This window comes from Prunus avium, chromosome 7 (assembly GCF_965620075.1).
Source record: "Prunus avium chromosome 7, drPruAviu1.hap1.1, whole genome shotgun sequence".
Taxonomy (NCBI): Eukaryota; Viridiplantae; Streptophyta; class Magnoliopsida; order Rosales; family Rosaceae; genus Prunus; species Prunus avium.
Genome location: NC_142290.1, coordinates 26,047,750 through 26,187,412, shown reverse-complemented (window position 1 = coordinate 26,187,412; position 139,663 = coordinate 26,047,750). Strand labels below are relative to the sequence as shown.

The window sequence follows — 139,663 nt, the reverse complement described above, 5'->3', positions numbered from 1 at the left end:
CATATTTTAAAATGTGTGCGCCCACTGGAATTTTCTTTTAAAATCCAAGTTTTGTTGTCTCATTTAGGGACTTGATGAGAAAACTAGGCCAATAACATTTGTCTTTTCAGGTCGCTAGGTCAACATCAATAATATACCAATAATGTATCAAGTACTGTAGATTGATTTCATTGAATCAAATAACCCTTGAAAATCATAACCGAAGAAATTTTTCGAACATATAAAGTTTCCGATACAGTTACTCGGTACCAGAGCTGGACAAGTAATTTTATTAGAAGTGGGAAGTTGGAAGAACAAGTTCACAAAGGCTTAGCTATTTGAATTGCAAAGAAAGCAAGCTTCCAAATGTCACTAATATTTTGTATAAACAGTTAGTGTCAAGAAGAATCTTGGTCACTTTTACCAAAGCATACATGTCAGTTAAGAAATGGCTTGGAAGCCAAAAACACCATCTGCTTTTGAACGTTCGAAGGCGTGGTTTCAGGTCCGCGCGGAGCTCACAATTCACATGCTTGTGCAGTGCACGGATGAGATGGTTCCATCAGATCAGATACTAGCCGCATTGGCAGCTGCACATTTCAGTATTTTTTATTTGGTATCATTTTCATTGGTGAAATTGCCATATGATCACTATTTATTTATTTAGCTGAAGGTTCCCTTCTGATTATGACCTCATTGACTATATATACGACTCTTGTCGTCATATGCATGTGGTCGATGGTTGCAGGAGATTGAGTAAGATACCCTTTTTGTTCTCTTTTCTTTTGATAAGAGAAAAAAAAATGAAATGGGGTAAGAAGCCATTGAAATGGATAGCCACTAGCTTAGCAGCTTATTAGGGATTGCCACACTGCAACCTCAGTGACACGTTCATACTTCACAACCTTACTAATTTGTATAGATGATAGTTGTATTTGGGATTGTAAAATTTGATTTTTTGGGACTTTTTGTATTGGAAATGGTCTTAGTTTCACATTTACCTTTTGAATATATCTTATTTTATATATATTTTTACATCATAAGTATCAATTGGGAGTGTAGATTTGTGTAATTTAGACTCTCGGTTTTTGCAATAATGATTAATTGTCCAATATAATAATGTTTAGTTTGCACCCGCACAAATCTTTTCTCGAATTTATAGAGTGAACGCTATTGACCACTTATACTCTGATTTAGACTTTGAGCTATTTTATATATATGTGAATATAGAAGACATGACACTGAATTCGAAGATGAAACAAGAAGTTGGGATCCAACAACTGCGCGCTTATGTCTGATGACAGGTAAGCCGAGAGAGAAATTATATAAAGACAGACGGCAGGCAGGTAAGATGGGAACTGAGGCTCTTGACCCAGTCCAGTCTTGGTCTATATTTCAGTACACATAAATTCAACAAAATCATCGCCAAAAATCACCAAATGATGAGCTTTTAAAATAAAAAAAACACAAACCGTACCGCCATGGACAAAAGCCTGTACAAGTTATAAACCAGAACCACAAGAAAAGTTTTGGTCTGTTGGGGACAAAACAAAATCAGATGCCTAGAAAAAGGACAGTTAATTATTTTTTTTTAAGATAAGTGGGTAACTAGATCAAGTTTATATTTGGGTTTTGCTAGGCCTTTGACAAAAAAGTGCCACCTAATTTCATTTTTTCCCGAGATCTAGGCCAAGCTGTCCCCAAAGTTTAAACAGGATAAGGATACCATGAAGAAAAAAACACTTGGGACTTGGAAGTATGTGAAAATAGCTTTGCAATTCTGCAGAGACTTTTTCACATAAAAATCTACTAATTAGATATTGTTGCCTTTAGAATTGGTTAATCTTTACTTAACTACTTTAGCTTAGCTAGACAAATAAAAGCTTATAATATTGATTCATTATTTGTTTGTGAGAATTACCAGATGGGATGCCCCCTGACTGGTAAGTAGATCATGCAATTTGTGTAAAAACAGAACACAAACACACATATGTGTTGTACCAGTTTAATTTAAAGAGATTCACAAAAATAAAGACTTTAAAAGCGCAATTCTGTAAATGAGAGTCAGATCAGTTGACAAAGGCAGTATGTCCGCTCCTTTTTCTTGTAAATTAGAGTAATTTATATATATATAATAAAAACACAATTCTAAGAGTTTAACCTTGCAAAATTATGTAGCAATTAATTAACAACCACCATTCTCCTTCCCAAAAAAGAAAAAAAAAAAACCACCATTCATCACCATTCCAAGATAAGAATTGCACAAACGCCCACAACCCATCATGTACAATTCTCCAATTCAACCCCACCATTTGGAAAAGGCATAAGCTAATCAAGGAACTAAATTTGAAAAGGAAAAAAGAAGAAGAAGAAAAGAAAAAAACTCAATCCAGCCCAATCACTACACTTTCCTCACTCCAAAGATGTTACATAGAAGAATGAGAAAGGTAAAAAGAACTTCCCACACAGCTAATAAACTATCTCACATGCTTCTGGCAACCATTTCTTGGAATCTTCTGTAAGATTCCTGCTTCTCCAATATGAACTTCTCATGGCTTTGAGCAATGAACAAATCTGCTAGCTTATCAATCTCATTCACATCTATCTCATCAGCCACAGAATTATTCTTACCATGGAGCTTCTTCTCCTCAAGCCATTGGAGGTACCCAGAGAGCTGTGACTCAGGCCCATGATTTTCCTCACATTGCTGAGCATCAGTGGAAATCACTGAATTCCATGTTGAATCGTAGTACAAATGGGTGCTTGCTGTTAATCCTTCGTAGACACGTGCCGGCACAGGCAACACGTGCGCGGAAGAGCACCAATTGTAGTGCAGTCGAAATGATCCAAAGAAGATCTTCTTGGTCTTGTTCTTGATCTTGTTTTTTTTAGTAGGGTAGATAAGTTGCATGGGTTGGCTCTTTCTGAGAATCTGGATAAAAATGGATGCTGCTTTGGATTTGGCCTTGTTGAGGTACCGAATTGCGCGGCACACATGCGAGAAAATGATGTTGTGGATTAGGGTTTTGATCTTCATGATGGAGCTTAAGGTAGGAGATGAAGAAGAAGAAGAAGAAGAGGAGGGTGGTGGTAAGGTGGAGAAAACTTGAAGCGTTGGTTGGAGGGATTTCACTCCCATTTTGGTATGTGCAAAAAATGTGTGCCTAAGTGGGTCATTGGCTGAAAGGGATTTATAAAGGATTTAGTTCACCAATTTACCCCTTGACTTGTAGGTTATTTAAAGGTGTGCCATGCAACTTTGTGACCTAGGAGAGATATGGCCTCTCACCCTTTATGGATTTGCAATTTGATAAGACTTTGGAATTTGAAAGCTGTCAAAGGTTCCAAACTTCCATGCTCTAGTCGCGGTTAGATTGTTTGAACGGGTGGCAGCCATGTAATTTTGTGGTGCATCGGGGTCTCTTTGTGGGAAAGGCCAGGACAGGTAAAGTGAGGGAGTGGTGACGTTTATTGCTGGCGCCAGGATCCCAAGGAGAGGGGATTTTTAAATTCAGTAAGCAGCTCGAGAACGGCTATTGAGGCTTAAGCTTCGCCGAAATTACAAGCTCAAGAATTATTTTATGAGATTTGGCACTTGGCAGTACTGTAATTTCCGGCCTATATATAAACTGCAATCAGTGAGTGATTCAATATAATACATTCTTGGTGGTTAATTAGAGAGTGTTAAACTTAGTATTTAGTAGACCCGTAGCAGTATAATTTTCACAATAACATAATGAATGTTCAATTATCGTAAGTTATGTATTTTGATATATAATATTAGGTTTAAGAGAGATTATGATCGTTTATGAGTCACAATGAACTTGTAACTCAAGTCATTAAGAGTATTTATCCCTCCATCCGAGGCCCTAGGTTCCTCTCCCCTAATATCAACTGGATAAAAGAAAAAGATAGTTTATGAGTAGGTAGGGTAGATGTAGTTGTTTCTCTTTCTTAGGATTTTGTATGCGAAGACTATAGTGCATTTGGACATTAACTTATTGTGCACAATATATGTATAAGAGAAAATAGACCCCAATTTCCTCCTATAGCCCTAATTCTTTAGTTACTGGCTAATCATAATAATAAAAAATGAAACTACTGCTCTTTATTTGACTAATAGAATTCCACGTATCATGTGAACTACGTAGAATCTTATTTAAATACATATATTCTCACTCAGAATGATTACTGATTACATTCACACAAAAATTAAGATTTATGTGAAAATTTACTTATACAAATAAGTCTTACCTTTGTAACTTATGGGCGATGTGATTACTAAATACAATGCATGTAACATAGTTTCCACTCGGAATCCTAAATATTTTGTCTAAATTTTCAGCAAAATCAATAGGCAAAAATATTTGAAAAGGAAAGGGAAAGCAGCAAAGTTGTCATAATTTCTTCTATATTTTGATTTCTTCTTTGGGTTTTGGTAGTATGAATGATTGTACAGCACAGCATCTAGAATCTTCCATGGCATGATGTGTCATAATACATCATTGAACTCTGCCTCCTTCCCAAGTCACACGAAATTTAAAACCAATCTTAATGTGGCGTTTGTTGTAGGCTTTAGAAAGAAGCATTGACCAACTGCAGAGAAGGGAAAATCGAAGTGATTACTAGGATGGTGCTTATCTAAATTCAACTTGATCCTTCCACTTTTTTTTTTTTTTTTTGAGAAAAAGGAAACAATCAAAATAATAATAAAGGATTTCTTGTGGGATTTGGATGCTTGTAAAAAAACATTGACTATGTGAGTAAGATACAAAAAAGATGATGCATGGCAAGAAAAACTTCGAACATATTCAATTGATGAAGAGCCTTGAGCTTGATATTTTTCATCTTTGTGCAGATCAGATTTAAATTAGTTCCTGATAGCTTGGTCAACCAATGAGAATTGCTATCTTAATGCTGCTCAATTTCCAGTAACTTGCACAGAATGATACATCTTTAGTCACTTGCACTTCTTAAATGGGGATTAAAAGTGACATTTGACTTGCTTTGTTGGTGCTGGAAAAGACAAATTTCTACAGTTTCTTTGAAAGTGCTGGGTATTGACCAATTAAATTTTGGAAAGAAATAGTTTATTTATTTATTTATTTCATGCTACTGCAATCCTATGGTGTGCAGTCCATCATGCTTGTGATGGTCACATATGGGTGATTAATTTTTTTCTTTTTTATACAAGGGATATTGAGAATGAGAGAATCGAACTTAGGACTTTTGGATGTAGAGATAAACGATTTTAACCACTTGAGTTATAAGTCACTTGTTACGAGTGATTTTGTATACTGTGGAACCTAATTAACTTTGGTATTTAACAATGTTTTCCAAATTACAATCAATCTTTGAGTTGGATAAGTTAATGTTAGGTCTGTTATCCTCTTGTGGCTGATTGATCCCTATAATGTCTGTATCCTATAATTTTATGGGCAGGTAAAAAGTGCATGCCAAACATTATCATGTAACACAATAGCAACTTTTAGATATTTTCTCTTCCTCATTTTTAGTGTGGGATGTAATATTTTAATAATTCTGGGTTTGCATCAGAAGTTACACTTTGGACTTATGAAGCAAATGACATTACCACTCTCATTTTCTTTAATTTCTTAATGCAGAAAACACTCTTGGATTAGAACTATCCAATACAGTAGCAGATTCTTTGATTTAATAATTTCTATACACTTCCCAAAGCATACAAACTTGTCTCAAATACTGATTACTATATAGCAAGTAAAAAAATAAAATAAATGTACAGAGACATTTCTACATACATATACAGCACATGCATAAAAGAAGAAAAAAACACAAATTCAAGGAACAAAGTATCAAACTTTTTTTTTTTCCCATTTCTTTTTATCATCTGATATGATATTTGAAAATGGGATTTGGACTTTAAACCTTTTCTTTAGATGAAAGGCATATGATTATCCAATAGTGAAATGGCAGGAATTGAGATTATGGGAATACTATGTTCTAAAAGCCAGGGTTATCTGAGTTAAACATTCCTCTATCATTTCATGATTAGAAAAACAGATTTTGTCAAGGAATCAAAGAGAAGTGCAGGGTAAGATTGTTGTGTGTCTGGCCTGACAATAGCAGGTGCATTGAGAATCTGAAGAACACATCAACAAAAGAGAAGGAAAAAGAAAAGCAGAAGAAGAAGTAGTTACAGTGTGGAGAAATTTTAGGCCCCCAACCAACTTTAGTGTGTATCAAAAGATACATTCAATCACAGAAGATTGGTAAACATCCACCTTTCCCTTCCTTTAATTAATATATTCCCTCAGAATCACTTGTCACCTCAAGGAAAGTCCTATGCAATTCAACATTTCAACTTTCTATGTTCTTAGCAATTCCTCCTGAGTTTCTCTTTCATTTGTTTTTTCTTATCTGTTTTCAGTACAGAAGACTCTTCTGGACTCTACTTCACTTGGTACAAATTGTCCAGAGTCAATCTGCAACTAGGCAGCTTTAGGTCAAGAAATTAAACTTGATAAAGGAAAAACATGTCTCGTTTTCTCACTGCTAGTCTATTGCTCCAGAATTCAACTTTCTGATGAGATGCATGAAAGTCCAAACAAAGAAGAAGAAAAAAAATTAGTCACTTGTGTTTTAATAACAGAACTTATTAGCCCCTTTCATCTTCAGCCAATACAATCTAAGTCTTCTGAAAATTTGGCTATCTCCTTTTTTTTTTTTTTCTGCAGCAGGTGGCCCAGTGAACATGGTAGCAACTACAACTTTTGAACCTTTTGATATTCCTACTTCCTTTTTCTCAGAGTTACCTTCTCATTCAAAATCATACAGTAAACACTTGTAACCACATATTTATTTAACTCAGAAAAAAGGTTATTCCTTAATCCTTACATTTCTTTTGGTTTATTGGGTTATTCTTGCTTTTTCATTCTGGTTAATACATGACTTCCATTTCTTCAAAGGAAAAATATGATCAACCATCCTTCAAACCCAGTTCCCAAAAAAGCAAATTCAAAAGAATGCACCAGATCAAAACTGTAAATTAGAAATCTTTTCCTATTTTGACTTTCAGACAGAAATCACAACAGTAAAAGCACAATAAGAACAAAAATCAACCAGCTTGTTCTGAGGTCACTCACAGCAAGTACTTGCTTACCAAACAAAGATTTGGGCTAAAGAGGCTGGATCCTTGAAAAACTTTTCTTCTGCAATATGCAAAAACTGGTACCAACACGTAATTAGCTGTATGATGATCAAAAGGCTCATAGATAGTCTCCAATTCAATGGATTTCGAAATGCAACCGCAGACGGTAAGTATTCGTGTTCATTGTGCCAATGACTTCACCTCCAACAATCATTTGCACATGGGAAAGGCTAAAGAAAAAGCTTGCATGATATAATCAAAATCCCACATCATTTTCAGACATGGATTTGATTGTTTCATGCACATGAGTGTGTTATTAGTGTGTTCAGTTTGCATCAGCAAGTGACCACATTATTTTAGCTAAAACTGTTTCGAATTTCAAGCAATAATTGATCAATCGTCACTGAGCTAGCGACTTTATCAACTGGTCATTGCTGAAGCTTGAAGGAATGTAATTCAAAGCAAAAGATGATGAAAAAAAAGTTTCTACTTTGCATCTCAACCATCCCCTCACCAGTTCGAATTGGTGATACACTCAACACCCACTATTGGAGTTTGTTCAATCAAATCCAGCTGTGACTCTTACAACAAAGCAGATGTTTCCATGCTTGGCATGCTTAGAAAGGAGCCACGAATTAGCCAAACTTAAAATTTCCCCTCAACGCCCACTTGATAATAATTTCATTTTTTAATCTTTAATTTTTCAAATAAAAAAACTGAAAAAAGGAAAACTTGTTTGGTAACTCAATCTAAAAAGAAAAGATGCAATCCCCCAACAATTATTTGTGTAATCTATATATTTTTGTTTGTTTTATAGAGAAAGGTGACATCTAGCACCATAAGCCGTTGATCAGAAGAACCAATACAATTACAAATAATAACATATGGTTAATACAAATATGGAAGTACAGTAACAAGGGATTACTCCAAATACGAAAGAGTCCACCGTTAACGGCAAGCCCACAAAATGTATCTAAGAACCCAAAAAAAGACATGAAACCTTTTCCTTACTCTCTACACTTAAGGCATTTTAATCAAGACATTAATTTATGTGTGAGTTCAGATCTATCTACTAGTAACCTACAAGGCTACAACAGTTCAACTTCATTTCATAACGTGAGAACTGAGTGATTCATATGTTTCATTCAATTAATTACTTCTGTGAAAAGCGATTCTTCAATCTCGGTTCTATATAAGTTAACTTCAAATGTCCAACAACTCCCACAACCAAGCAACAATGTGGAAGTTGTTGACAATTTTGGTTGTGCTTGCTTTAGCTCTTGTAGCTCCTTCCGAGGAGGCTCGCTATGGGCCTTGTGTCATCGGCGCAAACTCTTCATGCAACAAAAGGCAATGGCGCGACCAAGATTCCTCTACCTTGAACAATCCTCCGGCAGCCAGCCCTAATCGGCGAATTCATATTGTTGATTATACAGATAAATATAATTTTGATATTCCAGAGCTAGAACCACCGTTCTATTTTTGATTCACAACTTCCAAACTAATGTACCCAATTTAAAAATAAAATAAAATTTCATTTTCTTTCTTTTTTCTCTGGTAAAGTTCTTGAATAAGTTTAGTTTATTGTTCATTGTGAGTGTACAAAACTGGTAAAAGAATAAAGAACAAGATGAATTTGTGGAATAGAAGTTCATGGTGGTCGCGTGTGTGTGAGAAATCTCCATCCCTGTAGTTTAGACTATCGCTTGTACTCAAAAAATAAATAATAATAAACAATGTTAGATGAGCTTGGGCCAAGAATTGTTCACTTGGTTGAGATTTTTCAAACCTTAAGCAGGCTTCAACTGTAGTTCTGTTTCTGGTCCAGGCCCCCAGATTGAAGAACTTGTCTCAAAATTGTTTTCCTTGTCGTATGAAATGGAGTGATTTGGGCCATCCTAATCGACAACTGTAGCTAAGAAGTTTGAATGGACTTGGGCTTCGCCAATTTTATTCTTTTTATTTTCAACGGAATATTGGCAAAACATGTTTTAGACGGGTCTGATTAGACTGAGGATTGGGTGCCAAAATATTGGATGGCGGTATTTTTTTTAACGGCATTTCCATGCTTCATGGAAGAACAATTCCTTGAAAAGAAAGGTAGATAATCACCCTTCTAGGTTTTTTATTTTATTTTTATTTTTTTAATAGTTATAAATGTGAACCAAATACAACATTTTAAAGAATTCCGAACATGTACTATCTATCCGTGTAAGAAAAGAATAATGGAATAGAAGTAGCATATTTATGATGAGAATGTTTGGTTACCAATTTGCCAATTTGCATCCATTGTACCAAACATGTACCTTTCAAGAGAAAATTCAACACACATATATACAAATACATACATAGAGCACAAAGACTGTCATAATATGCGACTTCCATAACATAAAGTCTATGCAGTCACTCTCTTCTCAATGTTATCAATGCTCATCCTTCCCACTTGAGCTTAAAGCTATGATAATAGTTGTTAAGAAATCGGACCTCTGATCTCGTTTAAAGAACATGTGCGAAACAATATATGTGCAGTCGGCAAAAGTAAACCAATCACACAAAACAATAATTTTGTTAATTAGGTTCAAATTGCTATGAGAATCTCATTAGGGAAGAAGAAGGTGAAACAATTATAAGCACTCCAATGCTCTTCCTCACATTCACTTTTAATTGGCATTTTCAAAATTACAAATTATAGTTCCCTAAAAGTTCAATTTATAATACATATGACCTAGGGTTTAGTGGGTGACTGACCGCTCTATCGCATCTTGAAGAAATAAAGCTCTCAAAGTAATTCGACCGGTCGTACACAAGTGGCCACCGGTCGCTCAAGCATGACTTCAAAACCATTACTCTTTGGTGTCTGAATTATTGCTCGAGCATGACTTCAAAACCATCACTTTTTGTGCGTTTCAAGTTCCAACTAGTCGGACACCACTTTGGTGACCGGTGTTTTAGCACAGTACACACCAATTGTTGAATCATTCTCCACAACTCAAAAAAGAAGAGAAAAAGAGAAGAAGAGAGAAGATGATTAGCTTATTTTTAAAAGGGCTTTCATTGGTCTTCATGAAGAACGGATGCTGCTTACCCATATCAGAATTACGAATATTCCATCGCATACTTTTTTTGTTCAATCAAAGTAAGTTTATGAAGAAAATGCTTGCTCTAGTAGGCAAAATTTGATGTCCTTGTTCGATTGACCATAAATATTAATGTGTTATCCAGTCATGACTCATGACACGATATAACTTGTGCGCATGGTAGGTAGAAAGTAATTAATTTAGCAAAGTTGGATCCACGACAGGCTCAGTAGTTTCTTTTGGGAGACTCTTGTTTTTTTACCATTTGAAGTACGGACAATTGTCGAAAACAAAGCTATAGGAAGAGTTGTTTTTATTGATGTTGATGTTACATCTTTTTACAGTTAGCTAGCTAGCTAGGTACTCTTTTGCCGACAATTGACCTTTAATTAGGTCAAGTGCCCTTTTCTGTGGCCTAATCCCATATGGTTAAATTCCTCCACAATAGTCTCCAAGCTGTTAAAAATCCAAATCTTTCGACTTCATCGAGGTGACCCTCAATGTCACCAACTTGAGCTCAGGCCTTTAGAGGGTTAGATGCTTTATGTAATGGATGTAGAGACAACATTGTCCTGTCACGAGATATTTTATTTTGCGTTGTCATTGTACTGTTGTGTGATAAGAAAGATAGATCCATATTTATTATAAAATCATCTAGGCGCATGTTACTGTAACTCATGATAGTTAGTCAGGCCATGGAAATGTGTCCCTTCAAGTTTTCAAGAGACACACTTTGTCCAATGCATATCCAACTAAGATGTAGCAACATTTACAAGGAATTGCATTTTCATTATTTATTCATAAAACACTGCGCATCTGTGTCCTCTTAAAGCAAACTACGTATTATCTTCTTGGTGTACTTATTTTTATAGTTATTCTCTTTATTATAGTTTAATGGCAATCTAGTTGTAATTGCATATTAATTAATCAAGATGATTCTTAATCGCTTTCTTTGTTTTTGGGGCCTAATGGGACGCCAGGAATTGTAAGCCAGCTGCTGCTGCAATAAGAAACTATTCTTGCTTGCTCAATCGCCTGCACACACACACACACACACAGATTGTCAAGAAATTTATCTTACCTAATAAGGACTGAGCCAAGAATGCAAACCAAGCATTGGGGAATCAGACGCGTGTATTTTTGCACATTTGGATGCATGCATATATATATATATATATATATATGCAGCATTTAGAAAAAGATTTGAGCCAGTTGTGGTCGTGGATGGAAATATTATAGTATATACATCGTCAAATCATTTTTAAACCACCTCACATCTAAAAAATAATAATTCCCAACAAACAAGTTTTTATTTATTTATAAATATGGATTGAAACTCGTACATTTCCTTATATTATAAGTATATTATTAATTATATAGACTAGTCTCACAATTTTCTGTCATAAGCAAACATGAACTTTGCTCATGGTATTTATTGCTTTTCTTCTTTCACTAAAAATTGCATGAGTAAATTTCAATATGCTCTTCGAGTATAATATGCTTTTCTTTCTTTAATGATTTTTTTTATTTATAAAATGTCATATTAGAATGAGTTTATTTATGAAAATCTTTTATACGGGTGATCTTTAAAAAGGGTTTAATTTTTCATGTGGGCGCAAAAGAGTAATCTTTTTCCATGTTAATGACATGTTTACTTACTTATAATGAATATTGGAATTATTCCTATTTATGTCTTTCCTAATACATGAGTATTGTAATTATTATAATTACTGACATCTCATACGATTATTAACACATAAGCAATAATAAAGGAAAAAAAACATGTAAGTTCCACGTTAAAATCCGTTATCCAATACTTGAATGAATTAGATTGATTAGGTGGGGAATAATTAATTCCATCTCATTCCTTCTATCCCCTATTCATGATTTCTTCTGGTTCACGACTTCCCTATTCATTCTGGATCCAAGCGACTTCCCCCCTATACATGATTTAACTCCTGAATCCAATTCAACTGACAAAGTACTGTGCATGCATCTCGCGTGTCAGTGCCTAACCTAGAAATAAAATTTAACATTTTCTCATAAGTTTATTGTTAATCACGACATTGTCACACTTAGTCATCTAACCTATAAAATACTTCCATGGCATGCAACGCTATGCGACGACCACCCCTAAACATTTCTCTCTTTCTCTCTGAAAAAAAACAAAGTTGGTATAGACTTTAGGAGATAGCTGTCGTTGCTCCTCTACAGCTAGCCTTGACTTGACCCATCCCATAACAACAAGACGTCATAAAGGAAGCAGTGCAGGATTTTGTCTCACGTCTCGAATGTTATTCAAGTTCAACTATTCCCTTGAACTAAGATCCAAACCGTTTCTTTACCAAAAAAAAAAAGATCCAAACCGTTTATTTTCAGATTCTTTTTCAAAGATCATTCTTACAAAATTCATCAAAATTGAAAATCGATAAACTATTTAATGACCATGAAAACTGTCTTAGTATTTTAGATATTCACCATGTGATCTTCTATCTATTCGATTGCAATTAGATGACTACTTTTGAATTTTTATAGATAATTTGATGAGATTTCCTAAAAATTAAACGGTTGGGATTATATAATTATATCGTAGATTGAGACTAAAATGATGATTTGTGCCCTATTACATATGATGTGGATATTAAAAAACTCTGCAGTAATTAATAGCATTATGTACATGTACATTCGCCATATATATACAAGAAGAAAGGGAGAGAAAATTGGATGGAAGGGAACAATTATACCAACATTTGATTCCTATATTGAGAGATATAGATCCTGCACCTTCAGAAAGTGCTTCTGCTTTCTGTAACTTTGAATTCTCTTCTGATTAAGACATGGAACAAGGTTCTAGGTTCTCAACTCTCAAGTGGGTTTGGTCTATTTCTTGCTAGTTTACCAAACAAAGTGGAGTCTGGCAGGTCCTCTAAGTTGAGTGCTATATATCTCTGTAAGCGAAGAATTGAATGTGCAAAAGTGTTTTTTTATAAAAAATTTATTTCAATATAAACGATATTAGGGGAAGGGGGAATCGAATCTAAAACATCATGTGTATGAGTAAAAATGCTCTTAACCACTTGAACTACAAATCTTGTTTTTTGCAAATTCTTCAATTCAATCCTTCTTCCATCACCTCTTTTTTGCCTCTTTAAACTCGTTGATTGTTGATGTTTTGGGTGTCTTTTATGCGTCTTAGTTGTAATGTTAGAATTTACCTATTGAAATTTTCTATTTGAGAAAATAAAAAAGAGCAATACAAAATTTAAACACTTTTGACTGACGGAGTGCCAGATTAATGTACGCCTCAGACTCAGAGTCATGTGTCATCATCAAGAGGCTGAAATATTCAGCCAGGAATCTGGCTTTCCGACTTGTAATAATATCAGTACAATCAACACTAAGACGCATTTGATTCTCTATAGTATGTGTTTGTTCTTGATAATGACTTTACCATTTTTTATTAACAATATTATGTGTAATTAATCACAGCTGGTTTTAATTACTAATATTTGTAACCATTAACTGCTAGTGAGAACTTCTTTGTATAGGTTAGGTCTACCAGTATTGATTGACTAAACACTCGATGGTATATGTCTCTCACGTCATCTTTTATCTAGATAGTTTTACCACTCAATCCTGTTATGTGACAGAAATGACCCATATATATATATATAACTTTTTTGCTCCCTACACTCGAATGTTAGATTCTCATTCTTCCAAGACATTGGCATCCTTGTTTTAAAAAATAGGGTTAATTGTCCTTGAATTTAGACCTGATTTGCATTTGAGTCCCTCAATTTCCAAAATCGTTCCCGTGGTCCTTCAACTTCAGTTTCGTTAGGACAAATGGTCCTACCGTCAATTTTATTAACTTTTCTGTTAAATGTAGGAGTAAAATGATATTTTTGTATTAAATTGATTAAAATATGAATAAAAAATTTAAAAACTAAAAAATTAAACTCTCTCTCTCTCTCCCTCTATTCCGATTTCTACTCCCCCAAAACTTGATTTTTTTTTTTGGGGTTGGTTTTTTATTTGATTTTCTTTTATTGTTATTTTAAAGATATGATTTTTTATTCATTTTTTTGGTTTTAGTATAAAAATACGATTTTGTCCCTGCATTTAACAGAAAAAGTTAACAAAATTGACTGCCGGACCATTTGTCCTAACAAAAGTGAAGTTAAAGGACCACATGAACGATTTTGGAAATTGAGGGACTCAAATGCAAATCAGGTCTAAGTTAAGAGACTAATAAAACAATTAACCCTAATATATATATATATATATATATATATATATATATATATATATATATATATATATTTGACTACTATAAGAATAACTTTATGGTATCACTATTTTGTAATGAAGTGTCAAATATTAGTTGGTAAAATAAAGAGCCCTTAAAATTAGGCACCTACTTGTAATTTATGCTTAGAATAGATTTAAGCGCTACAAAGTGATTTATATATTCTAATGAGTACTATGATAAATAGAGTGACAATGTCTAATAAGACTTTTCATGAGAAATTTTAAGGCGTGAACGACACACTTTCACAAAATGTTATCAATTTAGGTGTTATAATATTGGTGAACAATATGGTTCATATATTATGAATTTATAGTATAATATTAATTTAATATTAATTTATAATTACTCATGTTATAATATAAATGAATTAATAACACCACACGACGGTATGACTCACGCACTAAAGAGTGCTCCCATTTTAGATTGAGAATATTTAGGTCTAGCAGGAGGGGAAAAGAATTTGAAGTGGGTTAGTGGCCATGCAACAATATCTGGATAAGAGATTACAAAAGTAATTTTGCACAAAGAATAGTCGGTGGACATCATTTGGCTTCTTTTTCGTGTTTTTTTTTTTTTTGATTGGTGAGCATTAAATTGGCATCATAGTCCAAGCATGGTTTCTTACGATTAAGGTTGAGTTAGCAAATTTGGATTATGAGATGACATTTGAAGGATTACGAGTCTCATGAAGATGGAGATTGTTGGAGAAAGTTAACCACTAATATTTGATATTCTCATCATAAAAATTCTAATATATAACGAAAGAAATATATAAATTAATGAATTATATAAACAAAAATATTATCCACATCAAGGGGTTTGTTATATTAGAATGGATCAAACCCTTAAAAATAGTCAGAATTTATCCATTTCTAATTCTAATTTTATTATTCGATATTTTCTAATCCAATTCACACCTCTAGGCACCGAAAAAGACTGGTGACTGACATTGACTTTTCTTGTAGCTGTTTTGGCTATAATTTGTTCCTTCTATTCTACTTTTTTTTCTTTTTCTGAGTCTATAATTGGCTCCTTTATTCATGCACGATGTTGTGAACACGTTTGGGAATCTTTATTTTTGCAAAATTCCAATGTGCTTCTAGTTTTAGGCTAATCTTGCCCGTACATGAACTTTTCTAGTAATTTCAGACACCAACTTTACATGACGCAATTAATTGGGATCTTTTCATTTTCTTGGTCAGAGGAACATAGGATTATTTACATTTCTTTTGAGATAAAATATGGACTCATTTGGTCAACGGGGTCTTGTCTAGTGGAAAAATGCCTTAACTTGTAAATTAGTGGTTTAATATTCGAATTATCATGACACTTTAGTAGTGTGTGTGTGATAAAAAGCTTATCTTCATCATAAATGACCTGACTCAATAGGGAAATCTCAATTCTCCCCTTATAATTTAGACTATCGCTTGTATTTAAAGAAAAATATAGACTCATTTTATTTATTTCCTCTTTTTTCTGGGGTGGCTAAAAAAGTGACTTTCATTTCATCCGTATCCATAAGAAGGAATAACCATAGATCTGTTACTGTTATGTGAATTTATGCCAGTATCTCTCAAATATAATTATGTAGACAGAGATGCCGCCTTAATATTATTCTCCAATTTCAAATTTTAACGATAAAATAGTAACATATTGGGAATCATTAGCTTTGTCTTCTGTAACTCGCTATCCAATTGGATTTTGTGGTTTTTTATATTCTTTTGGTGATTGAGACACAGTAGCATGTTGATTCTAAGCTCTCCCTATTGGGACAGGGTTTACGCACATAATTTTTTTTATTTATAATGTGGGCAGTTGTTTTTTTCTCAATGTTTTTGTGCTTAGTTATTATCAATAAGCATTGTTCATGCCTATCCTCTTTAGAATAGTTAAAAGGACTACAAAGTATTTCTGAATTCTGTATATATTTATATTCAAAGCTTGCCAATGAAGTCTTGTGGAATAAATGAGGGTATTTGTTTTCCATAAATCTGCATTCAACATTGCTGTTTCTTTGTCTGAAAGAATGAAATTTGATAGGGTTTCAGATGTTGGGCAAGAACATTGAGCACAACTTGTTCTACTATTTCTACTTGCTCTTCTTGTTGAGGTGTTGTGAATCTTGTGGTTCTCAGTTTCTTTCTTTTGTAAATGAACGAGCAGAAGATTGATTGCCAAGAAAGAATTATTCAACAGAGCCATGGACTAATCAGTGATTTCAATTTTGAACTTGGTAGCCAGTCTTCTCAAATTTTTGATCTACAACAACAGGCTTGGAACATGGGAGTTTGTGTTCAGCAGCCAACCGAGGATCAGCCAAATATGTCACAGCTTCAAAATCATGGGCTTCCTAGGTCACCCTCCAGCATTATGAGCCGCTTCGAATCGCCGGCTTCTGCTTTTTATGCCACCGAGCGCTGTATGGGGTTTTCACAGTATCACTCTCAGGTTGGTAATTCACAGTTCCCTTCAGGCCAAACTTACAATGAAAGCTACAGCTCCATGGATTCATCAGAGCAAGCTGATCCAAATTTAGACATCAGAAACACCCTGCAGTCAGTTGTGAAATCTCAACCCAGCAGCTATCATCAATACCAGAAATCCTCAGAGAAGCCTAATCAAATCCCTTTGCCAAGCAATAACCTCTTTGAACATCAACAAAATAAGTTGCATGGAGAGAGTACTGCCTCAGTTAGGAGACCCTCCTTGTCACTTCCTCCTAAAGAAAATCAGGATCAAGCAGTATGTATATTCTATTCTATAATTCATCTTTTATTGCTGTTTTTATGCATTGATTTTTCAATGCCCCACCACTCCATCAAGATATGCATATGGGCTAGTTTCTTGTGCACAGGGTTGTTGTAATTCATTCAGCACTTCTCCGGTTACACAGCTGAGCTTCTTTTCTCAGCAAGGAAAGCAATCTCCAAGAATTTCCTCTGGAAATGTTTCCACTACCTATGGTGAATCTCCTTCAACTAGCCCCGTGCTCTCGAGTAAAACACGAATTCGATGGAATCAAGATCTTCACGAGAAGTTCGTTGAATGTGTAAATCGCCTTGGGGGCGCTGACAGTAAATAACTCAACATGAGCTTTTTAAAATTACTATACAAATAAGAATTTATGTATGTTGATTTATCTGTTGATTCATATTGTAGAAGCAACACCTAAGGCAATACTGAAGATGATGTGCTTGGATGGATTAACCATCTTTCATGTTAAAAGTCATCTGCAGGTATTCACTACTAAATGCAATTTCTTCAACTTTTTCATTCTTGTTCTTGTTTCTTCCTAGTCTGATTCATTTTTTCCCCTTTCCGTTTTATTCTTCTTGTAGAAATATCGAATCGCAAAATATCTGCCAGACACTGCTGAAGGTAAATCCTGGCTATTGTTCAATTATGTTTAACAATTCTGCCCTTAGCAGCTAGAACTTTTTAGGGTCTCATTACTTTGTTTACAAGCGTTGAAATGATGTATTGGTTCCTTATGGACATGATTTTTCCTTCTTGTTACAAAATACAAGGTTTGGTAAAGTTTATCCAGATTGGATTGGCTTGTTTTTATCTCCTAATCTAGTACTCTTCTTCTGTTGCAGGAAAATCTGAGAAAAGAACAACTTTGAATGTCGAACCCCAGCTCGATATGAAAACGTAACCCATCAGTTCACCCTGATTGTTGCTCTGATTCTCAGTTCATCAATATGATTCTATATGAACACTTTTTCCTTTTAGAACTGGAATTCTGTTTGATGTTTTTCTCTTTACTGCTATGTGCACCAGCCTCTTACAACCCAATAATGTCAACTTTTCTGACAGTGGCTTGCAAATCAAAGAGGCGCTGCAACTGCAACTAGATGTCCAGAGGCGTCTTCATGAACAGTTAGAGGTGCAACTATTAAATTTCTTGTGACCTCATTTTATTTTACTCTGCATTAGAATCCTTGTTGAGGCCAATAACTCTGGTTTGTAAATGACAACATTAGCCTAGTCAGTTGAAAGAATTCTCAGAACTTGAAGGACTTTCATGTTGCAGAGGACTAACAGAAAATACTGCAGTCTAATATTTCAATTTCATTTATTTATATCGACGAACAGATTCAGCGAAATTTACAGCTGCGAATCGAAGAACAAGGGAAGCAGCTCAAGAAGATGTTTGATCTGCAACAAAAAACAAGTAATGACCTGTTTAAGACTCAGAACTTGGACATCACATGCCATGAAGATGCCCCATCAGATAGTCTAAATGCTATTCAGGTCTCAAGCCCTGAAGATTCTGGGAATACCAATTTCCCATCCAAGATAAGTTAGTCCAAAAAAGTAAAATTTTCAGGCATTCTCGGACATAAGTGCTCATTTGGTTAAAAAGTCCCAAACCAACAAAGCTCAGTCCCTTAAGAACACCTCAAATGCTACTATACTGGGTAAGAAAGCAAAGGAGAACAAGAAGATGAGAACAATTAAAAAAAGGATATGATCCTATAGAATGACTCTTGTTATTTTCATAAAGCTTATTGTGTGGCAGTATTGAAACAATGGAATATTGTTACCCTCAAGTTCTCATGCTTTCCATGTAATCATACTTAAATTTTGTACTGTGAAATTTTTTTGCTGGTGTGGAATTCGATTTGTCATACTTCGAGCTTTTAATATGACAAAAGACTCAACAAGATTATGCTTCTAATACTGCACACAAGAGTGCATGGTCACAGCAGATATTGGACTTCCACCTAAGGATCAGGCAGGATTTCAAAATGGAATGAGCAGGATTAATTTTATGTATATATTTTTTTCTTCCTATGGCAAATAAAAAAACTTCAGAAGAATTTTCTTTTTATCTTTCAGATTTTCCAAACATACCAAGGTTATTCCTGCCTTGCTCACCCCCATTTTCTGTTCAAATCTTTAGTACATCTTGTTATCGGTTGCTCCTCCTTGGCGGTGGTGGTGAATCTGCAATGGTGGCGCCGATGATGTGCTACGTGGTGTCGGCGGGTGTTGCTATTTTCTAAATCTAAGCTTTATTTGTTTATTTGGGCCTTGACGTGGTTTGTATCTTTATGTTGGGTTCATGTACTTTATTTGCTGGTGATGTATTTATTACGGGTTTTCCATCTTTTGTAATTCTTCCCGCCATCGGTGAATAGAGTAACTTTCACACAAAAACAAAAAAACATAAAAAATTCTTCATGAAAGGTAAAAAGCTAGAACTGCAGCTTGCACTATACAACTGATTTCACTACATTACAAGGTTTGGTTAATTTTATCCAGATTTGATCAGCTTGCTTTATCATTAGTACTAATCTAGTCCTTTTCTTCTGCTGCAGGACAAAAAAAGAGAAATCTGAACTTGAAGGACTTTCGTTCATATTAGAGAGCACTAATAGAAAATACAATATCATATACTACAAATCTTTCATTAATTTGCTTCTACTACTTCCACAAGATCGTCACAAAATAAAATTAGAAAATAGAACAAAATCAGGCTAATTAATACTGATTATTGGCATATGTGAGTTAGATCAGTTGACAAAGCCGGCACTGGTCCAAAGCGACCAGAGCCATAGCCCGAGGCCCAAAATACAATGGGGCACAAATTTTTCTTAGTCTATATATATATAAAAGAAAAAAAGTAAAACAAAAGAAACTAACAGACACTCAACGTACCAATTCTCCTCCTTTCCAATAGGAGTGGGCACGGTCCGGTTTGGACCGGTTTTTAGTCAAAATTAGAACCGAAACCGTACTGTACATACGGTTCGGTCCGGTCCGGTTTTAATAAAAATTTAGTTGTTGAACCGAACCAATCCGGACCTGTTCAAATCCAGTTCGGTTCCGGTTTTCCCGATTTGGACCGGCAGACAATACCAGCTCTTTATTTTTTTTTTTTCCCAGATCTACAATCCCAACTCTATTTTTGTTTTTGGATTTTTCCCAGATCTACATCAGATCTGCAATCCCAGCTCTGTTTTTGTTTTTTTTTATTTTTCCCAAATCTACATCAGATCTACAATCTCGCTGTTTAATGAAACCACCCCAAGATCTACAAGATGCTGTCTTGGCAGCGTGCTCAGAGAAGGAGAGAGACTCTAGGGAGAGAGCTGAGCTATGCTGGCTCGTGCAGGTAGCTGGGCTCGGATGCATGCGGGGACTGGAGCCAGTGGAATGCGATGGAGGTACAGGGGATGTGCTGCGGCAGCAAGAGGGGGTGAGGAAAATACAAGGTCGGCATCACAGAGAGAAAAAAAAGAATAAGAACAAAAGGAGAAGAAAGAGTCGGCATCACAGAGGAGAGAAAAAAGAAGAAAAAAAAAAGGAGAAGAAAGAGTCGGCAGTACAGAGGAGAGAAAAAGAAGAAGAAAGAAAAAAAAAAGAGAGAAGAAAAGTCGCAGCCAGGGGAGAGAAAAGAAGAAGAAGAAAAAAGAAGAAGAAAAGTGGGCAGCAGAGAGAGAGGAGAGAAAAGAATAAGAAGAAGAAGAAAGGAAAAAACAAATACAAAGAGGAGAAGTCTGGCAGAGGAGAGAAGAAGAATAAGAAGAAAAAAAAACTTTTGGAAAGAGAGATGATGGAGGGGACGGCTAGGGTATGAGAAATTGTTGAGGGAGAGTGGTAAAAATGAATATAAAGAGTTGGGCTTGGTTAAGAAATAGAGTTGGGCCTGGTGAGATGGTTAAAAAATGGAATTGGGCTTATCTATTTATTTTTATTTTTGAAGTTGGGCTTGGTGTGGAGAGGTTTAAAAATATATAATTATATATTTAAATTATATATATTTTAATCTGACCGGTCCGGTTCGGCCCGGTCCGGTTTTTGAAGATGTGGAACCGGAACCAGAATCGGTTCCAACCGGTCCGGTTCGGTTTTTTGACTGGTTGTTGACTTTTTGGTCAACTCGGTTTTTTTCCGGTTTTTTTCGGTGAGGTTCGGCTCGGATTTCCGGTTTGCCGGTTTGAATGCCCACCCCTACTTTCCAATAAAAAGTCAAGTGAACAGAATAAGAATTTAAGTATTCATAACCTATTGGGCAAAATCAAAGTGATTGATTCATCAATTTGTGGGTTTCAACCAGCAATCAAAGCCAAAGTAAAAAAAAATACTTTTAAAAAGGAACTGGTATTTCTTCTATTAGTTTTTTGGTTGAAATGGTATTTCTTCTATGGGTCTTGACCATCTTGAAGAGAGCACAATTGAATGAAGGGTTGTACTACTTGAAATTTTGCAATTTGGATTTTTGAAGAGGTATCAAAACTTTCATTTCTTTTTTTTCTCATTCATTTCCTTTTGAGTTGGTTTGGTTGAGTATCTTTTGTTTTTGGCTCGGCAATTTTACTCACTCACTATTTTCTTCATATTAATAAATTGACCACCATATTCTGTCAATATGTTTTGTTAGTTTTCTAAACTTTTTATATTTTAAGTTGATTTGAATGTTTTTTTTATAAATTTTATACGAGCTTTGAATGTTTAGAGGATGATAATTGAATGTTTAGTTTAGTTTTATGTGATTATATTTGAAGGGAAAAATATGCTCAAAACCTAGATGTTATATTGTTCTCTGTTTATTAGTTAAATTATTAGAGTTGAACATTTCATGCTTGAGTGTGATTGATCATATTTTTAGTTTCTTTATTGCTATTGCCTCTAACTTGTTGTGGTGATTGTTTAGATTTTTATTGTCATTAGTTCTGTTTAATATAAAATTTAAAACTCTGGAAATCTTAAAAAGACAAAAAAAGAAAAATAAGACATAGCTCAAAGTCTAAAAAAGATCTTTAGAAAAATATTTTATTAAAAAAATCAATGCTTAGTTTATTAAAAAAAAAACTACAGTTTCAGTTATTAATGTGTGTATATGGGCACACTTTAGATTTTCGCCCTAGGCCTTTGAGAGCTCAGGACTTGCTCTTCCAATTGATCAGGATAGTAAGCTCGCCCCCTTGCACCCAAGTTCGAATTTCTCTCTCCCTGTAGATTAGATTAATTTAGAGTATCATTTGTATTTTAAAAAAAACACTAATAATTAATGAGATTTTCTATTTAAACCCCGCACTTCTCTTTGTTCACCCAAATACTTAAATAATTAAGCTGTAAGTTTTATTATTGTATAAAAAGACAAAAAATGTCATCTAACTTAATACTTAACCCTAGTACATCTATACACACACCCCACACACCCCACCACTCTTCATATTAAGTCTGGAACTCTGGAGAGTTTAGGATGAGCTTAGAATATATATATGGGTGGTTGTGTTGTGGGGTCTCCATGCTAATTTTAGTAGGAAGCATGTGGGGAACAATGGCTTCTATGGCTTCCCTTGTTAGTTTGGGAAGTGTCACACTTTTGGGTTCATTTGAGAGGTCCCGCTCACTTGTTAGAAAAGTTTCTTTGTCTAAGGCAAGTTTAAAAAGGGTAGCAGGATTTGGCATTGTGTAAGGTTATGTGTGTAAATGTTTGGTCACAACTACTGATTTTGTTACCAAGCAAGGCAATGAGGTGTCTCTTGATTGAAGTATTGGGGTGAACAAAGAAAATTGTGGGGTTTAAATAGAAAATCTCTTTTATTTCTTTTTTTTTTTTAGCTTGGGGTGTATTTAAGGGTAGTTTGGGAAGATAGTGAGGTTTTCTTAGAAATTGTGAAAATTTAAATTAAAAGTTGGGGTGAACTTAGAACATGGGGTGAACTAAGAGAAGTGTGGGGTTTAAATAGAAAATCTCTAATTAATCTAGAAATTCTTAAGCACTCTATAATTATGGCGTTTCACATCATACAATATTTTTTTTTAATTGAGGGGCATTGGTGGAAATTGGATGTAAGCACCGCATTTAAGTTCTCAACTGCTTCCTTGCTTCTAGTTTTTGTGGAACATAAGGCCATTGAAGTTACACATGCTTGCTTCCTTGCTTCTAGTTTTTGTGGAACATAAGGCCATTGAAGTTACATATGCTCGTTTGTGAGTGCTTTTAGAAGGGCTAAAATCGCTTTCTGACAACTAAAAGCGTTTTTGACAGTGTTTGGCACAAAAGTCTAGAAGTACTTCTCAATAATAGAAGTGCTTTTTGAAGAAGCACCTGCCATGTGCTTCTTCAAGAAGCACTCCCAAATGCTTTTCCAAGAAACACTTCGATTTTTTATGAAAATTTCAACATCTTTATAATAAAAACGATTTTGTTAGAAGTACTTATGAGCAAAAGTGCTTCTTAGAGAAGCAGTCCCAAACAAGTAGGCCATCGAAGTCACACCTGAAAGAATTTAAAGGATTAAAACAAAGAGTGAATTAACAAATTAGTAAATGTTCAATGAACTAGAATTAACTTCGGTTGGTTCACCAAAAGAAAAAAAAAAAAGAGTAAACTTCGATGGCAGGCAGCAAAATTTTTGTTTCTTATGTTATTGACGGCATCTCCAATTTTCTCTACTCACCCACCTTAAAAAAGAAAAAATCGAATGCTTTCAAAAAACAAAATTGATCACGTACGAGGATTTGAAGAAAAAATCAATAAAAAAAGTATGGCACAAGGCAGAAAATAAAAAATAAAAAATATGTTTCCCCACAAGATCTCTTAGAAAAAATGGGTCGGAGTACTGCCATAGGCCGTAGAAACCATTTGGTTGCTACCCTGACCCTACATGGCTCACTAGAAGCAGCACATGTTCTTAACAAAATTAGTCTTGCTAACATTTTGAAGGCAGTGTTTCATAGAAAATAAGGCTTTGAGTAGATACACTATCACAACGGATATAAAAATAAAGAAGAGGGATTACAGAACAATTGAAATTGCAAAATGCACATACACTACTACAAAAAACACTTTGCGCGACGAAATAATTTTATCGCGCAAAGTACAATTTCGTCGCGCAAAGTTTGCGTGACGAAATTTTGGTCGCGCAAGTTCTGTCGCGCAAAGATCGTAAAGAAAGGTTTTGCGCGACGAACTATAACAACTTTGCGCGACGAATACTAACGTCGCTAAAAGATACTTTGCGCGACGAATTATAACTACTTCGCGCGACGAATAGTATCAACTTTGCACGACGAATATTAATTACTTTGCGCGACGAATAATATTATTTTGCGCGACGAAAGTTAACGTCGCACAAATACACTTTGCGCGACGAATCCTAATGTCGCGCAAATCTTTGCGCGACGAAATATTCAAATTTTTTTATTTTAAAATTTTTTTAAATTAAAATTAACTAGTTTAATAGTTTGCGCGACGAAATATTTTGTCGCCCAAGGTTTTTGACATTTTGTTTTATTATTTCTTTTATATCAATTTCATTATATTAATTTTTCAAATTTTTACTTTTTAAATTTAATTTAATTGTATGATTTTTTTTAATTACTTTAATTTAAATTGACATATTCAAAATAAAATTACATATGAAAAATAGTGGTCAAATTATCCAATATATATAATATTCAAAATGTACACATAAATTAACAAGTAGTACAATAATAAAATCTACAAGCCTATTGTGGTGGTAGTGGCGGATGATATGTTTCGATAGCGTCCAAATCCTCAACTTTAGCCGTCAAAGTCTCGACGATTCCCTACAAAAAAAAACAAATATTGTCAAATAACAAAAAATTGGCATAAACTCAAAACTAACTCCAAAAACACATATTAATGAAAAAAAAAAAAAAACTTTGGAGAGAATATACCTTTTGGCAAGATTTTGAGTGAGTGAGAATGAGAGGGAGAAGTGAGTGTGAGAGAATAGAGAAGATAGTGAGAGAGAGAGATGAAAGAGGGAGTGAGAGTGAGAGATGATGAAAAGAGAGATAAGAGAGTGAGTGAGAGTGAGAGATAGTGAAGAGAGAGATGAGAGACTAAGTGAGAGGAGTGAGTGTGAGAGAAAGGGTAGGATTTGGGGAGAAGGAAAGAGAGAGGAGAGGTAAGAGTAGAAGACATTGAGAAAATGGTGGAGGTGTTATTTTGGTTTTAAAAACCGTATCACTTTGCGTGACGAAACAATATATTGGTCGCGCAAAGTCTCAAAATTTTTTTTTAAAAAAAATTCCCATTTTTGGTGCGTGCCCAAATTTTTAGGGTTTTGCGCGACAAAATTTTCGTCGCTCAAAGTTTTGCGCGACCACAATATTCCCGCTTCCCATTTTTGGTACCCGCCCAAATTTTTCGGGTATACTTTGCGCGACGAATGACTATATATTGGTCCCGCAAAGTCGTAATTTTTTTTAAAAAAATTCCCATTTTTGGTACCCGCCAAATTTTTAGAGTATACTTTGCGCAACGAACTACTATATATTGGTCGCGCAAAGTTGGAAAAAAAAATTTAAAAAATTTCGCATTTTTGGTACCCGCCCAAATTTTTAGAGTACACTTTGCGCGACGAACTAGTATATATTGGTTGCGCAAAGTTGGAAAAAAAAATTTTAAAAAAATTTCGCATTTTTGGTACCCGCCCAAATTTTTCGGGTATACTTTGCGCGACGAACGACTATATATTGGTCCCGCAAAGTCGTATTTTTTTTATTTTAAAATTCCCATTTTTGGTACTCGCCAAATTTTTAGAGTATATTTTGCGCGACGAACTACTATATATTAGTCGCGCAAAGTCGTAAAAAACATTTTTAAAAAAATTCTCATTTTTGGTACCCGCCCAAATTTTTAGAGTATACTTTGCGCGACGAATTATTATATTGGTCACGCAAAGTCGTAAAAAACATTTTAAAAAAAATTCTCATTTTTGGTACCCGCCCAAATTTTTAGAGTATACTTTGCGCGACGAATTATTATATTGGTCGCGCAAAGTCTTAAAAAAAATTTAAACCTACTAATAAATATATATACTATTCAATTTCTTAAGTGTTATACGTACAAAATAAACAAATTTAAAGCTACTCAACGATCCAACCGTCAAACTTATTTGTTTATACTTCGAGATCGTATACGCCAAAATTCGGAAAAAATAAACATTAAGAGATCAAGTAATGGGACAAAACATTTCGACGGTTATAAAATAAAAATCAAGATTTAACGGTTATTTCAACTCTGATTTTGATGATTTTTTACAGCTACACTCCTTGACCCTATATGAATACAATGACTACATTCGATCGTCAATTTAAAATATTGACACTAGTGGATACCACAAAATCTTATGTTATATTTAATGAAAGTATAAATAAACTCTTAATTGTTAGTGAATATATTGTTTTGATGGCATACACATTCTATGAAACTAGTTTCAACGATCCAACCATCAAACTTATTTGTTTACACATCGAGATCATATACGCCAAAAATCGGGAATTTTTTTTTTCAGAGATCAAGTAACGGGACAAAACATTTTGATGGTTATAAACGAAAAATCAAGATTTAACGGTTATTTCAACTCTGATTTTGATGATTTTTCACAGCTACACTCCTTGACCCTATATGAATACAATGACTGCATTCGATCGTCAATTTAAAATATTTACACTAGTGGATACCACAAAATCTTATGTTATATTTAATGAAAGTATAAATAAACTTTTAATTGTTAGTGAATATATTGTTTTGATGGCATATGTATTATATGAAACTAGTTTCAACGATCCAACCGTCAAACTTGTTTGTTTATACTTCGAGATTGTATACCCTAAAAATCGGAAAAAATAAACATTCAGAGATCACGTAGTGGGATAAAACTTTTCGATGGTTATAAACAAAAATCACGATTTAACGGTTATTTTAACTCCGATTTTGATGATTTTTTACAACTACACTCCTTGAACCTATATGAATACAATGACTCAATTTGATCTTCAATTTAAAATATTTACACTAGTGGATACCACAAAATCTTATGTTGTATTTAATGAAAGTATAAATAAACTCTTAATTGTTAGTGAATATATTGTTTTGATGGCATACGCATTCTACGAAACTAGTTTCAAAGATCCAACCGTCAAACTTGTTTGTTTATACTTCGAGATCATATACGCCAAAAATCGGAAGAAATAAACATTCAGAGATCAAGTAATAGGACAAAAATTTTCAACGGTTATAAACGAAAAATCACGATTTAACGGTTATTTCAATTTCGATTTTGATGATTTTTTTACAGCTACACTCCGTGACCCTATATGAATACAATGAAATAATTTGATCGTCAATTTAAAATATAATACATTTAAAATATTATATTTTTCTAACAAAATAAGTTTTTTATTTTATTTTTGTAAAGACTTTGCGAGACGAATTTTATAAATTCGTTGCGCAAAGTCATGCAAAGATTTTTATAAAAAAAAATTATTTTATTTATTTTTGTAAAGACTTTGCGCGACGAAATACACTTCGTCGCGCAAGACTTTGTGCATCGAATTTTATTGTTTCGTTGCGCAAAGTCATGCAAAGATTTTTACAAATAATTTTTTTATTTTCTTTATTTTTGAAAAGACTTTACGAGACGAACCACACTTCGTCGCGCAAAGGTTTGTCGTGCAAAGTGACTTTGTGCGACGATTTGTGTTTCGTTGCGCAAAATTTAGTCGCGTAAGACTTTGAGCGACGACGTTTCATTTTCGTCGCACAAAGTCACTTTGAGCGACGGATTGTGTTTGGTCGCGCAAAGGGTTTTTTTTACTAGTGATATTGGCTTTAGAAATGTTAAGGAGCTAAATGTCACCCCTAGAATTATTTTCCAATTCTTCACAGACATACACATATACATATATTATTATACTAAAAAGATGAATATATCTTTATACATGTGATTCTAGAAATGGTTAAAAGCTCTAACCATCTGCAGATGGGATCCAGCCTCATCGTTGATCTCCTTGTTGGTGAGAATGACATCTTGCGATGTCTCCAATGAGGTCAAAATGTACATATTGAAAACACTAATCCAAAGGAATTATGTGTCAATGTTGTGTGTCCAAATAGCATTACTCATTATTTAAACCTTTCATTCTTGTTACAATCTAGGACACATCTCTTACACTTTGAGATCGTACCAACTACAAGGTTTGTTAATTATATTAGCTTGGTTCATCCTTGGTTGAGATCTAAAGTCCTTTTTTCTTCTGTTTCAGGAAAATCTAAGAAAAGAATAACTTTGAATATTGTTGAATTCCCAGATCGATATGGAAAAGTAAGCTATCGGTTTACCCTGATTGTAATGAACAACTTTTTCTTTTTAGATTTGACATTGAGTTTGATATTCTTTTTTTTACTTCCTTGTGATGTGAACTTTTCTGGCAGTGGCAGGCAAATCACGGAGGCGCTCCAACTGTATCTACATGCCCAGAGACGTCTTCGTGAACAGTTGGAGGTACATACAAGAGATCCATTGCACGACTTTTATATATTCGAAATTCTTGTTACCACCTTTTTATTTTACTCTGCATTAATTAGAGTTGTTTTTTAGGTCAAGATTTCTGTAAACTGGTTTATGAATGACAAACATAAACCAAATCAGTCTAGCAATTCTCAGGGCCAATAGAAATCAGAAAAAATAAATCTATGAACTTGATGGACTTCCATATTACAGAATTTCATAAAAACAAGGAAATTCATTTTCACTTGTGCTTTACAGTTCAGAGGAATTTACAGTGTCGAATCATAGAACAAAGGAAGCAACTCGAGAAGATGTTTGATCAACAAAAAACTAGTAATAACTTGTTGAAAACACAGACCTTGGACGTTCCGTGCAATGAAGATGGCCCATCAAATAGTCTTTGTGATCCTCAGGTTTCAGCTTATGAAGGCTCTGGAAACACTCAACTTTCCATTCAAGATAAGTCAGCCCAAGAAAGCAAATTGTTCAATGCTCATTCTCACACATAAGTCCTCATAGGGTTCTAAATCCCAGCAAAGTTCCAGTCACAGAACCTTACAAGCTACTGCATCATGCCATACAAAAGGCTACGATCCTATGGATATAGAAAGACTCTTGTTATTGCAACAATGGCTTATTTTTACCATAATGTTTTCATGCTTTTCGTGTATTCAAACTTGCAATTTTGTACTGTGTGTCTTTATTATGCAACTGCTCCACACACCCGCCTTAAAAAATTATAAATAAATAAAAAAAACTGAATTTTTTTCAATGAACAAAATGCTAAAATATGAATATGGTTTGAATACTTTAGGTTAAGTTTTATTCTTCTCCATAAGAAGGTATTTATGAGTTTACATGAGTGCTTTACCAGGAAATAGATACAGTAATCAATTAGGATAGTATCTCCTAATTATACAATGATTTGTCAACTATATAAAATAAGAAAGTAAATCCCTTAATTAATCAAGGAAATAAATCTCCTTTATTAATTAGGAGACTCACATCAACACAAAACTATTCATGAGGATTTGAAAAAAGAAACACCAAGAACAAAAGTATGACGCAAGCAAAAAAACAAAAAAGCGTTTCCCCCAGGATTCCCGAAGGAAAAATGGGTCAAAATACTATGCCATATTAGAAGCACATGTTCTTAACAAAGTTAAGGAGTTTGTACCTTATTTATGGTAAATCATCGAGCCAATTATCTTCTCTCTACCATTTTGAAGGTGGTGATATAAGGCTTTGGGTAGAGACACTATCACAATGGATATAAAAGTAAAGAAGTGTGTTTCCATAACAATTGAAATTGCTGGTGTACCATTTATGTCCTGCATGTGAGAGCCAAATGACAAGTAATTTTTGGGACAAACACATGAAATTACTAAATTTTATTTACAAATGTCAGTATTAATATTATATTGAAAATGACGCATTAATTTACAGCAAATTATTAGTGTAATATTTTCCTATTTTCACAAACACATATATATTAGGTGTATTGGTAACTAGGGGTAGGCATGGGTTAGGTTGGGTCGGTTTTGGTCCCAACTCGTAACTTAACCCAATATATAGTGGTTTATGATTTCTTAGACCAAAATCAGCTCATTATTAGGCCAATCCAATCCAACCCAACTCTTTTATGATTGGATTGGGCGGTTTGGTTTGGTTAACTCAAAATTAAGCTCACTGTTAAGTTTTGGTTTAAACTTGTAACTCAACCCATACAAAGTGGTTTATAATTTTATGAACCCATGACTCACTTATTATTAGGGCAACCCAACCCTCAAATGATCGGATTAGGCGGTAAGGTTGTGTTGACCCGAAATTGTGCCCACCCCCATTGGCAATAGCGGATCCACACTCCAACGAAGTGCTGATTTTAAAGACTAAGCTTAATTGTACTCCCAATCTAGATAAATCAAATATTAGCTCATTTCTTTATGTAGAAATAAGCTCACCTCTTTGTAAATCAAATATACTCCCAACCATTGGATTGAATTTGGAGCCCGTGTGATGCAACTTTCGAGAGCAATCAATCAACCAACCTAACTCAAGCATGGCTTTGACAGCTTCTTGGGTTGGTAGCTGTCAGTTTTTCCTCAATCACTCACACACTCTCTCTTGTTTTTTTTTTTTTTTTCGGTCATAAACTCACACACTCTCTCTTTTCTTTCTCTTCTTTCTCTTTTTTCTTCTTCTGTCCTTCTTCCCTTCTTTATTCTCCCTCAATTTCTTTTTCCTGCATTTTTATTTTTTAATTTTTATGCGTTTCTATCGTTTTCTACATTTATCTCTTTGTCTAGGTGTGGATGGAGCTAAGAACCACACCATCGTTCCAACAACTGCTATAATAGATCTCAGGGGAAAAAAAATTAGCCCACCCCTATAAAAATTCATGAGTCCGCCATTACCTATTGGTAACTACTTAGTTACTTTATAAGAACTTACTTTAATTTCCTAGGCTTTTTAATGTATTAAAGCAAAATTATTTCTAGAACATAAAATTACGGTGCTTAATATGATTCTTGAATTCATGTACCGTGAGTATTCTTATAGCATGGGATAGGAGAGATGGAAGGTAGATATATTAGGTTAAAATGTTCTTCATTTCCTATTATGTTATCCTCACCGGCCTTTTAGTAATAAACAAAAAGTCAAATATTTATCTATATATTCAGTTGGCCACGACAGCGAATTTGCCCTCCTGCACAAAGTTGGAATCTCTTTTCCCAGTAATATTAAAACATAATTTTGTTCTTTGAAACAAGCAATATGAGCAGAGAATCGAAATAGGAATTGAGGTGCAGGAATTCAAAAAACAAAACAATATCCGAACTGGATTTAATGGTCGGTTTGGATTGGGCTGGTTCGGCCCATATTAGAATTCCCATCACATACATAGAACAAAATTTAGGAAGAAGAAGAGCCACATGCCCTAACGAGTAAAACAAAACAGAACAAACCGCACGCACTGCTCTGTTGCCGCGACACAGAGAGAGAGAGAGAGAGAGAGAGAGAGAGAGAGAACAGAACAGTAAGCAAATGGAAGACGTAAAGAAGAGAAAGATAGAAGAGGCTTCGGGCAACGGTGAAGAAATCTTAACATATTCAGAGGACCACTTGCGCTCCTTGCTTGACCCTCTTGCTAAACCCCAGCTCGTCGATCTCCTCGCTAAACTGTGCGTTAAACATTTTAATTTGTGATTTTTCTGAATTGGGTTTTCAATAATTTCTATATGTTTTCTAAATTTGATCCCTTTTGTCTTGATATTTCAATAATGGGTCATTGAATTTGAATATTGAGCTCCATTTTGCATGTGAGAATGCTTTGTATGGTGTACACGGGGTCCCTAAGAGAATTGTGTGGCTGTGTGATTGACTCTGTGCATGTGGTGTTTGGTTGCATGTTGAGGGGCATATAGAGGTTCCCAATATCCTTCAATTGCAGAAGAAATTAAGGGTGTTGCTAGTGCAGATCCTGTTCATCGAAAGCTTTTTGTTCGTGGGTTGGCTTGGAATACCTCATCAGATACCTTGCGTGCTGTGAGTGCATTGCTCGTTGTGCTTTGCATGTCATGCTTGTCTCACAACTGCATATCATATTGACTTAAAGACACCCAATTTGTCAAAAGAATGTATATATACGTATATATGATATGACCATGAAGCCTTGTTGTATTGTGCTGAACATTCATTGAAGGGTCTTTTCTGTTTTTGTTGTTCAGGCATTTAGTGAGCATGGAGAAATTGAGGAAGGGGCTGTCATCTATGACAAAGCAAGCGGGAAATCACGCGGCTATGGTTTTATTACTTACAAGTATATGGAGTCAACTCAGCATGCGCTCAGAGCACCTAGCAAGTTGATTGATGTAAGCATTTACCACATTGCGAGTCTAATTTCATTCGTTCGTTCAATTTTTCCATCTGTGAATACATACGCATTAAAAATAGAATTTGGTTTTTTGCTTTCTCTAGATTCTACCAGGTACATAAAGTAGGGTCGTGTTCATTTGAGTAAGGACGTGTTGACTGTGTATTCTCATGGTGTGTACAGTAGGATTTCCAACCAAGCTACCCTAATAGTGAACTAGAAACATAAGGGTAACTTGGTTGGAAAGCCTATTATTCCATTTTGGTCCTGAAACTCTGAGTTGTTTTCATTTGAGCTGTGGAGCATAATCTTATGAGGAAAAGGAAATGGAATTTAATGGTATTATCTGAATTATGTATTTCTATTACAAAAGGTTATATGTGTGAGGTTGGCTATCTGTCAAATATTAGTAGTTTTTTCTATTTGAAAGAGCAACAATGTAAACTGTTAAAGAAAAAAAGAACTGAAGTAAAGTTATTTTGTAGTTGCCCCTTTTAATTGTTACTTTTCGGCCTTTATTAGAGGATACGGGCTTATTATGGTTTTTGTGGTTAACATGATTAAGGAAACTAGTATAACTTTTAAATTATTTTGGCCTATAAGGTTAGTTAACTAAATGCTAGTTAACAAAATTCTTTATAGGGTAATTACATATATGTTCTTAAGAAAATTGAATGGGAAGTCAACTTTAGTTATAGAGACAATATTATAACTAATAACAAACGAGAGATGGCCAGGTGACATTTTTAAGGGGAGAGATTTCTATAAAATAAAAGCTTTGTAGTTTCAATAAAGAGAAGGTAGTGTTACCTAATTCACTCCCCTCACCCCCCGAACTACGAACTGGTTTGATCATTCCCAATTGTGGTGTGTTCACTTCCCAAATCGTAGAAACTAACATTCTAGATGATTGTAAGGTGTAATAGCTGATATGTAGGTGGTAAGTCCAAACCCATGAATAAAAGGAAATGTAGTCATTTAAGTCAACCTCTTGATATATTCATTTAGTTGCATCCTTAATTCAATGAATGATATTTTTGAATAATTTTAATATAAAGTATCTTTTAGAATGGGAGAGAGATTAAGTACTAATACTACATCAGAATTCAACGAATAATCAAGGGAAAGGTGCATAATTAGTTCAATGAATGCTGTTTTTAAACTTATAATATAAAGTATCTATTATGTAAATATAAAATTTAGAATAATTAACAACGACCCAAATTACATCACCGACTATGCCTACCCCAACGAATTCGTACCATAGAAACTAGTCAACGGTGGAACCAGGAATTTTTTAATGGATGGGCTAGCTAAAATTTTTAGCTTAAAATATATTGTTTTTTTTTAAAACAAAAAGAAGGAAGCAAAAAATCAAAACTGTAGCTTACACGTTTATGATCTACACGTGGATGCTAGTCATTGGTTTAAAATAACAGAAAACAAAATTAGAAAAGCCTTCAAGAATCACATATGGGGCCATATAGGTTTTTTGCCTTCAAAAACTCCCCAAAAGGAAGCAGACTTGTTGTTGGCCAATATAGATATAGGTTTTTCCTTCAAAAGCTACCTGGGCTACAGCCCACCTTAGTCGTGGCTGTGGTTCCGCCCTTGAAACTAGTGAACCATGTACCCTTTTTCTTTCCACGTACTGTATTGTTCCCTGTACCAGGTAACATTGCCTGGGCAGCCTACTAGGCCTAGCTGAGCCAATTAATAGCTCTGACTCCTTTTGTGAACCATGACAGGGTTTTATTTTCACTTCTATATTCTTTCAGTTACTTAAAATTTTTATTTTCCCCAGGGTCGCCTGGCTGTTTGTAATCTAGCTTGTGAGGGGTTAAGTGGGACAAGTGCTACCCTTGATCTTACCCAGAGGAAACTCTACATTGGGGGCTTGTCACCAAATGTCACAAGTGAGATGCTGCTCCACTTTTTTGGCAGGCATGGTGATATAGAAGAGGGTTCAGTTGCATATGACAAAGATACAAATGAGTCACGGTATAATTAAACTTTCCTCATTCATTATGTCGAAAAACTTATATTCTCTACCTGTATCCTTTCCACAATATGTTTGCTGCCAACTGTGCAATGATTGTGTTTTTCTTTCCTTTGTAGTGGGTTTGGCTTTGTTACATTCAGGACAGTGGAGGCTGCAAAGAAGGCCATAGACGATCCGCAAAAGACCCTTGGGGTTAGTGAATGATAAGCCTTATGTCTATTGGTAGCATTTAATTTAGCTTCTTAAATGCATGATCCGTCGATAATAATCCTGAGTGGGTTTATGCCCAAAATAGTTTTCTGTTGTTGGGCGTGCAAATATTTGTATGATTTTAGAAACAAATTGAATTAATTTCCTGGAAATATTTAATTTCAAATACTACATGAGAATGATTTCCAATGTTTTTGTCCATGTTTTCTGTTTAAATGTGAATAATGTGTAAAGCCTCACGCCAGATTTTGTTTTGGTTTCTGAGATGTATTTTTACCTCATTATCCTTAGGGATCATTGTTCACGTTGCTTCAATTATAGCAAATGATCACTAAATGAAATTGGGCAATGGGACTGTGATTGGGATATGTCTGGGAAGAAGTTGCTTAAGTGAAATTGTCTGTGCATGCTTTAAAAAATGATTAATTATCTGCTAGATAATGTTTGCTTCTAGCTTTTATGTCTTTTTGAATTTGCAAATTTTATGTAACTTTTTTTTTCTTAACATGGTGGTTGCCCGTGCTTAGATAATGCTACTTGTATTGTTGTAATTTTCTTGAGGTGGTGACCACATGGTGTATGGTTGGGGTTCCAGCTCCGAGAAATGCCTTCTGAGTTGTCTGAACTCAAGTTGAGGAACGAACTGCTGAAGCCTTGTAGTTTGACTGTTTCTTTATTATTTCTAAAATAATTCTAGCAGAAGAGAGCATGTGAAGAAAATAGGGAGGAAAGGGATGTTATTTCGGATAGGAGCAGATTTTGATGACTTTATGGGCTTATTTGTCTAAGAATTTGAGGGACGTTTCCTTTTGTTAATTCATCTTGCTTGGGCATTCATTATGAATTAATTGTGATATTTTTCTTATAAAAGAAGAAGAAAGAAACCTGATTTCTCAGATTCATTTGTTTTTCATCAGGTAACATAGCTTAGTGCAGCTTCTATGTATCTGCCATTGTGGTTAGATCTGTAGTCCCTGGCAAACAAATTCCTATTAGCACATGGAAGCAATTGTCTAAAGTTTATGTTTGGTTGCAGGGGAGGAATATCATTGTGAAGCTGGCTGATTCCCACAAGGGCAGAACAGTACAAGCACAGCTACCCCCAGCAATGGTTCCGATGGCCTTACCTCTAGCGGCTGGATATCCCCAGCCTGGAAAAGCACATGCAGGCGCAACCCCTGTTGGCTACGGCTATCCTCAAACTGTAGCAGCATACCCTGATTCTTCTTACCCAAGTCCTCCCACAGCTCCATACCAGGCACAATCACAAATTCCCTATCCATATTACATTGGCAAACAATGATTGATGACAGTTTTCAGGGTGTGGTAATATTCAAGTTCCCTTGCCTTCTTTTATTTTTACCATGATTTTATTACGATTACGGCCAATTCTGATTATATTTCTCTCTCTCTTGACATGCTTGGTTTTGCAGGCCTCTAATGTGTGCTGGGAGTCGTAGATGGCATAGAAGCTATATTTCTGTGAGGGGGGTGTCTTACTAGAAATTTTGCTTATTGTTGTAATATTAGGCCGGAATAGTTGAAAATCTTTCATTTGTCAGTAGGTATAGTTTACTTTTTACTAATGTTATAATTGGAATAATGTTTTCCATATGGGGATGGGGAGACATTGTTAAATGAGATACTGTACTATAGTTTAAAATGTATCTGTCAATCCATATGTACAAACTTACTTATTTATTCAGGCCGAATTTGTTGACACTGTTTTGAGAAGAGATGAACTATACATTTCCATGAGAACACAAATGGGAGAACTTCAAACAAGGGTCACTACCTTACAATATGAAAATTAGTAAATGCTCAACGAATGTTGGATGTTGAAGTTACTTTATCATTCATTTGAATAAAGAAAAAAACTATTTTTGTAAACGAAAAATGTCCAAAATGTCAATTAGCTGCTGTTTTTGTATAATTAAAAGTTAAAATTAATTTAGAGTTCCAAAAAAAGTTTAAAACGAATTTAGTAATTTAATTCTACTTTCATAATCAATTGCATATAAAGTAACACACTTTTTTTCATAATATAAACCCAGTTAGAATATAAATTTTGAAATAACACTTTTTATAATTTATTTTCTTGTCCCTGCTCTTTTAACTTGTACACCAGCTCGAGGATGGGGATGACAATGGGTCGAATTGGGGTTGGGTATGTCATTCCCATCCCCATACTCGTTAAGCTTTTTTCCCATTCCCGCCTTCATACCCGCAATATTCATATCGGGGATTTCCCATTCTCACATTCGTTGGGGAATGGGTTCCCCGACCGGCCCCATTACGGAAAAAAAAATCAATATATAACTACTTTGTTGAAAGAAAAAAAAATTACTAAGGCAAGATAATGAATATATATATAATATACTTATAAGACAATATAAGAATGTTTATATATGTACTGGAAGTTAACTAAATAAATAATTAGTGTGGCTTAAGATTTGTATAAATTATATAAGTATATAATATAATAATATAAAATATAAAACTGTACAATCACTTTAATAGCATATATATATATATCGAAGAGGGTTCGGGTTAGGGATTAAAATACCATCCCCGCAAAATTCCATGTACCCATCCACATACCCCTTTTTGGTTCTTCATACCCGACCCATTAGGGTCGAATCCCTGCGAAGACCCTTACTCGCAGGGAAAATTGCCATCCATACTCGAGGAAAATACTTCCCTCATTCCCTTGTAAGTAGGAACTGTTATATTCCTACAAATGACAGTATGACATGTGTGCATAATTTTTTCTTTTTAGATTTTTAATGAATTATTTTCGAGCAAGTCAAACTGTGGTTTTTAGACGAGCTCGCTTATTATCTGCTGTATTCTTTCTTTTTTGTTTGTCTCTTACTTCTGCATTGGATGGAAAAGTGGCTCTCAAACATCATTCCCAGCGCCGGTGATGTGCAATATGATAAGAGAACCAATTGGGGAATTCAGTTTGAGCGAAGCTCAATTGCTTCGCAGATCAATGCCAAGAATTGAATCTGCCTCTCAATCAGCAGCAATGCGGCAAACTCTGCAGCTGAAGCTCTAAATCTTTCTGTGTAGCGGGAGGAGGCGAGCTCATCTGCCCGCATATATGCATTTATATCCCATTGTCCCAAGGTACTATGTTTCATCCCAAAAGACTTCAACTTTCATTTATATTCAGCTGAATCTTGGCCTTTTAGGTTTTCTGATAATCACTAGGCTTGAAATCTCATCAAACTGGTTATGACCCATTTGCACAAATTAAGAACAGCATCTGTTCTCAAATGGGTTTCTTCAAATTTTGATGAAAACCACCTTAGATCAGCAAGAACCCCAATTCAGCTAATTGGGTACTTCCCCAATGGCCAAACCCCTAGGTTTTACAAAACTGAAAGGTCTCCTGTAACTGAAAGTTGTGAAAACGTGGATAGAACTTCGACTGGTAATGGCAAAATTTCTGGTCGAATTTCTCGTGCTGTTAAAAAAGAAGCACAAGCTGCATTGTTGGATTATTTGTATTGTACTAGAAGCTTACATTTTGTGGATGCAGAGAATATGAGTAAAAACACTCCACATTTTCTCAAGAAGCTTATAAAAAGTGCGGATAATGGAAAGAAAATTGGGCAGACGATTGCCCGGTTCTTGCGCTACCACCCTATTAATGAGTTTGAACCTTTCTTAGAGAGCTTGGGTTTGAAACCTCCCGAGTATGTTCCTCTTCTTCCTCATAAATTGATGTTTTTGATCGATGACGATTTGCTGCTTCATAATTATGGTGTTTTATGTCATTACGGGATTGCACGTAATAAGATAGGAAAGATTTATAAGGAAGCCACTGAAGTCTTTCAATACCAAGTTGGGGTTTTGTTATCAAAGCTTCAAGCTTATGAAGAACTAGGTCTTAGCCAATCTGCTTTGATTAAGTTTGTTGTTGCTAGTCCTTATCTTTTAATTGGGGATGCAAATGCTTCATTTTTAAAGTTACTGGGAAAACTTAAGAGTCTTGGATTCGAAATCAGTTGGATTCAGAGGAACTTATCAGAAGAAAATTCTTATAATTGGAGCCGGATGCTTGAAGTTCTAAGTTTTCTTAGTAAGATGGGTTGCAGCGACAGACAGCTGGGTGAATTAATTGGCCAGCACCCAGATATTTTATTTGAGGCTTCAGGGGAAAGGACATTTTCAATAATTGGGTTCTTGCTGAAGTTTGGATCCAGAATGAGCCAGGTATATTCACTGTTTCTGCAGTTTCCCCGAATTCAAGTTATGAAATTTGGTTTGAATTTGAGGAAATGTTTTTTTTTCCTGAATGAGATCGGAATGAAGGTTCCAGGGATTGGGAAGATCATCCGTTCTCACCCCCTGCTACTGGGTTCATGTGCTTTGAAGAAAACTAACACCTTACTTCTTCACTTGAACATTGGGAAGAAGAGCTTGTGTAGATACATCCAGGAGAACCCGCAAGAATTGAAGCACTGGGTTTTGGGTAGAAGACTTAGGCCATTAGACTGGGGAAACAACCTTAGATCAAAGACAGAGAAGGCTAAATTCTTGTTAGACATAGGATTCGTAGAGAACTCAAACAAAATGAAAGAAGCTCTAAATGAATTTCAAGGCAACGGATGGGAGCTTCAGGAAAGATTTGATTGTATTGTGGAAGCTGGTTTCGATCATGAGGAAGTCTGCCAAATGGTTAAAGTATCACCGCGAATTCTTAGCCAGTCAAAGGATGTTATTGAAATGAAGATTGATTTTCTTGTAAATCATTTGTGTTATCCCTTATCAACTTTACTCATCTTCCCAAAATATCTTACCTATGGAACTAAAAGGGTCCAGCATAGGGTACTTATGTACAATTGGCTCAAAGATCATGGAACAGATCCTACGTATGCCTTGAGCACTGTTGTTTCTTGCTCAGATGTATATTTTCTGAGGAAGTTTGTTAATCATCATCCTAGTGGTCCTCAAGTTTGGGAGGATTTGAAGAGTAAAATTTATTCAAAGCAATAAAATGTTCATTGATTCTCCTGAAGGTTCAGCAGTGTTTATTATCACCAAGTTGATGCTAGCGTGTTAGTTTTTTTCTTATTGAAGCTCTTGGGATTGAATTGCTAAAAGAAATTGAGAAGGAATCTGAAAACTGATATGAAACAGATGAAGAGGTGAAAGCTCATGCTTGGTATAGCTTTGCCATGATAGAATGATTTTATTTATGGTGGTCTGCATAAAACTAACAATCCAGTCTACTTAAAACCAAAACAATTCAAAACAGTCTTAACTGAATTTGAGTGACAAATCAACAAAAGAAAACTGAAGTATGGATGAAGGTGATAATCATGATTAGGATCTTTTGTTTATAATGATAATCAATTCTAGGTTAGATATGAATATTGTGTTTGAATTGATTGGTTTCTTGCTTGAAATTGTATAATGAAACTTTAAGAATATAGTTTCTATGTTCGTGAAGGTTGCATATGCATTAGATTATTTGAAATGGTATATTTATTTCTATTTTACTAATCTCTCCTAAACTATAACATGTATCTCACATTCATCCTTAAATTTGAAAATGACCCACTTATACAATAATTAGTGTGTTTAAGGGAAAACATACAATATTGCTCAAGTTCAAAAACTTGAAGGCTTATATACACATTCAATCTTTCCTCGCCCGGGATGATGAATTGACAACCTAATAGTTGTGTGTGAAGCTGGAGGAGTTGTTCTTTGTTGATGCCTTAGCTCGAAGCCGTTTTACATCGTGCCATCATTTGTGTTACAAATCAAGCGCTGTAGACTCAGTTTTGTTTGCTCTGTCTCTCTGTCTCTCTCTCATTTGGTTGGAATGTAGAATCATGGAATGGCTATGTAAATTTATCTTGACAGAAAGAAATCAAACCAAAATTTAGAAAGAAAAAAAAAAAAGTTGAAATGAGATGCTTTTCTTTATTGAAATGAAAATGTAAAAAGATTTACATGGAATTAGAATTGGAAGGTTTTGCATCACTGCTACATGCATAACAAGTCCATGTATGCAAAAGACATTTTATATTTTCCAAGTTAATAAAAAAGTAGTAAGGAAATGGGTAGTGCCACACTACAAAACATTTTACTGCATGCCATGGCTATTTTTCAGATGAGTGGCTAAGCATTTTCACTCACAATCGTCTTGTGTATCTGTTACGCGAGCATTATAAAATAGTTCACTAAAAACTTGTTTGGATGTAAATATAAACAAATCGCGAAGTAAAATTGCACTACTCTTTGTTCTTTTTTTAAATCTCTCTTTTTCCTTTATCCTGTGCACTCATTATTTATTTTTTATTTTTTATTTTTATAAAAGCGATATTAGAGGAAAGGAAATTCAAACACATGACCTTAAGTAAGTACATGACTAATATTACCATTAACTACTTAAGCTGTAAATCCCTTGCCATTGCTTTTTATTATATAAGAAAGAAAGAGGAGTGCGAGGATATATTTTTGGAGTATCAATAGGCCCTTGAGATAGAAGCTCCTTGTTACATCTAGGGCATGTTTACATATCAGTAATGGAGAAAGTAAGGAATCAGAGGATTTAGGAATCGGGGAACTACTGAATCGGTATGGGAAGAATCATTCCCATTAAGCTGTTTACTAAACATATGAAATTAGCAAAGGAATGGGGTTGATTCCCATCGTTATTGTTTACTAATTTTCATGAATCAGAATCCAAATTAATTTGATTACTAAAATGCCCTGCACATTTTCACCACAGCACATATATAATTCTCAAATTGGCTAAAGAGACCAAACTAATCCGGTAGCAAACTAGTAAGGCGGTGTAAACATGAGGAATCAATATGTTGAACAAGATGAACAACAAGAGACCAATTCAATGATAATGTTAATAACACCTTTGTCAAGAGCCAATTTCAAACGAAAAAAATGAAAAAATAAACTCCAATAAATATATATCTTTCACCTACGTAACTAGTAAACAATCAAATAATAATGACCTGCATAATCTTCATACTACCAAAAAAAGAGATATATAATCTCCACAAAAGTCTTTATCTATGACCGTACTATGTTTTGTAATGAATGTGAAGACAGAAGATAGAAGAAGAAGATAGATAGATAGAATGATTTACATAGCACAAGGCGTTGCTGCTGCTTATGGGAGGTTGTGTCTGCAACGATAACGTGAAAAAGAAGTTGGAGCGTCTTGAAACTTCTTGACGTGAGTTTTTTATTTATTTATTTTTTTTTATAGGGTTTGGGGTGTTTTGGAATTATGGTAAAGTAGTAAAGGTATTTTTGGAAGTTATTAAGAGAAAACAGGAATGGGAATCGTATCGACTACTCCCCCCTAGGTGATCTGATACCCAGTTTTCAGGGGATGTGATTACGGATTTTGAGGTGGGGCCCACTTATTTTTTCATTCCTGATTGCAAGTAAACGCAGGGGAAGTCAGGAATGGAAATCATTCCCCTTCCTCCCATACCCATTACTGATACGTAAACATGCCCCTAAAGTGATAAAAAATATTTATTCTGCACCCGAGGTAATTCATAGGTTCGATTCCCCCTCCCCAACTATCACCTCCCAAAAAAAAAAAATCTAATATAACCTCCCTCCTCCTGGCATACCAATTTTGAATGGTGTCCCTTATTTCTAAAACCCCTAAAATTGCGAAGTCGGAGACTGAGACTTTTGAGCAAAAGAAAAAAAAGAGTCGGAGACTGAGAACCGTTCGGCAACAAAAATATTGTAAGGCAGACCCTCAACCTGAAGGCAGCAGCGGTATGAGATAAGGAAGGGATTGACCTTTCTAACGCATATTCAGTCGTACCGGCATGGCCCCACTACAGAGGAAGCTCTGAGTCTTGTTCAGTAGAGAGGCGTTGCCGCATATCCATCAAAATCTCTAAGGTAATATTTTCTCCCTAGACTTCATGTTCATTTCTGTTCAGCAGAGAATACCTTTTGGGTTCTAACTTCTAATAATCACTAGGCTTGGAATCTCATCGAAATGCTCATGACCCGTTTGCAAAAACTCACAACAGCATCTGTTCTGAAATGGGTTTCTTCTAGTTTTGCTGAAAACCACCTTAGACTATCAAGAACCCCACTTCAGCCAATTTTCCCCAATGCCCAAACCCTTAGGCTTTACAGTTCGAGAAGAGGTCTTGAAACTGAAAATTCTGTAAACTTGGAGAACACTGTGACGTCTAATGGAGAAAATGCTGCTCGAATTTCTCGAATTATTATAAAAGAAGCACAGGTTGCATTGTTGGATTATTTGCATTGTACTAGAGGCTTGCAGTTCATGGATGCAGAAAATATGAGTAAAAACTCGCCACATTTTCTTGAGAAGCTGTTGAGAAGGGTGGATAATGAAAATGAAGATGAAGTTGGGTGGTCAATTGCCCGGTACTTGAGGTATCACCCTATTAATGAGTTTGAACCTTTCTTTGAGAGCTTGGGCTTAAAACCTTCTGAGTATGTTCCTTATCTTCCGCGTAGTTTGATGTTCTTGACTGATGATGGTTTGTTGCTTCATAATTATACTGTTTTGTGTCGTTATGGGATTGCACGCAATAAGATAGGAAAGATTTATAAAGAAGCAATAGAAGTCTTTCGATATGATTTTGAGGTTTTGTCATCAAAACTTCAAGCTTATGAAGAACTAGGTATCAGCCAATCTGCTTTGATTAAGTTTATTGTTGCTAGTCCTTATCTATTAATTGGGGATGTGAATGCTGCATTTGTTGAGGTATTGGAAATATTGAAGAGTTTTGGATTTGAAACCTGTTGGATTGAGGAGAATTTGTTGGAAGAACATTCTTATAATTGGAGCCGGATGCTTGAGGTTCTACATTTGTTTAGTGAGAAGGGTTGCAGTGATGAGCAGTTGGGTGTACTAATTGGTCAGCACCCAGATATTTTATTTGAGGGATCAGGGAAAACAACATTTTCACTAATTGGATTCTTACTGAAATTTGGGTTCACTATGAGCCAGATATATTCAATGTTTCTGAAGTTTCCAAAAATTCAAGTTATGAAATTTGTTTTGAATTTGAGGAATTGCTTTTTGGTCTTTAATAAGATTGAGATGGAGGTTGCAGAGATTGGGAAGATTATCCGTTCTCACCCCCTGTTACTGGGTACAATTGCTATAAAAAAAACCAACACCTTACTTGCTGGCTTGAACGTCGGAAAGAAGCGCCTGTCTAGATACATACAGGAAAACCCAGAAGAATTGAAGAATTTGGTTTTGGGTAGAAGAGTTGAGCCACTTCCAGCAGCCGAAGAGGACCAAATATCAAAGGCACAGAAGCTTGAGTTCTTGTTAGACAAAGGTTTTGTAGAGAACTCAAACAAAATGAAAGCAGCACTAAAATTATTTCGAGGCAAAGGAACCGAGCTTAAAGAAAGATTTGATTGCATTGTGAATGCTGGTTTGGATCGCGAGGATGTCTGTAAAATGATTGAAGTATCCCCGCAAATACTTAACCTGAAAAAGAGTGTGATAGAAAAGAAGATTGATTTTCTTGTAAATCATTTGGGTTATCCCGTATCATCTCTGGCAGACTTTCCATCATATCTTTCCTATAGAACTGAAAGGGTCAAGTTTAGGGTATTCATGTACAATTGGCTCAAAGGTCAAGGAGCGGTAGACCCTAGGCTTGCCTTGAGCACTATTGTTGCAATGTCAGATGTTAAATTTTTGAAGGTATATGTAAATCTTCATCCTACTGGTCCTCAAGTTTGGAAGGATTTCAAGAGTAAATTTTATTCCAAGTATTAAAATATTATATTCTTCTCCTGTTAAGGTTCTGCATTGCTGGGTGATCCCAAGTTGGTACTAATATACTTGATCCTTTTTCTTTTACATGCTGAGATTTTTATTGAGCATGAACAGTTTCCAGGTGATATGGCACAAAAGAACAAGCACAGGCAAAATAGAATTAAGACCAGATTATTTTAAGTGTGTGTTGTGTATATATTTAGTATTGACTGTCCGTTGAGCATAATGCTAAGTGTTAAAGTTGCATCCAACCGAAACAAATTGGCAATGGGTAGGGTTAGAAGATTTTATGTATTTAGATACAAGTTCTAAAATGTCTTATGCCAGAATTTATATTCTCAAGAACCCCCTCAAGTGTGATCCTAGTGAACCAAAATATGTGTTTCAATAATATCGGTTGACATGGAGCACGTTTGGTCAAACTAGGCCTCACATGTAGATAAATTATCATTGGTGTACAATGTTAAAGCTGGAGAAGCTGACCAAAAAGTAATTGGCAATAAGTGTATATACTGGGGATTTTGTATATGTGGTGTTAAGAATGCTTGATATATGCTGGGGATTCAATGATTCCATCATGTTTGCATTTTACAGTGATGAAATGATTTAGTAATATCATCACTATTATAATGCAATTCTTCTTTTCGTTTTTCACATACTGATATTTGAGTTTTCATTTATGTGCAGATTTTTCTTAGTTTTGTTAATTTTGGTGCATCTCCACTTTCCATATAGCAAATTGTACTTTCACATACTCAGTAAAACTGTTTAACCTCACAAACCTGAAATCCTGTCCTCCCTTTTTGACATCTATTATCAGAGTTTGATTTTCTCATTTGAACTTTCAGTGTTATAAAAGACTGCAGTGATTTTACCAAAGGCATTCTAATTTGATGTTGCTGCATCAGGAAAATCGTTGGTGCAATGAGCGTTAGTTAAATTTCAGCTATTATATGTTAAGTTTCATCTTTCTTTTGTAGTAATTTTGAAATCCTTGGCCATGAGTTGCCAAAGAAAAATTCTTCTCAGGAAACTGATAGAAAACAGATGAAAGAGTGAAACCACATATTTGGCTCATGCTTTGATTTCCAGGGTAGAATGAGATCGTGGTGGTTTCTACATAAAAGCTAACAGCTCGTCTTATCTGGCGGCATCTCACCCGCCTTCAGGGACTCTAATGATTAAAGATTATGAACACTCAACTGCAACGGGGCTGTTGCAGTTTGTTTGCCTTTTTCGGAGGCTCTTTCCTTTGCTGTTTTCCTTTGACTTCACAAGAGGCACTTGGTCAGGGCAATGTGCTCACCCCTTTTATCCCAGATCGAATCATTCTCACTGTAGATTTGTGTAGTTTAGACTATTATTTGTATTAATTTTTTTTTTGATTTAAAAGTAAAAAAAGAAAAACCATGTAACAGAGTGTATGCAAAGCATTCACCATGACATGTTCCTAAAACACCTTATCACCCCTACATCCGTGGCCTTAGGTTCGGTTTCCCTTTCCCCAAAATATCGCTGGTATAAAAAAGAGAACACCCTAATATATATCCATTCATGATTCTATTTTTCAACTAATTTATCTTTTAATAAATAAAAAAAACTAATTTATCTTTTATTTTCAACTTCACAAACTGGACAGAATTGACCTGCCTCTTTTGACTGGGCCTACAAATGACCTGGACCTAACTTCCTAAAATTATGATTTGGCCCAAAATAAAATGATAGAAAGAACGGAAATGGAGTAGGCCGAGATTAACCAAACAAATGTCCTTCTAGTGGGCACGTTAGGTGATAAAACACTATTGACCTAAACAAGAAAAACTATATATCTAAAACCCTTCTGGCGACTAGAGAGTTCTGCAACCAAAACCCCGTGGAAAGGCAACGACTCAGTAAGCATCAGTACCGAAAGCTCCTGCTGCTGAAGCTCTAAATCTTTCTTGAGGAGTGAGCTCATGCCTAAGTGTTGCTCAAAATTGCAAGGTACCATTTCATCCAAAGACTTCATATTCATTTATTTTAAGCTGAATCTGGGGATTTTTGGATTCTCTTCAAACTGGTCATGACCCATTTGCAGAAACTCAGAGTGGCATCTATTCTCAAATGGGTTTCTTTAAATTTTTATGAGAACCACCTTAGATCATCAACAACCCCATTTCAGCCAATTGGGTCTTTCTCCAATGCCCAAAGCCCTAGACTTTACAGAACAAAAAGAGCTTCTGAAGATAAAGATTCAGAAAATGTGGATAAGCCCTCAACTGGTAATGAAAAAAATGCTGGTCAAATATCTAGTTCCATTAAAAAAGAAGCGCAAGCTGCTTTGCTGGATTATTTGCATGGTACAAGAGGGGTACAATTCATGGATGCAGAGAATATGAGTAAAAACTCGCCGCATTTTCTGGACAAGCTTTTGAAACAGGTTGATAGTGAAAAAGAGATTCTTATGAAAAAGAATAATGAAAAAGAAATTGGGCGAGAAATTTCCCGGTTCTTGAGGTACCACCCCATTAATGAATTTGAGCCTTTCTTTGAAAGCTTGGGTTTGAAACCTTCTGAGTATTTTCCTCTTCTTCCGCGTAGTTTGATGTTTTTAACTGATGATCAGTTGTTGGTTCACAATTATACTGTTCTATGTCATTATGGGATTGCACGCAATAAGATAGGAAAGATTTACAAGGAAGCGACTGAAGTCTTTCAATATGATTTTGAGGTTTTGCTATCAAAACTTAAAGCTTACGAAAAACTCGGTCTTAGCCAACCTACTTTGATTAAGTTTTTTGTTGCTAGTCCTTATCTTTTAATTGGGGATGTAAATGTGGAATTTGTTAAGGCATTAGAAAACTTGAAGAGTATTGGATTTGAAACCAATTGGATTGAGGGGAATTTATCGGCAGATAGTTCTTATAATTGGAGCCAGATGCTTGAAGTACTAAGGTTGTTTAGTGAGATGGGTTGCAGCAATGAGCATTTGGGTGAATTGATTGGCCAGCACCCATATATTTTATTTGAGGGTTCAGGGGGAAACACAATTTCACTAATTGGATTGTTACTGAAATTTGGATCCACAAAGAGCCAGTTATGTTCAATGTTTCTACAATTTCCACCGATTCCAGTTGTGAAATTCGTTTCAAATTTGAGACAGTGCATTTTGTTCCTGAATGAGATTGAGATGAAGGTTTCAGAGATTGGGAAGATTGTCCATTCCCATCCCCTGCTACTGGGCTCGATTTCTTTGAAAAAAGCTAACAGCTTACTCAATACCTTGAAAACTGGGAAGACACGATTGTGTAGATATATCCAGGAGAACCCACAAGAGTTGAAGAATTGGGTTTTGGGCAAAAGAGTTGATCCATTTCCAGGCTCAGGAGAAAACCGTATATCAAAGACACAAAAGACTAAGTTTTTGTTAGATATAGGATTTGTAGACAACTCAAACAAAATGAAAAAAGCTCTTCGAGGAAAGGGAGGGGAGCTTCAAGAAAGATTTGACTGCATTGTGAAAGCTGGTTTGAGTCAGGAGGATGTCTGTGAAATGATTAAAGTAAGCCCTCAAATTCTTAACCAGACAAAGGATGTCATTGAATTGAAGATTGGTTTTCTTGTAAATCAATTGGGTTATCCCCTGTCATCCTTGTTGACCTTCCCAAGATATCTTTCCCATAAAATTGAAAGGGTCCAGCATAGGATATTCATGTACAATTGGCTCAAAGATCACGGAAAAGCTGATCCTGGGCTTTCCTTGAACACTATTATTTCTTGCTCAGATACATATTTTATAAAATATTATGTAAATCGTCATCCTAGTGGTCCTCAAGTTTGGCAGGATTTGGAGAACGAAATTTATTCCAAGTACTAAAGTATTCATTGCTTTTACTGTTTTGTTTTTGTTTTTTTTTCTTTCTGCATTGCTGGTTTTCTTAAGTTGATACTAACATACTTTTTCCTTGTTTATTTTACATGCTGAGAATTTTCTTTTGAGCATTTACAGGCAAGATGACATATATGAATATATACAAGCAAAGTTTATTTAGCACCAGGTTGTTGTACCTTGTAAGTGTGTGTTCATGTATGCGTGCATTTCCCGTCGTGAGTAATTGACCGTCCATGTTCTACATAGATGCTAAATCAGTCTCTGTTTTTCTTTTTTATATTTTTTTTCTGAGAGAAATCAGTCTCTGTTTATAATGGTGAAAGTCATTTGATGATTTTTTCTATAATCTAATGCAGTTTTCTTTTTTATTTCACCCTTTTTGTTCCGATGTGCAAGATCTTGTTAGTTATGACTTACTGAGTACATCGCCACTTTACCACAGCCAATTGCGCTTCCACATCAATAGTTGTTCAGCTTAAAATAGCTTATCATCATGAGATTACCCTGAAAACTTATGTCATCAGTTTGACTTCTGTTAGCATAGGTCAACAGTTATCTGGTTTTAGTCTTATAAAAGTTGCAGTGCTTTACCTGAGTTATTGTTATTTCATGTTGCTGCCATAAGGAGAATGCTTGGGGTAATAAGAAATAGCATGCATCGTTTGAATGAAATTTGACCTATTATCCTTCAAAATACTTCCCATCGTTTGTTTTACAGATTTGGAACTCTTGACCACGAGTTGCCAAAAACAGATGAAAAGGTAGAGCAATGATCTGCAATGGTGGCTCACGCTTGCTGTAGTCTCTGCATGAAAGCATGAATGAAGGAAATGGCCTATGCTGAGAGAAAACTGTTAGCTTGGTTGAGAGTTTATACTTTCACCTTTTTCTTTCGTTTCTAAATTTTGTTGAAAGCCTTGAAGTAATTGTTATTGAAATGGTGTACATGATTTTCAAACTGGCTGTGCCCGTAGTTGGATTATTGCTCAATGGAGTTTGTTGAAGCCTAGAAGCATTCTAAAGCATGTTCATTAACAGATTCACTGTTCTTGAGGTCGAGAAGCTTGTGTTATGTGCTATCTCTATTTTGTTCCATTTCTTATCGGATTAAAGAGCAATTGGCACTAGCCGTCACTCTGATTTAGATGTTCTACTCGACCCAACTTGAGGCTTGAGTTCCATTTCTTGTCGTTACAAAATTTCGTAGTTTTTGGTTACATAAAAAGTAAAAAGTAAAAAGTAAATACAAGCGAAGGCCATTGCAACCGGCATACACCATGGCCACGGTCATGGCCTTTTAGAAATGTTATTGACGCTACCAGAAACGCTTCCACTCATACCTTTACCTAGAAGATAACTCAAGTATTTCTACCCGTGGGTAAGGTTGCTTCATCCATATCATTAAGCCATTCTTAGTGTTAAAATGAGGTGCTTTGTTTTTCTCGAGTTTAATACTCCTAAAATGAGGTGCTTTGTTTTCTACCCGTGGGTAAGGTTGCTTAATATACTCGTTTTTTTAAAGTAAAACACATTTTTGGTCACTGTGTATACAATACAAAGTAAATAATGGTTTTCTTTTTGGTTTTTAAAAATAATATTTTACGAGTTTTGAAATTTTAAATTGTTAGTGGGGAGCATATCCGCTCTAACCGACACAGATAAAATTGAAAGTGCAAAATGAACCGGAATGACCATCCTTGACGAAAAAAAGGCTATAACACGTGTGATACTTTTTAGAGTGCTGTTATTTCCACCCCGTGTCTTATTTCTCCATTCACCTTATGTTCAAAATTTTAAAGACAAATTTACCTCTTTGTAAAATGACTTCTAAGAGCATCTCCAACCGATATGTCAAAAGTGCCACATAGACATTTAACAGTTAGAAATAACATCTCACACACTCCAACCGATGTGTCAAAACTGATGTGGAATGAAGGCTGAAGATTGAGATGTTATTTTTGACATCCCAAAAGCAAGATGTCAAATGAATATTTTATTATTATTTTTTTCTATTCTTTTTAATTAAAAATAAATCAACACTAAAATGTAATAAAATAATAATTTAATTTAACATATCGGGTGGAGTGTAAAGCTGTGTAAGATGTCAAATTGCCACATCAGCCATCAATTTTAAATTTGACATCTCCCTTGGAGATGCTCTAAGGACTTATCGAAAAAAACTACAGACTAATAACGTTATGACATCTGGATCATATATGTCATTAATAAATATTTTTATTAACTTTATGAATAAATCTTCAACTGCTCCCACTCTCTCTCCTCCCAATTAATTGGCAAACCCTTTTCCCCTCTTCTTCTTCCTCCCCTTCGACCCTCTCCACTATATTATTCGTCCATTGTTGAAGAAACATTTTGCAGCTGGCTATAAATTAATGGAGCAGATTGGTAATAGCAATCTTTTTATTCAAATTTGTATTATGACGTAAGTCGAAACTCGAAATCAAAGATTACAAATAAAATAAAATAGATTTTTTTTGTTGTTGAAAAACCTAGAAAGTAGCAGAGTGCTTTTATTTTTTGTTGTTGGACTAAGGAAAATAAAAACCCAACAAATGATTCCTCCTCTAAGGTTGATACAAGCTGTGCTTGTACTCAAAGAGAAAAAAGTAAAGGAATTTAGAGGTGGATTATAGTTAAAAGGATACATATGGTTGGTTCCTAAAAATTTCTCGATCGACAATATGTCCCCGCCGAAGCGCCTGCGATGGAGATCAAACCAGAAATGGGGAAAGAGGAATCGAAAAAGAGACGGTTGTTGGGGATAAGAGAGATTAAGTGAGAGGAAGGTGAAGAGTTTAGGAATAGCGTTAATCAAAATATGAATAAGATATGAATATTTTAAACATTTTAATTGAATTAAAATTTAAATGGCATTTTAGAAATAATGGTGGATGAAAAAATAGAATTTTGTTTTTTTCAAATTTACATGCTGGGTGGGAAAATAGGATAAGGAGTGAAAATAACATTATTTTTTTTATAAAAGAAACCGATAATTTCGTAAACCTCGTAGACATCGTGTGTATTTGTATTTTTTTATAAAAAAAAAGGATATACACGTTGGATTCAACTGGATTCCATCATGACCTAAGCATTAATGCTATTTGACCAGAAAAATAAAAACATTAATGCTAGGTATATAATACTGATCATTATTTTAACACATACTTGCATTTTCGCAACATATGACCCTCGGACTATGGAGAGCAGGACAAACAAAAAACAAAACAAAAAGAGAAAAACAAAACAAAAAACTCACACACTACTTTCTTACCAGTTTCTTCTCCTCGCTTCCTCTATTCAAGTTCTTTCTCTCTGCCTCCTCTCTTTAGCTAACCTCTCAAAAGCTCAGTATTGCTTTTGATTAATCTGTTCAGGCTCCAATAATATTTGTGCTAACGTTTCTCTTTGATGACATGATTATCTGATCTGCGTCTTCTTAACTTGTTATTCAGATCCTTGTTTTCAATTTCTTTTGGCTTCTGCTACTTCACTGTTGGAAAAGCCAGTAATAGAAAGCAGCCTATTTGGTTCTTGGGTTTTTTTTAGTTTCTTGATTGCTCTTATCAGATTGCGAGAAATGGGTTTTGCCAATAAGATGCAGAAAGTGGATATTTGCTTTCAGGTCAGCTTCATTCTTCTTTGCTTCGCTCTTCTCTATGTTGCATATGTACTTTGTCACGCTTTGGTTTTCTAATATGAGTGCTTCTGTTTTTTGTTTTGTGAAGATTAATGGTAGACAAAGAAAATAAATTACTTTTGTCAATCCTGGATTTCTCTCTGTTTCGGACCTGAAAAATCAAAGTGAGTTACTTCAACGAGACTAATTATCGTGTTTGGTTTGAGTTAGTGCTTCATAATCTGGAAACATCTCAAGTCTTAAGTTTCAAATATAACAATTTTTTTTTAATATTCTTTCTTGCAAAGTTTTAGCAGCCAAATTTGAAATTACTGATTTGGATTAAAGTGAAGCCAGAGTGGTGTTTGATCCAAAAGTGATTGCCCTTTATCTGCAAATTTTAATAAATACCTTGTTCAGGTTGAATATAGTTTACAAAGGGTATAGCTGGTTTGTGATACTTTATTACCATTTTTTAGTGTTTCCATTTATGTTCCTTTCAAACTCTCTGGACTGGCTTGATGAATGCTTGAATTAGTTAAGTCAGAGGCACTAGATAATAGAATCTGTTGCCAGCAGCAAAGATGCATTTTTGTTTTTGGGTATTTGAAATGATAGGGGGGAAGGGTTCGAGCCTGCATTTTTCTTTCTTCTCAATTGAATTTCTCATCAACCAAAGACAGTGTAAGGAATTAAAGAGGCAGTCATGATTGATTTTTAACTTTCTGATTTTTTGTGTACTATGTAGTACCTTTTTGAGGTAAGGTTTAGGATTTTCCTGTTCCTTAAAGGTCTCAGTTTTAGCTCAACTATATATATAAACTGGTTTCATTAATAATTGTGTCATTGGAGGTTGATATGGATTTTCTTTAATCCTCTTCTGCTTGTGGATACCTTAATACTGGTATTCTGTATTATAAACTTTGCACGCTGATTAGTGGAGTTTAGTCTGTTACTCATTTTGAGTTTTGCTTCTAAGATCATTTGTTTGTATTTGCAGAAATTTTTCTAGTTTGGAATTTTCTTCACGAGGTTTATTTACTATGGGTAGAGGTAGAGGTAAAGGGAAGAAACAAAGCGTTATTGCTGTTCGTGAGGATCCTGGAAGTGGTGAAGAGGAGAGGATTCCACCAAACAGGAGAAGAGGAAGGCCACATAAACCATTAAAGGAAGATATTGGAGAAGGAGAAGAAGCTCAGAAGACAGAAGATGTTGAGGATGCAAAAATTTATGTTTCTAGCAAAGACATGAAAAACCAATCTGCCATTGAGAATGGAAGGAAAAGGAAGAGGTCTGCTCAGGTCAAAGAAAATATAAAATCAGTCAAAGAGGATAAAAACGTTGAAACAAAATCAAGTCTTGATGACTCGACAAAGTCTGTTGGATTCCGACAAAATGGGAGTAGGCGGAAAAACAAGCCTCACCGAGCTGCTGAAGCTGGTGTTCAGTGCAAATGAGTTCAGTTTTGCTGTTGTGATAGTTGCACACCTTCTTTGCCATCAATGGATAAATCAGAAGCGTGGAGAAAGGCTTTGTTGGTTCACCTATCATTCCTTATATTGCCTTCATTATATGTTTTACATTTCTTCTTTCTTTTGCGAACGGATGATTTTGATTGTGAGGTTTTGAAATATTCGCTTGTGCCCTGCTATTTGCTTCTGTTACTAGCCACAGACATTTTCGTTAGCCCTACAAAAAATTTCTCTGACAGCATTCATTTTACTTGAACTTAGATGAGGTTGCCTTCATTTTTCGTTCTTCATTTCTCTTTCCTGAAAAGGAAAATAGCTAGGGAGGGAGTATATATGCTTTTAAATTATCCAAATTCCACCAGCAGAATACACTGGTGCTTCAATTCAGGCACCTCAGAAAATGAAACTGAAGGCCTTTATACCCGGAAATAGACCTATACACCTGAAGTCTTGAATAGAGATAATGGCCTTCACAATGGATTACAAGTGTTCACTGGATTTTGTTGCGCATTACTTGAACATGTGAGCTAAAGATATGGCCCTTGTAGTTGGTTTCCATGGTATAATCTTGAATTCTCAAACAGAAAATGGATTAGATCAGAGACTAATTACTTCTTATGAACATGTGAACAGATGTGTTTGGTGTTGGCTCTTCTAGCAGATGATAATTGAGGAGACTCAAATACTCAACAAGGGAAAACCAGGTGAGTTCAACGGTGACGGATTTCGTTTTTAGTTTATAATACTAACTCTTTAAGTTATTAAGTTGCCAGTGCTAGAGTCATGGATTTCATTTACATGGCTGAATGATTAAAATATATAGGTAAGCGTGATTGATAGTCATTCTCCTGATGTTCTGACAAATATGGAAAACAAACATTTTCAAAACAGAAATCTATATGCATCCCCTTTTTGGTTCCTATTTGTGGAATAGATTGGGTTAGGTGCCCGAATGAAATTGGTGTCTACATTCCCTTGGAAATAATGATGATGTTGATCAAATACTCTGCACATGCAGAGGGGATCTAAACCCGATATCATGTGTGCACCTGTTTTGGTAATCCAAATAAAGCTGAAGCTTAGGTAACAAATTGGCATCTGAGCAATTTCACTTTTGTCGAGTGTATTCAGGATCCTATGTTATGTTCAGTTATGTCGAGTGTATTTAGGATCCTATGTTATGTGCAGTTTAGGTTTGATCTTACACAAGCCAATTGCACATACGTGTGCCTCCAATCTATACGAAACAAAGTTATTCCTTACTTGGACTATCACGTCGAGAACTTAGAAGCATTTTGTCACTTCGACCAAACTTTTGAAATACCATGCAGTGGTTATTGTGAAGAACCCTTTAGATGGTTTAGTGCAACCGGAACACTACTATTATCCCACGAGAAGGGTATACATTGTGGCTGTTGAAGTGCTTAGAAGGACAAACAATGAAATGCCCTTAGGGTAGGAGTCTAGTCAAAACCAGTGTCTTGGATTACAAACATGTTAAATACTAAAGTTTAGCACTGTTGTATAATTTCCTTTTTTATGTGTAGTTTTTGCAGCTAGTATGATTGAATGGCATATGATAGCACAAGTTAAAAGCGCCACATTGTGTGCCATATAGCTTGCAGATCAGAATACAGGGTGAAATTATGAGTTTCGCTTTTGACAGCCTTCTTTTCTGAGAGTGTTTCTTCGTCCAATCCGTTTTAGAATTCATGGGTCTTATTTTTTTCTTCATTCATAGCCACCAAAATCTATGGTGCAAATGAGCGACCCCGCAGAAGATGTCGGGAACTTATATCCGAGCCTTGCTAGAGATGATACATCTCAGTTATACAGAGTTTGTGGGATTTGACATCAGTTTCTTTTAGTAATACATTCTTATGCAATATAGAACTGAAATTTTAGGAGGCATGTCGCAGCCCAAAGCTTTTGTTTAGTCTTTGTCTAGTTGCTAACCATACCTCTGGCATTCACCGGTGACTTGGCTTTCATTAGTTGATGCTGATGGCTTGAGGCTAAGAGGTAGTGATCAAGATTGTGCACACAAGAAGATATCCATGTTTAACATTTTTTTTTCTAGTATAATTATATAGTCCGCAAAATCAACTACAAAACTGCCAAACATGGTTCCATCAACGAGGTTCACTTGAAAAATTATCGTAATTTCTTTATCAGTCCAATTAACTAGAAATAATGTAGAATCAAACTAGAGGCATTAACTTCACCTAACAAAACATTAGAGTCGTTTGAATCCAATTAATAGCCTCAAATGACATCCAAAGTTAAGTTGTGAAACCTGCCGGCACATATTTCTTCTCTAACATACGTTACTTAGAAATTTACCATAAATAGATCATATATCCATGACAATTGACAGTTTATGATAAGACAAGACGCGTATATGATATATCCAAAAGCCTTCAACTATTTGAGTTACATGATTTGAAGTCACATAACTTGAATTCCTGAATTTCTCGAAGTCTAACTTGGGCATTAGAGCCTCTTCGGCAAACGCCACACCGGTTTCTAAGAAACTTAGTCGTTTCGTTTGATCTTTGGTCATAGAGGAGATTTTTGCAGCTCCCTTGCGTTCCTTTTTTTTTTTTTTTGGGTTCAAATTCACCTTCTCCCTTTTATTAAAGAGTTGGCGAAAATGTCCTCAATACATCTTTTACCCAATTTTCCATTATTTTGTTGAAATTATGAGAAATGAGATCAGAGGTTTTTGTGTTGCAAGTGTGTAGAATCGTTCGTGTGAGACCACCATTAGTTACATGCATGTACTTCTTACCTGAGTCAAACTTAAGACAGAGAGATGGCCGAGATTGTGTACACACCAAAAAAACATAAAATACATTCAAATAGACATTGTTTGCAAAAAAAGGAAAAAAAAAAAAGAAAGAAAAAAAAAAAGACATTGTTTGCAAGTGTAGCCTGGGCCAAGCACTGGTCCTCACACGCTAAGCAAAAAACCAAGGGACCATCCTTCTTCTACTCTTCCTTGAACATCAATGGATGCTCGTCACTGAAATGCGTGTGTGTGTATATATATATATATATATATATATATATATATATACATATATATACAAGAGTGTTTCCGTACGTTACCTAAATTAAGGATGAACTGGGAATTGCAAAAGACTTGTAGCTCAAGTGATTAAGAGCAGTTATCCTTGTCATTGAGATCATGTGTTAGAATCCACCCTCCACAGTATTGTTTGTATAAAATATTTTTTAAAAAGAAGGAGGAAAGGATGAACTGCGAATTCTGCATGGATAAGCAAATCAATGGATGTGAAGAGAGAGAGAAATGTAGAAGTAGTTGTTATAGCAACAAGAAAGAGAGACAGACAAAAAGGAAGGAAGCTCACTCTCTAAATAAAACATCCCTGATGCTTTCTTGCTTTTATAGGTAATGGGATTTTGAATTTTTATAGTAATTTTGGTCAAATTGTTGTGTCTTCATCTTCTTCTACAAAGAAGCTCACACACACGCTTCTTGAACTCAACCACAAGTAGGAGTTTATCCCTTTCTTTTTCATTAAAAAAGAAAAAGGTATATTTTTTTTTATAAAGAATATGTGTATTTAACAGAGGATGTTTTCTTTGGTTCTGTCTGTTTACTCTGTTAATTCTGTTTAGTGTGGATATATTTATATTATTCATATCCACATACATACATAGTTGTGTAACTTTTAGTTTGCATCTTACCTTGCTTGAGATTTAATCCAATGGAAAATGCAATACAATCCGATTTTCTTGGAGGACATGTCACAGTCTTGCACAGGCTCTAGAAAGCAGAACCTTAAAAGAGAGCCTAAAGCTTTTGCATGGTCGAACTTATCAGACCAGTTTCGCTTTCGTGGATTGTAATCAGGATCCTATGTTCAGTTTGGGTTTGAACTTTTGAATTGAACACAATTGTGCCTCCGATCTTATATGGAACATAGTTACTTCTTACTTGACGATCACCTCTAGAAGTTAGAATTTCGTCATTTCTGCCCACACCCCTGGAACGTGGAGTGAAGTTGTCCAAATATGAAGCTGGAGCTGAAAAGCAGAACCCAACTATTTTCAAGACTTTTGTAGGAAGTTTGAGATATTTGACATGCAAGAAAATTAAAACACCTTCGGTGGAAATGAATTTGAAACGAGAATCAATTTATTTCGACTATCAGAAATTACATTGTCCTTTGAACCATGGGTGAGAGTCCTCATAAGTTTGGTGGAAATTTATATTACACTCAGAACATTCAAACACCAATCCTTCACAAGGTTCACTACACACTTTACAAGGAAGAATCCGCTCTCTCTTATCGGAAGGAATTTCACTCCTTCTCTTGTCAACAAGGGTGACAAGGTGTGGGTGAGCCGGATGCTTGTAACTATCTCCTAACTTGACTTGAGGATACCTCCCGAGAACACAATGAGGATGACAATCAAAGTCACAATCCGAGCAGGAGTAGAACCAGAGTTTGGGATCTCGTTTGCCTTCGCATATTTCACAATAATATTCATCTAACTCGTTTTTAACACTGTCATAGGTGAGCTTGAGAGGATGATTGTCATACCTGTGCCTCGCTGTAGGAGGTAATTTAACACATGAAATACAGAGATGGAAGTCGCATCTCCTACAACTGAACCAATAATATTTTTTAGAAGTGCCACAACCCCTACATTTATAAGTGTTTTCATACTTTTTGTTGAACTGGAGGGTGTGAACATGAGCCTCATGTTTAAGAGCCTTCTGCTTATATAGAATAGCGCACTGAAGGTCCACGGCGAAAGTTGAAATAATATTAGAAAGGTATACGAAGCCTTGGCAAAACGTATCGCACATGAAACACTTGAACACCCCACCAATCCAATATTGAGCCCTTGGTTGGAGTTCAAACTGGATCTCAGGGTAATATGGGAAACTTATCTTTTTAGGTGAGTGTGCACAAGCTGTATGTAGAAAGAAAGGGCACGACTCCTCTTGTTCTGTACAGCTATAAAAGGCATCAATTTTGGTGATGGGTCGCATGCAGCCATTACAAGTGATTATTCTATCATCATCATCATCACCATTATCTTGATGATCACTATTGATGAGGGCTAAGACATGTTGTGGATGGCTGAAGTGATTGATTTGCAACTCAATTTGGTTGCTGATTATTCTATCATCATCATCATCATCAACACTATCTTGAACCGCCTCAGGATGTTTTGTTGCGCAGTAATTGTGGGCGACATAACTGCAATATTCACGTTCGCAATAATAAACTGCGCGGCTTTTGTCCATGTGTGCAAAACAGAGGTCACAGTAATTTTGGATTTTTGGAAAAGTATCTTCAAACCACCAGGTGAGCTTTAGGCGGTGTTGGTGCTGGACCGTTTTGACGTGGCTAGGTAACCTATAACAACTCCCATGGACCAGGAGCTGGCAGATGCTGCAGAGGTACAAGGCGGTGCTATCTATGCCGCAGGCTTCACAAGGTAATTTCGCTGGCTTCCTAAGTCGGGTGAATTTGTGGTCATGAAAGTCAAGAATGTTGCGCCAATTGGAAGCACATTGGAGGTCAATGTTGAACTCACATTGGAAACAACTGTAACTGAACCTCGAGATGCAATCTTGATGACATGCACTGCAACTCTTTTCCCTGCCACTTGTGTCAAGAGTAAGTGGGTGCTTGCGGTGGATCGGGTGGTGGATCTCACCCGGTAACTCGGCACATGATTTATGGAGATCGAAGTTATAAATGTTGCAAGTGTAGCTAGGCCCAAGCACTGGGTCACCGCACCCATCGCAGTAAATACGGTCACCATCATTCTTCCTCTGCACTTCCATCATGGGATACTCGTGATTCAAATGTTGATTCTGATCAATCCTTCTCCCTGTCATCAACACATTTAAACTTGTTATTATAAATTTTGACCAGAATATATATTACTATTGTTATTCAGTATCTCTACCTGGATTAATCGGACTCAGAGCCATGCCGCCACGCCTCCGCACCTTCGGCCCAACTGCTAGCCGCACCACCAAATTGGCAGATCCCCAAATAATTCTTAATAAAGCCACCAAATTCTCTGACAAAAAAAGCCACCAAATTCTGAGATCAACTCCGAATAGCTTTTTGATTTATTTTATCAAAAATATGAAATGAAATCTGTCAAGAATATGAAATGAAATCTCAAGGATCCATTTTGATATTTCCTAATAATATTTTATTTTGATTCACAAAATGGGCAATTGGATTCTGGAGGGAAAAATGGGGCATTTGGATTTTCGAACAATGGAGGAGGAGGTTGTTTATAAGTTTCATGACCCAAAGATATAACGTTTCAACAAAGTGTCAAATTTTCTTCTTGGAAGAGAATTACACAAGTCCGCCATGGGCGGGGCAGCATGATCCATGATGGTTGGTTGTGCTGGATTTGGGAGAAGATGAGAGAAAAGTGAAAAGTGAAAAGTTGAAAATAAATATTCATTAAGTTAAAAATATTAAAAATAAAATTTAAAAACCGGTGTCCATTTTAAATGACATGGCATGTGCATGTAAATTAATAATTTTTTAAATTGAAAAATATTTAGAAACTTGAAAATACCACGCCCACATTTCCTAAAAAGCAGGAAACTATTTTCCTTGAAATAAAACAGCCATCTTCACCCCTTGCCACGTCTCTTTGGTTTATAAATCGATTTGAACTCAATTTTTTAAAGTTAAAAACAGAACTTTTGAGTACAAAACACACACAAAAAAATCTGTTTGGTAGACATAATTTTGAAAACATAAACTTAAAAACACCCAAATACTTGAAAACATAAATCCCAACTATTTATTTTTTTAAGTATTCCCTCATAAATATCACTGCAAAAATCATTCAGGACCGTGATGCCAACAAAGGAAATTAAACAAGAATTTACCTTCACGTTTAGCTTGCCCCAAGTTTCCAATGACTTTGAGAATTTGACCTATGAGGCCCAAATTAGATAGTGTAGGTATTCCAAAGATTTGAGGCTTGTAAGTTCACCTAGAAAAGTACTGAAAGAATTCCATATTAGATCAAGGTTTCTGAGGCTACTAAAATTGGAAAGCCAAATTTATAAATCATGTGCTGCTAAAATTCACTCCATCGAGACTGCGGTATCTTAGGGAAGAGAGATGAGAAAGCCAATTCAAAATTTTGGAATGCAATGAGGAGAGATACCCAAAAGATAGTTTAAATTTGACAAAATACCAATAGCCAAGTTCTTTCCTTGGGCATTATTAATTACATAAAATCTATGTTATATTAATATATTAAAACATTATATAGAATCATGAGTTAAAGAAAGCGGTGCCGTTGGTATACATTTTGTTTGGAGGTGGATATATTATTTTTTGAAGAGAATAGTGTGTTGAACAATCAATATAAAAATAACAGAATAATAACAAATTGAAATGTCCTTTAGACTGATACTGATTTCTCTCAGGAAGTGTTTTGTGTGTTCGAATTTCAGATAATGATTTTGACAATTAAATATATTTCAAGCCCAATGCATGATGAAGCTCAATTTTACCTCCACTAGGCTCATACCCTATTTAGTATTTTTAAAGTGTTGGTGCTTATAAACCATGGAAGGAAATAACTCCCTTCCAACGTGGCACTAAATGCAAGTGTATTTTTCCTATACAAACTCTAACATAGTGTTAATATATTATTGAAGAGGGGGTAACGAGTACAAAAAAGAGACTAAGATTTAGAGGATTATGCGAACATCCCTACACATAAGGTTTGGAGGCGAATAAGAGCAAGTTAAAATAAAATTATAATTTGGAGACCTACATAAAATTGGGTCCTAAATTAAGAATGAATTGAGTATGGAGTAAAGTTCTATTCATTCATACCTTAATTTATTAAGCAAGAATCGCAGATTGTGGATGGATCAGAAATAGATGTTCAGGAAGTCGACACCATGTCTGAATTGATAGCTAGCTCAAAGTAAATGATGGAGAGAGATATGTATGCGCATGCATGTGTCTGGCTACTTCTTGCTATATATATATATATATAGGAAACAAAGATAGCGAGAGAGGAGAAGAAACCCTGAACATCTCAATAAAGAAACAAAAGATCCCTTTCTTTCTTTGGCTCCTTCTTGTTCAGGGTCAGATGCTTTCGTGCTTTTAAATAAACTTTACCAAACCCATATTCCAAAACTCTACTCTACTTCAAGAATGTAATATCCAAACTAAAACTGAGATTCCGTAGCAGTTTTTATTGAATTGTTCTCACGTCACAACCTATCGTCCTTTCTAGAAGTAGAAGAAAGTGCCATAAGCAGATAATTTCAACCAAATTAGTAAAAATATAGGGACAAAACTGTAAGTAAGGGTATAATTCAGCGACCATTACTAAATTTTTGTCTTAAGAAAATACAAATTTGAAGAATCCCATATATTACCTTAGTTTGGAGTTACGCATACTTAACTTGAGAATAATCTAATAAAAAGTGCTACGCAATCTCAAATTCGTTTTTCCTTTAGCCATAAGAGAATCACGTTTTTCTTTTTCCAAATTCTTTTCGTGACTCAACATGTTGAAAGCCAACGGATTCTCGAAATTATCTAAGCTTCCAAATATCCTGAATAGTTTTTGGAATACTCCAGGGAGTCGAAACCTTCTTTAGGGCACTGTCAATGATAAGTTTAGAATCACCTTCAACAATAAGTTTTCGCCATCCATGGTTGTAGCCATGGGCAAGCCCATCCCCAAAAGCAATGCTCTCTGCCACAGTGATAGTAGTCTTATCAATCTTATTCGCACTTGCAAGTAAGATGTGATGATCACTATCATGTATGACGAATCCATTGTTTCGGAGTCAAAGTTAATTTTGACCCAACCAACAAGGGGATGTCATTTAATGGGCACGGGGCCTTTATCCTTAGAGCATTTCCAGCACTACAAGCCAGCCCGAGCAGGAGGGGGCCCTAGGCCCGCGAAGCGTTTCCAGGGCGCAATTGTAGCCCGAGCAAGAGAGGTGATAACCAAAGATAGGAAATCACCATTGAAGCGGCTGCGGGAAAAGCCTTAGAGCTCCCAAAAACCTTGTCTTTGTGTGTTTGGACAAAAAAGGATTTCACAAAATAGGATGAGTCAAAGGGAGAGAAGAGAAATGGAGGAGACTTGGCAAAATTGGAGAAAAGCCATTAGGGTTTCTTGGGAAGGAGGAGCTTCCAGCGTCTATAAAAGGGAGTGTCTCCTACCCATTGAAAACAACTCAATCAAAGGCAAGCAAACCAAATCCAGAGAGCAAGCATCATCTCTCACCCCTGGAACCCTTCAATTTCTAGCCACACCTCTCCATCTCCTCAAATTTTCTCTTATGGCAAGCTATTCCAGATATTTCGTCAAGCTGCCGGAAACTTGCTCAAACCACTCATTCTTCCACCATCATCTTATTCATCTCTCTCTCCCATCTAACACACATCCAGAGAGCAAGCTTCATCTCTCATCCCTGAAACCTCTGCAATTTCGAGCCCCATTTGTAAGACCCGTGTCTTGGGGAAACAAGAACGGTGAGCAATCCCACATCGCTCGGGGAGGGAAAGGTGAAGTGCTTTAAATGTGTGGGCACTTCTCTTCCTAGCATGAGGCCTTTTGGGAGCTCACTGGCTTCAGATTTTTAGGAACTCCGAAGTTAAGCGAGTTGGGGACTAGAGCAATCTCAGGATGGGTGACCCACTGGGAAGTTGCTCGTGAGCTCCCAGAAACAAAACCGTGAGGGCCAGAGAGGGGGGGCCCAAAGCGGACAATATCGTGCTAGGGGAGTTGGGTCGTGACACCATTCCTCCATCTCTTCCCATTTTCTCTTATGGTAAATCGTTCCAGAGCTTGACAGAGTTTTCGCCAAGCTGTCGAAAACTACTCAACACACCCATTATACCCCCCATCTCTCTCTCTCTTCAACAAACCTTCTTAGAATCTCTTTCCTCTTTCCTTAGAACCCTTGTTTCTCATAGGAACTCACATCCCTATCTCTCTTTAATGCTAAACTCATGATTGCTTTGCTTCCATGCCACAAGCTTCTCATGCCACAAGCTTCTCATGCCAAGCTAAGAATTTATCTGTAAGCTACTGTTATTTTTGTTTGTGAAGATAACCAGGGTGCTTCCTAAGGCTCCACTACCCTTTCGAAGCATTTTTGTGGTCTGATTCTTGAACTCAAACACAAGGGGCAATTTCACACATATGGCTCTTTACAGCAGCTCAGGTTCGCAGTAGCTGCCGGAACGAAAAAACCCCTACAACTTATTTCTCAATATCAAAATAATGTGAATTTATTTAATTTAATCCCTTTTTTGTTGAATAGTATGGGTCATTCACCATTTTTGGTAGACAAATCTCAACACCCATTTTGGAAAGTGAACCCAACTCTTATTTCAAGCCAACGCAAATTTCAGGCCCAAACGAAGAGATCTTGTAGTTTTTTTATGGAGAGAGAGAGAGAGAGAGAGAGAGGGAAGTGGCGGCAGGCAGTGCGAGTAGAGTAGGGGGATTGGATTGGGGTGGGAGGTGGTTATGGCCTCTTTTTTCTTTTGTCTTTCTAAAATTATATTCTAAACGTAAATAATGAATTGTAAATTCAACTTGTAAAAAAAGTATCTTTTTTTTTTAGGACTTTTTCTATTGAGAGGTACGATAGTATACTAAACTCAAACACACTACACGGATGCTAGGACTCGAACCCAATAACTCTTTGTAAATTAGATTAATTTAGAGTAGTTTAGATATCGCTTTTAGCAACAACAAGAAATTATGATTGTGATTTTGTAAAAAAAAATTATTGAGAGAGGCATTCGAACTTGGACATATTTCATAACTAAGAAGAAAAATATCACTAAATCAAGAGTTAGTCAGTTATATTGTGTTTTAAAAAAGAATGCTATTTGTCCGAACTTTTTCCCAACCCAATATGACCTATGTGGTAGGAAGACAAAAAGAATAAGTAAATAAATAAATAAAAACTTTCCTACACCGAGGATATATTTTAGCTATCTTTCTTCCTCACGCATCAAGTTGCACATCAAATCATTGGATTAAAAGAACAACAATATTATAGTACCCACTTTGTGAGAAATGCCTCATAAGTTGTGGAAAAAAAAAAAGAGACAAGTAGTTATAACAAGTAAACCAACCAACCCCCTTTCTTCTGATGTCCCAATGAGGAAGCATGCTTCTTAAATTAACATCTGACTGACTGCTCAACTGCTATTAACATATTTGACCTAAAAGGACATTCACCTGCCACACCATTAACAATTAACCCCCATTATGAAATCCATCAAATATATTTATTCCTGCTTTTAGGTGAAAGAGGGCGGCAGACAGCTAAAAATGAAGTGGTTCATTTGCTGATGAGTGATTCTGATAGCTTTATTTGCCCTTTTCTTCCTCTTTTTTTGTGTGTAATGGTAAGAGAAGCCTGGCTTGTTGGAGTAGGCTACTGAGAATAATGGCTTCAAGTCCAACCAAACCAAACTAACAAAAACTGCAAACCCAAGTTACCAACCTTGAAAATTGAAATGAAACCCTTGTTGAAGGCCATCAAGTTTCCACTTTTCCAAACACAGCTCTTATTTCAAGTAATTTCAATGGAAAATAATTCAGAGACCTCATGGTACCTCAGAAGTTCAGAGTAAGATTCTTGCCAAGATATTTGCGAAGCAGTACCTGCATGCATGTGTCTCTCTAGGGTTCAGAAATTTAGGGTATGAAAAAAAATAATAATAATAATGAAAATGCCAAATGCCTCACATGCCGACACCCCTAAAAATGTCACATCCTATTGTTACCAAAAATAAAATAAAATAAAAATAAAAATTGTCACTTCCTTCTCCAGCTCTGAAGTATTCAAATTCCAATGAATAGCAAGTTTGAAATGGAACAAACAACTCAGAGCTGAGCGCAGATTGACTAGTTTAACATCGTTATAGACAATTTTACCCTTCTTTTAACATTGGTTTTCTCATTGGAATGGAACAACAATATGTTATGAGCCTCCTTCCTTGGTAGCAGTAAATTAACGGGACGCTCAAGGCTCAGGAGATTGACTACTTCAAACGAGAGACAGGTGTGCCCTTCTTTAAGGTAGGAACTTGTACCTTTGTTTTGTCATTGGAATAATATTTGAGCTTTTCAACAATTTCAACCTGCATCTATAATTCATGGTGAATTATTAAATCTCAGTGTTGAATTATTAGATATGTCCTGTTGTGTGAGGAAACAGTGATGATCTGAGGTGAAGGAGGGCCTTGCGTCCTTATATCCATCATCTCTCGCTCTCACCTTTGAGCATAAAAATCTATGTGAAACGAGAATAACGCTTTTTGGCTATTTTCGATCAATTACAAATTGTCACATAGAAAAGTTCTCACGAGTAGCATATCGTGATTGATTGGGAATAACAAAACAGTGTTATTTCCATTTCACACAAGTATTTTTCCATCTTATAGGATTTATTTCACATTGTATTTCAATGATCAAATTCATTTATTTTTCAAATCTTTATTTAAAGATCACGGTAAAATAAATTGGCAAACACAATATTTTCAAAAAACATTAAAAATGACTACCTTCTAATTAAATGGTTATAAGTTTTCTGATTTTGGTGATTTTTTGCTTTAGATCACTGAATTACAACATAGAGGAATCCTAAAAGTTGTCTCTCAAAGAAATTTATTCGAGTAATCCATCAATGGAAACTCTACACCACACACATATATATATATATATTGTAAATGATGTATTGGGATATTCCTGATATTATTTATATTAAAAAAAAGAAAAATAGTCCAAACATGAAAACCAGGTTGTGATAAAGTAGTGGATAATCTATATATATCTTGTAAATGATGTATTGGGATATTCCTGATATTATTTATATTAAAAAGAAGGAAAAAGTGCATAGTCCAAACATGAAAAACCAGGTTGTAGTGGATAATCTACATCACTGCCCCCACATGGATGGATGAACTGAAACAGCATGAAATATTCACACATATGTAGCTTCTTGAAGAAGGAAAATTGTGTTTATAACAGGAAGTACCGTCAATCTGGACCTAATAAAGCCGTAGCATGATTGATAGGTGAGGCAATTCTCCTCAGAGCCCTTTTCTTCCAACTTGGATAACATAATATTCCATAATTAGAAAATTCAACCTAACTAAACTACGTGCTTAATTTTATTTTTGCTAAGCCCACCCAATTGCAGTACATGGTTTCGTTTTTCCTAATCACAATAGTTGTATAATTTTTGTATACATTATCTTGCAATGTTGTGCACGATTGATTACGCTTTTCTAGTTTTCTGTATTGCAAGAACTTCCTTTGAAGCTGTGTTCTTCCTGTTTATATCATGAATATGAATTTTACTGCTTTACAAAATAATATAATGAGTTTTTGCCCACTATTTATAGACTAGATAGTCTGCTGTGCATAGATTCTAAAACCTATTATCTTTTATTTTCTTTAATTAACCAACTAATAACTTGCCCGAATGAATCAATTACCTACCCGATTATTGTACTTGTACCTAATGATAAGTTAGAAAAATAGGACTCTTCTTGACTTGTGATTAAATTAATAGTAAAGTTTAAAAGAGAACACATTTTTAGAGTACATTAGTGAACCACGTTGAAATCTACTAATTACATCATTTGTACTAATGATTATTGTGATTTTTAGTGGTATAGTCTACAAACATATGGTCCCCTGCTGGATTAAAGTTCTCATTTGGGAGTTGGTATTGACAAAATGAGGGGAAGTGAAAGCATAAGAGAACTCTTTTCTTAATTATAGTGGGGGTAAAATCTACTTAGTCATAATGTAAAACACATTAATCAAGAAAGCAGGGGCAATTTAGACATTTTGACATGATCTAACACAAAATTATGTGCCCCATGCATCATGCATATGGGCACCCGTATCCATAATCCATAATATCTCATCAAAAAGAAAAGCTTATAAACTCTTTTTCTTTTTTCTTTTTTCTTTTTATAGGAGAGAGAAATCAAACTCAGAACTCGGAGTATAAATAAATGATTTTAATCACTTGAGTTACACACCTTCCGAATCATACGAAATCTTTGAGAAAGAAGAAGAAAGTTTTGTTAAAAACGACAGGTGAGAGTTATAATTGTCAAGCCCGTAAAAGGAGCTTCTTGTAAAGCTGAGTGCTTCAGAGAGAGAACTCCATTAAAGTACACACTACCCATTCATCCATCTCTCTCTGTTCTGCGTTTGGCTCCATTATTTTTGTACCTCTCTCTCTCAGACAATTTACACAAACAAAAACTCTCTCTTTCTCTCTCCGAGAGGCTCAGAGCTGGCATGGGCCACTGTCAGGTCCCTGCTTTTCACTATCCCTCCACATTCACCACCTTTATCACTCTCTCACTACCGCTTCTTTAGAAAGAGAAACTAACCTCTCTCTCTCTCTCTCTCTCTCTCTCTCTCATACATATATATATTGAGGCACATTCATGACCCCCAAAAATATTATGAATGCACTGTAGAGGTCAACCATGGAAATGAGCTCGAGCTCTATGACCGAGTCAGGGAGCTCATCTTCCTCTTCCCCACCAAACTCCTCCACCGAGTCACTCAACGGCTTAAAATTTGGCCAGAAAATCTACTTTGAGGATGCGAGTCTCGGAGCTCCATACAAATCCGGGTCTGCCGGGTCTTCTTCTTCTTCTGGGGCTACACCGCCAAAGAAGCAAAGGGCCGGGCATTTGGCTCATCCGGGTCAGCCACCCAGGTGCCAGGTCGAAGGCTGCCAGGTGACACCAAACTCACAAAACATACAATACACCTGACTCTACTATATTACAGCTAGCCTCAAGGATATTAATTCTCCTAGAAAGAATCATGCCAGAAAATGGCTAAACTAGTTTTCTAACAGTTTTTCATTCTAGAGCAATCTATTATTTGCAGTGTATATAAATTGTATCAATCATCATTCTTTTTTTATTTTTTTTATACAAGCAATAATTTACTATAAATTAATCTAATCTTGAGAAGGGATTCGAACTTGGGTGCAGGCTGACTGCCCTGGTAAACTGACTTAACACACCCTATGTTCAATCATCATTCTTTATTGAATGAAACAGTGGAGTAATTTCAGTGTTCTTACCCAAAACATCAACATTTGTGAGCAGGTAGATCTGAGTGATGCCAAAGCTTACTATTCCAGGCACAAAGTGTGTGGCTTGCACTCTAAGACCCCTAAGGTCATTGTTGCTGGTCTTGAACAGAGGTTTTGCCAACAGTGTAGCAGGTCAGCAAGCACTTGAATTTTTTCTAATACAGTTTTTAGATTTCATTGTTGGGTATTTTTTCAATTTCATTGTTCGACTTTCAAGTTTTATATAAATTTTCTGGTAAACTAACATCTTTGGTGCTTGGTGGGGATGTAGCTTATGTTTCTTGTGGTTGTTGATTTTGTTTGTAATCTAGCTGTGCTACTTTCCAATTTGTTAAATTCTATTTGTGAGTGAGTATTGAGTTATGTATCTTGTTCTTGGTGATTGTTCTTCTGAGTGTTAGCTGCTTTGGACCTTGATGAAGGCTTTTCAGCTTTACTTGTTTTCTTAAATGATGCATTTGGAAGTGTTGCATTTCAATGCTACACTTGCAAGGCTCGTATGGTAAAGTTATGGTGAGATTACTTTCATGAGCTGCATTGAGGCTTGAGAACATGCAACACAGTTCTCACACTGTAAATTGTGACTCGTGAATCGCTTGCAGCAATGGTGAATAGACTAACAACTTGGGTTGAAACAGATAACCAATGTTGTTTCATTGAACTCAAATTTCTTAAGGTTGTAGAAGTTCTTGTGACCAATTTTATAACCTGTGCGAACCATGTCATTCTGAACAGATTTCATTTGCGAGTATAAGATTTGAATTTAGCAGTAAATGTATTTACCTGTGGTACTAGATGGTTTTAGGATTATCTAGTCTCTATGATGGTTCTGATATTACGTGCCTATGCTGCTATACCAAGTGTGAAACATTCTTCTAGATTACAGCAGCAAGTGCAAACTATGCCGGCATGACATAAAATTTCGAGATTTGCTTCATCAATTCTCGGTCGAGTGACAGAAAACTTGTACATTGTATCGTCTCTCTAATAGTTTGTTCTTTGAGATCTTACATGACCCTTTCAATCTAGCAGTATATGAGTAGGGTATTAAGTTCATGATACTTCCCTATGTTTTATTTTGTTCATCAATATTTGTTTATTGTATTTGAGTTTGGAGGTTGAAAAATGGTTGTGTTTTGTATTATGAGTATTGTTAAAGGTCTTAGTCTTTCTGCTGAGGGCGTTTCTTTTTTGTACTAGAACATCTAGCATCCAGTGAATTTCGGGTCTCATCAGTTGTGTCACAAGCACAACCTATGTATGCCGGCCCTTTTTAGAAGAATCTAGATCCTCGGCTTAGCCAAACTAAACACTAATTAAATGTCTGCTTTTGCTTTTTGTTAATGTACAAATTTCTTCAAGTCTTTAGTTCAGGCCCTACATTAATGGTAAATAATTTCTTACCCCTCCCAGATTTCACCAGCTTCCTGAATTTGACCAAGGAAAACGTAGTTGCCGTAGACGCCTGGCTGGTCATAATGAGCGCCGGAGAAAGCCACAACCTGGATCCGTATCTACGCGTTTTGGCCGACTTTCTTCGTCTCTCTTTGGTTAGGCATACCTCATCATAGTTGAATTTCCCTTTAAAATACATTTTTGCGCTCTCTTATGTTTTTTCAGTTTCCTCTTATGCTACGTATAAAACGGCAATAAAATGTTTTACTTGAAATGATAGAAAACAGCAACAAAGTTGGAAGCTTTCTGATGGACTTCACTGCATACCCAAGGCCTGCTGACAGGGATGCATGGGCGACCACGAGAACTTCTGAGCGAGTACCTGTTAATCAAAATGCCAATGGCACGGGTAAGTTTCTTCAACATCCATGGCAGAGCAACTCTGTTACTACATCCGGCAGTTATCTACAGGGTTCAGCAGGCGGGACTAGTTATCCTGAACCTGGAATTCCTCCTCGAGAATGCGTCACGGGAGTGGCTGACTCAAGCTGTGCTCTCTCTCTTCTGTCAAATCAACCATGGGGCTCTAGAAACCGAGTATCGGGAGTTGGGATGAATGCCTACTTGAATACCTGGATGAACACCCAAGGGTCTGTGGCTCAACCAATGGCTCAGGCTGGGACCTCCAACCACTTTCCAACCATTTCGTGGGGTTTCAAGGGAAATGAGGCTGGTAGCAGCTCACACGAGATGCTTCCCGATCTGGGTCGAGGTCAAATCTCACAGCCTCTCAGTAGTCAGTACTCTGGTGTGCTTGAGCTGTCTCAACAGAACAGGAGGCAGCAGCACATGGAACTTAGACACACCAGGGGCTATGACTCCTCCACCAGCCAGCAGATGCACTGGTCACTTTAAAAGGGGTCCCTCATTCTCTAGTTCTTGTGGATGCCTTAAAAAACTTTGGAACTTTTCTTGCAGGTTTTTATGTCTTGTTGGGTAGCAACCCAAACTGATTATGCTTTGTATGTTAAGACTACGAATATCGTAATCTAGGTTAGCCTTGAAGGCTTGAAACTGTCTACCTAGCAATAAAGCTACGATTTGGATGAGTTGTCATTCTATAGTGAGGGCATTATTGAAGGCCGTTAGATGAGGTCCTATCTTAAGAGAGAGGATCTCATCTAAGGACCAATTTGATCCAACGGTTAAGGGATAGGTGGTTAGTTTGTGAATTACTTTTAAGCACTTTGTGCTAAAATTGGGTTCAGTGCCGTCAGGTGTTGATGCTTGCAATATGGCCGTGGCTCATAGTTCAGCTTAATTTTCAAACAGGTTGGCGCTAAATGTTCTCCCATTTTTTATTTCAAACACCAAAGATTTACAGGTTGAATCTTAGACTGGTGGGCCCTGAATTTGTCCAGTTAAAAACCTACAATGTTTCATGAGTTATATTGTAATCCAATTTGGAAAACAAATATTATAGATTTCATAGCCACATTGATTAATCTGCGAAACCATTGGGCAAGCCTTTCCAAATCTCAATAAAGTACCCTAGTTTATTGTTGAGCACTGAGCTTCTATATACATGTACAAACTCCTGCTCTGAGGAAATTCCACAAAAACAAAAAAGAACTAACAAAGAACAATTACTTCGGGGCAAAGCCCAGCCTAATCTGTCGTCCACATGTTCTATAATTGTGTACATATGGTTATTTATCCACACACTCGGGAGATATTTCAAACAGAACTCACAGAGGTGTGATTTAGTACAATCTCGATTATAGGGATTTTCCCAACATAGTTATGAGGGTTAGCTTGCTGCAACTTTCAATTGAATATCTGAGTAAGCAACTTCAGTGCCTTCCTACTGGTTTTTCACTCAGAGAGTTGCACATCGGAGGATAGGATCTTACGAAGTCAATCGGTAAAAAGAATGAAAAAAAATCTCCATAACAAGCAAGTGCATCCATCTCCAAAGAAGAGTTGCATTACCTCTCAGTATTCTCTATTCAAACAAGGCAGAAGGTCTGGGTGTCCACAGCATTAGGGAACTTAGATCAGTGGTCATCTTCATCAGCTCCAGGGCAGTGGGATAATAGTGCCTCCATTGATTCATACTGAAATAAACAGCAGAATCTTTAGCATGACAATAAAAAATGTTGTAGTAAATGATAATTCCTAAATCTTTGTAAGTGTTTGACAAGTCCATGTACTGGGCTTACCTGGCATCCACAAAAGAGGCAGTATCGATGCTCATCTCTCAGTTTCATCAATATCTCTAGCAAATCCTGCAGCCAGAGAGTAACCATCATCACAGGTTATTATAACTAATATTTCCCAAGCAACATCAAGCAGCAATAATACGAAGGTATTAGGACAAGGAAGAAACAGAAAGGGGTGGAAATAGGTCTACAAGGCCTGGAAATAGACCCAACTCCTGATATACCCAGGAAAGAGAATCTAGCATAACAGAACTACAGTTATCTGGATACAATCAACTCACATTTCCCCAATTTTAGCTCTTGGTTATTAAATTATTCAAAGCTGTTTCAGAACTAGTTATTACAAAGACCATCTAAAAGTTTATCCTATGCCCAGAACCTGACCAGTAAACTAGATAAGAAAATTTTAATTACCAGCAGGAAGATCAATGACACGATCAACAAGTCTTTGGTTTAAATTCTACAATATTCAACATTATAAAAGGCCACAGGTTTGCTTTTTCATGTTATCTAGGATTCTAGTGAAACTCATAGATGATGGGACTTGTTCTCACTTAAATTTCCAATTTAAGAGAGCGGGCACTAACTGAAAAATAACTCAACAACAGTTCCAATTTGGATGCAAATAATCATAATCCGTCTAATGTTCTTTGCTCTGCATGTCAACCATGCATTTATGCCAAAATTTCAGTCATATTGCATTAAAAGGATGCTCAATTAAACCAATTATAGACTAAAATAAAAAAACAACAATTCAAGAAACATACCTCTTCTGTAATTTCTTCCTCTTCCTCTTCCTCCTCTCCACCCTCCTCTTCATCTTCATTCTTTTCCGGCGGCACAACTTCCTTATTCTCCAATTGATCCAAAGCAGCCTGCGCCTTCTTAAAATTAACCACAACTCTCCGACTCCGCCACTGTGACTTTTTCCTAGACCCAAACTCCTCCATCATAACCTTCTCATTCCTCCTCTCTGCCCAAGTCCTCATCTCTTCTCTCTTCCTTTTCTCCTTATGCGGGTCCTCCCGCCCAATTCCAGCTCGTGAGCGCCGAATGTCAATCTTCACTGGCTCAGCCTGGCCTGATCCCTCTTTGCCAAGAGCTGAGCCTGGGGTATACCCCATTTGTTTTAAAAGTTTGAATCCTATGTTGGATTGTGGAATAGGAGCAGCCTCTATTTTGGCCAAGGTTTTCTCATCCTCTTCCTGCTGCTTTCTCTCCCTATCTAGTTTACGCTGTTCTTGCCAGTTTAGTGCTTTGGATTTTTTCTTAGAGGGTTGAATACTTTGGTTTTTGCTATTAGAAATCTGAAATATAGATAGTACATTACTGTTAGAGCTTTTGTTCACCAAAAAATGAAGAATTAGCTCGAAAACACAAAACTCATGCTCCATTTTGATGCAAACAAACCCTTTTCCATAACAATTGAGAAAGAAACTAACAAACCCAGAACAAAAATAAAAGCAACAAGAAAAACTCAGGACTAGGTTTCATGATACTTACGATACATTTTCTAGGGAACCAAACAGAAATTAACCTTACTAGTTAAAAACCCTACCTTTTTGGATAAAATTCCTGGAGGGCCGGAGGCTTCTGGAGTCAGGAACTGAGAGAGGTCCCCCATGTAATCATCTTCTTCCGCCATAGCCAGAGAGCTCGAGCACCCACACAACGATTCACTAAGCAAAAACGAACAGTAAGCCTTTGAATTATTTTCCTTTTATTTTCATTTTTTTTAAAATAAAGAAAAAACAAAAATCAATTTTCTGAAGAACCCAGGACTATTGGGCTTGGGCCGGGTTTTTATTAGGCCCAGTTTTGTAACAAACTCCGGAGAAGTGGCACGTGCGAAAATAACGAAACTAACGGTTTTGTGCTGATGTGGGGTCCAGCGATTCAACGATTGTCAAACTCGTTAAGACATTGTTATCAGTCTCTCTCTGGCTCTCTGCAACCTCCACAGCACACATTCCAAACCCTCTCTGCTTTACAATCTCTCTCTCTTTCTCTCTCTCTGTGCCTGTTGCTTCCTCCAAAGGTTCATTTATAAACCCTAAGCATTTCTATATTCAATCTACAGCTTCGACGTCGTTTTTGTCTTTAGCTTTTTTTTTTTTGGAATCGTGTTCTTGATTGCATTTTCGGTTAGTTCTACACTCTTTCTTGAACACTCTGTTCCATTTGGTTTCCGAGAAACTGGAGGAAAATGAAAGAAAATGCATTTAACTTTAGTTTATGTTACACTGTTTCTGAAACGATTTCTTCCGTTTGATTGCCGCAGTCTGATTCTCGAGGATATGGCTAAACAGAGCCTATGTGTGTGCTTCGCGGTAATTGTCATCTCCGCCATTCTGGTTTCAGAGGCTGGGGCATTTACTGATCCGCGTGATGGTACGATCCTTCCTTTTTTTCTTCTTGATTTTCTTGGCGTTCTATATGGAGTCTTTTTCACTGTTAAAGTTGATAGATGACGTTGGTGAAGATCGTTGTTTTGGGATAGAGTATTTGTTATCCTCTGTTTGGTCACTGAGAAAGTGTAGGAAAAGTAGAAAAGAAATAGAGTTGAATTTTGAGCTTTAAATTCTCGGTTATTCAGGATAGGGGGAAAAGGGGGCAACAAAGTTTTAATTTTTATGTGTTTGAAGCAAAAGAATCAGAATTTAGAAGGCTCGAATTTTGTGCCGATTAATTTTCCAGGGTTTTACGAGCAACCAAACAGAAAGGCCGCAGCTTTGGGCGGGAAAATTCTGAACGGTCTTTTGCTCAAAACGACCTGTCGTCTTTGAACAGTATTAGAAAGAGTAATTTTTGTGGTTGTTTGAAGAAATAATAGGTCATAATTAATCAATTGGACTTTCTTACTTCTCCCAATTTGCCCACAAAAATTAAAATTAAAAATCAATTGGACAACCATGTTGTACATTCTGCTGAGAAGGGCAGAATGTTTTTTTTTTTTTTTTTTTCTGGAATAGAATATTCATTTAGAATAATCTTAGCTGTACTGGTTTCAAGTTTATTATTACACTCTGTGCATTGCAGTCACGGCTCTTCAAGATCTTTACAGAGCCCTTAACCACCCACCACAGCTGAAGGGATGGAGATCAGACGGCGGGGATCCTTGTGGTGAATCATGGGGTGGAGTGTCATGTTCTGGGTCATCTGTAATATACCTGTAATGCACACAGCTCCATTAACTATGCACCTTTTCAGACTTGGGCTACCTTAACAATGTACCAAACTTAATTCTTCTCTCACCTTATGCAGTAAACTTCATGGTCTGAGTCTCTCAGGCTATCTTACTGGCGAGCTCTATAACTTCTTCAATCTGAAGCAATTGTAAGTGATCATTCTGCTGTTTTTTAGCTTTACATATGCCTGTGCAAGCACAACTTTTGCTGATTCATTTTCATCTGGTTTCTAATCTTCTAGGGACGTTAGTTCGAATAACATTGTGGGTGAAATTCCATATGTCTTACCCCCTAATGCTACTCATATGTAAGTATGATGCTTAGTTCAGACAACTGATTGGTTAAATTTCATATTTTAGATCATTTACCTTTTTTTTCTTCTTTTTTTTGGTTGCAATTGTGATAATTCTGCTTTCTCACATGTACAGAAATATGGCATGCAATTATATGACCCAAAATATTCCCCATTCTTTACCTACCATGAAAAGCCTCCGACATTTGTGAGTTGCTTATTCCCTGACTGATTTTTGGTTCATGATTGTTCTGTCATAAACTGAAATTTTCCTTCCTTGCAGGAATCTAAGCCACAATTTGTTATCTGGACCTATTGGCAATGTATTTACCGGCCTACAGAATTTAAGAGAACTGTATGCTTCTTTTCATGTAACTCTTTTCATGTTGGGTTTCAAGTGAAATTGAAATGGGGGTTTTAACTTTTAACTTTGATCCTTTAAGTTGATGTAGAATAACAGATGTTCAACTTTTAATCTTCTTTGCTGGTATATCACGGGTTTGTTGATTTCTATTTTTGTTCTCTAAATCGCAGCATGTTGTCATTGGATGAATTCAAATTACAAGTTTGGATAATGGTCAGGCTGCAATATAATATGCCTTTCTTACTGGTGAGTTTTTGTTTTCTGCAGGGATTTGTCATATAATAACTTCACTGGAGATCTACCAAGTTCATTTGGATCCTTGACAAATCTCACTGGATTGTGAGTTTTTGTTCTGTTTTAAACTTTTTTCCCCATGTTGCAGTGCTTTCATGCTTGGGATAGTCTGTTTCTACAATTACGTGTCATCGATTCACATGTCCATTGGGTGCATCTGCAGGTACTTGCAGAATAACAAATTTACCGGATCAGTTGCTTATCTAGCTGAGCTTCCGCTAACTGATATGTAGGTTTCTACCTACCTGCCTTTTGCTGTGTTTTGCATTTTTGTTTATCTGTTTTCTTATTGCTTGCTTGCACATTTTCTGTTGACAGGAACATTCAAGATAATTATTTCAGCGGTATCATTCCAAATCATTTTCAGTCCATACCAAATTTATGGTAAGTGATCAGTTGTTATTACCTCTCCTTCTCCTGCAAAGGAAAAACATAAGTAAACATCATACATTTATCTTCTTTCAGGTTTGGGGGAAATAATTTTCATGTAGGGGATAACTCTCCACCCTGGGACTTCCCTCTGCAAACCCAGGCAACTGCCATTGAACAGAACATCCCTGCCCCCCCAGCAACTCAGTCAAGTGCCATTGCGAAGAACCCCTCTAAGAAATTAGGTGGACTCAAGAAGAAAAGGATTGGCCCTGGAGGAATAGCATTTTTGGTTGGTGGAGGAACTCTAGTGGCATCATGTGTTGCCCTTTACATTGCAGTTCGCATCAATCAATCGCGTGCACAGAGGCTTATAACCTTGGGGAGCAGTAATAGCTCAATGCATTCTCTCTCAGTCAGAAATACTGCCAGAGGTAAACTCTCACTCACTTTCATACTGATCCTGTATACAATCTATCAGTAAATAATTGTAGTAATCTATATAATTTAACCAACAGGCCTGAAATCTGTACTCTTGCAATCAATTAAAGTAAAAATTATTTCCCTGCTAGTTTAGTCCAAAGCACATTTACCTTAGCTCTCATCTTTAAACGAGCCAACCGCTGCAAGCTCAACCCTATGCTTAGCTCAGAATTGAAGTTCTTCTTTTAATATATTGTATCATCTCACTGATTAGATATCATTTTAGCTTTGAAAGTGAACGCTTAGGTGATGGTATCATCTGTATATGCCTTTCAGACATGGTGTTTAAACCTGAAATCCAGGTTTAAAGACATTCCTTGTAACTAATGGCACAAACCTCATCTTGATATCAACATGTCTAATGGCAATAAATTTTGACAGGAACTTGTCTTAATCCACTTCTGCTGCTTAGCTTCTCCATGCCTTTTCTTTTTCAGTTTTTATTTTAAATTCTTGATCTGCTCCCTGCCTTGTTAAATATGGCTCTTCTACTGCAGAAGAAAGCCCACAAATATTGGCCTTCAGGTCACCCATTCTACCTCCTAGACGACTACCTCTTGCTTACAGAATGCAGAAAAATCCTAGAAGAAAAAGTTTCTCTGATAAGTACAGATTCCCAATGAGAGCAAAGCAGTACACTGTGGCAGAGCTTCAATTAGCTACAAACAGCTTCTGTCAAGAAAACTTACTGGGTGAAGGATCTCTTGGTTCGGTTTACAAGGCCGTGTTTCCTGATGGCCAAGTATAAACCTGAAATTTCCTTAGACTAATTATTTCTACTTATAGCCACAGTGAATTTCTATGGAACTCGTGAAAAATCTTTGACTGTTATTCCTTTGTTTCAGATTTTGGCTGTGAAGAACATCAACATGGCAGGATTGTCTTTCAATGAAGAAGAACAATTCTTGTATGTCATTTGGACTGCTTCGCGTCTGACTCACCCAAACATAGTACCACTGGTTGGCTATTGTGTAGAGCATGGACAGCATCTTGTTGTGTATGAGTATGTTAGAAATTTATCCCTTCATGATGCTCTGCACAGTGATGAATACAAGCCTTTGTCATGGGGCCTTCGTCTCCAGATTGCTCTTGGTGTTGCACAAGCATTAGAGTAAGTATTGTATATTGTTCTCCAGCAAGTTCATATCTCTTTGTCCACACCTAGTGGAACGACGTTTCGAATAAATAATTTACTGAGGCGCAAACTGTAAATATTATACCCTTTTTTTCAATGAAATGTGGATTTTAATTGCAATATATCTCACGAATCATGATCTTGAAAGTTAGAAAGTTTTAAAGATGTTGAGTTCTTAGTTCCTAGGTAGCAATTGATCCCTTCTATGTGAGGGAAATAATGTAGTTATCCTCGTTACTAATCTGTTTGGTTTATTTGGATTTCAGCTATTTGCACTCCACATTCACACCACCAGTTGCTCATAGCAACTTGAAGAGTGCCAATATCTTACTTGATGAAGAACTTGCTCCTCGAATCTGTGACTGTGGGCTTGCAATTTTGAGGCCACTTACAAGCAATAGGCTTAAGCTAAAGGTATATACTTTTTATAAATCAGTCCTACTTCTATGCTGATACAAAACAATTGGTAATAAACTGACACAAGCTAAACTGCTTAACTTCATATTTCTGATTCAAACAGGCTTCAGAAAATGCTATCGGTGACACTGGCTACATTGCACCTGAGCATGGCCAACCAGGCATTGATAGCACAAAGTGTGACATCTATGCCTATGGAGTGTTGCTTTTGGAGCTACTAACAGGAAGGAAACCTTTCGATAAGTACGCATGGTTCATACGCAGTTTTCCCATTTTTCAACATTATTATTGTCTTGTTTCTTGATTGTGAACGTATGCTGCTCTTTTGATTTACATAGTTCAATACCAAGGGAGGAGCAATCACTGGTGAAATGGGCTTCATTCCGGCTTCATGACAGTGAGAGTCTGGCTGAGATGATCGATCCCGGCATTAAAAGGACATTTTCCTCCAAGGCTATCTCCCAATTTGCTGACATTGTCTCCCTCTGTATACAGGTACAAGCACATACCTTAAATTTATGCATTAAGAGAATCTCTGTTTTCTTAGGGATTTCCAAAAACAACAACCGATTCTAGTACTGTTATTACTTGAAGCTATCAGTTGAAAGCTGTGTTTTTAGAAGTCATTTTTCTGTTGAAGTTGCTTATGCATTGAACAAACGTTAGCTTCTATCTGATAACATGTAATTGCTTTGATGGATGTTTCTTAACTGTTGAACAAATTTGATTTTTTTTGTTTGTGTCACTGAAACTTGAACAGCCTGTGAAGGAATTCCGACCGCCGATGTCTGAGGTTGTGGGATCTCTATCAAGACTAATCCAGAAACTGAATTACATGGGGAAAGGTAAAGGAGTAGATGGTTATGGTGTTCAAGTTGACCCTTTCGAGAGATCTTTCCGTTCAACCAACAGCCAGTTCATGGGCTCACCTTCAATGAGCTATTTGTCCATTTGATCGCTGCACACAAACTGAATCTGCTGCGTTGGATGTTTGCTACAAGATTGTGTTCTCTCGCATGACAAATGCTGTATATTCTTTTGTACAGGCCTTCTTTTCATGAATTGGCATATTTGGCAATCTTTGCCATAAGGGAAATTAAAGGGTCCAAATATATACGTACAATTGCTATCTGTCATTTTTGTAGACTACACAAAGTTGAAGTGACTGATTTCTGCAAAATTATATGTTGAGTTTGATAAGAGTTAGGGAAACCTCTTTCATGGATTCACTGGGATTTTAAGACTTGTTCTTCATTTTTCTTTTTTTTCTTTCAATTTTTGTAAGATCTTGAAGCAAAAAGAGAACCACGACTACAAAAAATAATAAATAAATAAAACACAACGCAGAGTATGGAATGTTTCACTATCATTGGAAGTTAACATCTTCTTGTGCATAAAGGCTACTATTCCAATTATATTGATGTGTCCGATTATGTTAAACTTGGATGATCTCTCCAACTATATCTTCCCATGCACCAAGCCCACTAAAGTCTAAGGGGGTATTGATCTTTCCAACTATATTAACAGATCTTCCATGAAACATGGTTGAATGGAAGCAACCATCTTCCTATGCACCAAGGCCACTAGTCAAAAGGGTATTGATCTCTCCAATTATATTAACAGGTCTTCCATCGAACATGGATGAAAGGGTGCTTTCACACAGCTTCTTCAGCTCCCGGGTTTGTGCAAGAGCCGCTTCCTGTAATAGAACCTGGGGTTAGTATTTTGCGCCAAAAATTCAATCTGACATTAACAAAGAGAAAGTGGATGACCGCATTTTTCTGAATAATAGTATTTTTACACAAACAGAAGCAAGACAGGACCAGAGGCCCAGAAGTCAAAAACAACATAAAATGACTGATTCTAGCGTAGCTATCTTTCAGCAGTCAGAGTTAAGGGGAAGGGGAAAGGAAGAAACAGACGTATGATCATAACTATAATGGAAAACATAAATTTCCTAATTTTATACCTGAAGAACCAAAATAATTTACCACTAAAACTGGGAGACTTCAACCCTCCCACTCCCAATATATGTAAGGGTATAAAGCTATCAATAAATAGATCACCTGCTTAGGCCAGGAAGAAGATAATGAATTTTGCAGCTCCATGCGTTTGGCAGCTATACCCTTCAAACCATCTTTCAACTTAACTTCATGATGCTTCTTTTCTTCCAATGAACTCACTAATCTGTCTAGAAACCTGAAATTAAGGTTGACATAAGTTTTAAGTATACTGCTTCAGTTCACAGAACAGAAACAAAACCAAAAAAACGGGAGTTAAGTAGTAAAGAATTATAGTATATTGATAATGGCAAGGCTACTTTAAGTAACATGCTAAATATTGCAGCTAGAACGGAAGAGGAATTTAACCTATACCTATTCATTAAAACCGCAATTAAAATAGAATTATCCGAAATAGGATTAGCCAATTCTAGAAAGCTGCAACAAGAAGCCAATTTAAACGTTTAAGAATTTTATTAAAAACATTATTTGATGGTATAAAGGATCTTTCTGATATAACAACACACAATTAGGAGTAACCATGCAAAGACAGAAAGAGAAACAAGATCAAGCAAGTACAGTTTCCAGATTTATCGCCTCATTATTTCTTGTACTGGCAAAAAGTTACATCCAAGATGCTAATATATGCAAATTGTCTGTGTGCCGCACAAATTTAGGAGGGAATTTTATTCAATTTAACTAAATACTGTCACTGATTCTGCTTTTGGGAACATTCTATGATTTTCTTGTTTGAAATTCAAAATATAAACACCTAAACGAATTTAAAAAAGACACAAATCAAGAAAAAATATTTTGTGTTACCTTTTGGAGTTGAGAATCATAATCAAGTCCCTAGTCTTCCTATTTGTCAGCAGTGAAATGGCCAAAGAAACATCAGATAGCATTGCCTCGATGGCATCATGAGCATATTGCTGCAGCACAAAGGGAGCAACTGCCTGGACTTGATGTTGCAAGGACAAAGTTTCTTCATTCTTCAACTCAACCAATCGCTGATTTAAAAAAGCTTTCACCTGATAGCAGAATATTAATAGACAACATGATTTCATGTAAAGGAAACTTCGTGATCTGACCACAGATATAAAACAGGAACTAGTAGGATCTTTCAGTCAAAAACAGACAATATTATACCAGAAGAACAAATGGAACAAATAGATCCAATGCAACCATAAGAAAAATTGTCATATACCTCATTCAGATCATCAAGAATCTTGTTCCTGTACTCTGTCTCCAAAAGTTGGCTCCTGCCTTCCTTGATTTCAGTTGTTTCAGTTGTTTCAGTTGAAGTATCAAGACCAGATGTTTGATTGTCTACGACTACGTTAGGAAAATTGACATCATCAATCACATCAACCTGAGGAGTCTCAACACTAATATCCCAAGATATCTCTGACACGGAGATCTCTGGGATCTGATCAGATTTTACAGCTTCATTTGGAGCACTCTGCAAGATCTCACTCGCGTTAACCATTTCATAAGGACCCAAACCATTACCAGTATCCTCTGTTTCTTCCAAAGTACCAATATCCCAATCAATCTGAGAACTATCCACAGAAAAATCCCAGTCTATACTATCTGCATTAATGTCTACATCCACTTTCACATTGTTTGTCTCATCATTGCTTGATTGAACATTCCCAGAATCAACAACCTCTGAGCCTATAGGGACATTCAATGACGGGGGATGTTCACGTAAATCTTTCAAGTTTGTCAACACGACCAAAGATTTCTGTGATCACATTCAAAAATAACAGAGTTGATATATGATATTAGTCACAATGATCTCAAATTTCCATCAACATCTACAAACATTAAAGAAGTTATTCTTCATATCATGAAACAAATAAAAATTATTATCGCCTTACATCCTTGTCTGTGTGAGCATCTCTAACAAAGTTTGAATAATACTCCAGAGCCCTTGACACAGAATCACCATTTAAAACTTCCAAAATCTTGCTAAATGTACTTGGAAGTGATTTCGCAGTCTCTAAAAGTTCCAACCTCACATTTTTTCCCTAAAGAAAAGAACCAGACAGGCAGATACCAAATTTAAGAAGGAAAAGCTATCAAGCCAAATGAGAAAACAACAAGTAGGGGGGTCCAAGATATAACCTGCAGTCCAAGTTCTTGACAAGCCTCTACATACTTGGCTGCTGATAGAGTTGCACTTCTCTTAATATCAGCTTCCTTGTGCTCTAGTTCTGCTAATTGTTGCTGAATCTTTTGCACCTGCTTTTTCTGATATGGACTTCATAACAGGAGAAAAAGAATAGTCAAAACAAATCACTTATAAATACCCTTAAGTTTTAACTATTCTTCTTATCATGAAGTAACCAAGCAGGCATTGGCAAAACCACATACTTACATCTCATAGTTCACATTCTGAACCATTATTTGAGCAGCCTCGCCAAGATATACATAATCCTTCTCAAACGAACGTACAATTGATTCCCAAGCACCCTACCCAAACAAAACACAAAATTTATACACATATATATTCATATTACAATTCAAGTAGGTTTGTGCAAAGGAGAAAGAGAGAGAGTTGAAGGTCTTACAGCAGCACCGGATAGCCGGCCGAATATATTCCGGCTTTCGGGAGCTGACTTCGCAAGAATATCATATATCTGTTTGGCCTCCAAGTAACCAATTCCTAGAAATATTAACCCATTGAGTCTCAAGCACCCAATTCCCAATAGAATCACAAATTCACAATTCGAAAATGGATTAAGTTTGAAAAAAAACCAACCATCAGCCTCTAAGCTATGGAAATAGGGATTGATATCCTTAGGAAGGGAAGCGAATTCCTTGGAAATCCGAGCTCTCACTGCTGCCAATCGCTTTCTCCAGTCTCCAGGTATTCTCTTCCGATCAACCAGCCATTCTTCAATTCAATCCCAACGCAACAAAATTATCAATCCCAAAAAAAAAAACATAAGTATAAAAATCTGAAAGGAAAAATTGAATTCCGGTGGTTCTATGTACCTCCAAGACGAGAAAATGCGATGTCGATTGGGAGTTTGCCAATATCTTCTGGCATTTTCCGGGAAAACGATTTCTAGGGAAAGCAGTTTCCCTTCTTCTCAGAATCTCAGCTCTGTGTGATTTGAGAAATGAGTGAAAGACTGTAAAGTCTGAAAAGAAAGTGGTGCAGGAGGTTTACGGGTAAACGGGTCGGGACCCAAATGAAAAACAACACGGGTTACGGGCTGTCGTCGTATACGAGCCCAATTTTGAGGAGGGGCAAAATGGTCATTGCACACAGTAATGGTAATCTGGTGCAACAAGGAGCAGATGCCATTTTCGACCATTTTTACTGATAGTCTTTGTTTCTTCTGTGTCTTCGTTGTGAGAGCACTGAGTAGAAACTCGCCAGCTTCTCATTTTTCTCCTGAAAAGGTAATTTTCATTGTTCGCCTGAGCTTCTGCTTTCGTTTTGGCTCTTTCATGGATTCATATGCTCCTCGATCATATGCATATACATATTTAGGGTTTAGATTTATCTATTTTAACATTTGTTTTGTTAATGGTTGGATCTTCATTTCGGGCATTAGCATTTACTCAAATTAGCATCGATTTTGATGTTAATAGTCACATAATATTTGGGTTTTGTGGAATTTGTGTTTAATTGCATCTATGTGGATGATTTTTTTTTTTTTTTTTTTTTTTCTGGAATGGATAACCAAACAATGCCCTATTATTAATTTTTTTTTTTTAAGAAATGAAATATGGGTTAGTGGAAATGCTAAATGTATGTCACTCACTGCCCATCAAGGGAAATGAATGCTTCTGTAGGATTTGAACCCAGTAAAGCTTATATGTTAAAAACAGAGAGAGCAAAGGAAAACACAGTTTCCTTCTTTGCCTTGCATGGTAGAAGTTGAAAAATTCCCTTTTGGAAAGGTTCAATGAGGCCTAAGTGCTGATATATGAATTACTTTCTTGCAGGTTTTTTCAGTGCCCAGTTAGTATTAGACAGTCATGGACTCCTTGGACCCCGCGGAGCGCAGGTACTTGGAGGATGAGGATAGTCCTACCATGAAGACAATTAAGGGTGCAACAAATGGATTTGTTACTGGAACTATTTTTGGGACCATAGTTGCTACTTGGTATGATGTGCCTCGTGTTGAGAGAAGTGTCGCTCTTCCAGGGCTGATAAGGACCCTTAAGATGATGGGAAACTACGGGATCACATTTGCTGCAATTGGGGGAGTGTACATTGGTGTTGAGCAGATCGTGCAGAATTACAGGATGAAGAGAGACTTTATCAATGGAGCTGTTGGTGGTTTTGTTGCTGGGTCGACTATTCTTGGTTACAAAGGTGTGGATTTCTTTTGATGCCTAATTTCTTCCTTCAGCTTTTAATTGCTGCTGCCATGAGTGGTAATCTGTGGTAATTACTATACTTGGTCACAACTAAAAGCTAATTCAGACATGATCTTATTCAAAACTTCCAGGTCGGTCTTTCGTTTTCATTTTATTTATTGGTATATCTTCGAACCAAATTGGATTTTACTTTTCCAAAAATAGGGATTAAGTTTTTAGGAGAAAGATTTGTGTTCAATGTTCTTTTTGTTGAAGTATGTCATAAGCTTCATCTATAATCTTCATAAATGGTTAGTTTTGACTGATAAGACTATGGGATTGAGGTGGCTTATGCTACAGAAATAGAGACCAATAAATTTGACACATATGCTGGTTAGAAAGGAGTGTGTATAACTTATCCAAAATTTATTGGATCCTGCTACTAACTATCTATTACATATATCTAATATTTCCAACAAAAAGAAAGGCATGTTGCTGGAGAAAATCATATGGAGCTGGCTCTGATGATGTCACCCTTTAAGCTAGATGATTGTTATGTATGATAACTACTGTATGATTTGTATGGATACACGAGAAAAAATTCTTAGATATGTGAGGGTCAAATTGCATTTAGGTAGAAAATATTTTCTGTAATGATGATAGATGTATTATGTGTTTTGGACTAATGTTGAGTGAGAGTGAGAACTTTCCTGTGACCATATAAATGATATGGAATAGGTAATTTGTTGTTTCATGTCATACAAATGTCAGCAGAGAGCAGGAACTATCTTTTTTTTCTTCTGTTGGGTATTGCATTAAATGGGAGGTTTGAATTTTTTGAAAGAATAAATTGCTGGCAGCAACCCATCTCATTAAGGCCTTTGGTGATATATTTTGTGTAAATCGTGTAATTATCAACAGTGACTTGGCTATGGTGTGACAATATTTTTAAAACATGGACGCAGAATTTAATGGAACTTTGAGAATGTTAGTGGTGAGAACTTTTCCTTTGCTGAAAAGTTTATTTAAAATCCCCAGTCCAACTAAGAGAAATTGTCTCAGTAATTCACTTTCACATGAACCTCATTAGTTGCTCTGGAATTAGTACATGTATAGTTTTATTTCTTCCTATCCTAATATTGCTTAAACCTTAAAAGAACATATCCATTTATGGGTAAAATCTAGGGTTAGGATCAACAGCTCCTTTAATTTTCCAAAGCACTTTTAATGGCACAAATTATCTCTGTATTGTCAACAATTTTTAGCCTTGTTTCTCAAACATGCTCAGGGCGTTTAGATGAAAGCACATTGAATGGCTAAGATTAGTTTGGTTAACAAAATTAGTTTTCAAGATGTTTTTCCAATGATACTCTCTCATATGCTAGAGCTAATATGACCCATTCAATGTACTTTCATCTAAAGGTCCAAAACTTGTGTTGCTATTATATAAATTTAAGGGGCTGAGTCCATTTTGAATTTGAAGAGCATACATTGAGTTCTTACTTTTTTTGTTTTGAACTTTGTTAGCAGAGTATACTTGCAATAATCGAGATGGATTGGTTTGTAAGAAGAAAAACATCCTTGTGTCTGGGAATCACGCTACTAGCACTTCTCACTTTCTTTCAGCTCATACAGAATGCATAAATGACCTATAGATCTCCATTCATTAATGAAATTTGTAGTTTATTTTCTAATCCTCCTAATTTAATGTGTCTGTCTGCTTGCCCAAATATTCTTTCCACTCAATGAGCATTCTTATCATTATTGGTTTGATCTCATCTTCATGTTGATTATTGAGCATGTAGAGTTGACGTATTTATTACATGGGGGTAAATGAATCCGGACTTTGGACTCTAGGTTCTAAATTGATATACTGATATTTACTTGTGCTAGCTGGTAGTTGTTCTCATAAGCAAATGTTCTCAATTATGTTAATTATTTGCTGTCCATTGGACAGGAAAGAGCATTTCAACTGCAATTTCTGCTGGGGCAGCCTTAGCGGTTACTTCTTCACTCATTGATGCTGGAGGCCAGACAACAAGAATCGATAATGGCAAGGAGTACTATCCTTACACCACCAAGAAAAGATCCACTGCCGATTCGTAAAAACTTACCAGTGCTGCTCTTGGAGGAAGATACTGGCAAAGCTAACGAAAAGAGAAGACTGTTTCTTGAATTGGATGTATTTCTGGAGATGTAATCATACTCTTTAGTTCTCTTTCTCTGTTGTCCAAATTTAAGTTTTTGACCCTGAATGGATGTCTTGAATAAATCTGCTTTTTTCATATATTTGCGTTCAAATATGCTGTTAGTAAGTTGAGCAAACATATATTATTTTGTACGAAAGTTCAATAATAATTAGACTGGTTTCAATTCCGATTATTGACAGTTGGTATTGGTAAGCATCGCTGTGAACTAATGACAACGGATTTCGCAATTAACTCACGATCTCTTCCAACGAAATGAAGATTAATCAGACCAAATGATCATTGAAGTTGTGTATTTACTTTCGCTAATTGCGTTGAAGGGTTTTAGAAAGTAACACCATCCCAAAACTGAGAGGAAATACTTTTAACTTTTAAACCAGAAAATTTGAGGTGAAGTTTCTTCAATTCACATCGATCTTATTGCCTTGTACATAACCTCAAACACAAAAGTTTACGTTAATAAGATATGACAAGTTTACATTAGACTGCGAACTTTGTTGTTCCAAATGACTGAAAATCAACATATTAAAAAAAAAAGACCCAAAAAACACACCCCAACAAAAAAAAAAGTTGCCCTCTTCTCAAGAACAAGAAGAGTACATAATCTCTCTACATATGATAGAGCTTGGAGTTGACAGGAAAGTGTGGAACCAGAATCGGCACTGGAGCTTCAGTTTGAACAAAATTAGGACTCAAAATCAGAGGCTGCCTCTCTGAGGCTGTGGCAACTGCTGATCCTTGGTTGAATACACGAGCACCATGAAGGCAGCAACAGATTGATGATAAAAATCCCATCATCTCTCTCTCTCTCTCTCTCTCTCTCTCTCTCTCTCTTCGATCTCTCTACAATTTATACATCAAGTTTGAGTTTTATATATCATCATCCTCCTTCATTATAAAATGAAGAGACCCTGTATGTAGGTATTGTCAATGACGAGGTAACTTTGTTTCTATTGGTCTTTTCCATTGTCATTAGTCAATCTTCTTGACTTATCAACAGAAAATACACTTCTTTTTTTCGTATAAAATGGGAAAGATAAAAGTAATGTAAGGAATTTATAAAAACAGAAAATTAATAATAATAAAAATATCCAATATTACCATGAGTGGAAACATTTTTCTATTTATGAGTTGATCCTTAACCCAAGCGCTCCTTACGTACTGCCTATCAAATTGAAGAAAGAAAAAATTATATGTTGTGGGTTAGGTCAGTTGCTAAGGCAATTTGTCCGTCTTTTACACTCAAATTTAATTCATATATTTTGTAATTTAAATTATAGTTAGTATTAAAAACACAAATTCTAGAAAATAGGACTATTTATTATGTACTTATTATTTGTCACATGATAAGAACAGTTTGACAAAAATATTTTCAATTAATTCTTGGGAAATATTCAAATATACATTCGTTAGTTTCTTGCTCTCAACTCTCTATTGTGATAATGGATTGTGATATTTCCTAGAATAGATTAAGGCTTACCAACTAAGTATAGTGGTACTTCTTTTTTCACTGTTGGAAGAAGAAGAATCGGTTCGTTTCAGTTCAATTAAAAAGAAATCAATAACCAAGGTGGTTGGTGTGAGTGGTTCGACACTCTCATTCCTTAAGAGAGGTTAGGGGTTCGATCCCTGCTCTCGTACGGAATCACCACTTTGGCCAACACTTTACCCCTTACGGGCCGACCCGGTGTGAGTGGGGATTAGTCTGGGTTGTGGTTAAGGCTTAAAGGTGTCACCCATAGTTGGGGCCCATCCAGGACCACCTCATGGTTCAGACAAAAAAAAAACAAAAAACAAAAAAAAAAAAAAAAAGAAATCAATGAGTGTGGTTTGGTTGACTTTAAGATTTAAGGGAAACTAACGAAAAAAATTCCGCGTGTAAAAAAATAAATCCAAATTTGAAAAAATTTGTCTGATCTGGTGAATTGCCAGTTCAAGACTCTTAAAACAGAATTCAAACCGGTTTGTTTCCGACCAATCTCATTTGGTGAATTTGAAAAAATCTTGTCATGAGATCAGTTGTTATTGAGAGTTGTGTAAATTTCTCTTATAAAAAGAACCGGTAAAAAGATTCGGTGTATCTAATATCCGAAACCAGTTGCCACGTGGCACCAACCCATTGCCCTCCCCAAATTTCTTGGGCCATTCAGGGATGTTTTTTCATCTAGTGGACAGTGAGCGGAGAGAGAGAGAGAGAGAAGAGACACAAGGCTTCTTTTAGCTTCCAGGGAACCACAACGATGGCAGCCTTGGCAGGGATTGGCTCTTGTTGTTCAACTCTCTCTTCCACAAGGTAAAGCATTTCCTGTCTTGTTTTCTGTACAACAATTCTTCACATCTTCAACTTCCTTCTTAGTAAGAGTAGCTCAACTATCTGAACACTTCTCAAATTCTCGGTGGTGGGTTTTCTTGTTTGGTTGCTGAGAAAGTGTAGAAAACTAAAAACAGACTAAAATTCATCTCTCTGTTCATTTCAAGCATTATGAGATACAGAGACGCATTCAACTGCTGAGCCAGATAATGTTTATTTCTTTATTTTATTTTTTTCCTTCTTTTGCAGCAATTTCCGCACATCTTGGTTGAAACTTGAGACTCGAACTCGTGGTGGAGGAACCATCTTAGGGACATCATACCGTCGTCGAACTTTGGCCATTAGAGCAGAAGTGAATTTTGTGACTGCAGAAGAAGCAAAAGAACTTATTGCAGTTGATGGATACACAGTTGTTGATGTTCGGGACAAATCTCAATTTGAACGAGCTCATATCAAATCATGCCATCATGTCCCTCTTTTCATTGCAAACGAAGACAATGACCCTGGTAATTGAGGGATTTTTTGTTTCTTTCTATTTTCTTCAACTGAACATATAATGGTTTTTGTTTGGAACCCCAAAAAACAACATGGGATTTTGTTCTCGCTAATGATTCAGATGTAATGGGCAGGCACAATCATAAAGAGGACTCTCCACAACAACTTTTCTGGTCTGTTCTATGGGTTGCCTTTCACTAAACCCAACCCTGAATTTGTACAATCTGTTAAATCCCAGTTTTCACCTCAAAGTAAACTGTTACTGGTGTGCCAGGAAGGATTGAGGTTAGTTTTTTATGCATGCTAGCTGCTAAGTTTTTGGCTTAATATATTTGTAAATGTATCTATCACTAAGAGAATCGTACCTGCTCTGGGGATGCCACTGTGGCTGCATTCCGAGCCAATCATGCATTGCGACTGTATACAGAGAAAGTTAAGCACGTGACAATGCTTGATTGGCTTGGGATATCCCCACAATGGCATTCCTGTTGCATAGAAGTTCTTCTCGTCACTGAGGCAAAGGTTTTGCCCATTCTAAACTATTTTGACACGATTATTCTGTTTCTTTCTAATGTCAAGGTCTACTGCTGCTGCCAATAAGTTGGAGCAAGCCGGGTTCGAAAACATAGCATGTATAACATCAGGACTTCAATCCGTAAAACCAGGTAATCAGGATTTTGATCCCAATGCTTTTGCTCTCTCTGGATTATCTTCTATGTGAAATTAACAGATGCCATGGCTTCTCTTTCCTATACCAGGAGCATTTGATTCTGTTGGTTCCACGGAGTTGCAAAACGCCGGCAAAGCCGGTTTAGTCACTGTTCAAGGGACGATTTCAGCTGTACTTGGAACAGTACTAATCTGTAAGTTTTTATGTTCGTACACCCTTATGAACACTTGTGTTGTTGTGTTGGTCCTTGAGATGATATTTACTTGTTACTTCTACTTGATCAAATGCCAGGTGCATACTTATTCATCACTTTCTTCCCCGATCAAGCCGAGAAGATACTCCAAATTTTCCAAACCACCTAGCCTCCACAAGATGCTTACATTTATCAGAAAATTTTGCACTTCTCTCCAACCCCATCAAGTGATTTGAGTAAGTGGAGATTTTTCAGGCATCTGCAACACAACATCCAAGGGACCATAGCTTGTATCGATGTATAAAAGGCTGTACATTTTTCAGTGTAAATTTGGTGGAAACTCACCGGAAAAATTGATTAATTCGAACTCTCATTTATCTAGTCAAAAATGAAATCTAAATAAAAGTAACTTACTTTATTGCTATCCAGTGAAATCTCATAGCTACAGATTCAAAGACCAATCTATATAAGGTTGAGATCAAGAGAAATCGTTATGCTCATTCAACAAGTTTTTCTACCTTATTCAAGTTCCACACCAATAAGATCGTGAGGACTGTCTACAACAATGCAGGATCACGTTCCATTTTTATATATATAAAAAATGATATAAAGAACTAAGTCACTCTAGCAACATAATCTAAAAACGAAACCTCGCAACAAAGGAACAAAACTCAAGGTTAGAGTAGAGATCCAACATTCTAGACCCACATGAAAAATAAAAAAGGAAAATTCACAAGGCTGTGAACCTAGGTTAACAAAATATTACAGTAAGATTATTCTTTCCAAAAAAAAATATTACAATGGGAGATTAGCGAATGTTATTCCGATTACATCCTGTGCACCGTATCAATGCATAATTATGCAGGGTACCATTCCAAAGTACAAAGGGTTGATTTGCCCTGTAGCACCATCAGAACCAGCAAGGTGGCCATGGTAGGATTGAAAGATAAAACCAGAAAGCTTCTTTCTATACCACTCTTGGTTGTTCCACAGCATTATGACGCAAAAATCATTCTCCTTGTAGGCAATAAAGCTGACGGATGTTTCCAGAAGCTGTCACAGGCATTAAATAAGCTTGTCAAACCACATTGTACCCATCTTCATAACAAGAAAAGCTCATGAAATTATATTAGATGGGATGCATATAAACACACTTCTAAGTCTAGAAGGATCAAGTGATAGTTTAAGTAAAGCCACATAAAAAAGGGATAGAAGAAAACTAAATTCCATAAGGTTTCTTGTTTTGCCTGATTATTAGGTGCAAATGGCGCTTGAAAATGCTGACAACAAAGCAGTTCTTGAGAGAGATCAAAGTGTAAGATATGTTAATTTACTTTGCTGTGCAAAATAGCGCGCAGATGATGTTCCAAACAAATAGTATAAAGAGCACGTGTGTGTCAGCTTGACGAAACTATATAATAATGATCATTACCATACAACCAGTCTTTAAAATATACGTGAAGAGCAGTGGATAATTCCCGTTTTTTGTTTTCTTCAAGAGGTGCTTCCCTCAATAATTGCTTTACCTCCCCTAAATTGTTCTGCTGGAGAAAAATATAAAACAATGAAAAGATAAAAACATGACCCCACCAATATCAGGAAATTCTTGGTTAAAATAAAATAAAAATTAATGTCAGTATACTCAGCTGTAGTAAACATACATTTCTATGCTGGGATGCCACATAAATATCTGGTAATGGAAATGGGTTGTCTTTTGTGGAGCCCTCTGATTCACCTCCATACCAGTTTGGAATCTGTACATCAAGGAAGCATATAGGACGTGACTAAATAATTCAGAAAGAAATTGAATCACTCTATAGCAACTACAAGACCATCTCAACCCTCCTCCCAACCACCCAAAAAGAATAATTAGAAAATACAAGTGTGATTGCCCAAAAGAACATGACTTTGCCTAAAGAGATTGTCGGTAGAGCCTTTCCAAGGTTTTGTTCAGTTTAATTATGAAAAACTATTATTTCCAGGAACTAAGGGCAACTTTTAATACACTATTCAAATCTACAAATAAACAGCCTATAGTAAAAATTATAAAATATACCAAAAAATTTGTGAACTGCTCAGGGTCTAAGTGTGAACCAGACTCAGCTTGAGCATCAGAGACACCTGCTGGATGAGATAACGAATCATGTGGATCAACCACTCCAAGTGCCAGGGGTTCATTCCATCTGTTGATAGTAGCATCAATCCCAACTTCATTCATGTGCTCCTCCAACTGACCGTAAAATGTATTGTAGGGTGCCACCTGATAAAAAGCAGGAGGTAAAAACAAAAATCTTCTTTATTAGAACTTGAAGAATAAAACACAGAAAACTATCATCACAATGTAATATAATACGTCATATGATCACGAATTTAATGATAGGTAACCGTAAAGATTATCAATTTTGTTACTCTTAGAGTCATATTGTATTCAATTTGAAGTCAAAGGTTTAACATAGCAAAAGAAACCGATGCAAACAGGACCATTTTTCAGAATTAAACCATAACAACTAAATGTGTACAAGACTGTCAGCAAAGATCAGTTACAAAGACCGGGCTAAAAGGGTGTGTGTGTAGTATGTTCACTGTAACTTCGCACGTAGGGCTGTGACATTTCATTTAATATTTTACACAGATGTCAAGAAGAACTATTAGATTTGGTGGCATGCTATCGAATGTAGAATGGAAATAAGTCTTATGGTGCACTGCTGATGATATCAATCTCAATAAGACAAGCATAGTGACCAATAACATGTCAATGAAACATATTAAATATGTTGCATACAGTAGGATATATGGGATCACAGAAAAGAAATTACATGGCGATGGTAGTTTTACAAACAATCAAATAGGTTCAACAATTAACCAAAAAATCCGCATTAAGATCAGTTGCAGAAGATAAAGCATAACAGTACCTGGGGAAACTCAATCAAATGTAAATTATACTGTAAAAAGCCTTAGAACCAGCTAGTAACACAATTGCGCATCACCTTTAAGGAGTGAAAACTCACCTGTAACTTATGGTTATCACCAACAATAAGTGGTCTCTGGTTTACCCCAAGAAAAAACATGCATTCACGGCAGTTAGCAATGCAGATTCGTTTTGCTGCTGTAATCACATGAACTCGCTCACAGTGTTCAATTCTTACAGCCTGTAAGAAACATTAGATCGTCTAAGATATAAGATTCAAGTCAACAGGTGTCTAGAGGACCCACACCCATTGCATACAAAACAGTAATTACCAGGTTGATCACTTCACATTACAGTAATAAGTCATTAGAGAGATAGGTAAGGGCTTAAAAAGAAAACTTAGATGATTTTCCAGCAACAGAACCATTGCAACAGTCAATAATTCAAAGCACAAACACAAATCCCTTTGGTGTTACCTTTCCAACAGCTCCAAGAACAATAGTAGCATCGGAGCATCCATAAACTGTGGCATATCTCAGAGGTGCTAATATGTAGATAACTGAATCGTGGCAATTTAAAACCTGCAATTGTAAACAAATTAATAGCAAACCGATAAATTCCATAAATAAAAAATAGCAAGCTGATAAACCTATTACAATCTCAGTTCACAATTTTTGCACACATCATGAAGGAGAACATATTGAGAAAATCATAACAAGAATGCTGTCATTAAAAAAGTGCATTAGCTTCCCTCCAATATGCTACAATGAGGCTCAAAATCATTTCACTGAGCCTGATAATTAAGATTAGGATCAACTTGAATGACAAGCTACCTCCCTATACACAACAGACTTGAAGAAAGGTGAAGCAAATGCATCTATAAAATAATTCCAAATAACTTAGTCAATTTGGAAACAAAAATTTGCAAGCATAACATTGGCAAAACCTTTCAAGCTTCTATATCCATCACACACAGAAGCATAGCATGGGCATTAGCACAGCCCAAAACCATGAGTGACCAAGAATGAATCCCCATGGTGACATGCAACATGCAATCATTACATACAACTCATACCTTGATAATCGTTTGACATAACAAATAGAATTTTCTCCTAAAAATGAGTTTGATTTTTCTTGTTAGGAAAAAAAAGGGTTATTTTCTCCATTTTATTCCTTCTGGTTCTGCAGTTCTTGATAAGCATTTAAATACAAATGATCGCCTAAATGTAGACATCGGAAAACAAATGGACATTACATTTTATGTATTAATTAAAAGAAAAAGTATAATATGCCTTATAAACAAACCTTTACAGATGAGCCTTTAAGATCAGATGCTTGCTTTATAAGTGATGACTTGGAGATCCCTTCAATAAAACTTGGACCTCTAACACTTATTGAGCCCTTGTTTGTACTCGTGCAGGCATCAGCCATGGGAACATCTTGATCTGAGGAACTGGGTGGGCCATTTTCTTTCGGAGAAATTCTTTCAGAAATATTTTCCAACGAAGAAACTATATTCTGCAGAACCCAATCATGAACTTGTGCAGCAGGAACAGGAACAGCAGGCATATCAGGATCCGAATTTGCAAAAAAAGGAGCATATTGGCCCAAGTGATATCCTTCAGATCCTTTATCACCAAAGTAAAACAGAAAGCCAAGGTGCTCAAATTTCTCCATGGTCAAAACCTAAAACCATAGGGTTAAATCAGATAATTACAAGTAGGCTAGGCAGATACTAACAAGAAAGGACAATTATAATATTCCATAATGCTAATAACATAAGAACTCGTATATGAAATTATATTGAAATGATTGAGAGTCGCATACGAGACAAATTCCTGTAAGGGCTTTTCTTTTCTCAATTGACAAAAAACTACCTACGATACTTGGTTGGTGCAAATCAAAGGTAGGTCTGATGAAAATCCTGAAACATTGGATATCACGTTATGCAATCACCACAGTAGGTAGTCCCAACTACGAACATAGGTGGTTATGGCCCAACTTATTGTCATCTAGATTAACTGTTCCGCCAGTGCATACTCTACCAGGTGCAATGGCCGCATAAAAGAACAAAAGAAAAGGAAATGTATGTCCTTTTTTTTTTGTGACTGTAAATGGCAGCAATATCTTAACGATGTATTGGATGAACTAAATTACAATTCCATTTTCATTAACCTTAAATATGTCCTACTTTGCCTTAGGTGAGATGAATGATAACCAATGTTCAGTACATAGCATGAAAGGGGAATGTAAGGTTCATGCCTCAAGACTTAGCATGGAGAAATCACTTTCCACAAACACAAATGCATATGAGGCTATAATTGGTGTTTAACTCTTGAGTCATGACACGCCAAAACATGAATTAAAGGATGGGGTGGCGCTCACAGTGGGAAGAAACTTTTTCTATCAAATTGGACAAAGGACTATCAGGCAAAAGGAAAGAGAAATGTTACCATTACTTCTAACGTGTATGATTCACTTTGTGGTAGCCAGAATAACAAAGGTGTGAATTTAATTCAAAGAAAGAAACTAAGTATTAATTCCACAAACCAGAGATTCTTCGCCTTCCCCCTCCACAGGTTCTGCTAAAAGAGAGACAATGTTGGCCAAATGCTTTTGCAGATATGACAACTGATGGGCCTCTTCATCAGCCTGTGATGGCACAAACCGACGGCTATTGCTACGCACAAGCTGCCATGTGTTCGCATTCCAAGGTTGATATAAGTTTAATTCAACACAAAAAATTGTCTCAAATGACAGTAACAAGAAACTAAATATGAGAAAAGAACAATTTCAGTACAAAGACAGTAATGAATTATATAGTATCTAGATATAAAAAATGTTGTACTATATACTACAGGAATTCATCTGAATGAAACTAACTCAACAAAAACCTTGTTCTAACAGTTTAGAATCAACCACATAAGTTGCATTGTGAAACATTACGAGTACATAAATCTAATGAAACAAAGGCAGCAACAATGTACCACTGCCATGCCGAAGGAATCCAAATATGCACATCCTACATGATAAAACTAGGAGGTCCGCTCACTACAGCGCGACATTCGGTGCTTGCAATTTTGCTTTTAAGTTCCACTCAATCCAATAGACATAGAAAAGAAGGCAACAAATTGTTGCAACCCATGTGAGTTCCTTAGGTTTTTTTTTAAATCGTGATTGCGTATTGTGTCGCAAATTATGTAAGCTATAGCGTAAGCATTGATGCGTTGTCACGTAAGCTATTTGGGACTAGAAATATTATAGCTAAAATAATAATATAGACAATAAAAAAAGGCCACCCAAAAAGTCTAAATATCATTCCATCACAATAGTTGATCAATAAAATGTCACATGATCAACATTCTCCTCTAAATTACAAATAAACAACTTCATTGAATAATTGAATATAAACGAACTGATTCGAATAAATTACGGAATATACATAAGAACTTATGAAATTACCAAAGATTCAATTTATGAAATTGTCCAAAACATACAACCACAAAACAGAAAATTTAAATAATAATAAATAAATAAAAGATGAATAAACACATGTGTTTGCTGAAAATCCTGTTCAAGTAGTACCCCCCAAGTCACAACACAGAGAAGAAGCAACATCTATTGACTCGAAACATCAAAGTATGGCATTTTATGGATTTGTGTCAATTTTTTGGTAAATTTGAGGTTCAGGGTTTGTTTTCTTAAAGTGACGGTCATATAGCGACAGCCATTTGATACTTTCACGATGATAGTCTGCTATGTTGGAAAAAATTTATGCAACGCTTATGAAGCTCGATCCGCTATTTAAAACACTGACTCTATGCACACAATTGATCATAATGTTCAACCAGCTCCCATGAAAATTAATATAAGATAAACTAATATGAGCAAAAAGGTTACATAAACCAAGAGATCATACCAAATTCAAATAAAAACCCTCATTCTAATCCACATTGTATTCCATCCAAACAATATTTTCACACCAACAAATAAACACATACAAAGTCAACCAATTGATCTGAATAAACCCAATTCACAAGGCTACAACCCCACTTCAAAGAAACCAACGCCTTCAACAAAATCACCAACCTCTTGTAACTAATCAAATTTTATACAAATTCCAAAACCAACGGCCAAACTAAGCAATGAATCGCGGCAAACCCATTTCAATTTGCCCCAAACTTATCATACCGTCCCAAATTCACCACTGTAATCTAAAATAACACCAGCATTGCTTGCACAATGGACCACCAAAAAACAAAAAGAAAAAATATTAATTCAGGAACGACTTATCACCTGCAATGGCGATAAAGCGGACAAATACCCATCGAAAGCCGAGGTCGAAGGCCAAACATCTGCGACGGCAGCCGAGTCCTTGTGCGTCCTCGGCAGCAACTTCTTGTACGACTGAATGTAGAGGAACAGAACCAGATCATTCACATCGGCGCCGACCTCATCAACCACGTCCGGCTTGGATTTGAGGAGCGGGTCGGACTCCGATTGGAGAACAGAGGCAAGGGTATCGAGGACGAGCCTGGCATGATCAATGGAGATCTGAAGCACCTCGGAGATCGCGGCCGAGTTGACCCGGTGACTCGAAGACTGCTCGATCAGCTTCTGCTTCAGGGGAATTAGGGTTTGCGTCGGGTCTGTGAAGATGAGCTTAGGGATGGGCAAAAGCCCGTGCTCGAATGGCTCGCGCCTCGGGTGAATCAGAAGGGCCGGGTCTTTGGTGGAAGACGACGACGTTGAGGGCTCAATTGGGTCGCTCATGGTTTTTTCGAGAGGCAGCAAAACGCAGAGTTTTCTATAGACAGATTTGTGAGTTGCAGATCTTCCAGAAATGAATAATGAGAGAGAGAGAGAGAGAGAGAGAGAGAGAGAGAGAGAGAGAGGTTGAGGGAGAGAGTGAGGGAAGAGATCAGGTATGGTTGGGTGCAGGAAGACTAGACTTCGTGTGCGCTTTTGATTGGGTACTGCTAGAGTTGCCAGTTAGCGTAACCAATAATCTGTTGAATTGTGGCCAACTCCGAAGGGGTAAGTGGAGAACAAGTGGATTAGAATCGGTGGGGTCCGTTGATATATATCGGGCAACGCATGAGCGTTCGGATGATATCAACTATCTCTAGTATCAACCCCTTTTGACCATAAAGTTGCAATAAAATATTTAAGGGTCTACATTTTAGATTTTTGGGAGTTTTAAGCTGTGGGTTCGATCTAGTTTTGGATTGTTTTCGCTTAAACTGGAACTAACGGCCTATTTGAGAGTGCTTTTGAAAGGATCAAAAGCGTTTGATGACAATCAAAAGCACTTCTAATAATGTTTGGCAGAAAAGTTTAGAAGCGCTTTCTAAATAATCATTTGTTATGTGCTTATTCAGGAAGCAGGAAGCACTCCGGATTTTTTCTTTTTATAAGCTTTATACATTTTTATAATAAAAGTGCTTTTGCCGGAAGTATTTATGAGCAGAAATACTTTCTAAAGAAGTTATTCTAAACGAGCCCTAAATTAATCAACTATGGAGTGCGATTTTAAGGGTATTTCTTTTCTTAATGTTTGCAAATGTCTCAACTATTTTACGATTTAGAATTGAGCCCAATATTTTTTTATAATGATTGAGCCCAATTACATACAAAAATAATGTAAGGACATGTCTTTCAATATTGAGAAAAGAGGGACCATTAGAGCATCTCTAATGAGGAGATGTAAAATTGGGATGTAAATCAGATTTTTGCTCCAATTGTGAGATGTTAATTTGTTGATGTATACAAACTTGTCATTAAGGCCATTTTGAATATCTTTCATCTCTAGCTGTAGATGGCATGTTGAAATTAATATGGGGAGTCCATAACTGGAATGTTGGAGGAAAGGAATGGAAGTCGGTGTTAGCTCTCTTTTTAATTTAGTTGGATGCATGTCAGTTTAGGCTACAAGTAGAGGTGTCAAACAGATCAGGTCCGCCTGAACACAGCATAAGTACGGCTCGATTAAGTAAAGTTTGACATGGCACGACTTGTATCTTTGGACGAGCCGAGACGAGGTAATTCGACCCGATAGATCGAGCCAATCGAGACCCGTCATGGACCGTGCCAAACCGAAACCCAACCGACCAGCCTGTTTAAAGCCCATTTATTAAATTATATTTGTTTTTTTTTAGAAGAAAATGTTCATTCATAATATCAAGAACGTACATATAATGACACGAAACAGTAGTCTCATTAAAACCTTCCTAAGAAAACCCAGGCGAGGAAAGAGTACCGCACATGTCAAGGACTAATAAGAGAGTCCTAATCAGGTCATGCTGGACTGCTTGCTAAACAAAAAACAGGAAAACCCAATAGGGAAACCGACTTCAAAAGCACAGTAACACCATTATGAAGTCATAGTCCTTCATACAACAACAAAGGTAAAGTATCTCGACCCAGGATCTGAGGCAGACAGAGACACCAGAGAACAAGACATCGAACAAAACACAATAAGCATGCTAGAGAAAAGAAAATCCAAAAAAACACACTCAAACTTCTTCACACTGACAAAGAAAACCTCATATGAAGATATTGTTCATAAGGCAGTCAAAGTCGCATTGGTATGCTAGGAAGGAGATGACAGAGGGAGAACAGGCAACAAGAAGACAAACCTAGCCTGAGCCACTTAACCTGAAGCAGATATCAGCAATGCATTCGCACGATGCCAAGTCGAGAAATGCTTGTCTGAATAGCTTAAGGGAAGTTCCTAAGAGACCCCAAGAGACCGGTCTTCATAGGCAGAAGATCACAGGTACCACTGCTTAGGAGCCACTACATCCACTCCATGAGTCAAAACCTCACTATCAATGGAAGCTTTCACAGAGCTCTTGCGCTTGATGCTAAAAGAACTAGAAACACTTCAGTTATTAGGTTGGTTTGCAAGAACTTGGGCCACGAGACTAAAGATAAAACCAATAAAGTGATTAGAGACATCAAAGGACCCAATGACCACACCAGCGAGTTCACATCATGTAAGAACCATGCGACTTCCAAAAGAGCGTTCAATCTCATCAACAGATTCATCGAGAGCAATAACCGAGGAGGACATGACAATGGCTTAAACCCCTAAAAAGAAAATAGGTCGCAAAAACCCTAAAATCCAAAACCCGATATGCAGAGAAGGTTAAGGAAGAGGGTCGACGATGACACAGAAAGACGAGGGCGCACGACAACGACGCAAGTAAGAATGATAAGTCGAGGGCATTGTTGCAGAGAGAGCGAGCGAAAGGAAGTGATGAAGGCGACAGGAATGATGAAGTTGGAAGGCGAGGTCGTAGGCGCGAGGGCAAAGAGACCGACTGAGGAAGGCGGACAAAACTAAAGAGGAGGTGACGGCGCATAGACCAAACCCTAACCCTAGCTTTTGTCTCTCCTCGCTAGCAAGAGAGAATCCCTTGTTTACATTTGATTACCAAGCAATACAATTTGATTAAACTAATCAAATCATACTACTACATATACTATCCACGAAACTACACTGACATTGATTGAAAATTCTATTAAATTATATATTGTTATAGTGAAAAATAATACATAATTTTATTGTAACACCCCGACCCAATTGAATCGTCTTATTCAATTTATTTTATTTGCACAATGACATTTTTACCCTCGAGAGTAGGGGCACTTTAGTCACTTTTTGTTTCGAAAGGATTTGGGGGAATTAAGTGGCACCGTTGCATAGAGCTCGCTCTCTCTAGTTTGTAGACACATAGTGGGCTCAAACCGGAGTTTTAAAGAAGAAGTTATGATCTACGGAAGTGCAGTTGCACAATCATAAATATGGGCAGCTTCTCTCTCTCTCACTCTCTCTCTCTCTCATTTTCTCTCTCTCCTCTCCCGACTCTCTCTGTCTCTGTCTCTCTGTCTCTATCTCTCCTTCACGAAAATAGACCGGCCATTTTTCTCGGCGTTTTCTCCTCCTTCTGGTCACGGCCGGCGACGCCACGCCTCACAAAACTTTCGTCTCTTCCTCCTATACACGTCTATACCCATTTTCACCTTTGAAACTCCAATATTGGTTGCGATTTTGGACTGAAACCTTAGCCGAAACCCTCTTTCGTCACTAGCAGTGTTCGTGCAATTTCAGACAATTTCAACTGCCAAAATCGTCGAACCAGGTATGAAACTTCATCCTCTCATTGTGTTCTACCTATTTATGTGCTTGGTTTGGGTTAATTTTGAGGTTTTAGAGATCAATTTCTAACCCCCAATTATGCCGACGATTTCGGCTTTGATCTGCCTAGTTCCAGTCAGTTTTTGGTTGTGGTCCAAGAACAAAATTTGATCCCCTAGGTAGTTTGATTCTAATGGTATGGGCATTGACCGGCGATTTGGAGTTTTTCGGTTGCCGGAAATTACTTAAGGCACCAACGCGCTGCCTGCAGCGGGTGGTAGCACGTGGACCACTTTGTGGCACCCATTAGGTTCTAAAATGATACCCTTGTCATCCTAAGCACGACGGTATGCTCAAATTTGGAATTGGTTACCGTTTAACAGTCGAACATATATTGCACCTATTATGTGATATTTGGGTTCAATGGGTTTGGACCGTTTGATCAACCCCAATTTCAAATATGTTGTTCCTTATACCTCTAGGATCGTGTAAGATCTTGCGGATCAAGAATCGAAGTCTCGGATACTCCGAGTCAATGATTCCAAGGTTAAACGAATCGATCACTGTCTGATTGTGCGATTGGCTTAGATCCGACAGTTCAATCGAGACCAAACCTTCGGGACTTGTTTAGTAGACTTTGTGGCACCTATATGAACTTTTGAATAAAAAATCAGAGGTCATAGGCCCGGGGGCCCGATTGACCCATATGGAATGTTTGACCACTTAGTTGACCATGAGTCTTCCGAGACTGTCTCATCCTTTGGGAAGTACTAGGATGACCCTATAAACCTTCGTAAAGGTTGTGCACACTTTGAGACTCGAGAACTTGAGTTTTGAGTTAAAATTCGTAGTTGGGTACGTTTATTAATTAAGCCCATTTATTCTCTCGAATAGGTACTCTTCCTTCGCGTATTCCAGAGGAAGAGCTCTCTCAAGATTGAGTAGCGTTGGACCTGTAGTAAGTGGACATTGTTTTAAATGAGCATTATTTTTCCAAAATGGAATTGCATGCATAAATGAGATTTGATTTAGAACTTGGTTTATTTGGTTTATTGGGATTATGGGATTTGATATATATTTTAACTATGGCTTTATAGTATCTTATGGGATTACTAGAACTTATTGTTAGATATAAAGTATTTAGATTGTGCGTTTGGATTATGATTTTATGAGATTATGTTATGGGATTATCGGATTTTAATTTGATATTTGAAGGATATGGATATTTTGGGACTATGGAATTATTATATTGTCATAACTATGGTTTTGAAATGCTTATGAGAGTAATTATTCTTATCTAAAACTCTCGACTTTTCTTCTTCTTGACTCTTTTTGTCCCCCAACCCAAAACCAACTCCAGATCTGAAATTCTCCTTGGTTCCAGGGGTTCTCCCCTGGAACCACCCCCTTCGGTTAATAATCCGGGTCTCTCTCCCCCCCGTTATGTTGTGGAGAGTTTTCCCTCCCAGCTTTTGTTGGGTTTTGTCTACTCCTTGCTTTTGCAAGGTTTTGATTTCTTTCCTTTTTCTTTAGGGTTTGTATTACAATCTTTTGTGGCTGGTTTTTGGATGATCTTGCTAGATCTACTGCTATTATGGTAGATCTCGTGTAGATCTCTCTATATTGGAGGTGGAGCTGTTGAATTTGGTGGATCTACATTTATTGTGCTTGGGGATCAAAGGGATTAGGAGATGCTGTGATATTCTTTGGAATGTCCTGGTGGAAGTAGAGCGGTTATGCCCTCCACTCTTGAGGTGTTTCCTGTCCCATGAAGTTTGAGAGATTGTTCTCTGTCTTGATCTTCTTTCAATACTCGTTTCTGCAAGGATTTGGGTCCTCCTCATCTGTAACTCCTTGTTAGATGAGTTTAAAGTTGTATTCTGTCTTTTAACAATCTTGTAATACTTGTGTTTAGTTGGTGTTGTTGTTTTAGTCTCAGTATTGAAAGAACCTCCTGGATGTGTTCTTATTGTTGTATCTGGGCTTGTGCCCTGTTCTTCAATGGATTCTAGACTGTTTCGCAATAATAATAAATAAAAAATAAAAAATAAAAAAGAAGCTTATGAGAGTTATATATATTAGTTTGTGAAAGTGGATTTTGGATCTTGGTGACGACACGCCATTATATGTACCTCCACCCCCCCCCCCCTGCACAACACATTGATATTAGAAATGATGGATACTTGGATATGAAAGTTTGGATATGTCGGAACCCGGGCATCCTTGATGGGGTGTTACTGTAGACCCTTACCGGGTAGTCTACGCATGTAGGACTTAGTTCAGCCGCACGAGTATTGAGGATTCTGTTGTGCGTGTCTGGGAGCCCAGTTCCCCGGTTGGAAGGCTCGTCCCTAGCCACATGGTTATTGAAGATTCTTCCATGTGGTCTAGTCAAACAATCCCCCGTTTAGATTGTTTCCCCTAGTACATAATAATGATGTGTTTATTTTTGGTATGTGTATATTTATAGTTATATATATATATATATACAGAAATTCTCTTATGCGGACATCCGGACGTTATTATCGTGCGGACGCAGTGTATTTTGTACTACCCCTCTCTGTTTTCCTGCCTGTTTACAATAGGATCCGCACGATAATAACGTGCGGACATCCGGATAAGAGAATAACTGTATATATATATATATATGAGGATTTACTTTCCAGGTTTTGAGATTTCTTGAGCATGTGCATTGAGACTACTTTGCACAGGTATGATTGTTTGAAATGAAGTTCGAATTTGATATAAACACTCTTCTTGAAAATAGATTTAAGATTTTTTTTTCTTTTCTATTAGCCTCTCTCTAACCCTAGCAGAGAAACAAAAACCCTTCAATGCCACACTTTGGGGGGAAGGTGGTCTGCCCTTCCTCCCCTCCTCTTCCTCCTCCTTCCTCCTTGAAACACAGTTCTCCCCTTCTCCCCATTTTTCCAATCTGGTGGGATGAAGACCATGGGCATGATTTCCCATATCACCACCATTTTTACCCCTCATATCTTGCTCCATACATACCCAAATCTATGTCTCATCTGGTTTTCTTCATCTCCCCTTTAATCTAGCCTCATCATTCTTGGTTTGCAGCTGCAAACTTTGAACGCACTTTGACGCGTATTTATCAGAAGGTGTGTAGAGCTTTAGCTCGGGTGCTTGCACCACCTCCTTCCAGGTTCTTGGTTCTTTTCCTCCTAGTTGTGGAATGGGTTTGCTCATTCTTGTTTTGTTGGCTGCAATTTTTTGGATGTATTGGTTGGGTTAATTCTGGATCTGTTAGTGAATCTCGAGTGGGCTATGTTTTGAGGGATGTTTGGCTTGGTTTGCTGACCTATGGGTATTTGGTTCCTCATGGTGGTGATTTGTGGTTTGTCCATCTACAGTCATGGAATTTCTCTTTGCTGGTGGCGGCAGCTTTGAGTTTTTCTTTGGTTGCAGCGGCGGCTAGGTTTTTTGTGCTTTATTTTATGTATTTTATGTTTAATGTGGGCTTTATGCTGGATGTGGGCGTAATGCCTCCCTATGGGCTATATGCCTTTATGTGGGCTAAATGTCTCTTTGTTGGCTCTTGACGTTTTAGGTTTTGGCTCGGGAACATGATCTTCATGCTAAACTGTACTGGTTTTAGCTAGATTTGTTCCTATTTGTTGTCTGTTAGCTTTCTGGCCGGTGCTTTTGCTCGGCTTTGTTTGTACTGTTCTCTATCCCTTTTTGGGGTTTGCAATGAATTGCAATTTTGCAATTTCGACCAAAAAAAAAAATTGAAGTTCGGATTTGAGATTGGATATTTGGGAATTACTGGGCATATGGTATTTTTGCAAGGGTTTAGTTATGAGAAAAAGGATTTTTGGGTTTTGTTGATTATATTTTATATTAACGGGATTACTTTGAAAGTTTCGATTTTATGGTTTTACAATAAGCATTAAATGAATAAATTTACGTTTTCCAAGAATTTGAGGAGTATTAATTACTTAAGATTTCCTTATCGTATATCTTGATGTAAGTATACTGAATTGAATTATTTTCAAGTATCATAAGGTATATATGTACGTATACAAAAGGATTTTGTTGCATAGTTTTTTTTGGCATTATTTTCTAAAACGGAGGGGATTATTATTTTGAATATAAATTATGTTTAAAGCTTTGTTTTCGTTCACTTAGATTTTCTATTTTGCGCCCCTAGGTTCTAGATGTCTGAGGTCGAGACCACCACATCGAGGCATCATCATTGTCCGCTCCGTAGGAATGTTCTACTATCACTCTCTACCTTTATTCTTTCCCGAGTTGTAAACTTAATCTTCAGTTGCTCTGCTTGTGCGTTCTGAGTTTGGGTAGAGGGTGTGAAGCTCATTTGAATAGTCTTAACTGTAGTGCGTGCCTTTACCTTATGCATGCTGGAAGTTGGGTTGTTCTGGTGTTGTTTGCAAGGACGGTAATTTGGGAATTGTCCCAGTTATGGGGGAGACTTTACCGAAATTTCAATAACAATTGAATCGTCTATCCGTTTAAACTAGTGCTAAAGGGCTTTTTAGTAAAGTGGGTCCAATATCAGTTAGACGTAGGACAGGAAACAGGGTTCGTCACGGATTCCCAGGGGAAATCCGGGCAGGTCCCTGTCAATTATTGTATTTATATCTTAAATTGAAGTCTATTTTTTCTCTAATAATATATTTTAAAATTCAATGTTTTATATATACATAAAATAATGATTTTATTTTTAAAGTTTTAATTTTTTAAACCTGAACAATAGTCTAACTCATTTGTATTTATATGTACTTCAAATAAAGTCATTGGTATCTTTTTCTAACAAATAATAAATCTTATTAGTATATACATAATTGTACAAAGATTGAAATGAAATTGTAAAAAAATGCAATACAAAACTGAATGGACAAGCCTGGCCTAGCCCAACCCATTTGAAATATCTAATACAAATGTCTAGTCAACAAAATATTTTTTAACCAATCATGTTGCCAAAGTTAATTAATTCTCTACCAATTACAAGTACTTCTTAAGGAATTCATATCTTCAATAATTATTAAGTACAACATATTTATTTTAGGACCACCATCTCAAAATTTATATATTGAGAGCCTAGCCTTAACATCATAAACATATGCAGTGGCCATGTTAAATCTTGTCCCAACAATAATCTTCATTTTGGCTATACTTTTTAGGTAATTTCCTTGCAAGACTCCTTATTTTAATTCTGTTTAACTTATTAATTTTATATTTAATGATGGAGAACTTGTCCATACAAACTAATGCACAGAAAGCTAAAGTTGAGGGAATAATTATAGGGATAGGAGTGGCTATGCTTTTCAGCTTCTACAAAGGCATATAGATTAACATTTGGTCTACACAGGTTAATCTTTTCCATAATCATGGCCAGCAAAATAGCCATGAGGCATCAATATCACTAAAAAAAAAATTGCGAGTATTTTGTCGGGATTCATGCTATCTTTGAGCAGTTGTGTATTATGCTTTGTGGTTGATAGTTCAAGTTACTTTTCTTTATTTCATTTGTTTTCTTATTAATGGTGTTTTTATTTCTCAAATTTTTTTGTTTGTTATGTATTTATTTCAATTTATCATTGCAGGAAAACTTAAATAAGAAATTATCATACCTTTTTTCACCTACAACTCTAGTATCCCTTATGAGTTCAATTCAATTTATTTGTACCATATCTGATCGACCTCTAATACCATGACATGTGGAAAGCACACCACCAAACGGGGCCTAGAAGCCCACATTGGCCAGCCCAACCTTGTAATCGGCAGGTGCCCTCAGCATCCACTACCAATTCCATACTAGCAGGCCCAGTCGCTCAGGTTCGCGCTAGACAGTTGGCAGGTGCCCTCGGCACCCCATGCTGATCTAGCCTTCCGGAAGGTATCTTGTAGGAGTCTCTCAAGTTCTTCACTGGTATATTCGTATTTTTGTTAATAATATATTTTAAAGTTCAATATTTTCTTTATAAATAAAATAAAAATTTTCTTTCTAAAGTTTTAATCTTTTAAACTCAAATAGTAGTCTAGTCATTTTCTATTTAAATGTATGTCAAGTAAAGTTAGTGGACTCTTTTTCCAACAAATAATAAATCTTGTTAGTATATAAATAATTGTCAAAAGACTGAAATGAAATTGTAAAAAAAATTACAAAAAAATGCAATACATAAGTCGAGCTAGGCGTGGACCCATATTGGCCCATCTAATGGCCCGACACGAGCCCGGCTTGGTCCTATATGGGCTAGGACTGGACTTAATAATTTTCATAAATGGACGGACCATCACAACACGATCCATTTGACACTTCTAGCTACAAGCCTATGTAATTCCTATTTTTACATGTTTTTTCTTTCTTCTCTCCTCATTTTCAGCTCGTAGGCCCTCCAAGTTGGTATGTATTTTCATATACAAATTGACACGCCCTGACTCAGGATGCGGCAAAAACCTCAAACTAGAAATAAATAAAGTTATATCACTCTCATCTAATTCAACCCCAACTGGTTTAGTCATTGTCTTACCCACTAATTTGATTGAAATTTATAAAGGGTGAGCAAATCACCGCTCAGTAGGGACATAAACCATAGAGCATCCACAATCATGCTCCTTATTTTTTTTTTGGTTAAAATTTAGCTAAAAACACTAGATAGCTATTTTAAGAGCTCCTTATAAAATTTCAACTCCAACCATACTCCCTAGTTTAGGGAATCATAAATGATTTATTTCTTTTTTTAGTTTAGCATAAATGCTCCCTCTTCATATAAAAAAGAAAAAATAATAGTTAGCATTAATTAAATACTTAAAATAACATTAAAGTAAAGCATCTTTTAATTATAGAGAGTCATTAAGGGCTCTTTTTCTCTCATCATATTTAGGAGTTGGATAGGGAGCATGGTTGGAGGTGGACTTTCTTACTTCCTCCCTAAATTTTATCTAAGGAGGTGATTTAGGGAGTCCATTGTGGATGCTCTTACCACAGTAAATTGACAAAATAAAATGAAGTGACATGCAATCATTACAATATTAATAATAATGCATGAGTGTAATGTGAACTCTTCGTCTATTCCCGTTATAACTGAACAAATAGACCTTGCACATTACATATCATGCTTATACCACTTGGTCCCGATGTCCATTTATATTAATTAAGACCCTTCTCAATATTCCCAAAATCAAGTTCCAGCAACAAAGGTTGGCCTAGTGTTAATGTATGAATTTTGATTAATTCTTTTGGCTTCCCTTGACAATTTTGTAATATGATTTTTATTATATTTATCAAGCTCAAAGTTTAGATTAAGAATAGCATCTCTAGGTGTTCTTAACTATCTTCTATCCTATGGAGGTTCAAGCAAATTGACAAAGGTAAATCATGCATTGCATATCATGCATTAAACTGTTTTCATAAATGATGACTAGTCATCCTTGCTCTGTAGGATTTCCAGCTGGTTAACCATCTGTTTTGTCATATTCTCTTTTCTCTCTCTGCTGCCATGTGTCAGTCCGACCTAAGGGATTCTTTTGTCTGTAAAGGCAAGTGAATTCCTCTTTTGGCAGCCGTCTCTTTTATGTGGAAGTTTTGGAAAGATTGGCTTGCCATCTTTCTCTTCTTCTTCCTCAAGAGTGAACCACATATTTCATCTATGAGTTTTTCTAATTGATTTCTTTTTGAAAAACTGCTTTTGAAATATGAATCTGCATCTAGCTATTTAAATCATTCTCTCATTTAGATCTAGGTCAGATTCAAGACTGATTTCTTCAAGAGTATGGTTTCTTGAAGAAATTGGTTATTCTCCCTTGAATCCAAATTTTGGTTCCGGTCTAAGATGGAGCTTGCAAGCTAGTGCCATGGGATGAACGAGCTGGAGAAGGAGCTGCCATTGCCATGAAGAACTGAGCTTCAAGCTTTGCTAAGTTGGAGAAGAAGATTGCACAAAGGAGGTATATATAGCTCATCTTCCTAAATAGATCTAGGTTTTGCTTGAGCTTGCTTGTATTCCTTTGTAAGAATCTTTTTCTACTTAGTGGATTGCCTAGTCGGTTGATGACTCCCAGTTTTTCCCAATGGTGGGTAAACAAATTCTGTTTTGCATATCTGTAAATTTTTCTGGGTTTGTGTTCTTGGTGGTTGACTAGTCATCTATATATGCTGTTTGCTGTTTACTTGATAATGATGACTTCACACACTTTCACCATAGTTGTTGCTAGCACAGGGGATGCCTAGATTGACGGGTCCTTCTGAATGCCTAAGTTGTCACTAGTAATATTCTAGGGCTGCAGGTACTTTGTGGCATGCTCTGTGTGCTCTCTTGATTGTTGTGTTGTTATGTCTTATTTGTTTCGTTAAATTTACCCCTCATCACCTAAGTACCATTTTCACCTGGGCAGCTGGTAGGGTCCACAAGCCTAGGCTGGCTCGAAGGCGCGCGGCTAACGTCATTGCTGATGCCAGCGTGACGTCAGCAGGCGGGTTTGAAATTTTTTTACCGTTGGTGCGTGCACACGCCAACGTTAAAAAAAATTTGCTGCGCACGCGTCAGCTTTCCCCCAACGGATCTATGCCATGTGGCATGTTTTGGTCCTTCCGATTCGTTTTGTCATCCAATCCAACGCCTTGGAATTTTTCAAGGCAAAATATAATGAAACAAATTCGTAAAATTTTTATAAAAAAACCCCAAAAATTACTGAATTTTTTTTCTTTCTATAAATACCAATCCCTACTCTTCACTTTTAACAACAAATCCTCATACATCTTCTCCTTCTCCAACTATTATTCACTCTCTACTCAATATTTTTTTCACTTTCTACTCTAAATTTTTTTCACTTTCAAGTTTAATTTTTCTCTATCATTTGTGAAAAAAACAAAAAATTGAATAGTACTTGCCCTTTGTCATGTCAACTGCTGGAATTGCCCTTACCAATAGTTTGACTCAACTACACAAAATATCCTTTCCATTACCCTCATTACCCTCATTTCCATAATTTCTTTTTCAACCCAGGAACTCCAACCAAATCTCATAACATAATGAAATTCTTAATATAATTTTTATGTTTACCTATCGCATGCATATAAAAGTGTAATAAATCAATCATCATGAACATGTGAGCATGCCAATATTAACTAGTAACACATTAATACCCAAAACAAACCATAATCAATAGCACTAATCAAATTATAATATCAAGCGCCCACACACATCAATAACACTAATCAAATTATAATTTTATACTTGAGATTTCAAATTTGAAAGTTAAAACAAAAACATCAACTATTTCATACTTTGTATCATCATGTGAAACCAAAATCATCAACATCTTAACTATTTCAAACACGTATAAAACCAAGAAATATAAAGTGCAATCTTAATTATATTATGCATCCATACATTTAAGCCTTGTTTCGTTGGCCATTGCAAAGGGTGCCCTTGGCAAGGTCATGCATGCCCTCCTCCATTGACACGCATATATTTGTCCAAGCGACTTCAGCTCAGCTGTGTCATGTGCTGGTATCCCACAAAAGCAAAGGAATATGAGCTTCTGGCCGTGGAAGACACCTTGGACGTGACAAATCATTACAAGCCCTTTTGTCTTCATAATAAGGGATGGCTTTCCATGACCCATGGCTTCATACAAGTTCTGTACAACCAGGTTAGCTGAGAGACACGTGCAAATTACAATACATGGCCCGAGGAGATATATGCTCATTCATTGGGATTCATGGTCCCTCTTTGATAGAGAAATGGCTCCCTCCATGCTTGACTTTTTAATACATATATTTTTTTTCCCTATTGAAAAATCCATAGAGCAATCAACATCCAAGTTGAAATTGAATGAATCCCATTCAATGTAACTCAAATGGTCCAGGTATTTTTAAAATGCATTTGCTCTTCCATTCAATATTTCATTAACTATTGTGGACCAAATTTATTGCTATTAAATCCAAACTGAGTTGTTCAGGCGCGAGTACTTTTATAAAAAGATCATGCATTTGTTCATATCTCTCATGTTTGAATTTTGAAAGTTATCTTTTATACGCTCTCATATTTACCAACCAAAAATAAAAAAAATCCAAACTGACTGTCAAAATGAAAATGACTATACTTAACAAACTTGTTAAGATATGCAAATAACAACCTAATTCTCCTCAAACTGTAAAAAAAGCCCATAGGAAACTCCACTGGGCCCAAACAAACTCCACCTGAACTAAAACCAACCAATTGCCAACTAGTCTAATCACAACATAGAGATCCCATTCCCCACATGGTTAAATAGTCCAACAGAGCATCCAAAGACACTATGAAAAGACCTTCCATCAACCTTTAACCCATTCTCAATATGGTTAATGTTATGAGTCCTTTTGTTGTACAACCAATGTATTATACTTTTTAACTCCCGAGTTAAAAAGAGTAAAATCTGACCGTTGATAAAACACCACATCTGTACGTTGAATGTGACGCATAATTACACCGATGAACTACACTTTTTAACTATCGAGTTAAAAGATTAAAAGGGTTATAATTTGGCCGTTGATAAAACAACGCACCTGTGCATTGAATGTGCCACATAATTACGCAATGCCAAATGACAAGTCACTCTAACAACCAATTAGGATATAGGCTTATTATTTCAAAAGATATTAAGTATATATATATATATATATATATATATATATTTTATAACTGATCTAGTGCTCTATAAAAACAGAGAAAAAAGACATTAATCTGCTGTAATTCCGTAGTGTTGTGCAGCATGTCCCTTCTTATTCCAATTCCCATCACAAACAAATGGTGTCACACGTGCGAGGTCCGACAACAGTCTCATACACATGCTTGACCAGTCCGTTTTCCAACCTCATCAACCCCACCAGACACTCAGTGAGCACCAGACCCACAAACACACAGTGAGAAAAAGCAAAAGAAGCAAAAAAAAAAAAAAAAAAAAAAAAAAGAAAAGGAAAAAAAGACTGACTAGTCTCTCTCTGTATATCTCTCACATATTCAACAGATCCCACCCAAAAGCAAAAGCGCTCAACTTTTCTCTCTCTACCTCTCTACCTCTCTACAGTCTCTCTCTCTAGAATGCAAAACATTGCTTCTTCTTAGTTCGTCCTTATCTTTTTGATTTTCCAGCCTCACCAAACCCAATGATACCCATTTCCACCGCTTCAATCTGAGGAGGAGCGTTTTCATTTATTTTCCTCTTCTTTTTCGTTTGTTTAAAATGATGAGCTTTTTTGGGTTTTGGGTTTTTTCTTTGAAGCCCTGCTGAGTCTTCTTCCTTCTCAAGAGGTAAACTCTCTCTCTGAACCGCTTAGCATTCCCCTGCGCCGACATTGTTAGGGTTCTTTCTGATGCTTTATGTTGTCTTCACACTTTTGTTTATTTTTCTGTTTTTTCATTTTCTTGCCCTCAGTTTGTGTTTTTTTTCTGGGAAAGCTGATGAAAATAAAAGAAAAAATTTTGGAGACTGAAAATTTTAAGTTCCGAATAGGAAAGTAATGTTTTGGATTTAGTCATAGATATGTTTGCTTTCGGTGGTCGCAGAAAAGGAAAATTATTAGTATCGAAGCATGTTCAATTTTTCCTGCTTTTCGTCATTTTTCTCGGTAGCCAAACACAATATATAAAAACACATCGAGTCTCGCACTCTGCTATTCGTGTTTTGTAACTTTGGGTTGTTTTTTGTTTCAGATCTGAAGCTTGGGTTTCTCCGCCGCTACGAAGGTTACGCTTAAAACTTGGAACTTTGATATTCTGTTATGTATGCATCCAATGTTTAAAGATCTAAGTTATTCTTTCTGATTTAGTGTTGTTTATGAAATGTTTTGTACTGTTAGTTTCAGATGGCTTTTCGTTTTGAGTTATGGATATGGTAATTTGTAGTTAACAATAACACCCTGTTTCGTGTTATTAATTTAGTTTAGATAGTGGGGTTTTTTTAATGAATATTCCGAGATTTAGGTGGCTTGGCTTTTGGTTTTCCTTATAACTAACGGCTACTAAACTATTTTTTCCGATGTTTTAGGTTCCTGGAACTTTTGAATTAATTCAAAAACAGTTAATCTTATTCTATCCAACCGTTCAACTTCAATCTTTGCCATTTGGGTCTCTCTGTTTCTGAACCCACAAGATGCAGAGACCACCCCCAGAAGACTTTGCTTTGAAGGAGACCAAACCCCACCTCGGTGGGGGGAGGATCTCTGGTGATAAGCTCACGAGCACCTATGACCTCGTTGAGCAGATGCAGTATCTCTATGTCCGGGTTGTCAAGGCAAAGGACTTGCCCGCGAAAGATGTTACTGGTAGTTGTGACCCTTATGTTGAAGTTAGGCTTGGAAATTATAAGGGTGCAACCCGACATTTCGAGAAGAAATCGAATCCGGAGTGGAACCAGGTTTTTGCATTCTCGAAAGATCGGATTCAGGCGTCGGTTCTTGAGGTCATTGTGAAGGACAAGGATGTTGTGAAGGATGATTTCATGGGTCGTGTTTCTTTTGACCTGAATGAGATTCCAAAACGGGTACCTCCTGATAGTCCTCTAGCACCACAATGGTATAGATTGGAGGATAGGAAGGGGGACAAGGTTAGGGGAGAGCTAATGTTGGCTGTTTGGATGGGCACCCAAGCAGATGAAGCTTTTCCTGAAGCATGGCATTCAGATGCTGCTACAGTTAGTGGAGCTGACAGTCTTTCAAATATTCGGTCAAAGGTGTATCTCTCTCCTAAGCTTTGGTATTTGAGGGTTAATGTGATTGAAGCTCAGGATTTGCAACCGAGTGATAAAGGTAGGTATCCTGAAGTTTTTGTGAAGGCTATCCTGGGAAATCAGGCTTTGAGAACTAGGATTTCTCCAAGCAGGAGTATAAATCCCATGTGGAATGAAGATTTAATGTTCGTAGCATCAGAACCATTTGAGGAGCCCCTGATTTTGAGTGTGGAGGACAGAGTAGCGCCTAATAAAGATGAAGTTCTAGGAAGGTGTGCAATTCCCCTGCCATATGTGACCCGAAGGTATGATCATAAACCTGTGAATACTAGTTGGCACAATCTTGAGAAACATGTTATTGTAGAAGGGGAAAAGAAGAAGGAAATTAAGTTTGCAAGCAGAATTCATATGAGGATCTGTCTGGAAGGTGGTTACCATGTTCTTGATGAATCAACACACTATAGTAGTGATCTTCGACCAACAGCAAAACCGCTGTGGAAGTCCAGCATTGGGGTTCTTGAAGTGGGAATTCTGAATGCTCAGGGGTTGATGCCAATGAAGACGAAAGATGGGAGGGGTACAACAGATGCTTATTGTGTGGCGAAATATGGGCAGAAGTGGGTTCGAACAAGAACCATTATTGATAGCTTTACTCCCAGGTGGAATGAGCAATATACATGGGAAGTTTTTGATCCTTGTACTGTCATAACTATTGGGGTATTTGATAACTGTCATTTGCACGGGGGAGATAAGGCTGGAGGGGCCAGGGATGCAAGAATTGGGAAGGTAAGGATTCGTCTCTCCACCCTTGAAACTGATCGGGTGTACACACACTCGTACCCACTTTTAGTTCTGCACCCAAATGGTGTAAAGAAGATGGGTGAAATTCATATGGCTGTGAGGTTCACTTGCTCTTCTTTGCTTAACATGATGCACATGTACTCCCAGCCACTGTTGCCAAAAATGCACTATATTCATCCATTAACTGTAAGCCAGCTCGATAGCTTGAGGCACCAGGCCACTCAGATTGTATCAATGAGGCTGAGCCGTGCTGAACCACCACTGAGGAAAGAAGTGGTAGAGTATATGCTGGATGTGGGCTCTCACATGTGGAGTATGCGAAGAAGCAAAGCTAACTTTTTCAGGATTATGAATGTTTTGGGTGGGGTAATTGCTGTTGGAAAATGGTTTGATCAGATCTGTACTTGGAAAAACCCCATCACAACTGTACTCATCCACATCTTGTTTATAATTCTGGTCATGTACCCAGAGCTCATATTACCTACAATTTTCCTCTACCTCTTCTTGATTGGAGTTTGGTATTATAGATGGAGACCAAGGCATCCTCCTCACATGGACACTCGTCTGTCTCACGCAGATTCTGCACATCCTGATGAACTAGATGAAGAATTTGATACATTCCCTACTTCACGGCCTTCTGACATAGTAAGGATGAGATATGATAGGTTGAGGAGTATTGCTGGGAGAATCCAGACAGTGGTTGGTGACTTGGCTACTCAAGGGGAGAGGCTGCAATCTTTGCTGAGTTGGAGAGACCCGAGAGCAACATCACTGTTTGTGCTTTTCTGTCTGATTGCTGCCATTGTTTTGTATGTTACACCATTCCAGGTTGTGGCTCTTCTCGCTGGATTCTATGTGTTGAGGCACCCAAGATTCCGTCATAAGCTTCCTTCTGTGCCGCTGAATTTCTTCAGGAGGTTGCCGGCTAGAACTGACTGCATGTTGTGAGGAAGACTTTTATCTTCAGTTGCCTTTGAGTGGCACAACATTCTATTTTCCGCCATTTCGTGTTAAGTTAATGAAGAAGATGCAGCACCTCATTGAGCCGTTTTGTTTTGAATGCTCAGCAGCAATGAAGAACATGGAGAACATGTTCTGGTATGATGTATGTATGACCTTGTCTTGAAGGTGGTAGTTTTTGAAAATTGTCAGTTCATTATGCCATCAATAGGATTTCTGTTTAAAACTTTAATTTAAGGCGACTAGTTCATGTTCATTTGTAATTTTGTAGGCTGTGATTGGAATGCTGAACCATTATGTGCTTAATTGCATCTGTAGTATTTTTCTTTCAACTCGTCTTTTCGTTTAAGTTCATCAGGTTGAGCTTTTACTTTTGGTGCCTCTCTTGTGATAGCTTGATGGGTTACATCTTTTTTTACACATGGATCTTTTGGTATAGATAATATTCTGTTTTTGCCAAACTAATTGACATGTTAGGGGTGAGGATGTTAGTTACGGTATCATGTGTAGAGTTGAGTGTGTGGTTCAAATTGAAAGTTTGGTGAAATTGTTGACAATTTGACAAGAGATGATTATGAACCATCAATGGTAATTGCCAAACTTGAATGTTTTGCATATATTTTTTTTCATTCCAATAGGGAATGATGCATAATGAGTATGCTTTTGCCATTGCCAACTAAAGTAGTACTTTTTTCCCAACAAAGTATAGGCTACCTAACTTCACTTTGGATGGCTAACCACAGAATGTGGTCTTATTAAATTTCAACATCTCTCTGGTTTGGTGTGATTTTATGGACGTAGATCTGTTCCAGTATTTATTATATGGTCATCTGGAATTTGGTGACAGCGATTTAATAATTTATGCAACTACCTACATCTGCATATTTTATATAGCATAACCAATATAAATGCATGTGGTCTATGGCGTGTTTGGACAGTGACACAAATGATTAGGGAAAAACAGGGACAGTTGGTTTAATTTAACTTTGATTCTATTTTACTCCAATAGAAAATTCAAGTAATGGGTATAGACAAAGATTGCTCCTGCAATTATGGGTTTCTCTTAATCTTTTATTATTATTATTATTTTTAAATCTCCTTTCCTTTGAATTGCTCTGCTTAAAGAACAAATATTATGAGTTGAATGCTGCAAATGATCCTGAAACATTTCCACTCTTTTGTTTTTTCTTTCATACAAGCGATACTGGAAATGGGAAATCGGACTTTGGATACATGGGCAAATACTCTTAACTTTTAAACATTTAAACACTCTACAAAAAAATAGTTTTATTAGATGGTGTAAAGCTGCATAATGGTAGAGAAAAGTTACCTGGTGTTTAAAGTAAAAAATGTTAAAAGTCGAGCATTTTCACCATCTTTACCGGAGCCTGTCTAATATTCCACAACAGTTTTGAGAAATCTAGGACCAATATCAGAAGGCCTATGAGGTAAAATGGGCATTGATTCTTGGAATTCTATGGCCTTTTCTGAGTTCTAGGTAGGTGGGGGGGACCCTTGTGTGCTTTATTTTTTCTTTACAGCCTGTGTAACCAATACTTTTCTACGTCTTTTGTTTTATATGTTTAGAAGATGCCACATAAATATAGAACCCAATTTGTTTCCCGAGTTTTTCCTCTCTCTGTTTTTTTTTTCTCCAATGGATCCCAAATAGATCCCATGGTATTATGGATCTCATCTCACAGGATATGGGTACAAAGTTGAAACGAAAATAAACTTTAGTTAGTAAAAGCTGAAACTCGATAAACTTTCGAAAAGTAATGTAATCCATACTTGCGGAGATAAAAACCTAAGTTGACATGACATGTACAAATCACTTGCCGCATCATAATTTGAATCTTAAAGCATTAATGGAAATGTATTGCAATCACCAATTTAAACCCTACCTCCCTAAACACAACTGTAAAATGGTCGTTTGGGCTGAAACTACAGAAATTAGGGGAATAACACAGTTGTGGGCTGGCTAGGCTTTTTCAATTTCTTCTGCACTTTTAGCACACACCCTGACCAACTCTATATCTCAGCCCATCTGGTATTGAAGTCATTTGGAAGTTTGAAGCATAAAAGTAAATACAAAAGTATTAGGGCTTAGCCAAGTTGGTTAGAACACGGCTCTATTCTGCACTCGAGTTCAAATTTTTATTCTCGTAGTTTAAATTAAATTAAAATAAAATATCGCTTCTATAAAAAAAAAAGTACTAGTTGATGCATTTATAAAAGTAATTCCAGTACATGCAATATAATATAATCAGAAATGTATTAGTCTTATTCAAATGTGGCCGTATAACACAAAGCAAATGCAGAGAGGTAAGCTACAAGCTTATAGCACTAAACTGAAGGTACACGAGGAAAAAAGTTAATTAACAAAGATATCTAGTTAACGCTTTAGAAAATTGAACTTCTAACCAAAATCAATGCGTAGAGTTCATGTAGCTGTATACCTAGAACTTGAGCTCATGCCTAAGCATGTATACACGGAGAGAGCCTAATAATATTACTTTATGTTAGCATAATCAACATTTAACGCATTGGTAAAAAAATTTAGAATAATGCTAGAAAGATCACATTTGTGTATTATAGGGGAAAAAAAGTATCATTGCATTAAGAAATGGACGATATTATTATTTTTATTTTATTGATTACAAAATAACTCACGCCCGGTTAGTGCATAAGAACAAAAACAAGGACACAACCCCAAAATTTATATTAGGGTTAGTCATTTATTCTCTTAAACCAAAAAAAAAAAAAAAAAACAAAGGGCAACATAAATTTTCATTCTTCTCAATCCCATGCACCAAAATAAGTTAGCGTGTTATATCACTAACATTTCTTAGTGCATGTACATCTCAGCCTGAAGCCAGCACATTTGCCTTGCAGGAAGCCCTCTTTTTTGCAAATATTTGCACAGTTGCTTGATCGGAAGCAAAGTCCCTTAAATTTCGTGCTCAAAGACTCACAAGTCCTCGACTTCTCCTTTGTTGCGACCTTGCCCTCAACAACCATTGGACCCGTCCCTGCCAAACATGCATCGATAAATTAACGAGAGAAGGTGGATTCAAACTTGAAACGTCTTTTAGTATTTGAAAGAAATATACCACTATTTAAATATAAAGATAGAATTAAAATGAGGAAAGAGAAAAATACCAATAGCCACAAAGAGCAGGACGAGGATGAAGACAGTTGAAAACATACGTCCGGATCGCTCCATCTTGATTTGTGTGTGTGTATGCGCACGCCTATGAAAAAGAGAGATAGAGAGAGGGTTGTTGAATGTTGATTCAAGATGTCTTGATTCAAAGGTGAACCTTCCAAGGCCTTTTATATGGAGTTGTTATGAAGCAAATTAAGCGCATTGCCGTAAAGGGCGGTCCTTGGTAAAAATAGAGAGTTGAAGGGCAAATTTCAGCTCCATGAACACCTCCTTATTTTGGCTCACCATTTTTTAGCATCCTACATTTGAGGAGAGCTCTATTCTCCTCCCTAAAACTAAAACAGTTCTTTTGTTAAAATTGGTCCTTGCAGTACATAATCCTTGAAGCAAGATCAAATGATCATATCTTCAGTCTTTTTAAAAAAAAATCATGACTAATGTTCTAAAAATGTTAATTATATATCGTTGTCCACTTAACAGTGAATCATGAAGGCCATGGCAAGTTCCTGTTACATGTTTGGTTGATGTAAAGAAGTTAACGAATTAATAATGTGACATGAAAAAAAAAATTACAAATTGCAAAGTTGACGACTTAATAATGCAACGCCATAATTTTAAAAAATTAAATTATTAATGTTAAATATTTGATGAGAGAAATAAACACATGATTATATTAAAACAATGATGAAGAAGAAAAATTCTTTATGCTATCTTATTGATGGAGTAGACGCAAGGGTCTTATAGTCAATTGGAGTGTGGGTCCGGAAATAATGCATAAGTAGTAAGCACCATAAGATGGTATTTGTATTTGATATAAGAAGACAAAGAAGGAAGACTCATGGCATGGCCAATTGTCAACTCTTTTGCTGTTCATTTTTCGTTTTTATAAACCATTTTTGAGCTCAAATTCTCAGTTCTGTCCCTCTCCTCATGAGGTTCCAAGGGGACTTTCTAGATTAATTTTCTGCCTCTTCTTTTCTTCTCTCTCTGTCTCTCTCTCTCATCAACCTTGTACCTCTAGAAGCTTACTGCCACTGTTATGAGCTTCAATTATTGTAAGTTAAATTCTTTCTTTAAATGGATCATCTCTTCAAACCCAGGTTCACAGGGCTTCATACTTACTCTAAATTTCAGTGTTTTTTATTTCGTTTTTGCAGTATGCTAGTTTAGCAAGCTTCCTACTATTCTTGTTAATAGTTCAGACTTCAGAGGATATTGCATGATTAACAAGCTTCAGATATGCTCAACCCATGTGATGAAACAACTGTGTTAAGGTTAGTTTCTTTCTTTGACATATTTCATTTTTGACATTTAAATAAATTTTTATCAAACAATAGGACTTGGTATTTGCAGTGGCTTTTCAAAGTAATTCATATATATATATATATATATATATATATACGGTATACATGTAATTATTTGGGAAGGAACTAACATGTAATTATTTCAAAAGCTTAATTGTAAATATTATTTGTATCACATTTACTGATTACATAGTACATACCGCTTCTACTACTAGAGAGGTGGGTTAATTTTTTTCCCAGCGTGATACCCCCATCCCCCAAAAAGACACAGAAATACAAATAATTGTTGTAAAGTGGTCCAAGGGCCAAGCCCATATATATTGAATTCAACGCCCACTTGTTTACTGGGTTCTAACTAGTAGTTTTGGGTCATCAATCGTTTTATGTCAATTTAATTTTAGAGGGTGAAGAGCATATATATATATAAGGATAATTTTGATATTTAAATATAGTTCTTTTTTATTGAGAGATACTTTTTAAAGTGCATTACGAATTTTATTTCAACGGTCCAAATAATCCTAATTGTTTAACCACCTAAAATATGCTAAGGAACATGATAAAATTCAGACGAAAATGTGGTCAATCAAATTACTCAAAAATTTCTTAATTTATTTTTTGTATTGATAATTTTCGTTGATCAATTTCACTTCTCTTCAACTTTAATACCATTCATTCACAAATTTGACTAGTTTAGAGTGCACACTCACCCTTCAGAGTTTAGGTTTTAAACTTGTATTCTTGGATTGGTTACTCACGTAGATTTGAAGTTTTAAATCTCAAAATTTTGGATCCGCCCATATGATTGGTATTAAAAGTTGGTAGGAGCATGGTCCATAAGATGGAGTAGTACTACTAATCATGTGAGAGCTAATGTTTCTTTTGACGATGTGCAATTTCATGTTCCTTGTGTCTTTTTCAGTTTTCAAGTACCTGACTGGGATTTAATTGAGGAGGTAAGACCAGGATGGGACTTAATAGAGGAGGTGAGGCCGAGACCGATTCTCACACACAGTGCACCGGCACGCCGGAGGTCATTAAAAGAAGAAATCCTCGACCGTCTCCTTTCAATATGGAAGAAGATATTAAAAATATCAAAGGAGTTTCTTCGACCTCTCCTTCCAATATGGAACAAGATATTTGTAATATCATGTGTGTTTGCTGTTTTGATGGATCCTTTGTTCTTCTACACTCCTGTCATCAACGAGGACATGAAGTGTCTGGAGTTGGACAAAAACCTGAAGAAAATAGCTCTTGCTTTACGATCTGTTACAGATCTCTTTTATCTTGTCGATATTATTTTTCAAATTTATCAACTCAACGTCACGTCCAAGATATCAATAAATGGTGCCACATTTCGTTTGGAAAGAGTTAAATCAGCGAAGAAGATTTTGCTGTCATGCATTGTAATTGACACTTTTGCTGTTCTCCCCGTTCCACAGGTAAGACCAGAATTTCTTGGACTAAATTATTTTCCAGTTTTTTCAATATTTGACATGTATATTTGAAGTAGGAAAAGTACCCACACTAGATTGAATTCTTGGCTAAAACGAATATTGCATTGTACGCAGGTAGTATTTTTCATATTTTTTACAAAAAGGAAAGGCTCAAGATATTTGATAAGGATGTTTATGAACTCTCTTATTCTATTTCAATATGTACCACGAGTTCTTCGCATCTATCTATCTGGCAATACTCCCAGTATACAGACTCGAGGAGGAATATTGGTTAAAGCTGTATTCAACTTCTTTCCATTCATCCTTGCTGGCCATGTAAGTTTCAGTATACTCTTCCAAATCATTTCAACTTTAGACTATTAATGTTGATTTATCAATGGTTAATTAGGTCGGATTTCTCCGAAAGAGCTTAGGTTCTCTGTAAATGAATAATCTAACTATGCATCTATGAATTATAAGAAATATTAAGAATCACTAATCACTAGTGTAAGACGAGGGGATGCTTATCTTTATTATGTAGATTATATTACCAAATATATACAAACACACATATACGTATTACACATGTATCTGGATCATCTGCTTGAATTTTCTCTGCCATGATATGCTTGACTTTCAATATGAAACTGTGTTGAGCGAGCGTTGGGCACCAACTTTAGGACCTTTTTATGTTTTGATGCTAATTACCTTGATTTCATAAATTTGAGGCTTTTTTCTTTAGGATTCATTAATGTTAGTTTTTCTCCCTTTCATGGAGTTGATAATTTTTTATTCATACCCTTTTGAATGTTCCGTGAATTTAGATCATTAACTACCTTGTTGATCATACAGATACTTGGAGGCATATGGTATTTTTTCGCTATTCAACGAGAGAGAACTTGCTGGGAATATGGATGTCGTGAAAAGGGATGTGAATCTACTAATTTTGATTGTAATGATAATATATTTAGAAATGTCACGCTTCTAAATATTTTATGCCCTACAAATCCACAAAATGCAACACTCTTCGATTTCGGTATATTTCTTGGCGCTGTTCAATCTGATATGCTGAGATCAACAAATTTTTCGAGGAAGTTATTGCAATGCTTTTGGTGGGGTTTACGAAATCTGAGGTTTGGAAAACTCCGCTCTTGATCTTTTTTATAATATTATATACATCAACTTTTAAACACCAACAGATGTGACATTTTCAAAAAATTTCGTATGTAAAACACAGTCACATCATCAGTTGGTGTCTAAAAATTGTTGTAATAAGTCGGTGTTCCTAGTATTACACCAAACTTTTGCGTCTGACATATTGATCCCTTCCACTTTTTCAGTTCTTTAGGGCAAAACCTCGAGCCCAGCAGTAGCAACCAATGGGAAAACGTCTTTGCTGTTTTTACACTTTTAAGCGGCATGATGCTATTTTTAATATATCTCAATGCAACTTTGCAGGTAACTATTCTATTGGTGCTGAATCTTTATATTAATTTAGCATGAATGCGTGTGTGTTTTCTGGTAGTTCTTACAATGAAGCACTGAACCTACATTTTGTATGGAATAGACATTAAGTGTGCAGTTGGAGAAAATAAGATCAGATGAGCGTATATTCAGAAGGAAGATGCAGCTGATAAGTCCAGAGATCGATTTATGGTTATCTAAAAACGACCTCCCTAAGGATCTGAAGATGGTTTCAGGCCGAACAGAAAAACATCTCAGGACGGTAATCGTAGAAAACGTACAACGACACCTTCAAGAAAACAAAGATGTTGATGTGGAGAATATCCTCGCTGTTCTTCCCTTGAGACATAGAAGAGGTATCATGAGCCTTCTCCGCTTGACATCACTAAAGAAAGTGAGTATTATGCTAATTCACTAGCAAATTCAAAAGTAATTAATTGCATGAAGATATATTTGTGTGTGCGTGTAGATTTCTTGTGACGAGATTCAAAACGGATTGCCTGCGGTTCAATTATATGTGTCACCCACTTGTGCTCAAAAGATCATTTAAAAAAGATATATGTTTCACCCACTTATGTGGAGTAGTAAAAGTTAGATGATTCGGATCAGTGAAATCTATTGCATTGCAGAGTGACCGTTTGACAATAACAATTTAATTAATGTATTTGATATTGATTGGTAGGTGTCGATGCTTGAAAATATGGATGACAAAGTGTTGAAAGCAATCAGCGAGCATCTGAAGCTGGAGACCTATAACGAGGGCAGCTACATTGTTCCAGAGGGGGAACCACTTGAGAAGATGATGTTCATCACACAAGGCACCGCATGGAGCTACCCACCTACACCTAGTAGTAGTAAGGGTGGAATTACAATTACTTCCTCAAACACGAAGTGGCTTGAGAAAGGTGATTTTTATGGAGAAGAACTTTTAATTTGGGCACTAAAATCTACTCCCTCTTCTGAATTACCCATGTCGACTAGAATTCTCAAGTCCCAAACAAAAGTTGAAGCATTTGCTATAAGGGCTAAGGACTTGAAGACTATTGTTGCTAAGTTCTGGTGGCATTTTAGGAGGGAGCTTCGTCACTTGGAGGATTTTCAATTACAGCATTGGCATGATTTGGCAGCTTCTTCCGTACAAGAAAATTGGCGCCGGTATTGTGCAAGGGCTAATAAGCGAAAGCTGCGAAATTGGAGGAGGAAATTTATCCAAATAAATTAGTAAAAAAAAAAAAGCAACTTAACTAGAAAAAATCGACTCCTTTATTAATCTATCTATCTTCTTGTTGTTTTGGTAAATCATTATACTCTTTGTGATGAGCCGTATAGCTAGCACACTTATGAGGTCGCCCATTAATTCAAGAGGTATTGGTGTTGCCAATTTTGGGGTCCGCTAGGGACATATGTGGTGGAAATATACCCTAATTGACTAAGATCAAGTCTTTTTTCAATGATTGGCCACAAGGTGCATTGATTTTAGGTAATTAATGTTTAGTAAAAAGGGATGCTCTAAGAAGCAGCCGTCACTTCACGGGGTTTCGAAATGAGATTTTCAACTTGTTCTTGAAATCTGCTTTCATTTTTCAAAATCTAAATCTAGCATTTCATACACTTCATGCATCTATATCTAGGTCAAATTCTTGATTGGTTTTATCAAGAATTTGATTTCTTGAAGGAATCGATCCTTTTCGTTTTCTAATCTACATTTCATTCTTCGAATTTACTCTGAGTTAAGCATATATGGTGTCATGAAGTGAAGAGCTGAAGTTGAAATTGTATGTTAAGAGTATAGACTATGAGATGTCGGTTCGGTGAGTCACTTGCCTTGAGGCATAAGATTGAGCATTCAACCACCATCTCTTTAAGTTCTTCGTGATAGTCTTGAGAAACGACAAATCCATCTCGCAGTTTGAATATATATCTGAATCAAATGGAAGGACTACCTCGATCCATTTTATAAATTGTAAGGAAACCGCAATGTGAAACCGATATGAAATTAAGAAATTCACACATTCTATTCTTTAATTTGGACCCATGTAATGAGCTTAGGTTGACCTACGTGGCCCAGTTCCTTCTGGATCTAGACTCCTTGGTTTATGTGACACATGACTCCTTGCTAATGTACATAATATAACGTGTAAAATGATTCTTTTGGATCCCCAAATTTGCTTACCAGATGCCTCAAATTTGATTTTTTGATGGTGCACATTAAATACTTGAGCTACATATCTACAAACAAAGCACTAATTAACAAGATTTTTTTAGTAAAATTTCGACACCACGATGACACATTTATTGAAAATCAAGAAGTACAACGGGGGACATGAAATTGATCCCGATCCAATGAATCATATAAAAGGGCATCTTAAATAAAATTAGGATCCACCTCAACCCAAATCAACGAAACTTCTTTAAACAAACCAAATTTAGCCAATCTATGTTGAATATGTCCAAAAGCAATAACAATATGTTATAGTCAATTAGATATATGCCAAACACGAATCAGTCATTTTATAGTCATTTTAGACATTTTATAACTTGAAGACAAACATGGTTTTCTATCAATAGGCAGTTGGCCACCCTTGGTAAGAAGCCAAGTGAGAAGTGGATCTTCTGAAATCTGAAATGGGAATTTGTGTTGAGCCAAACGGAAAGGATAAACCTGCCATTCAACGCGGTTGACAGCTGAAACAGAAATCACAGGAAATTGCACAACAATGCAAAACCAACCACAGAGATTTACTATATTTAGAAACTGGAAAAAGGTCGCTACTGGGGCCCATTTGGCAAAAAAATATTTGGGTGCAATTATGAAGGCCCATATCGGCCTTCTCCCTAAAATTAAGGATCCATCATCTATCCTTCTCATTGATCGAAAGAAAGCAAAAGTCTCAAAAGCCATTGCTAAATTTAGCAAAAATCTTTTTACCTCCTCCACCATTTCCCCATACAAAAATCAATGCATGAAACTTTGGTCTTCAAAAGATGCCCCATGACATTCCTCACCACTCACAATTTCGACCCAAAAGACAACCCGTACAATACAGATTTTGGCTCTCCATCCCTCCAAGAAAGGAAAAGAAGACTCTTAATTTTAAAAGCATTCGCATGCCTAAACTTTCCTTTATATTAGTGGTAAGATGTCAATTCATTGCCTATCTACTTTTAGTACCTTTTCCATAAGAAGTTCTTATAATTCCTTGCTCAATGCTCGTCTAGATTCACTACATTAAGGTAATTTTGTGTACTGGTGAGTATACTGCATTCAACACTAGTACATACTTTTTTGAAACCCACAAGTATATGGAAGTCTCGCATAATTTTCTTAGTGTCAACTAGAGACGGACCCAAGATTTGAAAATATGGTGGGCTAAAATTTATCTTACTTACAAACCTAGAAAATTTGACGGTACGAGTGAATTTCATTGAAGTACGAATTTTAAAGTCAATTAGCGATTACATCTTCTCCATGAAAGGAAAAGAATTGAAAGCATTTTATTATTCATTACAAAAGAAGAAGAAAAAAAAAATTGAACCATTTTAATCCATCCAAGTCAACATGGAAAATAAAAATGAAAAGAAGTAGCCAAAATTTATAAGAAATGAATTGACGTTTTATGTACACTAGAAAAGGTAAAGTAAATTTTTTTTTTTATAGAAAAAATTTAAGGATGTTCTCTACGAATGTGTGTTTTCTGAAAAAAGGCTGAGTAATAAATATTAATGTGGGGTTAGTTTTTATTTTACTTATTGCCACACTTGTGGGATCAGTTAACTAAACAATAAAAAAAAGAAGAGATCATCGTGATAGGGTTTAGGGTGTGTGGAGGTGTACTTTGGTGGGATGAGTATTAATTTTGGACTATAAAATATCAAGTCGCCTGAGCTATAACCCATGTTAACATGGACGTAGGACTGTCCTGGTGTCAACAACACAATGCTCCATGCCTAGTAAATGTCGAATAAAATGGATAATCAACTAACTCCTCTAGGAGGGTGAGGGGAAAAAAAGGCTCGTCTAATTGAAACTACCCATGGCCAAGAGTGATGGTCTAATAGATGACATCAACAACACAACAGAAGACCCTTTATGATTGGTTACTGCATGTATCAGGCACACTTGATCAAACTTGGTAGAATCTAATACTTTTAATAGTTGGAAACCCAACTTAATGTACCCAAAAGTGTAACACATACATGAATCTGATCAAATATAAACAATACAATTTGATTTTCATAAAAGAAAGAAGCATATTGCTATTTACTTTGTTTATTGTAAAGTTTTCTGAAGAAAAGTTGGTTTCAAATTATGTGAATAATTAATTGCTCCATTAAGGAACATTCCCTATTTGAGGGCAACAAGATTCGGCCACCACACCCTTTGATTAATTATTCATGATATTGATAAAACAACTTCATTTGCATTGAGTCTCTTGTGGGGCTCTGCTGAATATGCTCATTGATTTCCCTTTTTTTTTTTTGGTGTGTAAATGGTGTCTGTAGGACACAAACCCAACTAACAAGATGTGCGTAGTTGACCTATATACATTTCTAATTTAAAAAAGTCAACCAAATATGTATTCCTATTCTTCATGGCGTGCGTAGATAGATATATAGGATTCATTGAATTTGATCATATTGTTGCTCAATCATTAATTTTTTAATTTTTTCCATGTCAATTATCATTATCGTGGTAAATAAATATGCTAACATATTCTCAAAAGAGAAATTAATTAAAAAGATATATAATTGTGGAAGCTAGATAATTATATAATTGAGAAATGTTGTCTTGTTAGTACAATAAAAGTTTAAGGTGTGGTGCGGTTGGCAAACTGCTACTTCTAATTGGTGAGTTACTTGGTGCCTCAATAGTAGGAGTTCAAAACCCGTTGGAAGCACTTTGTGGCCAGGGGCAAGCCGAACCCCGAGCCAGGATTAATCCCACCCTTCAGGTGCGAGGTCTTGTGTCGCTAAATCTCTTTACCATAATTGGTACGGTAGATTTTGTTAAATTTAATGTGCTATGAGGGTTCAAACCTGAGACAACTAGTCTGCAAGTCAATACCATTTTCCACTCGACCCCATTATTCAAACTACAGAGAAGAAAAGTGTAATTTTGCCAAGTTTTAACTATTGTAGTAGCCTTCATTATATTGCAGAGTTGCTTCTCATTAGAATAAAAAAACTTAAAATTTTGGAAATATATGGTAGTAAGTAAACTGACAAAGGAGAAGAGGTCTCAAGACAACATAACAAAACCAGTAGTGGAGTGGAATATGGTAGTTAAAGGGAGATGGACTAATATAATTTTTTTTTCTTAATCCATATAATTAACTAGTACTATATATTGACCATTCAAATGCAAGTGAATTATTGCAACTAGGTCATCAATTAACTCCAAATACAAATTATTATCCGGTTGGTAATTAACTAGTAAATTAGCAACTGTTAAAAAAAAAAATTCACACGTCAACCAATAAAATATATAGCTAGATTTCTTGGTAGATTACTTAATTATTTTCATAATGCATGCCTAAGTTCCTCAACTAGCTCGTACGTGCCGGTTCACATTTGTCAACTTGAGGATTTCATTATAATTAAACTCATGGATTAATTGCTATAAACAATGAGAGTCAATGGCATATGTGTCATGTCAAAATGTTGATCATGAATGCTTCAAGTGTTGGCACACATGTTTTTAATGAAATTAGGGTTTATTTGGCATTTTAATGTCATTTTCAGGTTGGAAATGTCGACTCAGCCAATGAAAAGGATTTGGTAGAAACCCTAGCTACTTCAATTGATGGCCTTAATTATTAAGAACACATCACAATCACAATTATAATTATTAATTGTTTACTAATTCGTCGATGTGATCTGATCCACCTAATCCATAAGTTTTTTGTATTTTTCCTTTTTATTTTTATATACGTCATCATTCATCAAGTTGTCTGTTTCGAGAGGAAGGGTTGAACCATGGCCAAAAGAAATTAAAGATTAGGAATTAGGGTTAGAGTGGGGTTCCGGCAAGAACAAAACAAATATATAATTAAATGAAGAGGAATTCAAACACTTATGCTTTAGGTCAAAGGTTTTTTTTTGTTGTTGTTGTGTGTGTATGTTTTTCCTTGCCCCCTCCCGACCCACCCCCCCATACATATACCAAAAACCCTACAACTTCTTTGATAATGATAGTCTACATAATAAGAAGCAAATATTCAAAGCCTATATGCTTATATAACATAGATTCCCCATCTTGAGAACTTCACATTGCAAAAAATCAGCAAAATAAAAAAATGCTATGATCGGTTTAGTTCCGTTCATAACACATGAATTTACTTAAAATAAAAATTGGACCAAACTAGCCCAACCGGTCTGGTTCGGCCAATTTGGCCGGTTCATCAGTGGAAATGTCCAGCTCTAATGTATACATATATAGGTGATCTAACATGCTGCATGCAATTCTTATATGTTAAAACATTTGGTGCCACGTACGTACGGGTACAACACAACTTAAGTTTAATACATTTCAATTGTCAAAAACGTGAGCTAAACATTTCATACTAGAATATATGATCTCATGCTTCAAATAAGTGGACTTTATTAGATCATTGTTTTGACTTTGATAACAAATATTAGATTAAGTCACATATTTAAGCCTTATTTATATACTTGGAGATATAAATAACAAGGTTTCTCAAAATTTAATGAACGAAAGTAGAGAGAGTGCTGCTCCATGAGTTTGGGGTCTAGCGGGGACGGTGTGAGGTGAAAGGTAGTCTTAGATTTGATTCCCGTTGTAACAAAGGAAAAAGTGAAACATAAGGCTAGAGAGATTAATGTGATTATATTTTCGGTTACAAGTAACCTAGAAATACTTGAAACATATAGAGAGTACATGTGGCCGAAGCCTAGAAACTTCATACAACTAACCTCAACATAACAATTAGCTTTTGATCTAGTGATACTTTTATTTTTAAAGTTGGAAGATGCCCCATGTTTGAATTATTTGTTAATTAAATCTAGAATTATTTACTAATTAAAAGGATTCAAATTAATTCAACGGCTAGGATTAAACGACTAGGATTCAAATTAATTAGCATAATGTCACCTAAAGGCCCACAAGGGTCACTTGACCCTTCTCAACATTTTGAAGATATTATATTTATCTATGTTATCCAAGTTGTTTTTATAGCTATATTTACTATATGGACCCTTCTCACAAATGTAAATTGTCTACAATGAACATGAATATGATCTATATTTGTTTTCATGTCTTCATATGTCATTTATATGTGTGTCATGGATTTTATTTGATTTTCTCATTCTATCTAAAATCAACTTTTAATACTCTTTCATTATTTTTAGGTTGCTAGAATTTGGGTTATACTTACTAAAATATTAAATTTGTGAATTTGAAATTTAATCATTATAATGAATTATATATATATATATATATATATATATATATATATATATATTTTCCCTATAAAAACTAAGTTGACTGTAATGATAAAGCTATTTAAAGTTGACCCTTCTTGATAGAATTTCTGGCTCCGCCACTGATGTCACCAAAAATTAAATGCAACACAACCATATATCCCATGTTGTTTGTTCAATTAGATGGTCCAAATCATTGCAAGAAGAAAGAGATGGATGGTTATGATTCAATGACATTGCAAGATCTTAATATAAAAAACGCCCGAACCTTGTGGGAGCAAATATTTCGGCGACCAATAAGAAGGTGACACGTGGAAAAAGGATATTCCTTAGGTCAAATAATTACCCTAATTAAATCTTTAATTAGGAAACTATCTTTGATTTAAGATAGGAATATCTCCCTAAATCAAGGAACCAATTTCCAGCAAATCTCTTTGATTAATTCATATAATCTTTTTGGGCAAGAATAATCCTAATTAAATAAGGATTATTCCCCAAACTTTAGCCAAGCAAGGAGTCTATATATACATGGCTACACAATACACATGAGGTAATTCTAAACTCATACTCAAAACCTTAGCCGAATCCCTCTCTCTCTCTCTCTCTCTCTCTCCCACACGGCTCCGACCACCCGGTTCTTTCGTACCGTAGAGAAAACTCCGACCTTTTTGTTACCTCCTCATTTTTCTCAAGATCATTTAATTGACTTAGGCATCGGAGGGCCTTTGGCCAACACCCCTTGGGTGTGGTTTATTTACTCCAGTCTTGTTTGCAGGAATCGAGGAAGAAGAGAGAGAAGGAAGCTCGAAGGGCGAAGAATCTCTTGCCAATATTCTCCCCTGAGAAATTTGCACAAACAAACCCTTTGTCGTTCCATCCGAACTTGTGTGACTAGAAAAGTTTTGAAAATGATCTTCAACATTGATCTCTCAATCGGTTTAAACCATCTAACACACCAGATGATGCCATGTGTCAAGCTCATGTACAACAAACTATAGTATGACGATGTTCTCCTAATGCGTCATCAACAAGTTAGCGCACATCACCCAATTGTGTCGCGTCACATGACTCAATGCTAAACCGTATCATTGCCTTCAAGCCATGAGATTCACTATAGTTCGTAAGGGCCAAATGGTGGGCCTGATTGTGCAACTACTAGTTTTAGTTATATTTTTCTCTTATTTCCAAATATACCTCGAAGCTCAGAAAAATGCCCCAAGAAATACTACGGACTCATAATCGACTCAACAATTTTTTTTTCTTTTTGTGACCTTTATTTTCCAAAATGTTGTCCAACACCTCCAAACAAAATAAAATGCCTCGAAAATAATTGCAAAAATTTTTAAAAAGCACCACAACTTCTCACTATCACCACTTTGAGCTCAAAATTTTTTTTTATCATATAAATGGCTCCAAATAAAATTAAAAAGATTTTCAAGAGCTCACATTGTGGGTAGCTTTGTATATAGATGTTTCTTACAAGGTGTTTGAGCCTAGTTAAGATATGGTCAGGTTAGGCCCAAGATTTGACAAATGGATCACATTTGAATCTAAGCTACGCTGAAGAGCCCATAAGTCAACAGGTATGGCTAGAAGCCCAAATCTAAAAGCGATTGAATGTCTAAAAGCAGCCGAAAGCTTAAATACGGCTCAATGCGTTAGACAGCCAGCGTCAAGAAATTATCTATGGATGAATGTCGAATATTAGCCAAGGTTTAAATGAGGAAAGAAAATCCTTAGGAGGATTTCTACACATGCCAATGTGATGGTTAGTACAAAGTTAATGTGGGAAAGCTCAAGATGGAATGTAGTTCAAATGAACATTATTATTCATATTAAACACAAGCATGAGTCAAGGGATTTAATGCATTTTGAGTCAACCAAGGCAATTGATGCAATCTGCTAAAGTTATTGTTATTTATCAAGGAGGAAATTATGACATGTTTTAAGGCATTGATTACTAGCCAAATTGGGTTGTACTGAAACCCTTATAATATCAAGCTGCAAAAGAGAGAAGGACACGAGACGCAACACACAACTTGTCATTTTAAATTCTTTTCAATTCCTATCCTAGGAGTAGTGTAATGTTGCCCATAGCCTAATTATTATTTTTTCACCAGAGTTCCCGTAGATTTCAATTACGTCTTTACATTTCAATGTACTAGTCTAGCTTACATTCTCGTTCTCGTTTTTCCATTCAAGTTTTAGTTTAATCTTTATCATTCTTGTTAATCTAGTTTACTTTACGCATTTTAATTCACGCACTCGCATTTCAATTATTTATTTTACGTAATTCACATTACAAATTTGTCTTTAAATTCTTTACTTTATGAACTTAATTTTCGTCATTTACTTTACGCACTTTAATTAATTGCATTTCATTTCAATTCCTTTTACTTTCTCGTTCAATATACATTTACACACACTTCACATCACTTGGTTGCTTACATAAAGCCATGACTTCGAGGTAGTGAAATAACTAAGACTGTGAGGAGGTTACTTGCTCGGCCGAACAATCGTTTAATTAGTATTAGATCTTGGATGCATCATCTATTCACTTTCCATTCATGCCAAATTTGTGGCTTCGTGGTGACAAATTCTATTTGTTCTTCGTCGCAGGGCTTTTGTAACTCAATTTTTTAGCTTGAGTTGTCATAAAGGATCCCTTTTTTATAAGAGCCATAAGTCTTACCTTATTTATCTCTTTTATAGGCTTTATCATATTGATTCATAAGAGTTTAGGCAATAATTTCAAAATGACTCTCAACGGTAGCATCCAGACATTTCTGGGACTTTCCATACCTTAAGGGGAGGTGAACCAGAAGGAAAGGCAGCCCTCGTTATTCAGTCTGTTTAAAGAGTTATGATTGTATTTGGGCTAAGGGAATATACTTTTTCTACCGTTCGAAGATGAGGATGACATCAAGTCTGCATGGCCCTTATGGGCTGGGCCACACGTGTGCTACAATGGCAATTACAATGTGAAGCAAGGTTGTTTGCACTTAACAAAAGAAGGACCAACAACTCATTCTATCGACCTACCTGGTCAAAAAGAAGGAAGATAAGGCTTCTATAAGGAGGAGGCCTTGGTCTCATTTGGGAATCAAATGAGATAAATCAACTCAAGTGTGTGAGTGTTTCTCTATTCACTATGGAGTTCTGACTTATATGAGAGTGTAGAGTGGTCTCAGGTTTAAGAGTGATTGTACAAGGGGTGTATCTTATTCTACCAGTAGCTAATCGTTTGGTTGTCTAAGGGATTCTGTCAGTGACCTTTTCGACGAGGCTTGCAAAGTGTTGTTGAAGAATGAGCCGGAATTTTATACTTGCTATTTGTTGGTGTGCTTGGTAACTTCAAAATGATTTTATTCATGGAAAACTAGGGGGTTGGTTGGGGGAAATGGTGACAAAACGATGGAGTTACATAGACAATTTAAGTGGCCAAGACCAAGCCAACAACGGAGCCTTGTTATGTACAGTGGATAAAAACCGCCCAATTCAGTTCGTGTTCCTAATATTGATGGGGCCTTAGATAAGAGGGGTTGATATAGGGGATTGGGAGGGTAGATTCGTGGTCATAATGGACCATTTATTTGTGTATATGCTTGTGAAGGGCCAGATGGGTTGGATGTGCTTATTACGGAACTAGCCATTATTTGTGAGTGGTTGATACTAGTCTCATCGAGGGAACTATGAAATGTACGCATATCTGATCCACAAAAAGTGGTGGCACTCCTTAAGGCTTTGATTGTAGTATAGAGTAATTTGGAAATCTAGTAGATAATATTAGAAGCCTTATGTTGTCGTTGAGTATAGTGGACGCGATCTTCCAATCAAAACAAGGAAATCATGTTGCCGATGCAATAAAAAAGTAGGGCTTGGGGGATCAACATAACTCATGTTGGGTGAATGGTTATCCTAATTGGCTTCTGCATCTGCTCATGTAAGATAGGGAGACTAAGTAATTTGTTGTATTTTTTTTTGTTTTAACCAATGTTATGGTACTCTTTTCCCTTGACCAGATTTTCCTCCATTGAAAAGCAAGGTTTTAATGAGGTCACATCGAAACACTGTGTTTGGTTCCAATATTTCTGGTTTTATGTTTTATGTTTCATTGTTGAATGAAAGTATGTCTTTTGATTAAGAAAAAAGGTGAACAACTTTTATCAGTGTTCTATTATATTCTTACCATTGGTTTAATTGTTGTGACAAAGGGATTATGATAGACAAACGTTAACCTCTAAGTCTCCTTAGAAGCTTATCTTGTATCATCATTGTCTCACATGTAATCTCCATGTACTTATCTTGGTAGTGTTATGTCATTATCTGGACTCTTGTAATTGTTATATGATGTACTCATTCAATATAAATATAATACCACATCTATTGTTTCTTTGTGGCCTTTGAGCATATCTTTCATGGTAATAAGAGCCTTTGATTAAAATATTTTTTTCTCGATCCTTTGTGTTTCTTATGGCCTCTTCCTCTTCTGATGTTGATGATCTGCCCATTCCTTCCCTTTCCAATGTGGTTACTGTAAAGTTGGATCGAAACAATTACCTTTTTTCGGCTCGCCCAAATCATCAATCTTCTTAAGAGTCGGTGTCTCATCTCTTTTATTGACGATTCCTCTACTTGTCTTGCTGCTTTCCTTCTTGATGACAACGGCAAGCCAACTGATAATATCAACCCTTCTTATGAAGACTAGATCCAAGGGGATTAGCGAATTCTCTTATGGATCAATGGTTCTCTTAGTCACTCCATTCTCGCAACCGTGGCTCGTTCCGTGTCTGCTCGTGCTACTTAGGTAGCTCTTGAGAAGCGTTACGCCTCTCGAAATCATAATTGCATCTTGCATCTTTAAAGTGAACTCCTACACACCGTCCGTGGCATCCTCCATATTTGATTTTTTTGGATCCTATTAACGCCATTGTCGACAATCTTGCTTTGTCTGGCTCTTCGATTCTTGAAGGTGATTTGGTAACTGTGGTGATGAACAATGTTGTCCTTTCAATGAAAACAAGATTAGTTTGGCACAGGCTCGCGAAATCACCATTTTCTATGGAGATCTTAAGGCTTTACTGCTCAGCGCCGAATGCCGCATCTCTTCTTATTTTACTCATGTGTCTAACTCATCATATACTACCCTTGTTGCTGGTCGTGGGTGTGAGACATCTCGTGGTCGTGTCTCTTTTTCCTCATTTTGTGGTAGCAGTTGCAACTCTTCTCGTAGTTCTTTTCCACCTAATTTCGGTGGCTGTGGCGCTATTTTCTCTTAGGGTTCTAGTTTCTCGCAAGCTGGTGTTTTTGGCTCTTCTCATGCTGCTTTTGCATCTTCTTATCATGATGGTTCTTCTTCTGGTTATGTGCAGGTTCAGTGCCAAATTTGTGGTTAGCTTGGCCACTCTACGATTATTTGCTATAATCGTTTGAACCTGGCTTATGAAGGGCATGTTCCTCCTCAGCGTCTCACTGTCATGACTGCTCATAATGCCTTTTCCTCTGCTGCCTAACCTTGACTTTTGAATATTGGTACAAACTCGCATGTTACTTTTGATTTGAGTAATCTCTCTCTTTCCAGTGAATATCGTGGGCACGATCAAGTTGGTGGTGTGCTCGATGGAACATGTTTACATATTAGAAATATTGGCCATTCCTCCATTTCTACTCCTCATAAATTATTTTTCCTTAACAATATTTTACATTGCTCTGATTCTTCTAGTCATCTTTTGTCTATTAACTGTTTTTCTCAGGACAATCAATGTTTTTTTACCTATTATTCTTCTTTCTTTTTAGGGTATACTAGTGATTTACCCCCTGAACTTGCACCTTGGTTTCAATTGACCCCCTATCCTTTTTTTTTAGAAAATTAAGGATATTAACTTCTTTTTTTCGCCAATTTCCCCCCTGCTGTCTAAATCTGCAACATTTCATCCAATTTGCCGTTAAATATGAGGGCAAAATGGTCATTTTATATGCTAAAACAATTAAATACACAAATAAAATAATATGAAATCTAAAATGAAAGAAAAAAATATTTAAATAAGAGAGGGGCCCATCCAACCAATCACTCTCTCCCTCACCCCCACCTTCTCCATCTATTTTTTTCTCTCGCCCCTCTACTCTTCCTCTCTCCATATGACTTCCAATGGCCCGTCCACCCCACCCCACCCCTACCCTTTGTTTTTTCTTCTTCGCCACGACCTCCCACCCCAAATGCTATATGATGGCATGGAGGTAAATTCTATTAGATTTTATTTGATTTTGATTTTTTTTTGTAAATCCAAGTGTTTAAGATCGAATTTTTTGATGTTTTGGTTTATGGGTTTTGTGGGAATTTGGAAAAAGCTTGAGATGGGAGGCTGTAAGGCACTTACATAGAGAGAGAGAGAGAGAGAGAGAGAGAGAGAGAGAGAGAGAGGTCTGTTGGGGGGATGGTTGTGATGAGTCTGTGGGTGAAAGAACATAAAGGGAGAGGAGGAGGAAGGGGTCTGTGGGTTGAAGGGTGTGGGGGTGAGGTTTTGGTTTGGGAGTAAATGTGGTCATGGGGGAATGGAAGGTGGAAGGGAGGAGATGGAAGGGGTTGGTATTAGGTTTACTCTTTTTCTTCAATTTTTTCCAAAAAAAATAATTTTTTAAAATGATTTAACTGAAAATTGGATGAAATGTTGAGAATTTAGACGGTAGGGGGAAGATTGGCAAAAAAAAAGAGTTCATATCCTGAATTTTCTAAAAAAAAGGATAGGGGGTCAATCGAAAATTAGGTACAAGTTCAGGGGGCAAATCACAAGTATACCCTTTTATTAAATCCAGGACTTGGAGACATGGAGGACTTTTTTCTGAGGTAAGAGTGAGAACGGTCTCTATCCTTTTACGGTTTCATCAAATAAAAACCCATCTTCAGCATTCACGCTTAGGTCTCTATCATGTTTTGTTAGTTGGTACTCGTGTTGCTGGCATCATTTGGCATTCACGCTTAGGTCATCCGTCATCATCTTTTTTAATTTTTTTTAATTTGAAAGAATAAAGTGCATGTCTCTAGCTCTATGCATAAGCAAACTTTTTGTCATTCATGCCCTTTGGGCAAAAGTTTTAAATTGCCATTTGTTTCTTCGTCTCCTCTACAATTAATTCATTATGACGTATGGTGTTCTTTTACTAATTATGTTTCCAGATTTGCTTATTATGTTTTGTTCGTTGATGATTACTTACTCTATTCTTGGATATATCCCATCAAATTAAAATATGAAGTCTTTTCTCACTTTGTCAAATTTCAAACCCTTATTGAAAACATGTTCTCCTCTAAAATAAAAGAATTTCAATCGGATGGTGGCGGTGAATATTTAAGCAAATATTTTCAACAAATTTTCACCAACATGGCATTCGTCATCATTAAGCAAACTTTTTTGGCTCATACCTCTACCTTTACTTACTGGGCTGAGGGCATGCACACTGATGTCTATCTTATTAATTGAATTCCATCCAAAATTTTAATTTATCAAAACTTATATCACACTTTATTTAATAAAGACCATGAATATTACATTCTTAAAACTTTTGGGTGTGCATGTTTTCCTTATCTTCATCCTTATAACACTACTAAACTTCAATTTCGATATGTCAAATGTGTTTTCTTGGGTTATTCTCTCAATAAAAAGGGTTATTGCTTCTTAAATTTATATACACAAAAAAACTTTCTTTCACAACATGTTGCATTTTATGAAACCAATTTTCCTTTTAAAGGGATTGTTTCTCTACAATATTAGGAAAAGTCCTCTAATGCTCCAGTCCAATTTCCACCACTTATTGTTACTGGCTCCTCAACTATCTTGGGCCCCATCCCAACGTATCCCTAGCCTACTCCATCAACAGTCTCCTCACCGCCTAGCCATTTCTCCCCAATGCCCTACATCGTCGCCAAGTTACCTAAATATTTCCTCTCAACCGCCAACATCTCCACAAACCACACCTCTCGTTTTAAATACCTCTCGGCCTCCCCAACTCTTTGCCAATCATAGAGATCCCCGCCGCCACATCCTCAATTTCTAGCCTCCTGCTGAATTTGTTTCTATTGCTCCACTGGTTGTGTCTCACACCTCATCCATATCTCTCCCTCATGTGCCTTCTTTGGTAAGGGATTCCAATACTCACTCCATGGTCACTCA

General features: G+C 36.3%; 18 protein-coding genes across 25 annotated transcripts; 12 read left to right on the top strand and 6 right to left on the bottom strand.

The window, feature by feature from the left end:
• Positions 1–2,164: 2,164 nt before the first annotated feature.
• LOC110770760 (cotton fiber protein) lies at positions 2,165–3,161 on the bottom strand. The gene has a single exon (XM_021974980.2). It carries the CDS (start codon positions 3,116–3,118, stop codon positions 2,462–2,464), a length of 657 nt encoding a protein of 218 aa, XP_021830672.1. The 5' UTR covers positions 3,119–3,161; the 3' UTR covers positions 2,165–2,461.
• Positions 3,162–16,195: 13,034 nt separating this feature from the next.
• On the top strand, positions 16,196–19,157 carry LOC110770750 (myb-like HTH transcriptional regulator family protein). 2 transcript variants are annotated; one of them, XM_021974967.2, is made up of 7 exons: positions 16,196–17,239; positions 17,352–17,571; positions 17,657–17,733; positions 17,836–17,875; positions 18,097–18,151; positions 18,281–18,386; positions 18,596–19,157. In XM_021974967.2, the coding sequence occupies exons 1-7, from the start codon at positions 16,649–16,651 to the stop codon at positions 18,806–18,808; spliced, it is 1,302 nt and encodes a 433-aa protein (XP_021830659.2). In that variant the 5' UTR covers positions 16,196–16,648; the 3' UTR covers positions 18,809–19,157. The 2 variants fall into 2 exon arrangements, with proteins under 2 accessions (XP_021830659.2, XP_021830660.2); XM_021974968.2 differs by having other exon boundaries at positions 16,201–17,239; positions 18,317–18,386.
• A 12,396-nt stretch (positions 19,158–31,553) lies between these two features.
• On the top strand, positions 31,554–36,591 carry LOC110770752 (UBP1-associated protein 2C-like). The gene is made up of 7 exons (XM_021974970.2): positions 31,554–31,967; positions 32,211–32,331; positions 32,514–32,657; positions 34,464–34,660; positions 34,778–34,853; positions 35,908–36,197; positions 36,305–36,591. The coding sequence occupies exons 1-6, from the start codon at positions 31,831–31,833 to the stop codon at positions 36,172–36,174; spliced, it is 942 nt and encodes a 313-aa protein (XP_021830662.1). The 5' UTR covers positions 31,554–31,830; the 3' UTR covers positions 36,175–36,197; positions 36,305–36,591.
• A 1,406-nt stretch (positions 36,592–37,997) lies between these two features.
• On the top strand, positions 37,998–39,900 carry LOC110747754 (transcription termination factor MTEF18, mitochondrial-like). Its single transcript, XM_021947866.2, has one exon. It carries the CDS (start codon positions 38,112–38,114, stop codon positions 39,876–39,878), a length of 1,767 nt encoding a protein of 588 aa, XP_021803558.2. The 5' UTR covers positions 37,998–38,111; the 3' UTR covers positions 39,879–39,900.
• Positions 39,901–42,385: 2,485 nt separating this feature from the next.
• LOC110770749 (transcription termination factor MTEF18, mitochondrial-like) lies at positions 42,386–44,685 on the top strand. The gene is made up of 2 exons (XM_021974964.2): positions 42,386–42,782; positions 42,865–44,685. The coding sequence occupies exon 2, from the start codon at positions 42,883–42,885 to the stop codon at positions 44,659–44,661; it is 1,779 nt and encodes a 592-aa protein (XP_021830656.1). The 5' UTR covers positions 42,386–42,782; positions 42,865–42,882; the 3' UTR covers positions 44,662–44,685.
• Positions 44,686–46,450: 1,765 nt separating this feature from the next.
• On the top strand, positions 46,451–49,571 carry LOC110744969 (transcription termination factor MTEF18, mitochondrial-like). Of its 2 annotated transcripts, none has more exons than XM_021945016.2 (2): positions 46,451–48,202; positions 49,251–49,571. In XM_021945016.2, exons 1-2 carry the CDS (start codon positions 46,724–46,726, stop codon positions 49,263–49,265), a joined length of 1,494 nt encoding a protein of 497 aa, XP_021800708.1. In that variant the 5' UTR covers positions 46,451–46,723; the 3' UTR covers positions 49,266–49,571. The 2 variants fall into 2 exon arrangements, with proteins under 2 accessions (XP_021800708.1, XP_021800707.1); XM_021945015.2 differs by having other exon boundaries at positions 46,451–48,711.
• A 2,152-nt stretch (positions 49,572–51,723) lies between these two features.
• On the top strand, positions 51,724–53,917 carry LOC110744971 (uncharacterized). Of its 2 annotated transcripts, XM_088243952.1 has the most exons (3): positions 51,724–52,175; positions 52,279–52,354; positions 53,170–53,917. In XM_088243952.1, exon 3 carries the CDS (start codon positions 53,213–53,215, stop codon positions 53,624–53,626), a length of 414 nt encoding a protein of 137 aa, XP_088100078.1. In that variant the 5' UTR covers positions 51,724–52,175; positions 52,279–52,354; positions 53,170–53,212; the 3' UTR covers positions 53,627–53,917. The 2 variants fall into 2 exon arrangements, with proteins under 2 accessions (XP_088100078.1, XP_021800713.1); XM_021945021.2 differs by lacking the exon at positions 52,279–52,354.
• Positions 53,918–57,780: 3,863 nt separating this feature from the next.
• On the bottom strand, positions 57,781–61,676 carry LOC110744977 (uncharacterized). 2 transcript variants are annotated; one of them, XM_088243950.1, is made up of 4 exons: positions 61,519–61,676; positions 60,555–60,672; positions 59,600–59,716; positions 57,781–59,521 (listed from the first exon to the last, which is right to left on the bottom strand). In XM_088243950.1, exons 3-4 carry the CDS (start codon positions 59,622–59,624, stop codon positions 57,819–57,821), a joined length of 1,728 nt encoding a protein of 575 aa, XP_088100076.1. In that variant the 5' UTR covers positions 59,625–59,716; positions 60,555–60,672; positions 61,519–61,676; the 3' UTR covers positions 57,781–57,818. The 2 variants fall into 2 exon arrangements, with proteins under 2 accessions (XP_088100076.1, XP_088100077.1); XM_088243951.1 differs by lacking the exon at positions 60,555–60,672 and having other exon boundaries at positions 61,519–61,668.
• A 6,062-nt stretch (positions 61,677–67,738) lies between these two features.
• On the top strand, positions 67,739–71,323 carry LOC110770751 (squamosa promoter-binding-like protein 9). Its single transcript, XM_021974969.2, has 4 exons — positions 67,739–68,454; positions 68,833–68,951; positions 70,233–70,369; positions 70,495–71,323. The coding sequence occupies exons 1-4, from the start codon at positions 68,197–68,199 to the stop codon at positions 71,127–71,129; spliced, it is 1,149 nt and encodes a 382-aa protein (XP_021830661.1). The 5' UTR covers positions 67,739–68,196; the 3' UTR covers positions 71,130–71,323.
• Positions 71,324–71,715: 392 nt separating this feature from the next.
• On the bottom strand, positions 71,716–74,155 carry LOC110770754 (D111/G-patch domain-containing protein). The gene is made up of 4 exons (XM_021974973.2): positions 73,995–74,155; positions 73,204–73,743; positions 72,437–72,502; positions 71,716–72,331 (listed from the first exon to the last, which is right to left on the bottom strand). Exons 1-4 carry the CDS (start codon positions 74,079–74,081, stop codon positions 72,272–72,274), a joined length of 753 nt encoding a protein of 250 aa, XP_021830665.2. The 5' UTR covers positions 74,082–74,155; the 3' UTR covers positions 71,716–72,271.
• Positions 74,156–74,724: 569 nt separating this feature from the next.
• SRF2 (STRUBBELIG-receptor family 2) lies at positions 74,725–80,209 on the top strand. Its single transcript, XM_021974993.2, has 16 exons — positions 74,725–74,827; positions 75,476–75,608; positions 75,701–75,772; positions 75,866–75,931; positions 76,053–76,124; positions 76,200–76,271; positions 76,548–76,619; positions 76,738–76,803; positions 76,893–76,958; positions 77,040–77,377; positions 77,924–78,168; positions 78,272–78,537; positions 78,828–78,975; positions 79,082–79,221; positions 79,317–79,473; positions 79,739–80,209. Exons 1-16 carry the CDS (start codon positions 74,734–74,736, stop codon positions 79,931–79,933), a joined length of 2,202 nt encoding a protein of 733 aa, XP_021830685.2. The 5' UTR covers positions 74,725–74,733; the 3' UTR covers positions 79,934–80,209.
• An 81-nt stretch (positions 80,210–80,290) lies between these two features.
• On the bottom strand, positions 80,291–84,139 carry LOC110770742 (CDK5RAP3 protein homolog). The gene is made up of 10 exons (XM_021974950.2): positions 83,982–84,139; positions 83,746–83,880; positions 83,555–83,649; positions 83,362–83,456; positions 83,109–83,244; positions 82,862–83,011; positions 82,186–82,725; positions 81,801–82,009; positions 81,045–81,177; positions 80,291–80,677 (listed from the first exon to the last, which is right to left on the bottom strand). Exons 1-10 carry the CDS (start codon positions 84,034–84,036, stop codon positions 80,546–80,548), a joined length of 1,680 nt encoding a protein of 559 aa, XP_021830642.2. The 5' UTR covers positions 84,037–84,139; the 3' UTR covers positions 80,291–80,545.
• Positions 84,140–84,252: 113 nt separating this feature from the next.
• On the top strand, positions 84,253–87,588 carry LOC110770743 (outer envelope pore protein 16-3, chloroplastic/mitochondrial). Its single transcript, XM_088244766.1, has 3 exons — positions 84,253–84,395; positions 84,945–85,317; positions 87,259–87,588. Exons 2-3 carry the CDS (start codon positions 84,978–84,980, stop codon positions 87,405–87,407), a joined length of 489 nt encoding a protein of 162 aa, XP_088100892.1. The 5' UTR covers positions 84,253–84,395; positions 84,945–84,977; the 3' UTR covers positions 87,408–87,588.
• A 2,055-nt stretch (positions 87,589–89,643) lies between these two features.
• LOC110770739 (Rhodanese/Cell cycle control phosphatase superfamily protein) lies at positions 89,644–91,595 on the top strand. The gene is made up of 6 exons (XM_021974941.2): positions 89,644–89,801; positions 90,069–90,325; positions 90,449–90,599; positions 90,894–90,979; positions 91,073–91,177; positions 91,276–91,595. The coding sequence occupies exons 1-6, from the start codon at positions 89,749–89,751 to the stop codon at positions 91,344–91,346; spliced, it is 723 nt and encodes a 240-aa protein (XP_021830633.1). The 5' UTR covers positions 89,644–89,748; the 3' UTR covers positions 91,347–91,595.
• A 136-nt stretch (positions 91,596–91,731) lies between these two features.
• Positions 91,732–98,978, bottom strand: LOC110746785 (Tubulin binding cofactor C domain-containing protein). Of its 2 annotated transcripts, none has more exons than XM_088244028.1 (9): positions 98,382–98,978; positions 96,636–96,776; positions 95,391–95,771; positions 94,562–94,666; positions 94,186–94,326; positions 93,234–93,437; positions 92,839–92,931; positions 92,610–92,718; positions 91,732–92,230 (listed from the first exon to the last, which is right to left on the bottom strand). In XM_088244028.1, exons 1-9 carry the CDS (start codon positions 98,856–98,858, stop codon positions 92,187–92,189), a joined length of 1,695 nt encoding a protein of 564 aa, XP_088100154.1. In that variant the 5' UTR covers positions 98,859–98,978; the 3' UTR covers positions 91,732–92,186. The 2 variants fall into 2 exon arrangements, with proteins under 2 accessions (XP_088100154.1, XP_088100155.1); XM_088244029.1 differs by having other exon boundaries at positions 92,610–92,721; positions 98,382–98,964.
• Positions 98,979–113,225: 14,247 nt separating this feature from the next.
• LOC110746788 (Calcium-dependent lipid-binding (CaLB domain) plant phosphoribosyltransferase family protein) lies at positions 113,226–117,020 on the top strand. 2 transcript variants are annotated; one of them, XM_088244024.1, is made up of 3 exons: positions 113,226–113,510; positions 113,913–113,945; positions 114,247–117,020. In XM_088244024.1, the coding sequence occupies exon 3, from the start codon at positions 114,352–114,354 to the stop codon at positions 116,674–116,676; it is 2,325 nt and encodes a 774-aa protein (XP_088100150.1). In that variant the 5' UTR covers positions 113,226–113,510; positions 113,913–113,945; positions 114,247–114,351; the 3' UTR covers positions 116,677–117,020. The 2 variants fall into 2 exon arrangements, with proteins under 2 accessions (XP_088100150.1, XP_088100151.1); XM_088244025.1 differs by having other exon boundaries at positions 113,913–113,982.
• A 2,260-nt stretch (positions 117,021–119,280) lies between these two features.
• LOC110746786 (defensin Ec-AMP-D1-like) lies at positions 119,281–119,983 on the bottom strand. The gene is made up of 2 exons (XM_021947032.2): positions 119,851–119,983; positions 119,281–119,720 (listed from the first exon to the last, which is right to left on the bottom strand). Exons 1-2 carry the CDS (start codon positions 119,912–119,914, stop codon positions 119,527–119,529), a joined length of 258 nt encoding a protein of 85 aa, XP_021802724.1. The 5' UTR covers positions 119,915–119,983; the 3' UTR covers positions 119,281–119,526.
• Positions 119,984–120,704: 721 nt separating this feature from the next.
• Positions 120,705–125,439, top strand: LOC110746784 (cyclic nucleotide-gated ion channel 1). Of its 2 annotated transcripts, none has more exons than XM_021947028.2 (8): positions 120,705–120,912; positions 121,015–121,131; positions 122,081–122,600; positions 122,730–122,930; positions 123,447–123,727; positions 123,935–124,052; positions 124,162–124,452; positions 124,741–125,439. In XM_021947028.2, exons 2-8 carry the CDS (start codon positions 121,097–121,099, stop codon positions 125,278–125,280), a joined length of 1,986 nt encoding a protein of 661 aa, XP_021802720.2. In that variant the 5' UTR covers positions 120,705–120,912; positions 121,015–121,096; the 3' UTR covers positions 125,281–125,439. The 2 variants fall into 2 exon arrangements, with proteins under 2 accessions (XP_021802720.2, XP_021802721.2); XM_021947029.2 differs by having other exon boundaries at positions 120,992–121,131.
• The last annotated feature ends 14,224 nt before the right edge of the window (positions 125,440–139,663 follow it).

Excerpts from the sequence above, each read along its gene's own strand:
- LOC110744977 (XM_088243950.1), bottom strand. The coding sequence starts at position 59,624 with ATGGCTCTGAGTCCGATTAATCCAG. Across the intron at positions 59,522-59,599 it reads TCTGAGTCCGATTAATCCAG|GGAGAAGGATTGATCAGAAT; the intron begins GTAGAGATACTG and ends TGTTGATGACAG.
- LOC110744971 (XM_021945021.2), top strand. The coding sequence starts at position 53,213 with ATGGGTAGAGGTAGAGGTAAAGGGAAGAAACAAAGCGTTATTGCTGTT.
- LOC110746785 (XM_088244029.1), bottom strand. The coding sequence starts at position 98,858 with ATGAGCGACCCAATTGAGCCCTCAACGTCGTCGTCTTCCACCAAAGAC. Across the intron at positions 96,777-98,381 it reads CCGCTTTATCGCCATTGCAG|CTTGTGCGTAGCAATAGCCG; the intron begins GTGATAAGTCGT and ends AACACATGGCAG. Across the intron at positions 93,438-94,185 it reads GTGATAACCATAAGTTACAG|GTGGCACCCTACAATACATT; the intron begins GTGAGTTTTCAC and ends GCTTTTTATCAG.
- LOC110744969 (XM_021945015.2), top strand. The coding sequence starts at position 46,724 with ATGACCCATTTGCAGAAACTCAGAGTGGCATCTATTCTCAAATGGGTT.
- LOC110747754 (XM_021947866.2), top strand. The coding sequence starts at position 38,112 with ATGACCCATTTGCACAAATTAAGAACAGCATCTGTTCTCAAATGGGTT.
- LOC110770752 (XM_021974970.2), top strand. The coding sequence starts at position 31,831 with ATGGAAGACGTAAAGAAGAGAAAGATAGAAGAGGCTTCGGGCAACGGT. Across the intron at positions 32,332-32,513 it reads CATCAGATACCTTGCGTGCT|GCATTTAGTGAGCATGGAGA; the intron begins GTGAGTGCATTG and ends TTTGTTGTTCAG. Across the intron at positions 34,661-34,777 it reads AAAGATACAAATGAGTCACG|TGGGTTTGGCTTTGTTACAT; the intron begins GTATAATTAAAC and ends TTTCCTTTGTAG.
- LOC110770751 (XM_021974969.2), top strand. The coding sequence starts at position 68,197 with ATGGAAATGAGCTCGAGCTCTATGACCGAGTCAGGGAGCTCATCTTCC. Across the intron at positions 68,952-70,232 it reads TTTTGCCAACAGTGTAGCAG|ATTTCACCAGCTTCCTGAAT; the intron begins GTCAGCAAGCAC and ends TACCCCTCCCAG. Across the intron at positions 70,370-70,494 it reads ACTTTCTTCGTCTCTCTTTG|AAAACAGCAACAAAGTTGGA; the intron begins GTTAGGCATACC and ends TTGAAATGATAG.
- LOC110770760 (XM_021974980.2), bottom strand. The coding sequence starts at position 3,118 with ATGGGAGTGAAATCCCTCCAACCAACGCTTCAAGTTTTCTCCACCTTA.
- LOC110770739 (XM_021974941.2), top strand. The coding sequence starts at position 89,749 with ATGGCAGCCTTGGCAGGGATTGGCTCTTGTTGTTCAACTCTCTCTTCC. Across the intron at positions 90,600-90,893 it reads GTGTGCCAGGAAGGATTGAG|GTCTACTGCTGCTGCCAATA; the intron begins GTTAGTTTTTTA and ends TCTAATGTCAAG. Across the intron at positions 91,178-91,275 it reads ACTTGGAACAGTACTAATCT|GTGCATACTTATTCATCACT; the intron begins GTAAGTTTTTAT and ends ATCAAATGCCAG.
- LOC110770742 (XM_021974950.2), bottom strand. The coding sequence starts at position 84,036 with ATGCCAGAAGATATTGGCAAACTCCCAATCGACATCGCATTTTCTCGT. Across the intron at positions 82,726-82,861 it reads ATGCTCACACAGACAAGGAT|AAATCTTTGGTCGTGTTGAC; the intron begins GTAAGGCGATAA and ends ATGTGATCACAG. Across the intron at positions 81,178-81,800 it reads ATGATTCTCAACTCCAAAAG|GTTTCTAGACAGATTAGTGA; the intron begins GTAACACAAAAT and ends CCTTAATTTCAG.
- LOC110746786 (XM_021947032.2), bottom strand. The coding sequence starts at position 119,914 with ATGGAGCGATCCGGACGTATGTTTTCAACTGTCTTCATCCTCGTCCTG. Across the intron at positions 119,721-119,850 it reads CCTGCTCTTTGTGGCTATTG|GGACGGGTCCAATGGTTGTT; the intron begins GTATTTTTCTCT and ends CATGTTTGGCAG.
- LOC110770754 (XM_021974973.2), bottom strand. The coding sequence starts at position 74,081 with ATGGCGGAAGAAGATGATTACATGGGGGACCTCTCTCAGTTCCTGACT. Across the intron at positions 73,744-73,994 it reads CAGGAATTTTATCCAAAAAG|ATTTCTAATAGCAAAAACCA; the intron begins GTAGGGTTTTTA and ends TCTATATTTCAG. Across the intron at positions 72,332-72,436 it reads GCCTCTTTTGTGGATGCCAG|TATGAATCAATGGAGGCACT; the intron begins GTAAGCCCAGTA and ends TGTTTATTTCAG.
- LOC110746784 (XM_021947028.2), top strand. The coding sequence starts at position 121,097 with ATGCTCAACCCATGTGATGAAACAACTGTGTTAAG. Across the intron at positions 122,931-123,446 it reads CATTCATCCTTGCTGGCCAT|ATACTTGGAGGCATATGGTA; the intron begins GTAAGTTTCAGT and ends TTGATCATACAG. Across the intron at positions 124,053-124,161 it reads ATCTCAATGCAACTTTGCAG|ACATTAAGTGTGCAGTTGGA; the intron begins GTAACTATTCTA and ends TGTATGGAATAG.
- LOC110770749 (XM_021974964.2), top strand. The coding sequence starts at position 42,883 with ATGCTCATGACCCGTTTGCAAAAACTCACAACAGCATCTGTTCTGAAA.
- LOC110770750 (XM_021974967.2), top strand. The coding sequence starts at position 16,649 with ATGAACGAGCAGAAGATTGATTGCCAAGAAAGAATTATTCAACAGAGC. Across the intron at positions 17,240-17,351 it reads AAGAAAATCAGGATCAAGCA|GGTTGTTGTAATTCATTCAG; the intron begins GTATGTATATTC and ends TCTTGTGCACAG. Across the intron at positions 17,572-17,656 it reads TCGCCTTGGGGGCGCTGACA|AAGCAACACCTAAGGCAATA; the intron begins GTAAATAACTCA and ends TTCATATTGTAG.
- LOC110746788 (XM_088244024.1), top strand. The coding sequence starts at position 114,352 with ATGCAGAGACCACCCCCAGAAGACTTTGCTTTGAAGGAGACCAAACCC.
- SRF2 (XM_021974993.2), top strand. The coding sequence starts at position 74,734 with ATGGCTAAACAGAGCCTATGTGTGTGCTTCGCGGTAATTGTCATCTCC. Across the intron at positions 76,804-76,892 it reads GAGCTTCCGCTAACTGATAT|GAACATTCAAGATAATTATT; the intron begins GTAGGTTTCTAC and ends TTCTGTTGACAG. Across the intron at positions 76,959-77,039 it reads CAGTCCATACCAAATTTATG|GTTTGGGGGAAATAATTTTC; the intron begins GTAAGTGATCAG and ends ATCTTCTTTCAG.
- LOC110770743 (XM_088244766.1), top strand. The coding sequence starts at position 84,978 with ATGGACTCCTTGGACCCCGCGGAGCGCAGGTACTTGGAGGATGAGGAT. Across the intron at positions 85,318-87,258 it reads GACTATTCTTGGTTACAAAG|GAAAGAGCATTTCAACTGCA; the intron begins GTGTGGATTTCT and ends TCCATTGGACAG.